The 144,179-nt window shown below is 38.0% G+C and overlaps 3 protein-coding genes and 1 long non-coding RNA gene across 5 annotated transcripts; 2 read left to right on the forward strand and 2 right to left on the reverse strand.

Annotated features, from left to right (window-relative positions):
• Positions 1-10,068: 10,068 nt before the first annotated feature.
• On the forward strand, positions 10,069-40,424 carry SLC17A3 (solute carrier family 17 member 3). 2 transcript variants are annotated; one of them, XM_055263628.2, is made up of 13 exons: positions 10,069-10,145; positions 16,313-16,435; positions 22,702-22,913; positions 23,117-23,350; positions 23,435-23,522; positions 29,783-29,869; positions 34,404-34,522; positions 34,661-34,822; positions 35,106-35,235; positions 35,331-35,478; positions 35,819-35,909; positions 39,766-39,902; positions 39,984-40,424. In XM_055263628.2, the coding sequence occupies exons 2-12, from the start codon at positions 16,345-16,347 to the stop codon at positions 39,898-39,900; spliced, it is 1,497 nt and encodes a 498-aa protein (XP_055119603.1). In that variant the 5' UTR covers positions 10,069-10,145; positions 16,313-16,344; the 3' UTR covers positions 39,901-39,902; positions 39,984-40,424. The 2 variants fall into 2 exon arrangements, with proteins under 2 accessions (XP_055119603.1, XP_055119605.1); XM_055263630.2 differs by lacking the exon at positions 23,117-23,350.
• Positions 24,495-50,504, reverse strand: LOC129473286 (uncharacterized). Its single transcript, XR_010119159.1, has 4 exons — positions 50,433-50,504; positions 49,682-49,839; positions 25,427-25,513; positions 24,495-24,580 (listed from the first exon to the last, which is right to left on the reverse strand). It is a non-coding gene; the product is annotated as an uncharacterized lncRNA (long non-coding RNA).
• Positions 50,505-54,067: 3,563 nt separating this feature from the next.
• On the forward strand, positions 54,068-93,532 carry SLC17A1 (solute carrier family 17 member 1). The gene is made up of 12 exons (XM_055264257.2): positions 54,068-54,126; positions 55,522-55,605; positions 59,766-59,938; positions 66,650-66,883; positions 66,967-67,054; positions 67,411-67,497; positions 73,345-73,463; positions 73,566-73,727; positions 74,783-74,915; positions 75,008-75,155; positions 85,908-85,998; positions 93,128-93,532. Exons 2-12 carry the CDS (start codon positions 55,572-55,574, stop codon positions 93,260-93,262), a joined length of 1,404 nt encoding a protein of 467 aa, XP_055120232.2. The 5' UTR covers positions 54,068-54,126; positions 55,522-55,571; the 3' UTR covers positions 93,263-93,532.
• A 12,554-nt stretch (positions 93,533-106,086) lies between these two features.
• On the reverse strand, positions 106,087-123,750 carry SLC17A4 (solute carrier family 17 member 4). The gene is made up of 11 exons (XM_055264254.2): positions 123,624-123,750; positions 116,541-116,746; positions 115,429-115,662; positions 115,258-115,345; positions 114,706-114,792; positions 112,337-112,455; positions 112,056-112,217; positions 109,018-109,150; positions 108,786-108,933; positions 107,754-107,844; positions 106,087-106,706 (listed from the first exon to the last, which is right to left on the reverse strand). Exons 1-11 carry the CDS (start codon positions 123,712-123,714, stop codon positions 106,572-106,574), a joined length of 1,494 nt encoding a protein of 497 aa, XP_055120229.1. The 5' UTR covers positions 123,715-123,750; the 3' UTR covers positions 106,087-106,571.
• Positions 123,751-144,179: the final 20,429 nt, after the last annotated feature.

A 144,179-nucleotide genomic window follows, 5' to 3' on the forward strand; every position in this document is an offset into this window, starting at 1 on the left:
AACATCCTGTCTTTCTCTGCCACATTAACTTTCCCAGCTAATGGTGTGATTACAAGGACTAGCACGGAGATTCCAACAAGGGAGCCCACAGACAGGAAGTGCCATAGGAGAGGATAATGACACACACTTGCTCTGTGAGAAAGACGTGCTAAACAGCCATGGGTTTTATTTATTTCTTTTTTTAAATTGACAAATAAATCTTGTATATACATATTTATGGTATACAACATGATGTTTTGATATATGTATACACTGTAGAACAGCTAAATCAAGATAATTATCCATTACCTCACATATGTATCTTTCTGTAGTGAGAACGTTTAAAATCTACTCTCATAGCAATTTTCAAGTATACAATACATTGTATTAATTACAGTCACCATGTTTTACGATAGATCTCCTGAACCAAACTTATTCCACCTGTCTAACTAAAATTTTGTATGCTTTGACCAACATTTTCCCAACCCGTAACGTTTGGTAAACTCTGTTCTCCTCTCTGCTCCTATAAGTTTGATATACTTAGATTCCATATACAAGTGAGATGATGTAGTGTTTGCATTTCTGTGCCTGTTTTTTTTTTTTTTTTTTTTTTTTGCTTACCCTAATGTTCCTTGGGTTCACCCATGTTTTCACAAATAGCATGACTTCCTTATTGTTAAAGGCTGAATAGTAGTGTGTTTCTTGAACAGAGAACACATGGTGACAGAATGGGTGTCCCCAGTAGGTGGCTGAATCAAGGCCTTGAATATACTGGGTGCTTGTATAACCTTCAGTGTACCCTGGATATCTAGTGTTAGCTGTATATTTAGTATATCGTAAGTATCTTGTGCCCAGGTGTCTTGTTTATTTCAGGCCTCATGAATATAGTTATCTCTTTGTCCTCCCATTTCTTAACCTATGTGTGATATACTTATTAATTTCCATGAATACATGACATATGACTTTCATACATCCACATCCCATTCATTTTCTTGCCCTCCGTAGAGGAAATAAATATTCTCAAATTATACAAAAAATGCATATTACACATGGCTTTCTTGGAGCCCTTTCTAGAGATTGTAGAACACTTCAAAACTTTAGGTATATCAAAATCTGTTTCTAGCTTCCTTGAAAAGAGAAAAAGTGTCTACAGGTGACAAGGAAAATCCTGCAGATACTTGTATTCAAAGGAAGTCTGAAAAAGTCTGATTGGATAAAAAATAATGGAAAAAGGCATGTAAAAGTATCTGCAGTTCTGCTTTGCTTGGATGAGGCACCTTCCAGAGAAGTTAGCCGTTAAGGGGTGTGTGTGTGTGTGTGTGTGTGTGTGTGTGTGTGTGTGTGTGTGTAAGGGATATAGTCCTTATGACCTCTGCTTTTGGTTTGGCATTAGAGGGCGCTACTTCGCAGGGGACATCTGGTTGTGGGAAGCAGGGCGGCGAGGCTCGCGCTGAAGTCCCAGACTTGGTCTTCCCTGGCCGGGCTACAGCGCCGTCTGCTCCGCAAAGGCAACTATGCCGGGCGTGTCGGGGCCAGAGCGCAGGTGTACCTGGCGGCCGTGCTGGATGGAGTACCTGACCGCCGAGATCCTGGAGCTGGCTGGCAACCCGGCCCGCGACAAGAAGACCCACATCATCCTGCGCCACCTGTTGCTGGCCATTCGCAACGGCCAGGAGCTTAACAAGCTGCTGGGCAAAGTCACCATGGCGCAGGGAGGTGTCCTGCCCAAAATTTAGGGCGTGCTGCTGCCCCAGAAGACCAAGAGCCACCACAAGGCCAAGGGCAAGTAACGTCCCCAGATAATAAAGCCCAGCAGAGCAGATGACCTACTTTTCGAGGGGAAAGATAAAGTAAAACCAAAAGCCAGCCACGAGTTCAAGTAAAAGTATAGGCAGATAATGCCCAAGAGTATTTCAGTAAAGTCTCTCCATTCCTTTCATTCATTACCTTCATACTCTCCACTTTGTTTTCTTTACCAATATTATGTCACATTGGTTTCCTGAAAGCTGAGTTTAGCACTGGATTTCAATGCAAGCTGTATTAGGTTGGTGCAAAAGTAATCGCGGTTTTTGCCATTACTTTTAACGTGTGTGTGTGTGTGTGTGTGTGTAAGGGATATAGTCCTTATGACCTCTGCTTTTGGTTTGGCCTTAGAGGGCACTACTTCGCAGGGGGCACATCTGGTTGTGGGAAGCCATTACTTTTTTTTTTTTTTTTTCTTTGAGATGGAGTCTTGCTCTGTCGCCCAGAGTGCAATGGCTCTATCTCGGCTCACGGCAAGCTCCGCCTCCCGGGTTCACGCCATTCTCCTGCCTCAGCCTCCCAAGTAGCTGGGACTACAGGCGCCCACCACCACGCCTGGCTAATTTTTCGTATTTTTAGTAGAGACAGGGTTTCACCGTGTTCGCCAGGATGGTCTCGATCTCCTGACCTCGTGATCCGCCCGCCTTGGCCTCCCAAAGTGCTGGGATTACAGGCATGAGCCACCTCGCCCGGCCCGAAGCCATTACTTTTTTTTTTTTTTTTGAGACGGAGTCTCGCTCTGTCGCCCAGGCTGGAGTGCAGTGGCGCGATCTCGGCTCACTGCAAGCTCCGCCTCCCGGGTTCACGCCATTCTCCTGCCTCAGCCTCTCCAAGTAGCTGGGACTACAGGCGCCCGCCACCACGCCCGGCTAATTTTTTGTATTTTTAGTAGAGACGGGGTTTCACTGTGGTCTCGATCTCCTGACCTTAATGGCAAAAACCGCGATTACTTTTGCACCAACCTAATAATTTTGTGAAAGACATTTTTATGTGGTATCCAGAAAAGCACTTATAAAACAGTTTTGTTAATGTGGGCTATTTTATTTGCCATCAAGTTATAATGAATTTGTCAACTGATGATTAATTTCTTCAAGCCTAAGCGACGTGCTTTAGTGCTTTTTATTTGGCATGTTAAGATTGTATCTAGCCTTTAGATATTTTACTATAGGGAGGTTTGTATGTGCCAGTTGGTTTAAGGTTTCACTCTGTGGGCTGTCAGCTTTCCCAAGAGGTCTCATTTCAGGGTGGTCAGCCAGGCTGATGTAAAAGAGGGTTACAGGCCAAAGGACGCTCCTGTAATGGCCTCTATCAGTCATATTTCTGCCAAAGCTGGACTCTGCAGAGTCCAGATCTGGAGAGTTCAGTAAGGTCTGTAACCTGTAGTTTTATGGAGGGTACCCTAGGCTTCATTTCTAGATAAGCCTGTGTCCAAAGCATTGGTTTAGATTGATTTCCTTTTGCCTGATACTAACTCTAAGAGTAACAAAATCCTGTCTCTGGAATGGTGTTGCATCTGCTAGGAATGAACATTTGGCACAATCTGATGGTTAGATGGTTTCATAAATATCTGTACATATGGCAGATGGCAGATGTTAGTCTAAAATTTACTTTTATTAAACCTAACTTTAGATCACTTTAAGTTGCTTTGATGGCTACCATTGTCTAACAACCAGAAGCTTACGTCAGTTCCCAGACTGGACTGTGGAATAGAGTTCGACCTAGAGTAAAGAAAGAAGCATGCGTACAAAACACAACCTTTGACTTTGGAGTCCAGAGGAGAAATAGATGTATCTGCCCAATAAACCCACAGGGTAATGAAAAGTGAAGCAATTATATGGTTGAACAATTATCTTCTAGGCCGTCGTTTTTGAAAGTCCAACCAAAAGCATTAAGTCTGGGAAGCAAAGGCATTATCAATAGAAATAAAATACATAAAATGTGCAGTAAAGAGGAGAATTTTAACCCTTTTGGAGTATGACTGACCTAGGGTAAAAAATATACATTTTTAAAGTGTGCTGCAGTACTAATATATAGGCTTATTATGTAACCATATGTGTTGCAGAATCAAAAGTTTCGCAAAATAATCCTGACTCTTACTACATGGGATGCACTCCGATCTGTTCCATTCTATTCAGGCCTCATCCATTTTGTTTAAAAAACCATACTGGCTAAATTGATAAGACGTGCTAAATTGATAAGAGTAATGACCTGTAGGTTGAAAAACATTGGGATGATGGGAGTAACCAATCAGACAACTTGGCACTGCACCCACAAGGCTGTAGCAATTGGTTCAAATGTTAATAAGGTACTCTGGGCTGGGCCAATAAGAGCCTTTCCTAGGTTTTGAACACAGCTGCTTTTTCCTCTCTTTTATGGATGTGATGAATGAGACTCCAAAACTGCCAACAGACTTGTCTGTTGCCTCTTGGAGAAGATTTAAGAGAAGCGAGAAAGTGCAAAAGAACAGCTGAAATAAGAGTTCGAAAGGTCTTCATTTATTTTGGGACAGAGATTTAATTCCAGTCTCTGGTCCCTGGAACTGTGCTTGTTCCAGCTGCTCATTCTTATATTCTGTGACCTACCTCAGTCTCCGTATTTTCTTTTTCTCTTTCTTTCTCTTCCAAAGCCATTTCAGTTGGACTTCTATCACTTGTAAGCACAGGTGTCTGACAAATAGAAGCCACAACTGAGTACAATAAAAACTAAACCTTGCAATACAAAGGCCAATAAATAGGTTTGGCCCTTAATCCTCTCTTGTAACAACATTGACATGATCTTGCTCCTCATTCTGATTTAGCACCAAGAGAAAAATAAGAGTCCGAGTGGGAGAGGGAGGAATCAAAAGGAACTGAGCCAAATTAAGAGCTTTTGGTGTAAATGTTGGAAGCTGAGAAAAGCCATGTCAAGCCGCAGCAAACTCCCCTTCATAAAGGAGGCAGAGGGAAAAAATAAAAAAGAGGAGAATAAGAGAGCAATTACCTTTTTCATTTTTCTCCAAGTTAAGATTTGCAATCTAGCTACACTTTAAGTGATTGATGTGGTCGCTAGGGGCTAAGAAACAAAAATGTTTCAGATAAGAACATGGAGCCCCCAGATTCAAAATGCCAGCACCTCACACACCCATCCTGGCAGCACAACCAACATTCACCCTCATCTGCTAAGACAAGTTCTCAGAATCAGAAAGTTCATTAACCTGCACTTCAGTAGTAAATAACATTTAAGTTTTGGAAATGTATTCTTCTATTTGGCAATTCAACACTATCACTTGTAACAAAAACCAATAGACAAGTACAACTCAACATCCTCAAGACAGAGCACCAAAATTAATAGAAAAGCCAGAACCCCTCTCCAAACTAGAAGAATGTTAGTATAAATATTTAACATAAATAAATGAATAATATCAGAAATATATGCTGACATATTTAAAACAAAAATTAGATGCGTGAAAAAGAAGGTTTTCTTAGAAATGACAAATAGAATTAGGGAAGAAGGAAAGAAGTAAGAAAGGAAGGGAAGAAGGAAGGAAAGAATAAGAAAAAAATGAAGCAGGGAAGAAGGATGGAAAGGAGAGAAGGAGGGAAGGAGGGAGGAAGGAAGAAGGAAAGAAGGAAGGAAGGAAGGGAAGGAAGGTAGGCAGGTGATCTCAGGAATTTGGAAGAAAATTGATACAGCTCAAATTCACAGTAATGCCAAGATACAAAAGGAAGAATAATGAGAGGGAAATTTTATAGGAAACTGATGTTGAAAGTTGGTTCCAGTGTTTGCCTAACAGATGAAATAGTCTGGAGGGTAAGAGAATGGACACAACAGCCAGACTTTCTGGGTGGTTGGATTCCTGACTCCATAGCTTACTAGCAAGTTACCTAACCTCTCTGTAAACTGGCATAATAATAGCATCTACCATAGAAGTTTGCTGTGAGAAGTAAAAGTGTTATTGTATGTAAAGTGCTTAGAATAGTGCTCAGCACATATTTAGTGTTAAATAGGCCTTATTACAAGGAGTCTCTGAAAAGGGAGTGAGGGGCAGAGTAGAAGAATGATTACAAAGAAAGAGATAACCACCATCTTTATTTGAGGATATATTTAGTAAATTAAATTATATGGAAAATTATTTTGGAATATTGGTTGGAATGGCATATGGATTAGTCTGGAGAGATGAGATTTTTACATTTTTGAATGTTCCTGTTCATAAAAATGTTATGTCTCTTTATTTAGTTTGACTTTAATACCTTACAATAAAGCTTTACAATTTTCTACATAACGATCTTCTACATTTTTTGTTAGATTTATTCCTAGGTTTTATATCCTTTTGTTGCTGTTACATTCTTTTATTGCCATTGTGAATTGAATCTCTTTTCATAATATCTTTTATTTTTGTTTTGGGCTGGTAATTAAAATGCAGTCGGTCTTTGAATATCACTTTTCCATCTGTCAAATTTGCTAAACTCACATTAGTTACAGTAATTTATGTACAGATTTTTTTTGTTTTCTTATGTAGACAATCATATCATGTTAATAATTATAGTTTTACTTCTTTTCTAATTGCTTCACATTTCTTTCTTGTGTTATTGTGCTAGTTAGGCCTTCCAGTGAATAGATTTAGCAAACACCTCTTTTATGTATCTGATTGTAACAGGAAGATTCACCTTTAGAATGTTTGTTGTAGGTTTTACAGATGCTATTTATTAAATACAGGGAATTTTATTTTATTCATTGTTTGTAGGGAATGCTATCCCTTTACATTTCTTTTTGGAATGCATATAGTAACAATATTTTTTGACTGACTGCTGACTGCCTCCAAATTTTTAATTAAATTATGTTTGATTATTTTGAATGAATTTGATTTTTAATTGCTTTATTTCAATCATGAATATTAATCATGACATTTCAGAGGTGATCATAGAAATAATGATAATGATAATTATGACAGATGACCTTCATTTATTGATTTTCTGTTATATGCAAAGTATGGTAGATGGTTTCATTTTGTTTCATGATTTATTCCTAATTTTTTTCAATGATCTCCAAGTGAGACTCAACAAAGTAAAATACATTTACTCTAAGTCCCAGGTAGTAAGTGAAGTTATCTTGATATGAATTCAGCATGGTATAATTGTGTAACTTGTGCTGGTTAAAGAATTCAACATTTTTCACTTGATAATTATGACATCCTTTTTGCACTACAGATATCAATTTTGTTTACTATTCTATCTGAAAGCATGTAACACCTCAGCCCATAAGCACTCCTGATTTTCTTTTGTGTATTCTCCTAAAGATTATACTTGTCACAATTGTTCTTTCTTCTTTTCCATAGCCATTGTCCTCAATATATGATTTTGCAGTTTTAGCTGGGCATTCCTGGTAAAATAGTTGCCGAAAGAAATGGCATCGAAACTGGAAAGTAGACTAGAAAGCAGACATGTCTAAAGAAAAAAGTAAAACGTGTTTTCAGTATGGCAATCTAGGACATAAGTTAATGCATTGTGTAGATAACAAAAAATGCACCATTTTGCTCAGCTGACAGAAGACAAAATAATAGAGATGGAGTGTTCCACTAGCGTTCTAGATGGACTGCCAAGCCCATGACGAGATGATGTCAGCCGGATAACTAGAGTGACCAGACTGACCCCATTTGTCATAGAGATGGTAAGGCAAAACAGGAATCTGACTTGAACTTGGAGAAAAAAGGATTTGCCAGAACCATGAAGATGTAAGGTTCTGGGCAGATATAACATCACATGTGGGTTCATTGTTTAGACCAGAGTGTGTTGAAAAACCAGCCAAGCTCCAGTGAATGACCTCTGCCATTTAGTCAAGTCTTCTGTTTTAAGACTTAGGCTCATTCAGTGTGTTTGCTTGACAGCTACCCCTGATTCATCAGAATCCCTGCTGGACATTGTGAGCTTTGAGGGAGGGTCTGACTCTTCAAGGTGCTTCCTCTCCCTGGACCCATCCTGGGCTTCCTCTAGGAAGACTAGAGACAGGTTTCCTATGATCACAACAGGATTGTGCACTGGAGTCCTCTGAAATGTAACCCAGAATCAGAGCCTGCATCCTGCTGAGCTGTCATGTGACTGATTATTAACAACAATGTTCACAGTCTTATGAAACAAGTCTAAGGATAGCTTTTTTTTTTTTTTTGGTTGTTGTTTTGTTTTAGAGAGAGTCTTGCTGTGTCATCTAGGCTGGAGTGCAGTGGCATGATCATAGCTCACCGTAACCTTGAACTCCTAGGCTCAAGGAACCCTCCTCATCAGCCTCCTGAGAAGTTAGGACTACAAATGCGTGCCACCATCTCCAGCCAATTTTCTAAAAAAAATTTGTAGAGAGGAGGTCTCACTTTGTTGCCCAGGCTTGTCTCAAACTCCTGGCCTCAAGTAATCTTCTGGCCTTGGCCACCCAAAGCAGTGGGATTACAGGCGTGAAGCACCACGCCTGGCTAAAGATAACTGTTAAAGGAGAAATATGTACTCTATCTTTTCTGATGATCCCCATGGCTAAAACAAAGCAGTTTAAAAATAAATCCTATTCAAAAGGAAAATGTAAAATTCTTTTTTTAAAAAAGATGGATATTACAACGTAAGTCAAGGAAATATCTCAATTCGTATTCAAGTGTTTAATCATACAGGTGAAGAAAAGCTGAATTGTTATTCTTTCTATACAGAGACGACTTGGGTCTATTTCTACCAAGTCAAACCAAGTAGCATGTAAACAACTCAGGAGCACTTTAAATAAAGTTAAACATTAAATTGCAAAACCAAGTAACATTTTCTGACTTGGATAATTCAGGGTCAGAAACATTTCCTGTGATACGTGAATCCCAAAGTTGATCATTATTTATCCCAGGGTCCAGAGTCCTTTAGAAATGACTCAGGGAAAAATCTTTTACCTAGAAAGGTGAAATTGACACTATCCCCACATGATAATGGGCTTAGATTTTCCATACTTAAATTCTTAAAGTGCAGATGGAAGAAATCTGTTTTTTTCTTTTATGTTATAAAGAATATAATAAAACTTACCTGAAAGCATTGTGAGGATGACATGTAATAAATGTGCAGTAAATGGTAGCTCTGACTCCCCAGGACCCAGGTTCCTCCTTCTGAATTCTTGATCTGTGAAATATCCTGCCAGGCTCCCACTTCTCGGCCAGGGTGTTGAGAGGTAGTTTACTCACTCTCCTCTCACAATACAGTTCAAATAGGTATAAAGAGTCAAACTCAGAATCTAAAGGAGATCTCCTCAGGGCCATAAAGTAAGAAGGGATTTAAAGTCAAAGTGATGAGTATGAGCTAAGGCCAGGAAAGCCATTAAAGCACAGAACAAGGTATAAATTTCCGTGGCTGACTCTAATGCTCATATAAAGAAAGGAGTCTGGATTATGAACCCAGGGCATTCAGAGAGCTGGAAATAAACTACAGAAAGCTAGGAGTCTGAAGGCTTCGCCTCATCTATGAGACAAGGACAAGCAGAACTATACACATTCTCGGAAAACAGTGACAGTGCTTTTGACTTCCTGGGTGTTAGCGCAAGAGTTAACCACAAGAAATTTAAAGAGTTTGGCCTTCACTGTGCACATGTAGGTATGCCAAATTTATGTCACTTATTTTCCAAAGTGGTTATAGAATGGCCCATAAATGCTACATGATAGCATGTGTGCAAATTTAGAAATAATACAAAGCATTATTACATATAGTTTTTGAATACTCATATAAATAGTAAGAATAGAAAAAATGGAGAAATCATATTATATTTATGTCAGGCTTGTTTGGTTTGGTTTGGTTTGGTTTGCTGAGAAAAGGACAAGGACCCAGGGAAAGAGAAAGCAACAGAGTGAATGAAGTTCAAGTTTATCCATAATATTACAATTCACATATTTCAAAGAAGAAAAAAATTAACAAAATTTCAAATAAGGGGGAAAATCAAAAATAGCAAAGGAAAAAACACGAAAATACTGAACTCTTTAATTATAATTTATTTCTTTTTAACCTTTTCAAAAAAGACTAAAGACACTGAAGACACCACGAAGCAAAGCAAAATAGCTATATGCAAGTGTCTGAACCAGAGGACACCTATGAGGTCCCGAAGAGACGCTCACAAGGGGAAGGTGGAGAAGCTTACATCAGCCAAAAAGCAGGAAGAACTGCAGAGGGGGTTGGGCTGGATTTCTGAATGCTTCCTCAAAGCCTATTTGGCAAGAAGCCCTTCTGAGTCAACTTTGTAGTTTGATGACTTTTATTAATGATTAGCAACTTAAGCCCTAGGGTGGCAAAGAATCCTCATCTCTCTGCTCCAAAAAGTCCAAGGGAGCAAGCTTGGAGGAAACGCTGGGTTCAGCTTGAAGCCCTTCCACAGACATTTAGTCGGTAAGTCACTTCTCTTGGTATTGAGATGAAAACCTCCAAAACTCTTTTCTGTATAGCAACTGACAATTTTTATATACTCCCCAACCTTAAGTTTCCTCATATGATAAAAATAAAAATGAAAAATGTAAAAATCCATATTAACAAGACTGACAAAAGTGAGGGAGAAGTGGCAGGAAGCTGAAGCTTTGTATCTGATCATCCATATGCTTTGAAACTAGCTAGTGGAGTCAGTAGCAGCTATGGAAGATAATTCCAAGAAATAGGCACTCTTGTGAGGTGTTTAAAAGCAAAATTTTGCAGGTCAAACTGGCTTGTGAACAAATATCATCTCTTTCATTTACCAGCTGGGTGACCTGGAGGAAGAGGGTCAGTAATATCTCCATCTGGGGTTGATGTAGACTGGCTAGTGCAGTAGTTTATAAGAGTGGCAATAATAATTATTTCTATTATACCAATGGCTAGGGTGGCTCTGGTCCAAGAAAGCATCTGGAGAAATGCTGCGTCAAGATCCAGCGAGTTAGTATGAAATTTAACCAAATTAAAATGGCTAGGGATAGAAGAGGAAATGGAGAGATGAGACGATGGGACAGTCACCAGAGTCAGCAGAAGATGGTAGGTGGGCTGAGGGCAGTGGGAAGGAGGGAATCAGAGAGTCCAAGGCCAGAATGGAGAAGGTGCAACTTTTTGTGGCAGCTGCAACTTCACAGATGTGTGGGAGGATGCTATTAGAACACTCCCTGCCTTTAAACTAACCATCTCTACTGAAAGCTGATCCTCAGTGTGGTTCTCTATGAACACTGCTTTGGACCAGAAACTTCTCAGAGTGCAATATATAGTTTCTGACCCACATAACCAGCATAGTTTTTTAGTGGAAAATAAAGAGAGCTGTTAAAACAAAAGGGATTTACTTGAGTAAAGCCAAGGTGTAGACAGGCTATAAGACTGATTGGAAGGGTACATTTAAGAGAAGATAATGAGAGTGCATTTTCCATGTTGTGCTACTTGAGCCTGTTCTTGGCTCACCCGTGGGTGCCTTGGAATTTCCCTCTAGATTACTTCTCTTTGCTCTAGTTATAGCCCCAGGGTTATACCCCCCAGGGGTCAGCAGGGCTTGAATCCAGCTTTTTAAGTCAGTGAAATGTTTTGAGGTTACCATGGCAGTAGGTGTCTGTCATGGTGAGGTGGGTAGACCAGACCTGCTGGCAGGAGAAGATGTAACATCCTGGTTTGCTTAGAGATAGGGTGTTGGTACAAGCTGTGCATAGGTGGTAGACTGTCATGTGAAGCCTTAGATAGCTTTAAAAAGTATTAATATTTTCAAAAGTCAGGAGACAAATGGGAAGATCAGTATGGAATCAGGGGACCTTGACCTGTCTGTGGAGACTGGAGATCATACTGATGAATAGAGGCAGTGGCAATGCAGATGCAGGGCTGGGTATGAAGGATGTCATCTTAACAAGAGTACCTATGCTTTGCAGAAGAGATCACATTATTGCAAAGGAAATCAGTGGGAAGTGAAGTCTGACTCATGTTTCAGGGTTTTCATGCCTGAAAAGCATTCATTATATATGTACATATATATATATATATATGTATATATATCTATCTATCTATATGTATATGTATACACATATATACATATATACATATATACACGTATATATGTATATATATACGTGTATATATGTATATATATAGTAATGAATGTAGTATACATACTACATATCTATTTCTATATGTTTATGTGTGTGTCTTTGTGTCTTTGTGGATATAGATATGTAGTGTGTATACATACAAACCCACAAACACACACACTTAAATGAACATTGTCTGATAAATTTCTTAAGTCCAGGAAGTCCACAAAACAATAAATTAGCCCAAATTTGTAGCCTTTGCCTTTTTTTTTTTTTTTTTTTGGTGTTAAAGCTCGTATTATGGCCAATTCCAAGCTACCATCATGACATTACTGAATTCAGAGTTGGGGAGAGATGTGCAATAGCACATCTTTATACAGTATTCCCACCATATAGATACAAGAGATGTAAAAAGCCTCAAGAGTGGAGCTTAGAGTAAAATGCCATGAAATAATTATGAAGTCATAAAGTTAAAATATTATGTTTTAAAAATTACCTTTTAAAAATATAATTAATTGAACTCTAAATTCATATCATTTAATGGTTAATGGCTATGTTCAACAACTAGCTTGAAAAATTTCTAAAAACATTAATAATGAGCTCTTCTGGCCCCAAGTGAGTTGGTTCCAGCACATCATTGCCCTACTGTGCACTATTCTTTCTGAGAATAGTTTTAATTCCCTGCCTTAATTCAGGTTCTTCCATGCCTTTATCTATTTACATAATTTTTCCCTCTGATATAACTTAATATACTTGGAGATGTCTGTTTGGTTGTCTCATTTCTCTTTTTAGGATCTTCATTTAACCTTAGAAAACAAAAAGCCAACCATCCTTCCCATCAAGAAGTTACTGAATTTCTTGGATTGAGACAACAGTCAGATGCCACGTAGCCCTCATCTAAGTTATCTAAGGAAGGGGAAACTAAGAACTTGTTCCAACATCAATAATTCAGAGAACCCAGAGTCTTTTTTTTTTAATTTTTTTTAATTTTTAAATTTTTTTAATTATACTTTAAGTTTTAGGGTACATGTGCATGACGTGCAGGTTTGTTACATATGTATACATGTGCCATGTTGGTGTGCTGCACCCATTAACTCATCATTTAACATTAAGTATCTCTCCTAATGCTGTCCCTCCCCGCTCCCCTCACCCTACAGCAGGTCCCGGTGTGTGATGTTCCCCTTCCTGTGTCCATGTGTTCTCGTTGTTCAATTCCCACCTATGAGTGAGAACATGCGGCATTTGGTTTTTTGTCCTTGCGATAGTTTGCTGGGAATGGTGGTTTCCAGCTTCATCCATGTCCCTACAAAGGACCTGAACTCATCATTTTTTATGGCTAAATAGTATTCCATGGTGTATATGTGCCACATTTTCTTAATCCAGTCTATCATTGTTGGACATTTGGGTTGGTTCCAAGTCTTTGCTATTGTGAATAGTGCCGCAATAAACAGACGTGTGCACGTGTCTTTATAGCAGCATGTTTTATAATCCTTTGGGTATATCCCCAGTAATAGGATGGCTGGGTCAAATGGTATTTCTAGTTCTAGATCCCTGAGGAATCGCCACACTGACTTCCACAATGGTTGAACTAGTTTACAGTCCCACCAACAGTGTAAAAGTGGAGAACCCAGAGTCTTAAGTCACCATTCTTGGCTACTAACATGGGGTGTATTCAAACATGTGGACATCATTTCTGAACTCAGACCCAATGTTAGGAGATGACATTTTGATCTTCAAGTTTTACCTTCGTTTTCCCTTCTGGATTACGTATATGGTATCAGTTTTTCATGCTATGTGTCAGTTGAAAGCAGCTTCACAAACACAACTACCTGTTACTAAAATAAGAGGGTATAACTTTAACCAAACAGATCCTGTTTATGACAGAAATACAGTTCATTTCAGGCAGTCATGAGTCCATGTTGTAGGGTCCTCCGCCAACTCTCAGGTTCTCACTAAGCACTTCTTCCTTGCCAGTGGTTGATGATGCAGCACCCAGTCTTTCTGTCATATAACCAAGCTCAAGAATGCAGAGGCTGATGTGCTGTGAAGAGGCCATAGATCTGGGCAGCTCCCATTGCTGCTTAATTCAGGATAATCTTGGAGTGGCTTCAGAATGGAAACCTGACATTTTAGAATGTTCCAATCCAAGCAGAGCCCCTAGTAGGGGGTGTAAAGTCTCACAGCAATAGAGTCACATTAAATTCACATATTCACATCATAAAGGAGCAGGGGAGTGAGAATAAATATCATTCAAGGGAGAAAAATTGTTAATGGAAACATCATATTCTTGTTTAGCATTGCCATGTAGCACAGAACAATGCAGGTTGACCCAGCTTTGTCATTTGGTAAAATATCTCCCAGGCAATCTTTGAATATAGAACCAGGGCAATTTCCCTAGAAACAGAAGACCTATTTTTAAAATGTCCTGGCCACACCATGGAATTAGAATGCCCAATGCCAAGATCTGAAGAGACAGTAATACTACACTTATCATACGATCCAGGTATTCCACTTCTAAGTGTTTATCTAAGAGAAATGAAAGCACATGTCTATACAAAGACCTGTACATTAATGTTCACAGCAGCTTTATTTGTAATGTCAAAAAACTGCAAACAGGCCGGGCACGGTGGCTCACGCTTGTAATCCCAGCACTTTGGGAGGCCGAGGCGGGCGGATCACGAGGTCAGGAGATCGAGACCACGGTGAAACCCCGTCTCTACTAAAAATACAAAAAATTAGCCAGGCGTGGTGGCGGGCGCCTGTAGTCCCAGCTACTCGGAGAGGCTGAGGCAGGAGAATGGTGTGAACCCAGGAGGCAGAGCTTGCAGTGAGCCGAGATCGCGCCACTGCACTCCAGCCTGGGCGACAGAGCGAGACTCCATCTCAAAAAAAAAAAAAAAAAAAACAAAAAAACTGCAAACAATTCAGTTTTTCATCAAAAGGTAAATAAATGGTTAAACAAATTGTGATATAGCCATGGAGTGGAATATTACTCAGTAATTAGGAGGAATGAACTATTAATATGTACAACAACATGGATGGATTTTAAAATAATTACACTAAGTGAAATAAACCAGGAGAAAAGTGAGTACATACTTTATAATCCCTGATATGGTTTGGCCGTGTCCCCACCCAGATCTCACCTTGAATTGTGGGCCCCATAATACCCAAGTGTCAAAGGTGGGGCCAGGTGGAGATAATTGAATCATGGGGGCAGTTTCCCCCATACTGTTCTCATGGTAGTGAAGAAGTCTCATGAGATCTGATGGTTTTATAAATGGGAGTTCCCCTGCACAAGCTCTCTTGCTTGCTGCCATGTAAGATGTATCTTTGCTCCTTCTTTGCCTTTTGCCATGAGTGTGAGGCCTCCCCAGCCATGTGAAACTCTGAGTCCATTAAACCTCTTTTTCTTTATAAATTACCCAGCCTTGGGTATGTCCTTATGTCACTCCTCTATTGGTGAAAACATACCTCTGAATAATAAAACTTTTATTATAAAGAGATTCAAAGTTATTCCTTAGTTTGGAACAATGATATCAGGCCAGTTCTGGTTAAGTACCAGTGCTTAGATGTTTAAGAGGATTTAATTCATGAAGCTGACAAGTTTGGTTTATTACTGGTAGAAGCAGTTATATATTTTGAGACTTTTTCTTTTAGAGAATCAGAAATTTAATAATATGAGCACTAAACATAGCACAAATATTACAATTCTACACATAGTAACACATAAAAATCTCCTTGGGCATTGAAGATCCTAGTATTGTAATGTAGTAATGGTTCTTTTTGGTTCTCTTATATGCAAAAAGGTCACAACCTCTATGTTAGTTATTTCTAGAACTCTGTAGACACACCATCAACCTATGGACAATAATAATATGAGATTTGAATGTTATCTTCTCATTATGCAAATTTGGTCCCCAATTATGAGTGACACACATATCAGCAATACTCACAGTGAGTCAAATGAGGAAGCAGTATGGGAGTTGTCAGGGGTAGTAGAAGCCAGGTTCTCAGGTGCAGGTAGAGGATTCCAGAGGAACATAGCTCTGAGGTGACCCACTGCTGTGGTAGCTCCAGTGATGATGACAATAAACTGTATTATACAGCTTTTACTTACTGGGTGTCTGGCAGTGTTCTAGGCATGTGCAATCTGTTTAAGCCGACAGCAACTTTTTGATGAAGATATTATTGTTATTAACAACAGATGAGGAAACTGAAACACACAAATGTGCTCCTAGTGGCACTTGGCACAGTAAATCACGAACCTGAGTTTGAACTTGGGAATGCTTAACTCCAAAGCCATTGCTCATAAACTGGCACACCGAGAGCACTCTAGATCCTAATGAATAAACAATTCCAAACCTTAGGTGCAGTATGCCTGTTGTGTTGAGCCAAGAGGGGATAATGAGCCTCCCTGTCTCCAACCAAATGGAATGGGCCAGCTTTTGTTTCCTTGGTGCCCTTGTTTAAATATTTCAACGGGGAGTCCCTTTCTCTCAACTGATGCATGTGAATTACATATCTCCCTGATAGGTGAAAACCATTCACTTGGAGAGGAGAAACACATGGCCACCAAGACAGAGTTGAGTCCCACAGCAAGGCAGAGCAAGAACGCGCAAGATATGCAAGTGGATGAGGCACTGATCCCCAGGAAAGGTAAATTCGACCTCAACTGCTTGGTTTTAGGATTTTACAGTGAATTCTTTTTGTCAACGTATTACTATAAAAATGAATTTGTGATTTTTAAGTTATTTAATTCTTTTTACAAATCCAGTGAAATTAACATATTTTGCAAATATGAAGGAAATAAAAATTACTAAAAAGAAGTGTTTTATTTTTGACAGTTACCTTTCAATCTGTAGCTATCCAGTCTTTACATTCTTGATAATTGCTACTGAATTGTCTACACATAGTATTGTGTGTCCTCCTTGTGACTGCATGTAATATTTTAAATGTAACTGTATTACTTAATTTAAAAAAGTAAAAAAAAAACTATAGATACTTCAAAAAACAAGAAATAAAAAGATTTTCATAAGCTTAATTCAATGACTATAATTTAATTCTATTGCCTTTATTTTGTATGCATATTTGGAATAGTTCTATACTTTATGTATTGTGTATTTTCTAACTTGATAGCATATAGTTTTCCGTATTGCTTTATTAGATTCATAAAGTGTGAATCTCTTTGTGAATATTATAAAGCAATATGGATTCTTAAAGGATACACATTATATTCCAACATATCCAATAGATGAAGTATTTCTTAGCTGAAAAATCTTCTTGTGACTGGATATTTAATTTGTAGGGTTTTCTTTTGTTACTCGGCTATTATATCTATATATGAACTATATATGTTACTTAGGTTATTAGATGTTTATGAACTATGTATGTAAGTTATTATATATCATGATAAATGAACATTATTTAACACAACACTAGTCCACATTGGAATTATTTCTTCAGGGTTTATTCCCAAGAAATGAAAATTGTGAGGTAAAGAGTTTACATATTTCATTTCCTTTGTTCACTACAGAGATGTTAGTTTTTAATCCAAACAAAAATAAAATCACAAGGGGGATTTTGAGCAGAAGAGGAGGTGATTTTATTTATGGTATGGCGAGAATACTCCAACTGCTGTATTGAGAATAGATTAGAGGCAAGGAACCAAGCTGAAGGTTACTGCAGAAATTCAGGCAGGAGATATTGGTAGCTAGAACCACATGGAATTAGCTCTTAGCCAAAAAATAACAGAGGACCTTGTGAGAAGTTTTTGGATTCTATACACATTTTTAATATGAAGACAATAGTACATTCCAAATGAAGGATTGCAAAGTGTTTGGAAGAATGAGATTTCTATCAAATGAGCTGGGAAAGACTCTGGGTAGAAGTTTTGAGGTGGTAGGGCTCAAGAGTTTAGTTTTGGACCTATTCAGTTTATCTGTTAATCAGTTGATCAATTGAGTTTTAGTGGAACAAAAATAATGATGTATCAATGGTGCCTTCGGTTTGACAAAATGCAGTATTATTGTATTATATCTATGCTTTATTTATTTATTTTTTTTATTTTTTTTTTTTTGAGACGGAGTCTGGCTCTGCCGCCCAGGCTGGAGTGCAGTGGCGCGATCTCGGCTCACTGTAAGCTCCGCCTCCCGGGTTCACGCCATTCTCCTGCCTCAGCCTCTCCGAGTAGCTGGGACTACAGGCGCCCGCTACCACGCCCGGCTAATTTTTTGTATTTTTTTAGTAGAGACGGAGTTTCACCGTGGTCTCGATCTCCTGACCTCGTGATTCGCCCGCCTCGGCCTCCCCAAGTGCTGGGATTACAAGCGTGAGCCACTGCGCCCGGCCATCTATGCTTTATTTTAATTTAAAACATGCTATTGCACCAATAGGATTTTCCACTTGTGTAACCAATTATCTTAGCAGTACTAATTACATGATCTAGTTTTCTCCCATTAATTACCACAACACCCTTTACACATTGCATGATTCTTTTGGATGTTTTTCTATTGTTCCTTAGATTTTTCTGAGTATTCTTATTCTTCAATATAATAATGTCTTATCATTTTACTCTCATGATAAATTTTGTAATGCAAATATCTTTCAATACTTACCTCCTCCCAAAATTCTTGTATAGTTGTTCAACTAGGCTTTATTATTTTTTGCCAACTGTACTCATTTTCTATTTCTGCACGCATATTACCATAAACATAGTAGTCTGAAACAACATACATTTATTATCTTACAGTTTTTGTGGCTCAGAGCTCCAGGCCCGGCTTAACTGGCTCTTCTTCTCTGGGTCTCACAAGGCTACAATTGAGTGGTCGACTAAGTTGCATTCTCATCTGCAGTATAGACTAGGGAAGAGCCCACTTCCAGGCTTATTCAGGTTGTTGGAAAAATTCATTTTCTTATAGCTGTATGACTGAGGACTCTGGCTGTTTGCTGGATTTTGACTGAAGGCCATTCTCAGGTCTCAGAGGATGTTTACGGTTCCTTATCATGTGAGGTTCTCCAACTTCCTGCTTACTTCATCAAGCCCACATGAAGAATGTTTATCTTTAGTCTGCTAGGATGGAGTCTTATATAACATAATGTAATCATGGGAGTGACAGCCCGTCACCTTTGCCATATTCTGTTGGATACAAGCAAGTGAAAGTTCCTGGCCCCATACAAGGGAAGGGAATTATATAAAGGTGAGAATACCATGAAGTGGTAATCACTGGGGCCACCTTAAGGTCTTTCTGTCACATCAAATTACGAAATAAGCTTCCTGGATTCTGAGTGCAGTAGTACTGAATTCATTAATATAACCTCTCACATTCAAAAACCTATGATTTCATAGTGTCAGTGCCCTCTTCCAGTAGTTAAATAGAATACCCTCAGATTCTTCTTAATTTACACTTTCTCACATGCATACAGACCCACACATTCTTGTATAGCTAGGGATGATCACAAAAAATTTAACAGACAGCACACCACTGGCACCAATCTATTAGAGTAGGCACAACTGGTATAGTTCATTCAGAATGGGCACAGGACACAAATAACTTTTAAGGACACAAATAGTGGCCTGTAGGAAACACTTAACATCTGGCAAGCACCAGACTAAGCCTTTTAAATACACTCTCTAGTTAATCTTTCAGCATTCTCATGAGGCAAATGTTCAACCTCCTCATTTGTAAGCCATTAGTCTCTTGGTTTGCTGATACCCTTTTTGGTAGCTTTTGACACCTAGGATCCCAAGGGAACTTGGGAAAATCAGAGGCCACAAGAACTCACAAATTATTAGTTGATTTGATTGATAGAGGAAGTCACCACCAGCGCTGAATCAGATTAAAAAAAAAAAAAAACCCTACAAAGATACTATGTTTCAGTTCATTCACTACAAAGACTTATACTCCATCAATAGAAAATAGCTTAGCCGTAAGGGGAATCCTCCTTTATTAATCTCAAGGCACCTCTTTATCCCACATTACAGAGCCACATCAACCCTACAGCTGGGTGCACGTGGATTGTATTAATCACAGAGGTATTCTCATGGAATCATCTTGGACAAAACAGAAGCCACCATATATACGTGCTACAGTGGTTAAGAGCATAGACACCTGAGCTACATTGTGAGCTGGTCTCTTTGTGCCTGTGTTTCTTCATCTGTAAAATAGTAGTAATAGCTGCCTCATAGTGTGATTGTGAGGATTTGACATCATGTTATGTGACCTATCAGGAACATTTGAAGTACCTACTGACTCCCTTTTCCCTGAAACTCTTGTCCCCTTGGCTTCCAAGACACCACACTCTCCTGGTTTTCTTCTTATCCCACCACCCATTCCTTTTCACTTTCCTTTGTTTGTTCCTCCCCCATCTATCCAACCTCCAAACACTGGAGAGCCACAGAGTTAGTCTTTGGTTCTCTTCTCTATTTATTTCAATTTCCCAAGTTTTATGGCTTTAAGTATCTTCTGTAGGTTATTAACTCCCAGTGTTATGCCTCAACTCCTACTTCTCTTCTAAACTTAAGAACTGTATATCCAATATGCTCAACATCTTCTCTTTGGTGCCTAAGAGGCATCTCTGTTTTAAAAAGTCCAGTAATAAGCTTTTGACCACCTCACCTTACAAACCTGCTCCTTCAAAAGAACTTTCTTCCTAGGAAAGTAGAACTTCATTCTTCTTGTTGTTTGGAACAAGAACCTCTCAAACTCCCCTTCTCCTTGCCTTCCACCCACCTGTAAAACTGAAACCCTTATTTGGTATTTTTTCCACGCTGGGATTTATCTGGGGTCTGACCTCATCTTAGCTACTGCCATGACCCTAATCCGAGATAGCTTCACTTCTCTTCGGAATTATTTCAATAGCTTCCTAACTGCACTTCCTCCCTATCGTTTTGTTCTCATTTCTGCAGCCAAAGAGATCCTTTCAAAATGTAAGTCACATCATGTCTCACTTCTGCTGTAAACCCTCCAGTGGCCCCCATCCCACTCAAAGTAAAAGCCAAAGTACCTGCAATGGCCCACATGTCTTGAACAATTCAGGCCCCATGATCTAGCTTTCCTGACATTTCTTCTTGTACCCCTGGCTCACTCCATTCTGTCATAATCCCCTCTTTTTGATTCTTTGAACATACTAGGCACTCTCCAACCAGCCCCAGGGGTGTTCCCTCTACTTGGTATGTTCTTTCCCCAGAGGTCTGCATGACCACCTCTCTGGTATGTCATTAGGGCTTCCTCCTTTCTTGCTTTATTTTCTCTACAGCATTTATCACCCTCTAATACATTATTTGATTTACTGTTTGTGTTTCATATTTTGTGCTTCTCTCTGGAATGTGAGGTCCCCAAACACAGGGCTATTTGTGTGCTATATTTGCTGCTACACTTCTAGGGCCCAATATTGGAGGTGATTGATAAGTGTTTTGTTCAATGATTGATTGAAGATGTCAAATCTGGACTGGAGGACATGGCCTAGAAGAGTGGTCAATCCAGCTCCCTGCTATTTCTCTTGTATTGAATAAATTTATCCACCCAAGCATAGGGTGAACTGGACAATCCCAGGCTTGCTCTGCTAAAGTAGCTACATGGTAGGAGAGTAGACAGCTTCCAGGCAGGCTGGAGAAGATACAGAGCTACACATGCTCAATTTATTTACCCAATCTCATTGATTGAAGTCCCTTTTCTTCCCACGCAGAAAAAAGTGAAAGGGTACACATGCTCCATTTATTTACCCAATCTCATTGATCTAAGTCCCTTTTCTTCCCGCACAGAAAAAAGTGAAAGGGTTGGAGAGAGTTCCAAAGAGCTACTCTGCCTGAAGTCCTTGTGTAATAAGTCTGAGCCCAGATAAATACAGCTTCTTGGCTCATACATTTTATATTTTATTTGCTCTTCAAATTAGACTGTTAGCTGTGTTCTGCCAGGATACCTTCTACTCACTTAATATAATGCTGCAAGACTTTTTAAGAAGTTGAGTAGAGACCTAACCTTTGAAAGTTTTATACCATTCAATCTCATCTAACTGATTTTTTTCCCAGATTTTAACTTCTGAAGAGTTCTTTAATTTCAACCACAAGTGCTGACTTCCCTATGTTTTACATTTTTTGGACAATTTAGCCAGGATCTGGAAAAGGGAGAATGAGATTTCTGCGTTTAAGTTGCCATCTTTCCTGGCTGTACAAATACAGATTATTTGAATGCTGTGCTCATTTCTTTTTCCACTATTTTTTGCTTGATTTTTTCATAGTTTGTGGATGTCAATTTCTCTAATGAAAGAATCTTCACAGGAGTTTAATCTCAAAATTTAAATGAAAGTAAATCTTCAATACTTGAAGATGTGAATGGAATATATCTATACCAATGGACAACTCTCTTCAAAGCGTAACTTACATTTCATTTACATACATAAAATTTATTCATATACATAATATGTAGTGCATTATATGTAACAGTACATGTCCTATATAAATTATATGCTATATATTATATATAATTATACATACAAATTATATGTAATATATTATAAATTATATGCAGCAATTTAAATGTGTACATATTCATATGTATATATTTTCTTTTCATATATATGTGTTATATATATATGAAAATGCACACACACATATATGCATTTACTTGTCAGTAATTTCATCAACTGTAGAACACAATGACCTAGGAATGGTAGAGACAAAATTCTAGGATGAACAGAATCCCCGAGATCAAGTTAGGCTCTACAAAGCTGTGGTATAAAACGTCCTTTAGCTCAACTCAGTGATCTCCTCCTTTTGTATCGTCCTTTCATAAAGCCAACAGAAGTGTCATTTAAGTAATGATTTAAATCGTTAGGTGATCAGGTACTTTTTAAATCATATCTTGTGAAAAACTAATGTTAGCTCAATTTTAAAAAACACTAATATGATGTCATAATATTTCCAGTTCCAAGTTTATGTTCTGCTCGCTATGGAATAGCCCTCGTCTTACATTTCTGCAATTTCACAATGATAGCACAAAATGTCATCATGAACATCACCATGGTAGCCATGGTCAACAGCACAAGCCCTCAATCCCAGCTCAATGACTCCTCTGAGGGGCTGCCTGTTGACTCATTTGGTGGCCTAAGTAAAGCCCCAAAGAGTCTTCCTGCAAAGGTAAGCAACACAAGATACAAATTTGTGCTTTTCTTTTTGCTGTTTGTTTGCTTGGATATTTATTTTTCTAGAGTGTGTATGTTTAAAAACTTTAATGGAGAAAATAGTGATTTGAAAGCAAGCAAAATGTCTAAAGAAGCTTTCTAGGGTATGTAAGAACCTTTTTGTGTAAGGTTTACTACAGCATTCTCTGTTTCTCTAAGGCTCCTGTGTATGACTGGTCTCCTCAAATCCAAGGCATCATCTTTGCTGCTGTTGGCTATGGTGGCATACTGACAATGGCTCCCAGTGGATACCTGGCTGGAAGAGTAGGAACAAAGCGAGTGGTTGGCATTTCTTTGTTTGCAACTTCATTTCTCACTCTATGCATCCCTCTGGCTGCTGACTTTGGAATAGTCTTCCTCATTGTAACTCGAATAGTCCAGGGCCTAAGCCAGGTACCCAATATTTTATAAATCTGAATTGGATATGAATTTCTACATGGCATCACACATTAAGAACTCTAATCATTTTAATTTCAGTCCTCAATACTTGGGGGTCAGTTTGCAATTTGGGAAAAGTGGAGCCCTCCACATGAACGCAGCAGACTCTGCAGCATTGCTTTATCAGGTAAGGACATGTAATCCAAATGGGTACACTACAATCCAACATTCTCCCACTGGGTTCCTTGACAACTTTTCATTGCATGGTTCCTCATCATCTGCTCAATGTCAATGAAGTATTTTTAAATTAAAAAGACTGGTCCTTTGTCTATGACATGACTTTCAGTTATTTTCCCTAGGATGTCATTTGTGGCATAACTTTGCCTTTACTATGACTTAGAGCGTTTAAAAAGTATTTTTATGTGATCAAATTGATCATTTTCGTGACATCTGGATTTTGAGTCATAGATGGAAAGATTATAAAAGAAACTTCATCCATGTTTTTTTTTTCTTCATCTTGTATGGTTTTATCTTTATACATTAATTCCTGATATTTGGGAGTTTATACCATTATTCAGTGGAAGGTAAAGATTCAACTTAATCTTCTTTGGAGTTGCTTTCAATTGTCCTGAGAACTTCTTTCTGATAATGATCTGCCTGGACACTGTGCTCTGAATGAATATTCTGGAGGAAGAAGTCTAAGTTATGCTGGGGAAGTGTGGAAAATGGACAGTGTATGGCTAAGAAACAGGAGACTGCTAAAGTAGGTGCTGGGTGAGAAAAAAAGGGTAACTCTCCAGGTAATTTATGAGTACCAAGAAGGCAGGGACCCTTCAAGTCCAGAAAATAAGCTACACACACACCCTGACTGACAGCACACTCTAAAGCCCTCACAATTCTGGAGGATTAGTCTCTGCCATTTGCAACTTGGACTCAGAAAATTCACTTTGTTTATCACACTGAGGGATTATCTCAGAATATAGCACAAGAAAATCAGGAGATGGAAAGCATGAAAGAAAAGTTAAAAGACTTGGACTGAAGACAGTGACCTTATAGAAAGTAGCAACTCCCTTTCCTCTCACTTCTGAGTATATAGAGACTGAACAACCAGAATAGGTCAAATGACAGTATCTAGAAGAATCTCAGTAGCCTACGAAGGGTGCAGGTTCCAGAAGTTTTCTCATCTTTGGTGTTGAAGGGCTGTTTCAGAGGCTCCAGGCAGGTGATCCTTTCTGGCCTCCAAACCTGGTTTAGAGAGCATAGAGCCCATGATTGTCTGAAGGCACCCAACAGAAAGCCACTGGAGAATCCCATCAGCAGGTGGAGTGAGCTGAACCTGCCTGCTTTCCTCAGTAGATCTGACAGAAATTGCCATTTCTGATGATCCTGGAGCTCCTCTGCAGGCTGTACTGGTGGATGGAATTGCTCAGCTCATAAGGTTGGCATAGGACTACCCCAGAAGGCACCTGCCTTTAGTCGAAGGGCTCAAGTATTGCTAGCCTATAGGACACGGTGTACTGTATCTTCTAAGGGAGCCTAGAAAGGTGCACCTATTGTAGATAGGAAACTTTGCAGCCATTTAAGGAGCTTAGTAACTTAAGGGACTGGGCAGACCAAACAGAACCAGTAGTTCATATTTAAGGCAGGTTTAATAGGTGATAAGAAAAATTAACCCAAACACCTTTAATCTAAAAATAATGCAATATCATACAGCAGTGAAAATGAAGAAACTGTAGCTGCATAAAACAACATAGATTAATCTTAGAAACACAAATGTTGTATGAATAAAGCACGTCTATCATAGAGGAAAATGCCTTGATACCTTGGTAGCCTAAGGTACACTACCAGACAAGCTATCCTAGAGGTCATAGAACAGATAGGCTCACAGACCACACTAGGTGCTGTAATTGCACAGTTACGTTAATTTAAAACACAGGGTAAAAAGTAAGGGGGAGGACTGGAAATGGGGTATGTTAACCCATGTGAGACAGAGTACAAGCAGGTAGAAGGATCTCACGACCTGAATCAAGTGTGCAGAATGTTCAAGTATTCGAACATCCTTTCTCTGTCTTTCTGCTGCACCAGCCTTACCACTGATGGTGTGGTTCTGAGAACCAGAGTTGAGGTTCAAACAGGGGTGTCCAGAGGAAAGGCATCAGAGCCAATGACATGCACTTGCTGTATGGGAAAAACACAAAGATGAGTGCTGCTGGCCACAGCTCCATTCCCTAAAGAACTAACTAACTGCCATGGCTTTGTATTTCTTGAGCACGTGGAGACAGAATGGGTATCTCTAGTGGGTGCTGAATTAGGCCCAGACAAATATTGAGTCAGCCGTGCTGTGTTGTTAAACAGGCTTTCTAGGGGGGAAAATAAGCTCATTTACAGTATTTATCAGTTTCTGTGCTCTAAACACTCCCACCATAGCTGATTTCAAGATTCAGCCAAGTCACTGAACGCAGAGTTGGGAAGAGATGGTCACATTTGAATTTCACAAGCTTCAGTGCTTCCCTGATTGAGTGCCTCTAAACCTCCATGAATGTTCAGAGACTCATGTTTAAAGTCATTGCCTGACTGATATTATTTGTCTCTTAGTCTTCATATCCTTTTATATCTATGTTCAAAGATAAACATGGTATTCTTAGTAAATTACTTATCTTTAATTTACATAGTTTATGAATCTTGTCTATCAATATCTCTCAAATTACTGACTTTGTTATAATCAATACCCAACACATCTTATGATATTTGACTAATGTCTTATAAGGTGAATTTATTTATTTTCTATGGTAGAAATGAATATTCTCATATAATACAGCAAACACATTACAGTGTCTTAGAAAAGGACATCCAGGATGATACAACTTTAATGAAGCCCAAAACATGAAAACAAAACAAATACACTTTAGATATGAACATATATGATACAGCTCACACACAGGTTGATACATGTGATATCAACCTATGATAGATGTGAATGCATGTATATGTATTTGTGTGTGTGTATTTGAGCATTAAGTAAGCCAATGTAAATCAACTATTAGCCATGAACTGTTACGCATCTGAATGGAGATTGGTTTATAATTTGGAATTTGGTAGCGACATGAGAAAAAACAGGACATGCTGAAAATTCCTCAGTATTTCAATAGAAATGGTATTTAAAGCCCTGGTCCTGGACAAGACCATCTAGAGAAAGAAAATAGATGGAGAAGAGGAGAAAACCAATGGAATATCTGTGAGGCCTTCCAGCATTCAGGCCTTAGACAGAAGAGAATGACAGGCCAGCAAATGTTCTGAGAAGCTTGCCATGAGGCAGTGGGAAAACAAGGTAGGTGTGTGTGACAGATGCCTCAAGACAACAGTCAGTCAGAGGCCAACTGTAGCACATGCTGCTGGGGTTGAGCAAGTGGCCACAAGTCCGGCAGGGTGGAAGTCACAAAAAACCTTAACAAGAACCTTGTCAGTGTTTTGAGAGTGAAAATGGAGGTGTGTTGGGAATCGGCTGAGGAAAGAACAAGAAGAAAGAGAATGGAGGCAGTTAGCACAGCCTTTTGGGAAGTTTTGCCTTGAAGAGGGCAGAGAAATGTCAAAGTGCACGGAGGGGGTTCTGAAGGGTTTGTTTTGTTTTGTTTTTAGCATGAGCCACAGGAAGCTGTATTTGCATGTGAATGGGAAAGATTCAAGAGTTGAGGAGGAAAGTGAGGATGCAGAGAGACAATGCGTACTCTTAGGAGTCCAAGCCTGGGATAGATTGGAGGAGATGGGGTCCAGAGGACAAGAAGGGACCTGGCTTTGGATGGATGCAATGCAGGAAACTGTCCCCCATTATAGTGAAAGCAAAGGCAGAGAGTTCAAGGAAAAGATGCAAATTTGGTGGACTTAGTGGTAGAAAAAGATGCTATTTTCCACCTCCATGTATCTGTGGCGTGGGGTCAGGCAGTCTCATTTCCAACATTACCTTCCCCTGTTATTAACAATGTGACCTTTGGCAAGTTATTTAATTTTTCTCTCTATTTACTCAGTTATAAATCTGACTATTAGGGCTTAAATGAGGCAACACAAGTAAATAAGTGACTTTTTTTTTCTTTTTTTTTTACATTATGTGGTGGGAAAAGATCTTCTAAACAAAAGAGTAAACGTAGAGGTCATTATAGAGGAGAATGAGAGATCTGGCTCCATAAAAACACAGCTGAATTACAAAACACAACATTAAAAAAGTTAAAGATGGGAGGATAATTGTTGCAGCCAGCATACAGACAAAGGATCATTCACAATACATAAAGATTCTGTAAATTAAGGCAAAATTAAACAAGCAAAAGAAACAAAGATAAAAAGATTATGAACAGACAGTTCACAGAAGAAATAAAAAATGATAGTTAAAGATAGAAAAAAATGTGCAACTTTACTATGAAAAAGGAAATTAAAATGGGATACTTTTTATTATTTATTCTACTTTTTTTTTTTTTTTTGAGATAAGGTCTCCCTTTGCCACCCAGGCTAGAGTGCAGTGGCATGATCTCAGCTCACTGCAGCCTTGAACTCCTAGGCTCTAGTGATGCTCCTGCCTCAGATTCCTGAATAGCTGAAACTACAGTCAGGCACCACCATGTCTGGGTAATTTTTTACTTTCTGTTTTTTGTAGAGACAGGATATTACTCATTGCCCAGGCTGGGCTTGAATTCCTGGCCTCAACTGATCTTCCCACCTAGGCCTCCCAAAGTGCTGGGATTACAGGCATCAGCCACCACCCCCAGCTCTCTTTTTCACTTTTTCATTAATATTGGAAAGGTAATTTTTTTTGTTTTTTTTGTTTTTTTTTGAGACAGAGTCTCACTCTGTCGCCCAGGCTGGAGTGCAGTGGCGCAATCTCGGCTCACTGCAACCTCCGCCTCCTGGGTTCAAGCGATTCTCCTGCGTCAGCCTCCCGAGTAGCTGGGATTACAGGTGCCCCCCGAACAAGGCTCAGCTAATTTTTTGTATTTTTAATAGAGGCAGGAGTTCACAATGTTGGCCAGGCTGGTCTCGAACTACTAACCTCGTGATTCGCCTGCCTCGGCCTTCCAAAGTGCTGGGATTACAAGCATGAGCCACTGCACCCAGCCAGAAAGGCAAGTTTTAAAAACTTTGAGGGGCTGGGCATGGTGGCTTATGCCTGTAATCCAGTGCTTTGGAAGGCCAAGATGGAAGGATCACTTGAGGCCAGGAGTTCAAGGCCAGCCTGGGCAACGCAGCAAGATTCCCATCTCTATAAAGAATTTTTTTAAGTTAGCCAAGTGTGGTGGCATGCACCTGTCATTCCATTACTTCGGAGGTTGAGGTAGAAGGATTGCTTGAGCCTAGGAGTTTGAGATTACAGTAAGCTGTGATTGCACCATTGTAATAAATCTCCAGCCTGAGTGACAGAGCAAGACTCTGTCTCAAACAACAAAAAAAGAAACAACAACAAGAAAAAACCTTTGAGGATATTAAATGCTGTCAAAGAGATGAGAAAAAAAAAAACCAATATTTTTGGCAATTTAATTTGGTACACACTTCTAGTAAGGTACTTTGTCAGTATTTACCAAAATTTCAAATTCGCATAGCCTTTGATCTAGACTTTGACCTAGCAAGTCCACTTCTGCTATTCTATTGTGCAGAAATAAATTATGTCTATGTTCAGAGTAACTGCGTAGAATCTACAATGACATAAAAACGCTTACAAGACTAATTGTTGAATAAAAAATGAAGTCACAAAACAATAGAAACATTATGATCCTGTTTATTTAAATATGATAATACCTATACATACATATAGTATTTGACAGCGTAATATTAATGTTCATCTGGAAAATAAAAAACACAATCGCCTAGAAATGCTTGAAAAAGTGATAAAAAGGGAACATGCCCTACCATATTAGAACATTCTGAAAAGCTATAAAAGTTAAAAGATTTATTAGCACACTTATAATAAAATCTAGCTTTCTGTCTACATATTACATAAATGCATTTACCAAGAGGATGACTATGTGTAGATATATATTATTTATGTGTGCAGAAAAGGTATGCAATTATATATTATATAATATGCAATTATATATATGCAATTATATATAATCGTTAATTTTAGAGAGAAGAGTGAGAATGGCTAGGAAGGCACATGGGGGAACTTTGGCTCCTTGTAGTAGTTTACTTTTAAAATAAGCATATATAACTTGTGTAATTAAAAGAACATGAAAGGAAGTATGACAGTCATCTGCTATGTTATAGGGAACTACCAGAAAAATGTGCTCTCAGGAGAACATATGAAATTATATGTTCTTAAATCATAAATTTGAAGTTTGTGCATTCTAATATGCTTGTCTCCTTATGGTTTAAAGCTACTGCTCTATAATATGTCATCTATCAATCTGTATGTGTTTGCCAGGTAGAAGTCTAGAGTCCCACAGCTTACTTTCTCTCTCTTTGCAGGAATGTTACTGGGATGCTTTACTGCCATCCTGACAGGTGGCTTCATTAGTGAAACCCTTGGGTGGCCCTTTGTCTTCTATATCTTTGGTAAGCTACTATTTCCCAGTTCCCAGAGTTTCATATGCAGAAAGATTCTCCTCAGTAAGTATATTTTGTGTATAGTTTTCCAAAGGAAATAAGTCAAGACAAATAAATCCTAGAAAACAAAATATCTTAATCTAAGGGAATAATTAGCCAATGCCATAAAAAAATTTGGAAGTTCTCCTGCCTATTATAAAGTGCTATTAACGCACCATATTGTGTTATTATCACATGGTAATCAGGCATACTCTGCTGCCGTTGAAGGCAGCAGGGGATAGGCTTGCAGGTCAGTGGTAAGACACGGAAGGAAGAAATCCAGAGAGGTAGGTGCTGCTGTGGGTTTTGTCTCAGATTAAGCACAGGAGCAAGGCATCCTGAGTAAGTCTCAAGTTTCTTAGAGAGGAGAAAACATGAAACACCAAGAGGATGAATTTTGCCAACCTCAGCATTTGTCCCAAAGCCTTCCATTTAGTTATTAGAAATCGAGAAAGAACTGCTCCCTCCATAACTTGCACTTTACTAGCTTTTACATTCTACTTTCAAACCTTTCATTAGTTTGCATTTATTTGTTTATACATTTATCTCCCCTTCTGGACAGTGAGCTCTTTGAGGGCGGAGAGAGAGTCTTGTTGGTTCTTGGGACTGTACAGAGTCCAGGGAACAAAGATGTTAGTTACCATGGAAACATCAATCAAGAGAAAACTGGGGGGATATATTAATATCAGACAAGAATGCCTTCAGAACAAGGAATATTACCAATTCACAATAAGACATAACAATCTGAAATGTATACGCACCTAATGACAGAACTTCAAAATACCTGAAGCAAAAACTGATAGAAGAGTAAGGAGAAATCAACTAATCCACAATTAAAGATGGAGGCCTCAATATTCTTCTCTTAATAATCAATAGAATAAGAACACAGATTAAGTACATTTTATTCAACAACAGTAGAGTACTTATTTTCAAGTGTGCTTCAAACATTCACCAGGATAGACAATTTATGGCCTACAAAAATAAGATGGAACAAATTTAAATGAGTTGAAAATAATAGAAAATATGTTCTTTGAACATAATAAAATTAAACTAGAAATCAGTGACAGAAAAGCCTCTGGAAATACCCCAAATATTTAAAAACTTAGCAACATACTTCCAATGAGTTAAAGAAAAAGACACGAGGGAAAGTTTTTAATCGAATTGAATGAAAATGAAAAATCTATATATCAAATTTTGTAGGATGTAATTAAAACAAAGCTTAGAGAGAAACTTTTAACATTAAATGCTTATATTAGAAAAGGTAAGTCCGGGCATGGTGGCTCACGCCTGTAATCCCAGCACTTTGGGAGGCCAAGGCGGGCAGATCACGAGGTCAGGAGATTGAGACCATCCTGGCTAACACAGTGAAACCCCGTCTCTACTAAAAATACAAAAAAATAGCCGGGCGAGATGGCGGACGCCTGTAGTCCCAGCTACTCGGGAGGCTAAGGCAGTGGAATGGTGTGAACCCCGGGGGGCAGAGCCTGCAGTGAGCCGAGATCGCGCCACTGCACTCCAGCCTGGGCAACAGCAAGACTCTGTCTCAAAAAAAAAAAAAAAAAAGAAAAGAAAAGATGGTTCTCAAATTAATGATCTAAGCTTATGCCTTAAAATACCTAGAAAAAGAAGTTTTAAGTAAACCTAAATCAAACTGAAGTAAGAAAATAACAAAAATACATGCAGAAGGCCAGGTGTGGTGGCTCACGCCTGTAATCCTAGCACTTTGGGAGGCCGAGGCGGGTGGATCACGAGGTCAGGAGATCAAGACCATCCTGGCTAACACAGTAAAATCCCGTCTCTACTAAAAATACAAAAAAATTAGTCAGGCGTGGTGGCGGGCACCTGTAGTCCCAGCTACTCAGGAGGCTGAGGCAGGAGAATGGCGTGAACCTGGGAGGTGGAGCTTGCAGTGAGCCGAGATAGCACCACTGCACTCCAGCCTGGGCCACAGAGCGAGACTCTGTCTCCAAAAAAAAAAAAAGAAAACATGCAGAAATTAATGGATTTAAACCAAAAAAGAGATTTTGTTCCATCTACAATTGGTTATTTGAAAAGGTCAATAGCATTGACAAATCTTTAGCCAGATGGAGAGAGAGAGAGAGAGAGAAAGAGATAAACAGAGAGAGAGAGAAAGGAAAGAAAAATAACCAATATCAAGAATGAAAAAGAGGACTTCAATGTAGGCAGGGGAAAATCATTGGTGAAGACTGAGGACGGTGCCTACATTCACAGAAAATCAGATAGTACTCATTTTCATAAGACAGACTAAAAAATTCGTAATTCATGGGTCATTGGATGGAATACTCATATATATTGTTCCTCAGTAGTGAGAAATTATTAGTCTTACAGGGAGTACTGCTGTGGATCTCTCTAACAAATGGTGATGGCCAGACCTAAAAGGGGCAAACTATTTCCATATAATTTAATCATATCCCAAAACAAAGCTTAAAAAGATTTACAGGAATACAAAACTATCTGGCACCCAGCTGGATATAATTCATAATGTCTGGCTCCAACCATAGATTACCAGACATGAAGAAAAGGAGAAAAATACAACTTATAATGAAGAGAATAATGAATTGATCAAAACTAACCCAGAGCTGACAGAGATTTTAGAATTAGTAAACAAGGGCATTGAAATAGTTACTATAGCTACATTATAGCATGTCTGTATGTTCAGAAAGTTGTGGAGACATAGTAAATATAAAGAAGACCCAATACAACTTATAGAGATGAAAAGTACAATATCTGAGATGAAAAATGCACTGAATGGAGTTAATGACAGATTAGATACAATAAAATAAAAGATTAATGAACTTAAAAACAACAACAGAAATCATCCAAAATGCACCACACAGAGAAAATTATAATATTAAAATGAGAACATCAGCAAGTTGTGGAGGGCCCAAAACAGAGGAGTAGGATGGGAGAACAAAAACAACATTTCTCAAAAATATTTGAAGAAACAATGGCCAAAAATTTTCCAAATTGGATGAAAACTATAAATTCACAGATCCAAAAAGGTCAATGAACCTCAAGCCCAAGAAACATGAAGAAAACTACATCAAGTTACATTCTAATCAAATGGCTCAAAACCAGAAGTAAAGAGAAAATCTTAAAGTAGCCAAAGCTAAAAGATGTGTTATAGAGAGAGGAACAAAGATAACGCTGAATGCAGCATTCCTTCCTGTTAGAAGCAGTGCAAGAGAGAAGGCAGTGGAATAACACCTTTAAAGTAGTGCAAAAAAACAAACAAACAAAAACAAAAACAAAACAAAAACCTGTCAACCTGGAATTCTAGACCCAGTGAAAAAAAATGTGTTTCAAAAACAAATGCAAAATAGAGATGTTTTCAGATGTAGAAAAGCTGAAATAATTAGAAATGTCAATTAAAGAGAACAGTACGATTTTCAATAGCATAAAAAATATTCAACATAGGGACAAACCTGCCAAAAGATATGTGAGGGCTGTGCACTGAAAACTAAATTTTTATGGAAATGCAAAGATTTTAGAATAGCCAAACACCTTTAAAAATAAATTACAAAGTTATAGGACTAACAGTACCTGATGTCAAGACATATTATAAAGTTATAGTCTTTAAGACAGAGTGGTATTGACATAAAGATTGGCAAATAGATCAATGAAACAAAATAGAATCATAGACTCATGATTCTATTTATTTCATATAAAGTAAACTGAACTGATATTTGAGAAAGGTTCAATAGATAAAGGATAGTCTCTATAACAGAAGGTGCTCAAAAATTGGATATCCACATGCAAAAAAATGAACTTCCGTCCATACCTTGGATCATATATAAAAATTAACCAAAATGAATCCCAGACCTAAATCTAAAACCTGAAACTATTATCCTTCTAGACGAAAACATAGGCTATAATCTTTCTTATTTACACAAAGATTTCCTAAATATGACACCAAAAGCATAATTCATAAAATTAATTGATAAATTGGATTTCATCAAAGTTAGAAATATATCCTCATCAAAAGGCATTGTTAGGATAGTAAAAAGACAAGCTGATCCCAGGAGAAAATAATTGCAAAACACATGTATAATAAGAACTTTTATTCAGAATGTGTAAATAATTCTCAAAACTCAATAATAAAAAACCAAAAAAAAAAAATTGGGCAAAGACACTTCATCAAAAAAAGATAGAGGGAAAATAGGCACATGAAAAGATGCTCAACTCATCCTTAATTATTTAAGAAATACAAATAAAAACCGTAAGATATCTCCACACACCTATCAGAATGGCTAATATTAAAAATATTGAGATATCAAATGTGGTGCCACTTCTAGGCTCAGTAATTTCCACACACAAAAATAAACAGGAAATGTAAAATGGGTGAATTGTTTCAGAAATGGAAAAGGGATATAATGAACATGAGCTTTTCCTAGAACTTATACCAGAAAATATCCCAACATAAAAGAAGTTCACCCAAAAAGCAGAAAACAGCCCATTTGCCAAATTTACCCTGTACTTACAGGAGGTGTTGGCTGTGTCTGCTGCCTTCTCTGGTTTGTTGTGATTTATGATGACCCCGTTTCCTATCCATGGATAAGCACCTCAGAAAAAGAATACATCATATCCTCCTTGAAACAACAGGTACATATAAAGGCACCAACACTTTTCTGAGACCTTGTATCTGGATTTTCTTGAGGCCTTAAATCTGGATTTTTAAGGGTGACTAAGTGTGTGAGCATCTGTCGGATTTACCGTTCTGACCAGTAAATTTGTTTTCAGGTCAGGTCTTCTAAGCAGCCTCTTCCCATCAAAGCTATGCTCAGATCTCTACCCATTTGGTCCATATGTTTAGCCTGTTTCAGCCATCAATGGTTAGTTAGCACAATGGTTGTATACATACCAACTTACATCAGCTCTGTGTACCATGTTAACATCAGAGACGTGAGTATGTTTCCTTCCCTTCCTTTCTCCTGCTTGTATAGCTGACCAATTACTCTGCCCTCACTATTCATTCCATCTGAGAAATGTATTTCTTATTACCAAAAATAATCTAATATTTAATACTCGTGCCAGTAGCTTTTCTGGGGTATGATTTAAGAGGTTACTGATTTTCCTAAGAAAGTATGATTTCAGAAAATGTCATTATTATTAGTAGTAATTTATCAACAAAAGTTGTGGTCTCACTGCCTTTATTATGGTAATTTACTCAATCTTTTCTCTTTAGAATGGACTTCTATCTGCCCTTCCTTTTATTGTTGCCTGGGGCATAGGCATGGTGGGAGGCTATCTGGCAGATTTCCTTCTAACCAAAAAGTTTAGACTCATCACTGTGAGGAAAATTGCCACAATTTTAGGTAAGAACAGAGCTTGAGGGTCAGATAATTTGCGTAGCATAAAACAGCCAAAGAATGCATCTCACTGTTTAATTTGTTTCTTCTTCATTTCCTAGGAAGTCTCCCCTCTTCAGCACTCATTGTATCTCTGCCTTACCTCAATTCCAGCTATATCACAGCAACTGCCTTGCTGACGCTCTCGTGTGGATTAAGCACATTGTGTCAGTCAGGGATTTATATCAATGTCTTAGATATTGCTCCAAGGTAGGACTCTGATCTCCACTATCAGTTTCACATTTTCTTTAAAAGATTTAGCTTTCAGCTTTCTGGGATCCCCAAACTTAGGAAATGAATAAACCATAGGGGAAGAACCACAGATAGACCTGTGGCCATTTTTTTCAGGTATGTTGAGGAAGGGATATTGATTTGTCTTCATCCCTCTCCTTGAATATACATAGTGCAAGTCCTTTTTGATATAATTGTCTAATTATAATTATATATAATTGTAAAATATAATTGAGTTATAGATTCATACATGGATCAGGGCTGAAGGATACTGTCAAACATCTCTGGATCTAGAGTGGAACATTCCTGTCACCCACAGGTATTCCAGTTTTCTCATGGGAGCATCAAGAGGATTTTCGAGCATAGCACCTGTCATTGTACCTACTGTCAGTGGATTTCTTCTTAGTCAGGTACAATTTTTTTGTCACTCCAAAAATGCTCTGCTAAATCTACTTATAAAGGTGATAGCATGTATTCAAAGACTGAAAAATAAAGTTAAATTTTGGGTAACTTGTCATTAAGATGAACCTGGTAAAGAAAAATATAGAATCATTTCTTTGATGACCTAAAGCCTAGTTCATTCTCAAGCAAAGAACTAAATAGTGATTGCTATCTTTGAAACTGAAACCACACAGCTGCATAGGTGTCTTGGGATAAGGATTCCATGCATAAATGCCAACTTGCTATGTTTTGGGCAATACTTTGAATTTGTATCCAGCATCTACAAGGAACTTAAGTTTACAAAAAACAAACGAACGCTTTAAAGAGTTTGCAAAGAATGTAAACAGATTATTTTCAAAAGAAGATATATACGTTCTTCTTTTGAGAATTGTCTGTTCATGTCCTTAGCCCACTTTTTGATAGGACTGTTTATTTTCGTCTTGCTAATTTATTTGAGTTCGTTGTAGGTTCTGGATATTAGTCCTTTCTCAGATGTATAGATTGTGAAAATTTTCTCCCAGTCTATGGGTTGTCTGTTTATTCTGCTGACTGTTTCTTTTGCTGTGCAAAAGCTCTTTAGTTTAATTAAGTCCCAGCTATTTATTTTTGTTTTTATCGCATTTGCTTTTGGGTTCTTGGTCATGAAATCCTTGCCTAAGCCGATGTCTAGAAGGGTTTTTCTGATGTTATCTTCTAGAATTGTTATAATTTCAGGTCTTAGATTTAAGTCCTTGATCTATCTTGAGCTGATTTTTGTATAAGGTGAGAGATGAGAATCCAGTTTCATTCTCCTACATGTGGCTTGCCAATTATCCCAGCATTATTTGTTGAATAGGGTGTCCTTTCCCCACTAAATGTCCAAAAAACATATGAAAAAATGCTCAACATCACTAATGATCAGGGAAATGCAAATCAAAACCACAATACAATATTACCTTACTCCTGCAAGGTTGGCCATTGTTGTTGGCCTGGATGACTGTTGGTAGGAATGTAAACTAGTACAACCAGCATGAAAAACAGTGTGGATATTCCTTAAAGAACTAAAAGTAGAACTACTATTTGATCCAGCCATCCCACTACTGGGTTTCTACCCAGAGAAAAGAAGTCATTATAAGAAAAAGATAATTGCACACACGTTTATGGCAGCACAATTCACAATTGCAAAAATGTGCAACCAACCCAAATGCCCATTAATCAATGAGTGGATAAAGAAACTGTGGTATACATATATATGATGGAATACGACTCAGCCATAAAAAGGAATGAATTAATGGCATTCACAGCAATCTGGATGGGATTGCAGACTATTATTCTAAGTGAAGTAACTCAGGAATGGAAAATCAAATGTCATACATTCTCACAAGTGGGAGCTAAACTATGACGATGCAAAGGCATAAGAGTGACACAATGGACTTTGAGGACTCAGGGGGAAGGTGTGGGAAGGGAGTAAGGGTTAAAAGACTTCAAATCCGGTTCAGTGTATACTGATTGGGTGATGGGTGCACCAAAATCTCACATATCACCACTAAAGAACTTGCTTGTGTAACCAAATATCACCTGTTCCCCAAAAACCTATGGAAATAAAAAAATTTAAAAATAATAATAAAATGAAATAAAAAATTTTTTAAAGACATATATGCAGCCAACAAATTTATGAAAAAAGCTAAATATCATTGATCATTAGAGAAATGCAAATAAAAACCACAATGAGATCATCTCACAGCAGTCAGAATGTCTATTACTAAAAAGTCAAAAAATAACAAATGCTGGAGAGGTTACAGAGAAAAGGGAATGCTTATACACTGTTGGTGGGAGTGTAAATTAGTTCAACCATTGCGGAAAGCAGTGTGGTGATTCCTCAAAGAGCTAAAAACAGATCTTCCATTCTACCCAGCAATTCCATTACTGTGTATATACCCTAAAGAATGTAAATTATTCTGCCATAAAGACACATGAACACTTACATTCTTTGTAGCACTATTCACAATGGAAAAGACATGGAATCAACCTAAATGCCCATCAATGACAGATTGGATAAAGAAATATGGTACATATACACCATGAAATACTATGCAGAATGAGATCATATCTCTTGTAGGAAAATGGATGTTGCTGGAGGCCATTATCCTTAGCAAACTAACGCAGGAACAGAAAACCAAATACCACATGTTCTCACTTACAAGTAGAAGACAAAGGATGAGCATTCATGGACACAGGGAGGGGAACAACAGACACTGGATCTTACTTGAGAGTGAAGAGTGGGAGGAGGGAAAGAGTCAGAAAAAAAAAAAAAAACTATTGGGGACTAGGCTTAGCGCCTGGGTGATGAAATATCTGTACAACAAACCCCCATTACATGAGTTTACCTACACAGCACAACTGTACATGTGCCTCTGAGCCTAAAAGTTTTTTTTAAAGAAAAGAATATTTCCGGCCAGATGCGGTGGGCTCATACTTGTAAAGCCAGCACTTTGGGAGGCTGAGGTGGGTGATCACGAGGTCAGGAGATCAAGACCATCCTGGCCAACATTGTGAAAACCTGTCTCTACTAAAAATACAAAACAATTAGCCAGACATGGCAGTGCATACTTGTAGTTCCAGCTACTTGGGAGGCTGAGGCAGGAGAATTGCTTGAACCCAGGAGGCGGAGGCTGCAGTGAGCCAAGATCGCACCACTGCACTCCAGCCTGGGCGACAAAATGAGACTCTGTCTCAAAAAAAAACAAAAAAGGAAAAGAAAAATATTTCCATCACCCAGATGGTTCTTTTGTGCTCCTTTCCATTCAGTACTCCTCCTGGTTGTAACTATTACCTTGACTTCTGTTTTCATAGATTATATTTTCCCATTCTTGCCTTTCATAGAAATGGAATCATATAGTACCTACCCTAGCTTATTCCATCCATCATGTTTTTGAGATTCATCCATTGGATGTTATAATAGTTTGTTCTTTTCCACTGGTGTGTAGTGTCTCATTGCATGGCTAATCACAATTTATCTATTGTACTCTTATGGACATTTGAGTTGTTTGGCTATTATCAATAAGGCTGCTATGAACATTGTTTTCTTTTCACTAGAATAACAGTGTTTTGGTTTCATTGCATTCATTATGGTTGCCTTTTATTAAAGGCAAGTAATTCTGGTTATCTATTTCAAATAGTGATAAAATTGTTCCTTTTAAAATTTAATTCATTTGAAAAAAGCAAAATTTCTAGAAAATTGTAAATAATTATACATTTAAAAATTTCATTTGCATAATCATGCCAAAAAGGGGATAATGAAAGCAAACATTAAGTGTGTGATGTATGCATAGGTATTTCATATGCTGTAAACTCATTTAACTATTGATTCTCACATCAGTTGTGAAAATGGAATGTTATTATTTTCATTCCCTAACAATTAAGCTGAAAATCTGTTAGCATAAGTCTTTCCACAATGAGGATGAACAATCAGAATTCTTCAAACTTAAACATGTATAGCTCAAAAGCCCATAATCATTTCGCAATTCCAGCACAACATAAGAATCTTGAAAGGATTCTCAGCATAGCTTATATAGTTGAGATTCATGCAAAAGAGAAAATGTATGGCACTTGGATAAATAGTGACAAATGCATTTATGTAGGTTAATCACAAAGTTCCCCAAATACCCTTTATTAAGAACACTCAATATATTTTGAAATCCTTTGCATTTAACTATTGAGCCACTTTCAGGAAATGAATTTCTACAAGGAAACCCACCAGTGAATGTTGTCATCTGAACTATTAATATAATGTTTCATAGAAAAATATGAAAGGGGTAATATATACTTGGGGTTTTGTGTCTCCAGGACCCTGAGTTTGGGTGGAGGAATGTCTTCTTCTTGCTGTTTGCCGTTAACCTGTTAGGACTAATCTTCTACCTCATATTTGGAGAAGCAGATGTCCAAGACTGGGCTAAAGAGAGAAAACTCACTCGTTTATGAAGGTAAAGGGTAATGATTTTATGCATGGTTATAGCCATAGAAGCAGCTGAAGTTTTAAATTCTATGTCATTTTCCTTTCTTAGTTATCCCACCTTGGATGGAAAAGTCATTAGGCACCGTATTGCATAAAACAGAAGGCTTCCGCGATGAAAATGCCATTGAAAAGATTTTTTTTTCCTGTGGCTCTTTTCAATTATGAGATCAGTTCATTATTTTATTCAGACTTTTTTTGAGAGAAATATAAGATGAATAAAAATTCAACTAAAATGATAACTAAGAACGCAGTTGTCATCTTCACAGAATTAACAATGAATTAAGAGGGCTTGCTGTGTGGGACCCAGTATGTTAGATTCCATTACTGGATACAAGAAACAATGTTTTAAAACCTTTAATCCAGGGTGACAACTTCACTAGGGGAATGATTTTTCCTGTTTGTGAAAATTAATATTACTTTCTATTTATTGGGTTGGGTATTGTCCATGTGTTCCCTCCTGTATGTCCTCCATTTATCTCCATCCTGCTCAGGCTCCAAAAGGCTGACCCATATGGATTGCATCCTGTACTCCCTTGTCCATTGGTTTCTGCTAGATTTTTAAGGGAGATAGGTAGAGTCAGGGGATGTTTATCTCTGACAGTCTCTCTTTTAGGGTGTGCAGCTGGCTGAGCTTTCTATTGCAGTTCACAGCTCCTGGAAGGCAGCCCTTTCCATATGTTCTAGTAACTTCTCTCTTCCTTGTCCCTTCAGCCTGTTTTATCTGCCTTTATTTGGCAAGCCATGGGGTTCTCCAGAATCCCTTGTGTTTTCCCTACCACCTGCCTAATCCTGTGTAAATTGTCATTTTCAACAATGCTCACAAATTACCCATTGTAAGTCTGTCATTTTTCTTCTTCTGGGATCCAAATAATTCAGTGGTTCAATTACTTATGAAGCTCAAATATGAATGAATTCGTATTTTTGTAAAATGATAATTTGTAGGTGTTGGTGAGTTCAGGACCATGGTCTAGATTGATCCCTGTTCTGATTTCTACCATGTAGAATAAAGATTAGAGGCATCGAGCCATTTCATATAGAGGCAATGTGATAGACAATAGTTCTAAGTGAAAAATCAAGGCAAGGATTTAGAGGGCCAAGCTTGAATAAACACAACAATTACTGAGATCTTGTTATGTTCCGGAATCTGGAATCTTGGGACACTGGAGTAAAGGAGGCACAGTCATTCTCCATCCTAACATGGAGGACAGACACAATAATTGATAGCACTACACTGTTTTAGGTACAACAGCAGAGGAACATATAGGGCATCATGAAAGACCAGATGAGGAGTGTCGATTCCAAGTGATGGTAAAATCTTACCAAGTGGTAAGATATTTTACACTGGAGCCCAACTTGCACAAAAGAATAAAAGCAAGAAGCAGGATGGATTCTGAAAGGAATCATTTGCCTGCATAATCAGTTAGGAAAGGAGAGAAGGTGGATTTAGGGAAGTGGGAGTGGCCAGAGTAAGGAGGTCTTGTTTGCTGTGTTAGGGAGTTCAAGGTATAACCTACAAGCAGTATGAGAGGAATCATAGCCGTACTGACATGGGCAGATTTTCTCTCTAGATAGTACACTCTGACCTAATTTGAGAATCAAGAAGACTAGTTAAATGACCATCTGTGCAGCGGCCTACACAGTAGTGGTGAGGACTGAACTCACCTCAGCAGTGTTGAGGGCAGAAAAAGCTGAGATGAAGACAAGAAGAGAGACATGAAAAATGTTTATAAGATAGAACTGGAAGATCATGGTTTTTGACTAGAAGGATGCAGGAGAAGAAAAGTGTCAAGGAGTCCTGGGTCTCTGACCTGAGAGACTGAATAGAGAGTGGTCTGAACAACTAAGCCAGGGAATGTAGCAAGATGAGCCCTTTTCAGGAGGGATGATCATGATTTGACTTTGGGACATGTTGAGTTAATGGTAATAGTGGGATAATCATGTGGACATATGTATTAGCTTCCTGGGGCTACTCTAACAAAGTGCCACCAACTAAGTTGCTCAAACAAAGTAATTTATTGTCTTACAGCTCTAGAAGTTCAAAATCAAGGTGTTGGCAGGGTTGGTTCCTTTTAAAGGCTATAAGGGAGAATCTGTTCTATGCCTTTTTTATTCTTTTAGCTTCTAGTAGTCTCAGGCAATTTTTGGCTTGTAGATGGCCTTCTTCCTGAGTCCTCACATCATCTCTTCTCTGTACACATCTGTCTCTGTGTCCAAATGTTCTGTTTTTATAAGGACATCAGTCATATTGCATCAGGGTCTACTCTAATGACATCATCTTAACTTGATCATCTGCAAAGACCCTATTTTCAAATACAGTCACATTCACAGATACTGAGTATTAGGACTTCAACATCTTTTGGGGGAACATAATTCAAGCCATAGCAGCAAGCAAGCTCAATAAGGGGCCAGATCATTAATCTGAAACTTATAGAAACTGTAAGAGTGAAATGGAGAAAAAGATAAAGGAGAAAAATGCAAATGTTCAGTACTGAAGACCTGAGTTTAGACCAAATAGCTCAAGAAGAGCCTGTGGATTGAAAACCACAAGCCAAGACAGAATGCCAAAATCTAAGGAGGGCCAAAAAGAGAAATGCCCACACATAACAGAGATGAAAGAGTCAGGTATGTAAGTGTGAGAAATAACAGGAGAGTACAATTCTCATTGAAGACTCATGGGCATGGCCTTTTAAGAAAGACCGCTGATGTTCCTATTTCTCCACATCCTCTCCAGCACCTGTTGTTTCCTGACTTTTTAATGATGGCCATTCTAACTGGTGTGAGATGGTATCTCACTGTGGTTTTGATTTGCATTTCTCTGATGGCCAGTGGTGATGAGCATTTTTTCATGTGTTTTTTGGCTGCATAAATGTCTTCTTTTGAGAAGTGTCTGTTCATGTCCTTTGCCCACTTTTTGATGGGGTTGTTTGTTTTTTTCTTGTAAATTTGGAGAAATAGGAACACTTTTACACTGTTGGTGGGACTGTGAACTAGTTCAACCATTGTGGAAATCAGTGTGGCGATTCCTCAGGGATCTAGAACTAGGAATACCATTTGACCCAGCCATCCCATTACTGGGTATATACCCAAAGGACTATAAATCATGCTGCTATAAAGACACATGCACACGTATGTTTATTGCGGCACTATTCACAATAGCAAAGAGTTGGAACCAACCCAAATGTCCAACAACAATAGACTGGATTAAGAAAATGTGGCACATATACACCATGGAATACTATGCAGCCATAAAAAATGATGAGTTCATGTCCTTTGTAGGGACATGGATGAAACTGGAAAACATCATTCTCAGTAAACTATCGCAAGGACAAAAAACCAAACACCGCATGTTCTCACTCATAGGTGGGAATTGAACAATGAGAACTCATGGACACAGGAAGGAGAACATCACACTCCAGGGACTGTTGTGGGGTGGGGGGAGGGGGGAGGGACAGCATTAGGAGATATACCTAATGCTAAATGACGAGTTAATGGGTGCAGCAAAACAACATGGCACATGGATACATATGTAACAAACCTGCACATTGTGCACATGTACCCTAAAACCTAAAGTATAATAAATAAAAAAAAAAGAATGCAGAATAAAAAAATAAAAAAAAAAAAAAAGAAAGACCGCTGATGAGCAATAACAAATGTAGTGAAGAAGTTCAAGTAGATGAGATCAGAAAAGGAACTTAGTCACCTTGTGATCAGGAATTCTTGGTAGCTTTTTCAGGGTACATGTAGCAGAGAGATGAGTGCACAGGTCGGTTCGCAGTTTGTTGGTGAGTGAAAGGGAATGAGAGGGTAGAGAAAGTAAGAGAAATATTTTCACAAAATTTGAAAAAGGGAGATGGGCATATAGCAGAGAGGGATATTTCATTAGTTGGTATTTCACCATCAGAGTGTAGAATCCTGAAGGAAGGAGGGCACTTGAGGGTCAGCCATCAAGGTCTGACTCAACATCATGAGAAAGTTCTCCTCTCGAAGTGTGGGTCTCACCTCATTGTTGTTCTAACAAAGGGCAAGGGACAGTTCCCCTTCTGCTCTTCATATGTGCTCACCTTCATCACATTTCAAATTCTGCATTTTGGGTTGTTTGTCCAGAAGTGACCAGTTTCTTCTATTAAAGATCCAGTTACCTGGCCTCCCTGCTTGAGCACACATATGACTAGAGATGCACCAACTTAGGATGGATTTCTGCTTGGTATTCTTTTCTGTAGTCTTGCTTTTATCCATACACTCCAATCTCCCTTCCCATGATCTCATGTTCAGAAATTCATTTCTAGGCATATGCACAGCCTCTGGTACCACATCTTTCATCTAGTAATTTTTAGTGTGAATTTTTAAATAGGTATAATCCACATGATACTGAGAGTGAACTGTTTAAAGGCAAAATTAGTGAGCTATTTTATTAAGACAGGAAATTTTTAGGTGATATTCAAAGACAATGACATGCATTGTGAAACCTTTGTTTCCCCAAGCAACACCAACCTCAGACAGGGATGGGGTAATGATTCACATTTATGGGGGGAAAAATTGTCTTTGTGTGACTCCAGTCACAGTTTGCTTCTATCAAATCTTCAGTCTCCAATGAAGCTCAAATATTTCTGGGAATCCTAATGAAGGACTTGTTTTTATGAGTTTTGTGTTATCGTTGTGATGTCAAGATTTTGTGTCAAGTCAATATGAAGTTTAAAACCATTTCCAATATGTTCACTTAATTTACTCTTTTCCATTATTTGGATATCCCATTACACAGGCACAGTGGATGATTTAAGTATTCCAGGAAGCTGTTTCTATACCAAGGTAGCTAGCAATAATGTAACTATGCCCATTATCAACCCAAACCACATAAATGTATCCCAAATTTTAGTCCAATGAAATACATTCCCACTGCAGCCTTCCCTTCACCATATCAACAAATGCCAAGAGCAACTCTATAGTACTATGGTACCCAATAGGATGGAGATAGTAACTTTAAACAATTGTGGTTAAAATGGCTTACTTCTAGAAATTTTCAAAAATATGAGAATATATGAACATGTCACTAGTGCCCTCTTTCCCACCAGGACTTTGGAAATGGTCCATATAAATGAAAGATCTTTAACCTTGTCAATGAGCTGAAACTCGTGATGTTCCAAAGCTGGGCCATGCTTCTCTGAGCCCTCAGTGTCAGTACTTAATGAATATCTGGTGAACTAAATTGAAACATTGGCATCTTCCAAATATCTCACTCCAATTCACTGCATGAGTTTCCAAGCAGAACTGCTTTGTCTACAATGTCTTGGAGAGGTTTCTGGCAAAGCCAATCCTTTAGTTCTTACCCACCAGCCACTCTCTTCCATGAGATTCTAGAGTCTGAACCTACACTCACTTTTACTCTTCCATTAATTGCGTCTCTTTTCTATTTACTGAACCATTGTTACCAGATCGCTAATACTGACATTGTGTGCCTGCCTCCATTATTCCTTTGGGTAAGTTTCTTAGGGATTTTCCTCATTCCCAGGGGCTCTCTAGTCACTAATGAAGAAGTTCCTAGAGACTTCAACTCTACTAGACTTCTCCATACACCAGGGATGTATAGATATTATTGAATATTAGCAATGAAAACAGCTTAGGTTCAGTCTGAGACAATGCCCACATTAACTACATGTTGAGTATATGTGCAGAAGTGCAGAAATAAATCAATCTAGAGGTTCTTTCCCATCAAAATTTAAAAATAGTTGCATTCAGTCATTATAGCATACGCTCAATACTCCATCCATATCCCCTCAGTTCCCTTTACCATTTTGCTGCATACCAGCTCCTGGTAGTTTTCATTCCCAACACCTGGAACCTGTTTTTTTCTGTTAGAGAGCTCCTTCAGGCTGCAGGAGCCAGTTTTGCCTGCCAACCTGGGTGTGCCTGGGAATTTGTGTCTGCCTGGGAACAGCTCTTACTCAAAGCATCACTATACAGATATAAATGCTCCATCTCCCTTTGTTTCTGCTTGGCAAGTAAGGTCCACACTATCTCCCAAATCCCCTAATAATTGAACTGGACTTTACTTTATATCCTTTCCAGATCTACTTATGCTCTCCTCAGTCAGATTTCCCTGGAAATATATCCTAATGAATCATTTTTACAGGAATCCTCATCTCAGGGTCTGCTTCTAAAGAATCTGACCTAAGCCAGTTGTTTCCACAAGAAGACCTAGGATGCGGATTCTTATAATAACTTCCAGAGTTGTATCACTGACAAGCCAGGTGGCCCAGGGACCCCCTTGATGTTTGTAAAAGCATTGGTAATAACCTGGGCCTGCTGTAGCATTACAATTGCTGACTCTGTCCTGTCGTGCATTGGAATGAAAAATGGGATACAGGTGTAAGGGAAGGCACTGGCTTGGTCAATACCTCTAGCGTTTGAGAAATGTGTGGAAATGGCAATTAGAACAACTTTGAAGTTGGCTGTTTGATGGTGGTCATGATCACTGATGTACTCAAGATGGCCAATTACATCAGAGAATGGTGTGAAAGTCAGAAAATTTCCCTGGCAGCATTTAAAGATATCCTGATCTCCAATAGCAGAGGGTAGACATGTTCTGAAGATCAGACTCAGGATTTGATTGTCAGAGTAGCAGAAAACACAAAGACAAACACCCGACTTTACGCTAAAGTCAAGTCCTGGGAAGTCTCACGCTAAAGTCAAGGCCTGAAATTTACCCTCAAACTTATTGGTATCCTTATCCCAGTACCCCATGCTGCAGGATGGCAACATCCCATTTCCTGAAGATTCCTATGCAGAAAACACAGCTGATACAGAAGCCTTGCAAGACGATACTTGCTTAGTCAAATTCTATCCTCATGTTCTCTAATACCTTAACAAATAGTAAACCTGAATACTTGACAAATAGCTAGGTCAGGTCTTAGGATGGTCCAAATAGTGTAGTGCTGGCCCTGCTAAAATGGAAGGGACAAGGAGAACATGCCTAGAATATGGGACCAGCGTGTTGGGGGGCAGAAGGTAAGTCCAGATAAGGGAGATCTTGCTAATATGAGGGCACACTGCTGTGACTCAGGATTTAATATCATTGAAGCTTACATGAAAATGCTCAAAAACCGTTCACTCTTGCTGAATTAGTAATTCAGATGCAATACCACAGCCCAGGTGGAATAGCAGACAGTAATGCCATTTGTAAAGACGTAGAGGATGCTAGAGTAATGATCTCTATTGTATTCCCATTCAACTCACCAATGTGGCCCCAGAATAAATAGACTGTGGCAGATGGTGGAGGACCACCACAGATGGGATCCAGTGGTAGCCTTAATTGCATATGGTGTGCCAGATGGAACACATCAACAGAGGCTTTGTTACTTCCTATACAGGTATTGATATGGCGAGTGTGTTCTTTGGAAGGGCCATTGGAAAGGAGGATTATCAATAGTTTGCATTAACTTGGGGTAGACAACAGTACTTCTTTCACAGTTTTGTCAAGGAATATGTCAACTCACCAGCCTCTTTCACAACACAATCTGAAAGGATTTTGATTATCTGCAGCATCACATTGTTTCACTATAAGCATGCAGTTATGTTAACTAAAGCTGAATAGCAAGAAGGAACAAGGACTCTGGATGCCATGTAAAAATATATACACTCCCAGGGGAGGGGAGAGAAAGCCTACGAAGTGTCAGGGACTAGCCACGTAAGTGAAGTTTTCAGGGATCCAGTGGTCTCGAATATGCCAGAATATCATCACCACGGTAAAGGACAAGTTATATCTTGAAACTCCTACCACTAAGAAAGATCACAAACTTGGCAAAAAAAAAAAAAAAAAGGTGTAAACCTCGTTAAGTTTTAGAGGGAATATATATCACACATCTAATAAGACAGTATGCTAACGCTTACTTGCCCCAGCCTGAAAGTCCATCCTCAAAACACTCTTCCCTGTCCTTATAACCAGGGCACTGGGTTTGGATCGCAGACTCTTCCACCCCTCTCCAACCTAAGTGGCTGGGCCCTCACCAGGTTATCCTAGCTACTCCCACAGAGGCAAAGCTAACATCCTTTCCACACTGGACACACCATTCGAAACTAAAAAGAGCACCAGATCCACATTGAGAAATTTCCTCGCCCCCAAAATATTCTTCCTCCCTCACAGGACAAACCTCAGTGCACTTAAAAATTCCCGAAGTTGCCAATCCAGAAGGCCCTAGTCCATAACACTCTCCACCTCCAATTGTAAATCTTTTATCTCATATCTTGTTTCAGATATTTCCTGGTATTCTCTCCCCACGTCCCTGAATAGTCAACTCCAATTTCTCACATTAATCCAGGAGCTATGGCTGCAGGGCCTTCCAAATATTCACTCCTCAAATCTCCTTTTTCTTCTTTTGTCTTCTTTGTCTGTGGGGTACTCTAAGTGCCCCCCGCCCTCTGCAACCTCTGGCAGTCGGGCCCCCGTCGTCAGCCTCACACACTGCCTCTTAAATCAGTCACACACCCCTCTTTCTTCCAACTGTTAAATTTGTTAGTCCACACAAATCCAGAAGTTCACTGCCCTTTCTGTTAACCTAACTACATAACCCTGGTCCAAAATCAACCTGCATCTTACCTACTCAGCCAATCCATTCCTGAAACCTGTTTATAATCTTTCTCAGCTAAACACCTTTCCCTCCAATCTATCAAATCCACTCACTTCATCACACACAGGGTTGTCACCGTCCTTCACCTCATAACCTCTAAACTAAACATGTTACAAGCCCGATTCCACAAAACACCTCTTACCAACCCCTCCCCTCTCTGCTGGCCCAGCTTTTCATGTATCCAACCCAAGGGTGCTCCCTGGAAAAAAAATGCACACACAATTCCCTCAACTGCAATCTATATCCTTCTGCCCCATCAGGGCCACAATGGCTATTAGTTAACAAAAACCCATTTCTCTCTCTCTCCAAAACCAAGCAGCCTTCACCTCCTCTTACACCAACATTCCCTATCAGATCCTCACAGGGGCTTCCCTTGCTGATAGCTATTCAACCTGGAGAAACAAAATGTTGGAACAAAAAGTTTATCCAGGATTCAACCCCCATCTTCTCATAGCTCGCTACGTTCACTTACAACTTTTGCCTCTCAATCCCCGGTCTTTTCTTTTTGTATGGCACAAACTCTTATCTTTGCTTGCCGGCAATTTGGTCAAGAACGTACACTCTGGTTTCACTCTTCAAACACTAGCATTTTGCTAAACAACCAGACCATCCAGGTTCCTTTGGTAGCTTCTGTCTCATCTTCCTCCACACGCACTAAGCGGGCGCTACATCTCATTCCTCTGGTAACAGGATTAAGCATCTCAGATGCACTTGGCACTGGAATAGCAAGTATATCAACCTCAACTTCCCTATATTGAAAAAATCTCTACAGTCCTCTATAATACCTTAGAGGACATGCATACTTCCATTACAAGCCTCCAAAGGCAGATAAACTCTCTTGTGGGAGTCATTCTCCAACACCAAAGGGTCCTAGACCTGCTAATCACTGAAAATGGGGGCACATGTGTATATCTCCAAGAAGAATGCTTTTTAATGTTTATGAATATGACATTGTTCACGAAGAAGCCCATGGGCTCCGTAACAGGGCTGCAGAAATCCAACATCAAGTCACTAACTCTTGGTAGCACGGGTCATCCCTCCTAAATTATATGCCTTGGGTAACCCGTTTCTTAGGGCCCCTAACCTTCCTCCTCCAAATATTAACAATTGACCCGTGTGTACTCACCTGCATATCCTGCTTTATCTCCCGAAGGCTGAACTCTCTTGTCCAGGCAACCACCCAGAAACGCATTGATACCATCCTTCTCCTCTGCCAAGTTTGGTATCAGCGGCTCTAGGAAGACAACTCTGAAGTCGGACACCCACTACTTCAAAACCCCAACCCTGATAACAGAGCCCCTGTTCAGCAGGAAGCAACCAGATAGTCAACAACACCCCCTTCCCTTTTATATTAAAGTAGAAGGCAAGAATGTTAGTCCAAACTACACCACTTTGTAAGCCTCCCCCACCGCCATTTCTCAGACCTTGGTCAAAGTGAAACATTCCACAGGGGTTTGGGACATAAGAAACAGCCTGCCTTTTATCATATTCTGCTGGGAGAAAGTGCAGAAGTGCAAAGAACACCACATTCAGCCAGAACAAGGGCTAGAATGGCCTCATCCTGGGAACACGTAATCAACATTTTCCCAGGCATTAGGCCATGCCCCCGCCAGACCCCTTCTGCACAGACCTATAAATTGCCCCAGCCTTTAAGCAGCAGTGGGCCCTGACATTAAGCTGGTCTCCCACCTCCGTAGGTCTAATGCTGGACATAAAGCCTGCATTTGCTGTTAAGCCACGCTCTCTCTCTCTGTGTGTGTGTGTGTGTGTGTGTGTTTGTGTGTGTCCTTCTTTAACCCTTGCCTTCCCTTCAAAACCTGATACCCTGTAGCCAACCACTGATGGACACTGGCATATAAATACTCTAACTTCTGTACCTTTGGTTAGGATGAATCTGAGGTGCAGACTACACTGTTCCCACTGCTATCTTGCAGCATTAGTCCAAAATTACCTTCCTCCATACTTGGCTTGTTTTCGTACCCTTGTTTGGTCTCCTTTCTTTCCCTGCCCACTTCCCAACCTCCTTACTGTTTTTGTTGTTGGTTTGTTTTCCTGAAAATACTATTACATCACTTTAACATTAATCTTCATCTCAGGATCTGTTTCTGAGGAAGGCAGCAGTTGATTTTGGCAATACTATTAGTATTATTTTCATGTTAATATAGGCATGCTATAATAAAGCAAAAAAGTATATTCATTGGGAACAAAGATATTCAACAAAAGAGAAATATGTAAGACTATAAAATCAAAGGAATTTTGAGAATAGCCCTAATCCTAAATTTGAATTAGAAATATAAGGAAAAAATTATAATTTCTTTTCAAAAAAATACCCTTTTCAAGTTCTTCCACTGAAAACATCTAAAAGCAGACCTAGGAACAATGAGCACTTAGTGTTCAGTGTGGTCTCTAAACATTATTTCCTGCTGAAAGGAGCCAGCACTTCCTAAGAAAGCCCAGATCTGAGAATAGAAAAAAAAAAAAAAAAGAAAGAAAGAAAATATTTAAGAGGAAGCTGGAAAGTTTTTTGTGTGTTGGAAGACAAGGAAGATATTCAAGACCACAAGAGTCAAATCATAATGACATGGAAATCAGCTTGAAGGGACTCCCACTGACCAAAGAAGGAACAACTGGAGCATCGAAAAGGAATAAGAACTGCAATAGATTGTAAAACATCAAGTAAAATCCATGAGGTCATAATAGTACTTGGTCATTTTTGCTAAGACACTAACTTATTCTAGAACTTTATCAAGTAACTATGGTAACTTTCCTATTAAATCTGTATTTCCAGCTTACCAAATGTTTGATAAGGTAAATTTCCTTTTTTATAAAAAAAAATCTAGCTCATAAATAAAGAAGACATGATAGAATTAGAAAATCACCATTTTATAACTTTTTTTTTTTTTTTTTTTGAGATGGAGTCTCACTCTGTCACCCAGGCTGGAGTGCAGTGGCGCAATCTCGGCTCACTGCAAGCTCTGCCTCCTGGGTTCATGCCATTCTCCTGCCTCAGCCTCCCGAGTAGCTGGGACTACAGGCGCCCCCCACCACGCCTGGCTAATTTTTTGTATCATTAGTAGAGACAGGGTTTCACCATGTTAGCCAGGATGATCTCGATCTCCTGACCTTGTGATGCTCCTGCCACGGCCTCCCAAAGTGCTGGGATTACAGGCATGAGCCACCGCGCCCGGCCCATTTTATAACTTCTAATCAAATGATGGATCTAGGCAACATTTACTAACTGTAGCTAAAAGCCATAGGTGAAAGGTTGGTGAAAACTTTATTAATAAGTCAGGCTAAGAATATCTGAAACTACTGATTAATCTTACCACCACTAAAAGTTAGACAACCTGCTATTATGTGCCTCCCAACAGGGAGTGATAGTACCCTGTATCATCCCATATCCCTGTGAAGTGTTTTTGTGCTGAATCTAACCGAGCCTCTATATATACCTCACAGTTTGCAGGATGTAAGGAAATACAAAAATATATTAAATGATCCTAAAAGGGAGCTATTAGCCAAACCAATTATGAGAGACACTCTGCAAGGGATCCTGTTTTATTGTTGTTGTTTTTAAGTAATGGCAAATGTAAACTGGGAGAGGAGATTATTATAAAATAAGAAACATGACAGCCTTAACAATTAAGCGCCATTATGTGGATCCTATTCAAATCCTCACTTAAATCAAGCAAATATAAAGGACACAATTTTGAAGCAATTGGGAAAATTGTCATAAAGGTTGTATATTAGGTGATGTTAAGGGATTATTGTTTATTTACTAGATGTGCTGATACCATGTTAGTTATATTTTTTAAAGTCCTAAGGAATTAGATAGACATGCTGAATGTTTTATAGAAGAAATGACATAATGTCTGAGATTTGCTTTAAAATGCTACAAAAATATTGATAATTATTGAAGTGGGTGAATATGTACACAGTTATCTTAAACTGATCTACTTTTTTGTATGCTTAAACATTTCCATAATAAAATGATAAATTTTAAAACTTAATACATAAAACACAGAATCCAAAAGAAACAATTTCAAAGAATCTCACAGAGCAGCAGAAAGCTTTGAGGCTAGCAAACAGAAAGATGGCTCTCCTTCAGGTAATCAGTACCCAGAACTGGGATACTGATGGCAGATGGGAGTGTTATTATTTAACACATGGACATTGAACAACTGCTGACCTAGGGGTTTCAATCACTAAAAGTGCTCCTCTTTCAGAAAATGCCAGAAATTGCCAAGCATGAAACAGAACAGACAGTACAAACATTCTGCAACACAGAGAAGAGGACCAGCAGAAACTGGACTTCTGAAAAAGAAAAAATCCAACTGAATAACAACATCAAAGTCTCCTGGGCAAAGGGGTTAAAGATTTACAACACTTCTTTAGAGGAAAAAAATAACTGGTTCAATTTACAGAGCATCTCCTATGTGCCAAACATTTAATGAGCATTTAAAAGCATGATAAAAAAAAAACTTGTTAAGCATGAAATAAATCATCTATAATGCAAAATCACTGATTTTAGTACTTGGATTTTTTAAGTAATTAGTAGATTACCTTCAAAGAGTTCTAAGTTAAAAGTATTAGGCTCACACCTGTCATTCCAACACTTGGGAGGCCAAGGCATGAGGATTGCTTGAGGCAAGAAGTTTGAAATCAACCTGGGCAACACAGCAAGACCCCGTCTCTACCAATTAGCTGGGTACAGTGTTGCATACCTGTAATCCCAGCTACTCAGGGCTGAAGTGGAAGGATCCCTTGAGCTCAGGAGTTCAAGTCTGCACTGAGCTATAATTGCACCACAGCACTCCAGCCTGGGTGACAGAGTGAGATCCTGTCTCTCTTTTTTTTTTTTTAATGTTTCTGGATATTGCTATAACCAAGTGGCTGAACCAGAACCTGTAGTAATTGCAGGAAGAGCCATGAGAGAAGCCACACCTTCCAGAGGACATGCCTCAATAAAATGTACCTTTTTCTGAGTATGCTGAATGTCAAACAGATGTACTGTTTAGAGAGGAGTGTGGAGGAGACAGGGTGAGGGAAGGAGGGGAAGCAAGGAAGGAGGGAGAAGGAAGAAGGTAAAGAGAAGGAAGAAAGAAAGAAAAAAGGAGGAAAAGGAGGAAAAAAGGAAGGAAGGGATTTAAGAGTGAAAATTTAATAAGGCATTTATGGGGCATTTAGAAAGCCACAACATTCCTGAGAACAGCATTGTATAGTCAGGGCCATCCTTAATAGAGAAATCTTGAGAGCACTTATGGCAGGCAAGCTCTACCTCCTGGGCAGGGAGAGAGACTAAGGGTGTCTGCTTATTATGCCATGAAATTACTGGCAGATTCCCAGTTTCTGGTCCACTGGATGATTTTGACCCACACGCCTTCCCTGAAGCTTTAAGGAAAAGGTAAAAGTAAAGTTAAAAATTAAGCTTTTAACTTTGACACAGTGATGTCAAAAGATTTGGTGAATGATTTATGGGGCTAAACTTGGTAATCCTAGAAAGTCAATATTGTGTAAAATTGAGAGAAAAGTCTTCACAGCAGAAGAAGAAATCACTTTTTTGTCCCGAATCAGGTTAGTCTCACTCTTATAAGGGGCTCATTAAATGAAATGAGCAATCAGTTGATTCCCCAGAGGGCCATAAGGGAGCATTCCCTGGCAAAGATATTATTGAAAGTACTTAGCAATAGGGGAAAATTTGGGGAGGGGTGGAATATGCCCTATCTTCTGAGGCTTTTCACAAGAGAAAAAAGAACATATTTTTAGCAATCAGTGTGAGGTTCACAGGCACACAAGGAAAGAGAAGTATGTGTTGCACAGTGTGTGATGCTTGTATAGCTGTGGTGTGCTGTGTCTGTAATGTGTGTGGCACACTGTGTATGCCTGGTGTGTATGTGCCCATCGTTTATGTGTGTGTGTGGTTTTGTGTGTGGTGTTTGTAGTTTGTACTTCCGTTTTGAGGATGCAGTATTGTAACATGTTTATATGTTTGGTTTGCTATGTGTCTGGAGTGTATGTGTGGAGAACATAAGCGGAGTTTGTACCATGTGTTTATGTTGTATGTATGTATGTGGTGCATATGTATGGGTAGTTTGTGTGTGCGTTTGGTGTATATGTATATATGTATTGAAATAAACAGCAGCCCCAGAAGAGGTTGCAATGTGTAATAATGATGGTTGACAAATTGCTTATTCAAAAATATTTTGCAAATCCAGCTCAGGACTTTGGTATCTGTGGGGCACTAGGTATCATATAATCTGAAATGGTAAAATCCTGAGGTCTAAGCTGACCAGCACATATTGGTGCTGAATTCTGATGGTAAGGGGTTGCCTGTTAGGAGACTGCTCCATTCTGACTCATCCACTGAGCTTCTTGCCATACAACTTCGCAGCAGTGGCTGCTCTATCCACGGAAACTGAAGATATGGACAGGGGCATGTGGAAGTATAATGAATGATTAGCCTCTGCTTGAGTTGGTCTTATCAATAAGCAGACAGTATCTTCCAGCTCTATTTAAGATATAGGGGGAAAAAAGGAATTTGTTTTACTTTGCTTACTCCTTTTCTGACATTCTTCCTTTCTTTTCGTACTGCCAAGTTTCTGACCTATAGCAATCTCCTTCTGCCTGAAAGGCTTCTTTTAGTGTTCCATATAGGGCAGGTCTACTGGCAATGAATTCTTTCCATTTCTCACTTTGGAGGAATATTATCATGGATTTAGAATTCTAGATTGGCAGGGTTATTTGTTTGTTCTCTGTAGTTTTCAGGTCTTCCATATATTTTTAATCAACCAAAACAATCACAAAAGTAAAACAAATATCAAGGGAAGCACATAATGGAGGTGAATGGGCACTGCTGTGATGGAGCAAGTTATCCTTGGAAGCAGTTTTAAATCAGAGAGGAGTACTGGGTAGTGTTTGGTCAGTTGCTTCTCTACATTATGCTGACATCAACGTGTTTTGCACTCACAGTGGGTGGAGGCCAAACCCTTCAGCAAGAAGAGAAGCAACTTCAGTCGTGTATGCAAATGGATAACCGGTTGCCTCCCAAAAAAGGTAGCACTTTATTCTGTTCTATTAAACAGGCTTTCTCTTTCTTAAATATTACATCACAGATTCCATGTGGAAGAATATTTTTGTGAAATACATATGGGGTCTTAAAAATGTTCAGAAAAGAAAGTAGAAGAAACCAGTCCTACTATGGTTTTCCACCAGAAAAGCCCTAAATAAAAAGATTCTACATACTCTGGTGGCTCACACTTTATTTTCATTTTTGCACGCTTGTCAGTTTATCATTTAGTGGAAAATATCAGAAAAAAACTGGGCTATTTTGGTTCCATCTTCAAGAGAAGGAGAGATAGATCTGTAAGAGGAAGTAAGGCAGGATGAATGTTCTTGAGGCCCTGCATTCTTGGACATCAACAGCAGAATGTGTACGGAATATTTTTTGAGAGAAGCTGTTTATTTTAGGCAGGGTAGCGTAACGACAATAAAGGATTACTGCTATTGGCTTAGCGCTGTGTCAGTGTCATAGGGGACAAAATCCCAGAAAAGGAGATGAGCAATAGATTGTATACTTTTTCAACTTATGTAAAAGTTACTGTATATTAAATTATGTATTTCTTCTTGTATCAACTTTGATACTTAATTATTTTGATTGTTTAAGTTGTCCATTTTATCTGCATTCAAAGTTTATATATATATATATATATTTTTTTTTTCTATATATCATTCATTTCTGCCCTTATGCATTCATTTCCTTTTAGACTCTTTGGGTTTGTTCCTTTGTTCAGTTTCCAAGTGTTTAAATTCTTTCTTTTTTGATAAATATATTTACAGATGCACATTTTACTCTGTCCATGAGTTTGATATGCAGTATTCCTATTACTCAATCCCAAACACTTTAGAATTCCCCCTGTGGTCTTCTTTTTAACTTAAAACTTGTTTAGATAAAATTCATGGACTTCCTGGAGCAATGTGGAGGAGAGAAATGAGTAAAACTCAAAAGCGTATCCCTAAATGACTAAGACAATGAGCCCTTCTCTGACATGGTGACAATGACTTCCCATTTACCATGTAGAGACTTTTTTCTCTCCTGCAGGGGTATTTACAAAGTTTCTGATAGCTTTCTAGATCCATTCACTTCCCTAAGATAATGAGTTTAGGCTGAAAATCAAAGGAAGGGCTGGCTGATGGTTAAATTTCTCAGGGGTATTCTTTTACCCCCTTCTATTCAGCTCTTAAGTTCATATGGCACAAAATTTCTTGGCAGTCCACTGACAAGGTAAGGGGGCAATGTGTTCATCTTCCACTGACCATGTAAGTCTTTGACATCTAAGCATTTTAGGAGAGGGTCTCCTACTATATACTATCACATTGCTAGGACCTTGGTATTTGATTCCTGTTGTCCCCATATCATGGAAGGCCAAAAATCCCAAGATCAAAAGTCCACAGTGAAACATCTGACTTCAATGCTCAACTTATGTTTTGAGGCCCCCATCTTCACTAAGCCCTTGGCCTGAATATTTCATCTTTCCTCTTAGATCACCCATGCTTTTTAAAAAACGGTTTATTTTAAGTGTATTTTATCTAATATTCTTATCTTTTAACAATGGAAGCTCAGGCTAGTCCAGAAAACTAGCCAACTATTTGTTGGGTACTAATGCTTTTTTTCATTTAACAATTTATCTAAAGAGTATTCCACAATTTTCGGCAGAGATTTTCCTTAGCATTTTTATAGCTGCAAATGACTTTGGTATGGATGGATATATTATAATTTATTTAAATGGTCACTGATTTATAAACATCTAATTTGTTTACAGTCTTTTACTAGTTCAAATGATTCTATAAGAATGTTGCACAGGAAGGGGAACATCACACTCCAGGGACTGTTGTGGGGTTGGGGGAGGGGAGAGGGACAGCATTAGGAGATATACCTAATGCTAAATGACGAGTTAATGGGTGCAGGAAATCAACATGGCACATGGATACATATGTAACAAACCTGCACATTGTGCACATGTACCCTAAAACCTAAAGTATAAAAATAAAAATAAAAATAAAAAATAAATAGAAAATAAAAAGTAAACAACCTTCAACATAAAAAAAAATGTTGCAAAATGATATAAAATTCAATCCAATAAGATGATATAAAATATTTATACATCTAATAAAATAGCTTCCAACATATAAAGCAAAATAGTCTTATGAAAATTATAAAGATACCCAATCCTAAATAAAATATTGACAGAACAAAACAAATCTAAGAATTTATAAAAACATTAAAAAAGCAACCACCAACACTAAGTCAGGTTTATTCTTAAAATGAAAGAGTAACTTAATGTTAGAAAATGTATACATGTCACTCCACACAAATTAATTGAAAGAGGAAAACTGTATGGTTATCTCAATAGATATAAAAAATCTATTTATTTATGACATTAATATTTATTTGCAATAAAAAATTCTTAGTTAACTATGAATGTGCAGTAGACAGAATTCCAAGATGGCACCCAAGCTCTCTGGCCCCTGTTTTATTCTTGGGTGGAAAATGAGCACAGAGGATACAGCCCAAAGCCCAGGGGTGGAGCCGTGAGCCACAAGAATTATCTCCAGAACTCATGAAAAATCCAACATTGGCCTGGCTGAACTTCAGAACCTTTATGGATTGATGCCTCCTTTTCTCCTCTATTTTTCCCACCTTGGAACTGGAATGTCTAGAGCTTTATCCTACGCCTGTTCCACCATTACGTGGTAAAAGTGTTAGGGGCATATAACTTGTCTCTTTAGTTTCACAAGCCCACAGATAGAAATTGTGCCCTAGGATGGATTAATCATAGGTGCCTCTTCCACACCCAATTTAGATGATGAGATTTTGGACTTTGTGCTATGAGATTTTGATGAGGTTTTGAACTTGAGCTAATAATGTAATAAGATGAAGAATTTGGGAAGCTTGAAATGGGTGAATATATTTTGCATGTGAAATGAACATGAGTCTTTAAGGGCCAGATGGTGGACTGTAGTAGGCAGAATTCTAAGTTTTCTCTCTAGATTCCCAGCCCCTGGTGTATACACACTTTCTCCCAGTTATTTAAGCAAACATTAAGCTAGGTGCTGCTTCAAGGGGTTTTGCAGATGTATTATGGTCCCAAATGAGTTAATCTTAAATAGGGAAATTATGCAGTTAGGAGAGATCTAATCACATGAGCCCTTTAAATCTGGTTGTACAGGTCAGAGAAGAGTAATTAGATTCAAAGTGTGAGAGGGATTCAACATAAAGTAGATTCCCATTGCTGATTTTGGAGATGGAGGGGGCCATATAGATTAACTTTGCCTGTTTTTGAACTTCATAAAACTAGATTCCTATAGTATATACTGTCTGGTGTCTAGCTTCTTTAATTGAACATTTTTTTGTTGAAATTCATCCAGATTTATCCAAATTGTTGTGTATAAGTAGTTCTTTCATTTTATTTTTGAGTAATATGCATTGTATTAACATACCATGATATGTCCATTCTTTCCAAACATTCTGCTATTTTGAATAAAGCTGCTATAAACATTTCTGCACATGTTGTTTTGTAGACATATACCTATATTTCTCTTGAAAAAAATACCATTTGTTGAAAAACACTTTACTTTCCTCCAATGAATTGCATTAGTACATTTATTTTTAAAAAGTTAACCATATATGTGTATCTGTTTCTGGACTCCCTACTTTCTTCCAACAATGAACTTGTTTGGCTGTACACCAACTGATTACTCTAGCTTATATCAATAAGTAATTACATTTTTTTAAATGCCATTTTTTCTCTGCATTGGGCATATATGAGTCTTTCAATCAGAGTATTTTTAAAATGTTGGAAAAGGAATAGTTTTCTTGACAGAAAATGTCTTTGTTGTTATTAAGGGGACTTATGTCCAAGAGTAACACAGGGTATTTATAAAGCATCTTTTAAAAAAATAGACATGAGCCAAAGAACTTGAAAGATTGGCTTTTCTTGGAATTTCTAGTTGGAATTATAATTTTAAGGAGAATATGGTATTCTTATATTAGTCTCACATCTTCCTATTATATAATAATTATCAAAGGTCATTAAGTACAATAAAATTTTAAATTAATATCTAGGGCTCCAAATTTCTGAATGTCCCTCCTATAGTTAAAGTATGTTTTTATCTCAGCTGTGTCAACAATTGTGACTTTCTGTTTTACTTTGTAGTTCCAGGTTTCTGTTCCTTTCGCTATGGATTGTCTTTCCTTTTGCATTGTTGTAATGTTATAATAACAGCACAGCGCGCGTGCCTGAACCTCACAATGGTAGTCATGGTGAATAGCACAGATCCACATGGTTTGCCCAACACCTCCACCAAGAAGCTCCTGGATAATATAAAGGTATATCAATAATTTTCGCCACAGTCAAATGTTTAAAAGCCTGTCTTGGTAACTAATTTGTGTAGATATGGAATTGTATTGATATGATAATATAATTGAAAAAGAAGCTCAAATCTTCATCTACCTTGCCAGGAGTGACCTAAATAAAATGCCCCATGATTAAAATATGCCTCAATATTTCTGAAGGGCTTGTTGTGTAAATCCTTCTACGTGAGAGAGAATAAAACCCAAGAGTTAGGGCTTCTTTACAATCAAGAAATTTGGACAAGAGAAAAAAAGGGAAAGCATTTTAAATCAGAAGTGGAAGGTGAAGACACATTACATTTTTTAAGTTTTTGACATGCAGGATATTTAAATGTTTCATTAATTTCATCTCTGGAAGATAATCAGTTGTTATCTGCCAGAAGATGTAGATGCAGGAAAAAATAAAAACAAGATAGGTAATGTCAGTAAAGAGATGGAAACTATAAAAATAATTAAAAAGCAATTCTAGAAATCAAGGAAATTATAACAAAGAATGCTTTTGAGGGGCTTATCAGTAGACTCTACACCACTGAGGAAATAATTAGTGAACATGAACATAGGTCAATAGAAACTTCCGAAGTTGAAATGCAAAGAGAAAGAGAATTTTAATAAATTAACAGATCATTCCCAAATTGTAGACAGTATCAAATAGTGTAACATGTGCATGACCAGAATGCCAGAGAGAATAGGAAACAAGAAATATTTTTTTAAAAAATGGCTGAGAACTTTCCATAATTAATGACAGACATCAAACCACAGATCCAAGAAGCTCAGAGAACACCAAACAAGATAAATAGCAAAAAGAAAAACAAAGAAGAGCCACCTAGGCATACCATATTTAAATTGCAGAAAACCAAGACAAAAAGAACATTTCAATAAAACCAGAGGAAGAAAATACCTACAGAGGAACAAGTATAAGAATTACAGCAGACTTCTTATCAGAAACCATGCAAACAAGGAGAGAAAAGTGAACTTTTTAATGTATTGAAAGAAAGAAAACCCCTGCCAACTTAGAATTCTGTATTCAATAAAATTATTGACAAAATTGAAAGACTAAAATTTCAAGCTGTAGCTATAATTTGAAAAAGCCTTTATTGTCTTTCAATTTTTGTCCTTCAATTTTCCCTCCATACATATGAATTTACTGCCAGCAGGCTTACCACAAAAGAAATGTTAAAAGATGGTAGATTTTAATCCAACTATACTGATAATCACTTTAAATGTGAATGTTCCAAACACACCAGTTAAAGGACAGAAATTGTTAGAACTGATAACAAATAAAGATCCTCAAATATTCTATCTACAAGAAATCCTGTTAAAATATAAAGACTCAGATAAGTTAGAAGTAAAGGGATGAAGAAAGATGTAAAGTATGCAACCATGAAAACACAAATCAAAAGAAAACTGAAGTAGCTATATTAGTTTTAGACAAAGCAGAGTTTATAGCAAGGAAGATAACTAGAGTTAAAGAGGGCATTACCCAATGATAAAAAGAGTGAATTCTCCAAAAACAAATGATTCTAAACATGTGTATCCCTAAAAACAGAGCAGCAAAATATAGGAGGCAAAAACTGTGAGAACTGAAAGGAAGAATAGAAAAATATACACTTGGTAACTGTTTTTTATTTGTTAAATCTGTTCTTTGTTAATTTTTTTTTTCATTCACATTTTGCCTTCTCTGGGTTTGACTGAGCATTTTATATGATTGAATTTTATCTCCTCTCTTGATATTTCATTTATACTTGAAAAAAACTGTTTTAATAGCTTCCATAGGTTTTATAATATACATTTGTAATAATATAAATCTACCTCCAAATAACACTATACTATTTCATGTATCATGAAGGCATCTTGTAACAGAATATTTCCAATTCCTCTCTCCCACCTCTGTGACTACTGTTATTCATTTTATGTATCTATATGTTATAAACACTCAAAACATTCCTTCAGCAAAAAGTTATCTTTTAGATCAATTCAAAATAAAATATTTTCCACTTTCATTTATTCTTTTCTAATGGTCTTACTTCTTAAATGTAGATCCACATTTTTTAGCTATATCACTTTTCTTCTACCTGAAGAACTTCTTTTAACATTTTTTTGTGGGTTGTGCTTTTGTTGTTGCATATAAGAAATCTTTGCATAACCCAAGATCAAAAAAATTTTTTTTTTTTGAGATGGAGTCTCACTCTGTCCCCCAGGCTGGAGTGCAGTGGCATAATCTCAGCTCACTGCAAGCTCCGCTTCCTGGGTTCACACCATTCTCCTGCCTGAGCCTCCTGAGTAGCTGGGACTACAGGTTCCCACCACCACGCCCAGCTAGTTTTTTGTATTTTTAGTAGAGATGGGGTTTCACCATGTTAGCCAGGATGGTCTCGATCTCCTGACCTCGTGATCCACCTGCCTCAGCCTCCCAAAGTGCTGGGATTATAGGCGTGAGCCACCGCACCCGGCCGCAAAAAAAATTTTCTATGTTTTAGAAGTTTTATAATTTTTCATTTTACTGTTAAATCTATGATTCATTTTGAATTACTTTTTGTATATGTTGCATTAAAGATCTTTTTTTTACATATGGATATACAATTTTTTTCAGCCCAATTTGCTGAGAAAACTTTTCTTTCTCCACTGAATTGCCTCTGAATGTTCATTGAAAATTAGTAGTTGGAGGTGTAACACTATCCACTGCTAATTTTAAGACTTACACAGAGTTATAGTAATAAAGACAGTGTAGAATTAGTGTAAAGACAGAAAATAGATCAATGAGATATAATAGAGAGACTGACACACATATGAACAACTGATTTTTCAAGATATGCAAAAGAACAAACATAAAACTGGACTTCATCAGAATTTAAAATACTGTTAAGATAATGAAAAAACAAGCCAGCGACAGGGGCACATGTTTGCTTATCATATCTTACAAAGAACTTCTATCAACACTCAATTAAAAAACACAACCCAATACAAAAAATGGAAAAAAGATGTGAACAGCTATTTCACCAAAGGAGATACACAGAGGAAAAATACTCACATGAAAAAATGCTCTATATCATTTGACATTGGAGACAAACATCAACTACAAAGACAAATTACTGCACACTGATTCAAATGGCTAAAATTGTAATGATTGCAAATACAAAGTGTGTGCGGAATGTGGAGGAACCAGAATTCTCCTACAGTCCTGGTGAGAATGCAATGTGGTACAACCACTTTGGAATATACTTTGTCATTTCATAAAAAATTAAGCATATGCCTACCATATGAGACAGCCATTCCACTGCTAGTTATTTACTGAAGAGAAATAAAAGCATATGTCCATTCAGAGACTTGTACATAAATGTTCTATAAACATTTTTGTCTAGCTTTATTTCTGATAGCCAAAAAGCTGGAAATAACCTAAATGTCCATCAGTAGGTGAATGAATGAACAAACTATGGCACATCCATAAAATGGAGTACTACTTAGCAGTATAATGGAATGAACTACTGACACAAAAAACAACATAGATAAAACTGAAGATAATTATGCCAAGTGAAATAAGCTAGACAATAAAAAAGATTACATACCATAGGATTCCCTTAATATAAAACTTCTAGAAAATGAAAACTAAGTTACAGTGACAGGCAGCAGATCAGTGGTGGGGGAGGGCAGGAGGGAGGAATTACAAAAAAAAATAAGAGGAAGTTTTTGGAGATAAAGAATATGTTCACTGTCTTAATTGTGGTGATAGCTTCACAAGTATATATATAGATACAGTTTATTGTGTCAATTATCTATTTTACATAAAATTTGTTCTGTATAAAATCTATTTTGTATAAAATCTATTTTATATAAAGTGTTTTGAATTACATTCTTAAATATTTATAATATTCCAGTGCTTTGGTTTAAATACTGAGAACCTCATATTCTAGAGAAATGGCTACTCACGGGAGTTGTATTTTAGAGTCTTCACTATGGCTCTAAAAGAGGAGGGAGCTCTTGAGCTATAGAGCTTGAAAGATTTCTCTAGCACATGCATCAGCCCACCACCCCATGAAACCTTTTGCCATCCCGTGAAATTTCCTGTCACAATTCAGTTTACTGCTACATAAGGTACTACATTTAAAAATGAAGAAATAGAATACATAATTATTTTAAATAGAAAAACACACCAGAAAATTATTCCACAAAGCAGATCTAAATTGTAGTCTAACATTACAAAATAACCTAAAAATTAGTAAAGCAATTATAGCTATGGAAGGAACACCATAGGGCAGTATCTACAAGAACTCAAAGTAGACATGGCCAGACCACAAGAGGCTTTGCTTGGAGAGCAGATGAATGAAAGAAGGAAATTGACAGGAAAGGATTATGAAAAAGTCAGAAAGAACATTTTAGAAAAAAAAGACGAAATAACAAGAAAAACAAGGAAGAACAGACAGATATTTTACCGCAGTAAGAAACACTGATTATAGAAAAGAAGATGAGAAAGAAGGTAGATGAGGAATATTCTGTAGTCAGTCTTCCCTCTTCCATCAAAGTCACGGAGATTGTGTCATTATTCTTTTTAAAGTGTACCAACCTGTTAGAAGTTCTACCATAACTTGCAAGTATATATTCTTTTATTACTAACGGGATGACACATTTGTATATTTCTGTGACCTATGTTTATTGATCATTTCCATTTTGTTCTCTTATAAATTATCTATTGATACCCTGGATACATTTTCCTTATTGAGGTATCATATATTTCTTATTCATTTATATGACCCATATAAATGTGTATATATATTTATTTCTAAGATTTACATAGAGTCATTTATACATTTATATGTGGAGTACTTTGTTCAATGGCAACTAGTTAATGCACTGAATAGAAAAATATAAACTGAGGATTTATCTTTCTGGTGTGAGCAGTTTCAGTCTGAGCCTGGGGGATTTAAACCAATTCTGGTGAACTTTTTTTATTTTCTACATTCTGCTGTGGAGAGTGATAGCTTTAAGCCATAAGAAAAATTATCCAAGATTTTGAGTGGTCTGTTCACATGCATAGGGAGAGTTGAACAAATGCCTGCTGGCCCACCTGATATGGGTAAGGGTGAGTATTGACTTCCTTGGTGCTTCCTGTGATTAAAAACAAGAAAAACAAAACGAAAAACCTGGCCGAGCATTCTGCTTCATCTTCTGTGTAGCCTCCTTCCCCTCAGTGGAAAAGATCTGGAACTTCCCTGGCACCCAGGCTACTATACGGATGTGCCTCACTGGTTATTACTTGGTATTCTCAGAGAGTCACTCCTACCAGATTTTTCCCTGGAAGTCCTTTTCCATCCAAGAGAAATATTACACTCTAGAGGCCACAGCTATAGGGTGACAGTGACTTGAAAAGGAGAGAAAAAAAGAGGAATCGAGGGATAATAGTGATGATAACGAACATATGGATTCCTACCTATTTTATTTAATATTCAACACATCAGCACAGTCACTGTTTACTCAGGAAACTCTTCTTGGTTTAATATGTTCCTCCTAATTATGCCAGTAACAGAGAAAGTTTAGAAAATGCCACTATCTTAGACACTTCCAAATAAACTTTATCCTGTCCTCCTCTACTACCATTAAGATTTCTTCCTGTTAAGTGGGTCCAAAAACTTGTGCAACCTCCTCCCTCATAGTCTCAACGATAAATTCAATATTAGGATTTTTTTTTATCATTCTTTTTTTTTTTTTTTTTTGATACAGAGTCTCGCTCTGTCGCCCAGGCTGGAGTGCAGTGGCCGAATCTTGGCTCACTGCAAGCTCCGCCTCCCAGGTTCACGCCATTCTCCTGCCTCAGCCTCCCGAGTAGCTGGGACTACGGGGCCTGCAACCACTCCCGGCTAATTTTTTGTATTTTTAGTAGAGATGGGGTTTTTTAGTAGAGACGGGGTTTCACTGTGTTAGCCAGGATGGTCTCGATCTCTTGACCTCGTGATCCCCTAGCCTCGGCCTCCCAAAGTGCTGGGATTACAGGCGTGAGCCACTGCGCCCGGCCGTCATTGTTTAATAATGTAAAAAGAAACAATAGAAGGCCCTCTAACCTAGGAATGGACTAACAAATACATTTCTGGAAAAGATATGCCACATCAGAGCCAAGTGAAAGAAGAAAAATGGCCTTTTTCTTTTTATTGTTCCTTGCAGTTGTTTTCACAGCTCAGGCTGAGAACTCTTCATGGTTTTATCTTCTCTCTATCACGACTTTGCTCTCTGGGAGCAACATGTTTATGGGGAAAAGTGGTTCTGCAAATGAGCTTAAATTAATGGAAGTGTTAGAGAAAGCGAACAGGGAAGAGGAAATTCACAACTGCAGTATAAGTAGTACTATGAAGTGCAGGAAATTAACTATTTAAATGTATGTATGCTACGCAGGAGGAGTTTACATGCAGTTTAGCAACGTTCAAGAAACAAGCATTAAATGTCTATGCTGTGAAAGGTACTGGAGGGAGGTACAGATGGTGTCCTTGGCTGTGAGGACTTTACAGTACTCCAATGATAAAATGTAAATATGTACAGAAAGTGGTGCGATAAAAGAATAAAGAAGGTCCTGTGATAAAGAATACTAGTAAGAGGGGAGCTGCTTTACATGAGGTGAACCAGAACAGTTTCCCTGAATCCCTAAATGTCACAGTAAATTTCTGATATGCAGAGTGATTCGACTTGTCCCCCCTTGTCTTTTAGAACCCTGTGTATAATTGGAGCCCAGATATCCAGGGAATCATCTTGAGTTCCACCTTCTATGGTGTCATCATCATCCAAGTTCCTGTTGGATACTTCTCTGGAATATATTCTACAAAGAAAATGATTGGCTTTGCATTATGCCTCAGCTCTGTGTTAAGCCTGCTCATCCCACCAGCAGCTGGAATTGGAGCAGCTTGGGTCATTGTATGTCGAGCAGTTCAGGGAGCAGCCCAGGTATTAAAATAATGCTAAAACTGAACAGAGTTTAAATTCACAGGAAGTATTAGAGATTAAATGTCAAACCTTTCTCATTTCAGGGGATAATTGGAACAGCCCAGTTTGAAATATATGTCAAATGGGCTCCTCCCCTGGAACGAGGCCGACTTACTTCTATGAGTACATCAGGTAAAGAGTTAGAGCCTAGAATGTTTGAATCCTATTTTCATCTCATTGTATTACATTCTTCCCTAGAGCCTTAAGAAATGTGTGTTTTGAAAGGTCAAGGACTTTGGAAATCATCTATTTCAGAATTCTTGCTATGAAGATGAGAGAATTGTATAGAATGGAGAAGAGGCATCCTTATCTCAAACAACAGAGAAAAAGAGAGAAAAGAAAATATTTTTATTATTTTCTTCTGATATTTGTGTTAGGATACACAAATTTATTTCACAGGAAATTGTTCATTGCTACAGTGAGGCTACATTATCTCTACTTTCAGATGCCTGCATTAATTAGGGCTGTTCTTTGTACCTACTGATTAGGGTTTTTGCTGGGACCCTTTATTGTCCTACTTGTGACTGGAGTTATCTGTGAATCTCTGGGCTGGCCCATGGTCTTCTATATTTTTGGTGAGTCTCTTTCTGTAAAATCCTAGTTATTATTCAGAATCTAAGAAAAATTTAAACATTAAAACCCAATATAATGTAATAATTCATATAAAGTTAATATTAAAAATCATGAACGCCACTGAGTGAAAGAGAAGTCAATACTCATTAAGTTCCTATCACAAGCAAGGTATTATGCTTAGAACTATACATGTATTTTTGTACGTAACTTTTATAATTCTATAATGTAGGCGATATAGATGCATATGCTTTTATATGAAACTCTCCAGGAAAAGGATGATCAGAATAAATAAGTTTACAGATTTCAGAAATATATTGCTTTTTATACCTAACATTCAAAGCATGATGTGGAGCACTACCACATAATCAAACACATTAATTTCTACAGTAAAAAATGAAATCTGTGCAAACTAGAACACACAAAAAGGACTATAAAGAAATAAGGTTTACAAATAAGTGATAAAATCACTTTTGGCTCTCTGATCTTGGTTTTAGGTTTGTGAATAAGAAAATGTGGATCGGTTCTATTATACCCATTTGATATGTGAGGAAACTTCAAAAGGCTTAGGTAACTTGATCAAAGTCATATACTTAAGGCAAAATTGGAAGAATTTATTTACAAAATGATCACTTAAAAAGGTAGGTATGAGATGCGGTGGAATCCTAGGAATAGTTCAGTTACCTGGGGCTAGCGATACAGGAGCTCAGAACATCTAGCATCCCCAGGTCCAAAGGCATCAAGCAAGGAAGTAGTTATCAGAATCCATTAGGAGAGCCCTATAGAGCAGGATGCCTTAAAAGAACTCATGATTTTTCATAAAAAGACACATAGATTCAGGCAATCATAAGACAGAGCTAACCAGGGTTTGAAAAGACATCTTGATCTCACTCAATTCTCTCTCTGTCATCTCCGCCTGGAATTTCTGTTGGCCAAATCCAGGTGGAAGCAGAGGACATGGGGGCCTACTGATGTTCATTCAAATCAGCCAACTGTAGCCAAAGCAAGGTGAAGAAGGATGAGGAGTACATCTAGGGGGACAAACAGAAGACATCCAATACATACAGTGAGCAGATGGCAGAGGCATAATCTGAAAACACATCTTCCATCCTCAAAATTCCATTGCTGTTAACAACTGTGTTAGTCTTCAGTAGTAGACAATGGTCAGTATAGTGATGGAACATAAGCCCCTTATCAGGAAAGGGGCTGAAAAAACTGAAAATGTCTAGCCTGAAGAAGAGAAAACTTGAGAGAACATACCTTGTAGGACTGTCATATAAATAAAATGCAGACCTGTTTTGAATTACAAAACTAACTCAAATATGCAGAAATTACGGGGGAGCGGGGGAGCAGGGGTGAGGTTTCAGCTCCATATAAGGAAAACTTTTGAATAACTAATGCTGCCCAACACTGCTGATCAAGGGTTGAATGACATCTAATATTTATGTTGTATTTCTATGATAAGTTCATGTACAGCAATGTGCGCCACTTACAGTTATCATGGGTGGCTTCATGAAACTCAAACGAAGGTGTTACACAACTACACATTGTACTATGGTAATAGCTTTACTGTGAAGTCCCTCACATATTTTTTCCTTATCACTAAGAATTGTGGAAAAGGGATTAGATGACAGATGTTTAGGAATTTAGGTGTCTGCGTCCCACAACCCTTTTACTAGAAATTATGTGATATCCACGTATGTCAAATGACCTGTCTGTTAGTGGCAGAGGGAAAACTAAAACCAAGATTGTTTTAAAATTCCATTTGAATATTCTTGCCAATAAAGTTGAACAAACCTGAATAGACACTGTTTTAAAGAATAAGACAATAACTGTATTTAAGCAGCTGATAATTGCTGGAGATTACCAAATAGAGTAAATTGAGTCACAGACTTACATTTGCACTTAAAATGGCCTGGCCAGCTGGGCGCAGTGGCTCAAGCCTGTAATCCCAGCACTTTGGGATGCTGAGGTGGGTGGATCACCTAAGGTCAGGAGTTTGGGACCAGCCTGGCCAACATGATGAAACCCTATCTCTACTAAAAATACAAAAAATTAGCTGGGCGTGGCTGCGCGTGCCTGTAATCCCAGCTACTCAGGAGGCTGAGGCAGAAGAATCACTTGAATCCGGGAGGCAGAGTTTGCAGTGAGCTGAGATTGTGCCATTGCACTCCAGCCTGGGCAACAAGAGTGAAACTCCGTCTCAAAAAAAAAAAAAAAAAAAAAAAATGGCGTGGCCATCCTGCTATATTTGTCTCCTAAAGACTATTTCAGACTTCTTAACTCTTCTCAAATCTCTAAAATGATTCCCTTTTCCTGTTTTCTATCTCAAGTAACCTCCCTTTGACCACTGAAATCATTGCATAATCTGTCTGTACCCATTGCCTACACTTCCTAGCATCTCATGCTCTCCTTAACTCACATCTGACTAGTGTCTGTGCCATCAAACATAGCTGTTGCCAAGATCACTTATGGCTTCTGTCACCGCTGCCCTGAGGCCCAGGCCAGAGGGCCCTTGCCCTGGATTCCACACTGTGGAGAGCCCATTCTAGCCCCTCTCTAGCTAGGCTGTCTTCATAGGGCAGGTGCCAAGACAGTAGGCTCAGTAGAACCCATGGCTCTGCTTCTAATCATCATGCCTGGAATGTCTTGCTTAAATAGAACCAAGGCTATTGGTTATATTGGAAAAGACCAGCAGGGCTCTTCCCAATATCCATTGAACTGGGGAGTGACCAAGGGAGGTAGGAGGCACTATTTGCAGAAGATATGAATGGTGCACAATGGGGAAGGCAAGGGTTTCCACATATATCCATTCGAAGTACCTAGTGAGGTGGGAATGGATCTGGGTAGGAATAGGTCAAACTTCAGACTAGTTGCCAGAGATTTGTGTTCAGAATTCTAAATTTAAACATGACTCTTCAGGTCATTTTTTTCCCTTTGGCTTCTTTCAAAATTGTCTTTGATTTACTGAAGTTGAATATTATATTGTAACCGAAAATCAAGTTAGTTGCTTACCACATGTAGAGTCCAATTAACAAGAGTGGGGTCTGGTACAAGAAAAGTGGATTTATTCCAAAGCTAGCTTGGGGAAGGGACACAAAATTTCTTGCTTTTAAATGTGCCATTTCACCTTTGGAGCTGAAGTGGCAAAAAAAAAAAAAAAAAGTGAGCATTTTCATATGGTAGGGGAGGAAATGAGCAAGGGCAGGGGTCCCCTTGCTACCAGGCAGTTATCTACTGCACAGTTGAGGTAGCACTTTCATGGACAGAAGTAGGTTGAAAAAGTGATCAAAAAGGGCATGTTTTCAATATGCTCTCCTGGTGGAAGAAAGTTCCAAGGCCACTCCTGGAGAGTGGGAGTTCTGAGGCCATGCCCTAGAGATGAAAGTTCCCTGGCAATTTGGTCTGCAAATTGACTGTCAGCTCTGGAGGAGAGCTATGTCTTGAAGCATGTAGTTAGGAGAATTTTTCCTATAGCGAATGTCTGGTGAGGGGAGGAGTTGAAACGTTATATTTGCATTTCTGAAGGGCTAAGCTGGAAATGAGGAGCAAGAGGAAAAGGGGAAAGGGGAAAAGAAGAGAAAATTTAAAAAAATAGTAATTCGTCTCAGAAAAAAAATAGTAATTCATTCCCTTTTTCTTAAAAAACTGGGGGCATTTGGTTACAACGTGTCAGGTTGTAACTTTTTTTAAAATTTATTTTTCTTGGCATTCTCTGGGCTTCCTATATCTGTGGTTTGAGGTTTATTATTAATTTTAAGAAATTCTCAGTAATTATTGCTTTAAATATTTTTTCTTTCCCCTCCGTCCCTCCCTCCCTCCCTCCCTCCCTTCCTTCCTCCCTCCCTCCCTTGCTACCTCCCTCCCTTCCTTGCTTTTTCTTTCTTCCTTTCTTTCTCTTTCTTCTTTTTTTTCTCTTTCTCTCTTTCTCTATTTCTTTCTTTCTTTCTTCCGGTATGTTTCTTTACATGTATATTACACCTTGTGGTATTTTTTTTAATTACATGTATATTACAGCTTTTGTAATTGTCCTACAGTTCTTAGATATTCCTTTTTTTTTTTTTTTTGTGAGACGGAGTTTTGCTTTTGTCACCCAGCCTGGAGTGCAATGGCAGTATCTCAGCTCACTGCAACCTCAGCCTCCTGGATTTAAGCGATTCTCCTGCCTCAACCCCCTGAATAGCTGGGATTACAGGGGCATATCATTACGCCCGGCTAATTTTTTTGTATTTTTAGAAGAGACGGGACTTCACCATGTTGACCAGGCTGGTCACAAACTCCTGACCTCGGGTCATCCACCCACCTTGGCCTTCCAAAGTGCTGGGATTACAGGCGTGAGCCACCGCACCCAGCCCATTCTGTCTTTTTAGTTCTTTTTTCTGTCTTTGCAATTCAGTTTTAGAAATTTCTATAGCCATTTTATCAAGCTCACTGATTTTTTCTTGGTCATGTCTAGTCTACTGATGCATCAAAGGCATTCTTTATTTCTATTATAGTATTTTTATTTCCAGCACCCCAGCCTCCCCATCTAGGGGTGTAGTTTCTCCCTGGACAATATAATTCATGCTTATGGGTAAACTACCACTCACTAACATTTGTGTCCCACAAATAATTTGATCTTTCTGAGTCTCAGTTTGCTCATTTTGAAAAAGAGATAATAAACAGTATTATATGAATTTTCGGGGAGTTGATTGAATAAAATAATTTTTTTCTTTTTTATCCACTATAAAATCAACTCCACAAAGGCAGGGATTTTTATCTGTTTTATTCACTGCTATATCCCCAGTACTTAAAATAGGTGCATGGTAAATAATCGGCACTTAATCGATATTTGTCAAATGAATGCAAGTCTTCTGTAAGACTGACTGATGAGCACTATATACTTTCTGTCCCAGTGGAGAATTCCTCACAGTCAAATTATTAATATAAAAAACTCATAGAAACAATTTGTCAAACTCTTATAGAACTCCAATAATCCCTGAAGCCTGGGCTGTATCTCAGGAACATGGCTGAGGCTAAGCTGTCAAAACTGGGTGATAATAGCAAAGACATGGAGTCAACCTAAATACCCATCAATGATAGACTGGATAAACAAAATGTGGTACATATACACCATTGAATACTATGCAGCCATAAAAAGAATAAGATCATGTCCTTTGCAGGGAAATGGATGGAGCTGGGGGCCATTCTCCTTAGCAAACTAACACAGTAACAGAAAACTAAATACCGCATGTTCTCATTTATAAGTGGGAGCTAAATGATGAGAACACGTGAACGCATAGAGGGGAACAACATACACTGAGAGGAACAACCTCTACCACTGGGTAGCAGAGTGGGAAGAGGCAGAGGATCAGGAAAAATAACTAATGGATACTAGGCTTAATACCTGGGTGATGAAATAATCTGTACAATAAACCCCTATGACACAAGTTTACCTATATAACTAACCTGCACATGTATCCCTGAACTTAAACATTAAAAACAAAACAAAACAAAACAAAGCAACTGGGCAATTGTCAAGACCTGTGCAGGCTCAGCTGTGCCATCCTCTTATGGTGGAACACATGAGGAATTTGAAAAGATGAGGGCCTGAGGGCAGGGAGGCCCAGCTGCCATGAGTGGAGGGAGCAGAGGATAGGAGATCAGGAAAGGGCATAGGCCTTACCCCATTTCTAGTAGGGAGAGGTCCCTGTGGATAAAAGGAGGACTGAAAAACACAAGCCTTGTTGCAAAGTTTCAAAAAAGAAAGAGGAGGTCCAGGTTCTCAGACTAATACATTGAAAAATGCCAATTTGGGAAAGAGAACCACTACAAACAGAAACTTCCAATTCTAACTTATCCTGCTTTGATAGGTGCTTGTGGCTGTGCTCTATGTCTTCTCTGGTTCGTTCTGTTTTATGATGACCCCAAGGACCACCCATGTATAAGCATCAGTGAAAAGGAATACATCACATCCTCCCTGGTCCAGCAGGTAGAACACAGTTCTCCATATTGGCATCTCCCAGATTCTACTCCAAACTTAGCATGTTCCAGTTTGTTCTAATGTGCTAATTATTAATGAATTTCTTTCCAGGTCAGTTCAAGTAGACAATCTCTGCCTATCAAGGCTATGCTTAAGTCGCTTCCAGTCTGGGCTATTTCCATTGCTAGTTTTACGTTTTTGTGGTCACATACCATCATGACACTATACACTCCAATATTTATCAACTCCATGCTTCATGTTAATATAAAAGAGGTAAGTATACTATTTGTTTTTTTTTAACTTCACGAAAGACTCTGTGTACATTTTTCTGTCTTTAATGACCCTAGTCTCAGCTCTTGCCAGCTCCTCACACTGTCTGGCTACTGCTCTTCACCTGGAAACTGTTTCTGCTCTTTCTATGAACATTGCCCAAAACAGAAGGTGCTGATGTAGACATAAGTGTCTGGCACTCTAGCAACAGCACACGTGCGTCTATATTTCCACACATTCCCCATCTCCCATTCACTGTGTGACTCCCTTTGTATATTACTTAAGGCTCAACACCACCATTCCTTGCAGGGACTGGGGGCCTTCTATGAAAGTCACTTAGCCAAGCCATGTCACTCTGCCAAGCTTTTACCAATACTCTCCAAGGTAAGGCAATGAGTCTGGTCTATGAAGCCAAGACTCAAGTCTTACTTTGGAAGGACTGGCATACCCATTGCTCATCTGGCTTGGAGAATCACTGATACAGGCAAACTCCTATTGTTCGATACCATAATAACCAGACAAGACAAGACTCCTTTAGAAATGGAGTCTGTCTGGGCTTACCACTTTGCCGCATTCTGTAATGAGCTTCCAGTAAACCAGCCTTAGGGGCCGGCATACCAGTAAGGTCTTATAAACTCTCTCTGACTCAGTTTTATACTTCATGAAACCCTGAAGTTGTTGCAAGGACTGGTAGCAGCTGGTCCGGTGTAAGCACCATATGCATGTCCGTAATTGTCATCTTTATCCTATCATTTTCCCCAAGGCCAGTATTTCCCATTCCCAATGTAGTCTTCCTCCTCTATTATCCAGTGCTTTTATGTTTCATGATACTGAAATTGGAAGATTTGACAGATTATGACAAATATTACTGACCTCAAAACTATTTTTCTCTTTCTTTTGGGTAATGTGGTCCCAACAGTAATTCTGTTGTTGTATGTTGATGGTTTCCTATATGAAAGTACACATTTTAGATAATAAATTTTAGCGTAGGGATTACTCTGTGTGTCAGTACTGCTTTACCCATCAAACTCACTCCAAGAATAATGTTTCCTCTTCAGAATGGGTTCTTGTCTTCCCTTCCCTATTTGTTTGCCTGCATCTGTGGTAACCTAGCAGGTCAGTTATCAGACTTCTTCCTGACCAGGAATATTCTCAGTGTAATTGCTGTGCGGAAACTCTTCACAGCAGCAGGTAAGCAACAGCCAGAACATTTAAGCACTTGGGAGATACTTCTCCCCTATCTTTAGGATGCACCTGACTATGTTGTCTGAATCACTCCCCAGGATTTCTCCTTCCTGCAATCTTTGGTGTATGCCTGCCTTACCTGAGTTCCAGCTTCTACAGCATTGTCATTTTCCTAATACTTGCTGGTGCAACAGGCAGCTTTTGCTTGGGTGGAGTACTTATAAATGGCTTGGATATTGCTCCCAGGTAGGATTTGTTTGTAGGCTTTTTTTTAACCTTTAACAAATAAATATTGTATATATTGATTGTGTACAACATGATGATTTAAAATATGGATACTCTGTGGAATGGCTAAAATCGAGCAAAGTAACATATGCATTACCTCACACACTTAGCATTTTTTTGTGTGTGGGAACACAAAATTTACTCTTAGGAATTTTCAAGAATATAATACATTGTTTTATACTATAGTCACTGTGTTATACAATAGATCTCTTAAGCTTATTCCTCATATGTAAATAAAATTTGGTATCTTTTGGCTAACATGTCACTCCCAGTGCCTAGTAATCACTATTCTACTCTAATTCTGAGTCCAATTTTGTAAGATTACACATGTAAGTGAGATCATGCAGTGTTTGTCTTTCTGCGTCTGACTTATTTCACTTAATATCCTCCAGGTTCATTCAAGTTGTCACAAATGACTTGATTTCCTTCATTTTTAGGCTGAATAGTATCCCATTGTGTATATATACCACATGTTTGTTATCCCATTCATCTGCTGATGGACACTTAGGTTGATCCTATGTCTTGGCTATTGTGAATAATGCTGCAATGAATATGGTAGTGCAGATATCTCTTTTGACATTCTCACTTCATTTCCTTTGGATAGACACCCAGGAGCGGAATTGCTGGATCATATAGTGGTTCTACTTTTAATTTTTTGAGGAACATCCATACTGTTTTCCGTACCAGCTGTATTAATTTACATTCCCACCAATGGTATGCAAAAGTTCCCCTTTTTTCCACATCCCCACCAACACTTATCTTTTGTATTTTTGATAACAGACACTCTAACAGGTGTAGGGGGATATCTCATTGTGGTTTTAATTTGAATTTCCCTGATGATTAGTGGTGTGGGGCATTTTTTTTCATATACCTGTTGATAGTATATCTTTTTTTGAAAAATGTCTATTCAGGTCCTTTGCCCATTTTTTAATTGGGTTGTTTTCTTGTTACTGAGTTTGAGTTCCTTGTATTCTTTGGATATTAACTGCTTATTATATGTATAGTCTGCAAATATTTTCTCCTATTCTTCAGGTTGTCTCTTCAATCTGTTAATTGTTTCTTTTCCTGTGCAGAAGCTGTTTAGTTTGACATAATCCCACTTGTCTGCCTTTGCTTTCATTGCTTGTGCTTTTGTGATGGTAACCAAAAAAATCATTGCCCAGGTCAAAGTCATAGAGCTTGTCCCCTGTGTTTTCTTCTAGTACTTTTACAGTTTCAGGTCTTACGTTTAAGTCTTTAATCCATTTTGAGTTGATTTTTATATATGGCACGAGATGAGTCTAATTCCATTCTTCTGCATGTGGATACCCAATTGTTCCAACAGCATTTATTGAAGACACCATCCTTCCCCCATGTTGTGTTCTTGGCACCTCTGTCAAAAATCAATTCACCCTAAATGTTGGATTTATTTCTGGACTCTCTATTCTGAAAATTTCTATTTTCATTCTAGTATCATGTTATTTTTATCATTAAAACTTTGAAGTATATTTTGAAGACAGATAGTGTGATGCCTCCAGTTTTGTTATTTTGGTTTAAGATTACTTTGGTTATTTGGGACCTTTTGTAGTTCCACAGAAATTGTAAGATTGTTTTTCTATTTCCGCTAAAAATGTCATAGGAATTTTGATAAGGATTGCATTGAATCTTTAGATTGCTTTGGATCGTACCGACATTTTAACAACATTAATTCTTCCTATCCATAAGCACAGGATATCTTTACATTTGTTTGTGTCTTCTTCAATATCTTCCACCAACGTTTTAGTTTTCATTGTGGTCTTTCACCTATTCAGTTAAATTTATTTTAAGAATTTTTTTCTTGTAACTATTATATGTGGGATTGTTTCATTGATTTGTGTGTGTGTGTGTGTGGATAGTTCACTGTAACTAGGGAGAGTTTTAAAAAATCTTTTTCTTTCTTAAATCCAAGCTCTCAAAAGCGCTTCTAAAAGTTGTTTGTTTTTGTATAAATTTAAGGCATGCAAATACAGTTTTGTTAAGTGGATATATTATGTAGTGGTGAAGTTTGGGTTTTTAGGGTAACCATTATTTGAATAATGTACATCGTACCTATTAAGTAATTTTTTAACCCTCACCCTCCTCCCACTCTTCCAAGTCTCTAATGTCTGTTATTCTACACTCTGTCCATGTGTATACGTTATTTAGTTCTTACTTTGTGACTGAGAACTTGCAGTATTTGGTTTTCTGTTTCTGAGTTGTTTCACTTAAGACAAGGGCCTCTACTTCCATCCATGTTGCTGAAAAAGACATGATTTCATTCTTTTTATGGCAGAGTAGTATTCCATTGTGCATATGAACCACATTTTCCTCATCTAATCATCTATCGATGGACACTTAGGTTGATATCTTTGCTATTGTGAATAGTGTTGCAGTAAACACATGAGTGCAGATATCTTTTTGATACAGTAATATCTTTTCCTTTGAGTAGACACCCAGTAGCAGAATTGCAGGATCTAATGGTAGTTCTATTTGTAGTTCTTTGAGAAATCTCCATACTGTTTTCCATAGAGGTTGTACTAATTTACATTTCCACTAACAGTGTATAAGCATTGCTTTTTCTGTGCATCCTCATCAACATCTGTTGTTTTTTGACTTTAATAATAATCATTCTGACTGGTATAAGATGCTATCTCATCATGGTTTTAATTTGCACTACTCTGAGGATTAGTGATGTTGGAAGTTTTTTTCATATGCTTATTGTCCATTTGTATGTCTTCTTTTGAAAATGTCTACTTATGTCTTTTTTTCCACTTTTTTAATGTGGTTATTTATATTTTGTTGTTAGGTTGGAGTTCCTTGTTAATTCTGAATTTTTTTAAAAAAATATTCTTTTTATTTCAATAGCTTTTGGGATACAAGTGGTTTTTGGTTACATGGGTGAATTGACAGTGGTGATGTCTAAGATTTTAGTTCATCCATCATGGGAATAGTGTACATTGTACCCAATATGTGGTTTTTTATCCCTTGCCCCTCCTCCCATTTTCCCCCCTCTGAGTCTCCATGGTTCTTTATATCACTCTGTATGCCTTTGTATACCCATAGCTTAGCTCCCACTTATAAGTGAAAACATATGACATTTGGCGGCAAGCATATGAAAAAATGCTCCACATCACTAATTATCAGGGAAATGCATATCATAATCACAATGTGATACCACCTTACTCCTGCAAGAATGGCCATAATTAAAAAACAAAATAATAATAGATGTTGGCATGGGTGTGGTGAAAAGGGAACACCTTTACACTGTTGGTGGGAATGTAAACTAGTACACCACTATGGAAGATGGTGTGGAGATTCCTTACAGAACTAGAAGTAGAATACCATTTGACCCAGCAATCCCACTGCTGCGTATCTACCCAGAGGAAAAGAAGTCATTATATGAAAAAGACACTTGCACATGCATGTTTATAACAGCACAACTCGCAACTGCAAAAATATGGAACCAGCCTAAATGCCAATCAAACAATAAGTAGATAAAGAAAATGTGGTGATATATATATTATGGAATACTACTCAGTCATAAAAAGAAACAAAATAATGCCATTCGCAGTAACCTCGATGAAGTTGGAGACCATTATTCTAAGCAAAGTAACTTGTAACTCGGGAATGGAAAATCAAACATTCTATGTTCTCACTTATAACTGCGGAGCTAAACAATGAGGACATAGGTATAAGAATAACATAATGGACTCTAGGGACTCAGGGAAAAGGGTGGGAGGGGAGTGAGGGTTAAAATACTACACATTGGGTGCGATGTGCACTGCTCAGATGATGGGTGCACCAAAATCTCAAATATCCTCACTAAAGAATGTATCCCTGTAACCAAATACCACCTGTTCCCCCAAATTATTGAAATAATAATTTTACAAAACATATGGCATTTGGTTTTCCATTCCTGAGTTACTTCACTTAGAACAATGGTCTCCAGCTTCATCCAAGCTACTGCAAAAGACGTTATTTCATTCTTTTCTTTTTTTTTTTGAGACGGAGTCCTGCTCTGTCGCCCAGGCTGGAGTGCAGTGGCGTGATCTCGGCTCACTGCAAGCTCCGCCTCCCGGGTTTACTCCATTCTCCTGCCTCAGCCTCTCCGAGTAGCTGGGACTACAGGCGCCTGCCACCACGCCCGGCTAATTTTTTTGTATTTTTTAGTAGAGATGGGGTTTCACCATGGTCTCTATCTCCTGACCTCGTGATTCGCCCGCCTTGGCCTCCCAAAGTGCTGGGATTACAAGCGTAAGCCACCGTGCCTGGCCTCATTCTTTTAAATGGCTGAGTAGTATTCAATTGTGTATCTATACCACATTTTCTTTATACATGCATCAGTTGATGGGCACTGAGGTTGGTTCCATATCTTTCCAACTGTGAATTGTGCTGCAGTAAATATACACATGCAGGTGTTTTGTTTGTTTGTTTTTACAATTATTTTCCTTTGGGTAGATACCCAGTAGCGGAATTTCTGGATCGAATGGTAGATCTACTTTCAGTTCTTTTGGAAATCTCCATACTGTTTTCCATAGAAGTTGTAGTAATTTACATTCCCGTCAGCAGTGTATTAAGCAATCTCTTTTTACCACATCCACAACAATGTCTATTGTTTTTTAACTTTTTAATAATGGCCATTCTTCCAGGAGTAAGGTAGTATCTCCTTATGGTTTTAATTTGCATTTCACTGTTGATTAGTAATGTTGAGCATTTTTTCTTATGTTTGTGGGCCATTTGTATATTTTCTTTTTTGGGAAATGTCTATTCATGCCAATTGCCCAATTTTTGATGAGATTACGTTTTTCCTGCTGATTTGTTTGAGTTCCTTGTAGATTGTGGATATTAGATCTTTGTCAATGCATAGTTTGCAAATCTTTTCACCCATTCTGTGGGTTATCTGTTTACTCTGATAATTATTTCTTTTGCTGTACAGAATCTTTTTAGTTTAACTAGGTCCCATTTATTTATTTTTGTTTCTTTTGCATTTGTTTTGGGGGTCTTTATCATGAATTCTTTGCCTAGGCCAATGTCTAGAAGAGTTTTTCCTAGGTTTTGACTTCCTGTTTTCCAGTTTGAATGCTCTTTATTTCTTTATTTTGCCTAATTGCTCTGGCTAGAACTTCCAGTAAAATGTTGACCAGAAGTGGTGAAAGTGGGCATCCTTGTCTCGTTCCAGTAGTCAGGAGGAATGCTTTCAACTTTTCCCTATTCAGTATGATGTTGGTTGTGTTTGCTATATGTGACTTTTATTATTTTGAGGTAAGTCCCTTCTATGCTTAATTTGTTAAGGATATTTATTACAAAGGATGCTGGATTTTATCAAATGCATTTTCTGTATCTGTTGAAATGATCATATGGGTTTTATTTTTAACTCTTTATGTTATATATCACATTTATTGACTTGCATATGTTAAACCATGCTTGCATTCCTAGGATGATACTCACTTAATAATGGTGTATTATTCTATCTATTTGATGTGCTGCTGGATTTGGTTAGCTAGAATTTTGTGGAGGATTTTTCATCTATGTTCATCAGGGATATTGATCTATACTTTTCATTTTTGTTATGGCCTTTTCTGATTTTGGTATCAGGGTGACACTGGCCTCATAGAATGAGTTAAGGAGGATTCCCTCTTCCTCAATCTTTTGGAATAGTTTCAGTAGGATTGGCACCAATTCTTTGATTGTCTGGTAGAATTCAGCTGTGAATCTGTCTGGCCCTGGGCTTTGTTGTTGTTGTTGTTGGCAATTTTTTAAAATTACTGATTTAATCTCATTGCTTGTTATTACTCTGTTCAGGGTTTCTATTTTTTCCTAATTTACTCTAGAAGGGTTGTATGTTTCCAGGAATTTGTCCATTTCCTCTAGATTTTCTAGTTTATGTGCATAGAGGTGTTTATAGTAGTCTCTAATGGTCTTTTGTATTTCTGTGGTGTTACAACGTCTCCAATTCCATTTCTAATTGTGTTTTATTTGAATCTTCTCTCCTCTTTTTTTGGTTAATCTAGCTAATCATCTAATTTATCTTTTCAAAGAGCCAGCCTTCTGTTTCATTGATCTTTTGTACTGTTTTTCTTTCAATTTCATCTAATTCTACTCTGATCTTCATTATTTCCTTTCTTCTTCTAGCTTTGGGTTTAGTTTGTTCTTTTTTTCTCTAGTTCCTAGAGGTGTGACATTAGGTTGTCAATTTGTGATCTTTGAGACTTTTTGATATAGGTACTTAGTACTATAAACTTTCCTCTTAGTATTGCTTTTGCTGTATCCCAGATGTTTTGGTAACTTGTTTCAATCTTGATTTCATTGTTAACCCAAAACCCATTCTGGAGCAGATTAATTTCCATGTATTTGGATAGTTTTCATGGTTCCTTTTGTAGTTTATTTCTCGTTTTATTCCATTGTGGTCTGAGAAGATACTTGATATAATTTTTAAATATAAGATACTTGATCAATTTTAAAAACTTTGTTGAGACTTTTTTGTGGCCTATCACATGGTGTATCTTGGATAATGTTTCATGTACTGGTAAGAGGACTGTATATTCTGCAGTTCTTGGGTAGAATGTTCTGTAAATATGTTAGATCCATTTGTTCTAAAGTGTAGTTTAAGTTTATTGTTTCTTTGTTGACTTTCTATCTCGATGATCTGTCTACTGCTGTCAGTGGAGTGTTGAAGCCTTCCACTGTTATTGTGTTGCTGTCTATCTCATTTCTTAGGTCGACTAGTAAATGTGTAAATAAATCTCGGAGCTCCAATGTTAGGTCCACATGAATTTAGTATTGCAATATCTTCTTGTTTGACTGATCTTTTAATCATAATATAATGACCTCCTTTGTCTTTTTTTTACTGCTGTGGCTTTAAACTCTGTTTTATGATGTAAGAATAGCTACTCCTGCTCACTTTTGGTTTCCATTTGTGTGTGAGATATTTTTCTACCCTTTTACCTTGAGTTTATATGAATCCTTATGAGTTAGGTGAGTCTCTTGAAGACAGCAAATATTTGTTTTGTGATTTTTTTTTATTAATTCTGCCATTTTGTATCTTTCAAGTGGAGCATTTAGACCATTCACTTTCCATGTGAATACTGAGATGTGAAGTACTATTCCAGTCATCATATTGTTACCTACTTTGTTTTCTTCATTGCGTTATTGTTTTATAGGCCTTGTGGGTTTTACGCTTTAAAGAGGTTCTATTCTGGTGCAGATCAGCTTTTGTTTCAGAATTTAGAACTCCTTTTAGCATTTCTTGTAGGGATAGTCTGCTAGTGACAAATTCCCTCATCATTTGTTTCTGAAAATGACTGTATTTCTCCTTCATTTATGAAACTTAGTTTTGCTGGATGCAAAATTCTTGGCTGACAGTTGTTTTCTGTTTAAGGAAGCTTAGATAAGACCTCAATCCCTTCTGGCTTGTAAGATTTCTGCTGAGAATTCTGGATAGTTAAGCTACATTGTTGTTCACAGCCACCAGGCCAAAAGTTCTGAAGAAATATCTATATAAGTCAGATATAATCATTAATTAATGATATTAATCATTAACAATATATTCAGATGTATGCATCTGTCATATATGTATGTGAAAAATATATCTTTATGATTAGAAGCACAGATTCTAGAGTTAGACAGTTGAATTTGAATGTCAGCACAGCCATTTATATCAAACAAGTTATTTACCTTCTCTGTGATGATTTTTTTCACACATAAAATGGATTAATAAGAGAATGTTTACTCATAGAGTTATTAAGATAATTGAATAAGTTAATGTAGGTCAAATATATAGAATAGTACCTAGCATACTCTGGCAAGCACTGTGTAAGGGTTAGCTGCTCCATAATTATTGTTATTATATCCTATTCATATATTATTAATTCTCATAACAACCTACCAGTTAGTCATATTTATCTTACAACTAAAGAAACTGAGGTTCAGATACTTAATTTTGAGCTCAAAATATCACCACTGGTCTGAAATTTTACCTAGGATTTTAATCCAGACCTGTTTGGCAAAAAACTTTTGCTCTTTTCAAGATGTTATTTTCAAGATGTTATTATATCTCCTTTAGAGATATAATAAGTATGACTAACAGAAGGAGCTCTGTCATTTTCAACTCTCAGGGAACACTGTTCACATTGTACCTTGTGGGGTTAGCACTCTCTGGAGAACATAAATCCAATATGAAAAGAATTTTCTGAAGTTTTGTAGAGCGGTGGCCTTGGGGTAGACAGGCAAAATCAACCAAGAATAATTCACTTTCTTACAATTTTATAAAGAAGCTTGCCCACTAGATCTACACAAACTCACGGCTAGAGAAATGAGGACGTGTATTTATTTGATTTATTCAGTTCCAAGACCTATCTTAAAAATTCCTGCAGGGCCGGGCGCGGTGGCTCATGCCTGTAATCCCAGCACTTTGGGAGGTAGATGCAGGTGGATCATGAGGTCAGGATATCGAGACTATCCTGGCTAACGTGGTGAAACCCCTTCTCTACTAAAAATACAAAAAATTAGCCGGGTGAGGTGGCAGGTGCCTGTAGTCCCAGCTACTTGAGAGGCTGAGGCAGGAGAATGGCATGAACCCAGGAGGTGGAGCTTGCAGTGAGCTGAGATCAGGCCACTGCACTCCTGCCCGGGCAACAGAGCAAGACTCCGTCACAAAAAAGAAGAAGAAGGAGAAGAAGAAGAAGAAGGAGAAGGAGAAGGAGAAGGAGAAGAAGAAGAAGAAGAAGAAGAAGAAGAAGAAGAAGAAGAAGAAGAAGAAGAAGAAGAAGAGGGAGAAGAAGGTGGTCATTAAAACGTCATAAATAAATAATAGGATGAATACAAAGAAAACCACACCTAAACCTATCTAGTGAAACTGCTAAAATTGAATGGGAGGAGGTGACAGAAAGAGAGAGAGAGAGACTGAGAGAAAACAAAATCTTTAAAACAGCCACCTAGAAAAGGCTCATTACTTCCAAAAAAGCAATAATAAAATTGACATCTGCCTTCTTAACAGAAACAATGAAAGCCAGAGCCAATCAACTGATATCTCTAAAATGCAAAAAGGAAAATTACTGTTAACCTAGAAGTCTATATCCAGCAAAAACTTTCCTTCAAGAACTAAGTTAAAATAACATTTCGAGGCAAACTGAGAGAATTCAGCAGTCATAGACTTCCAATGAAAGGATTACTAAATGAGAATTCTTCAGGCAGAAATGAAATAATTACAGATAAATAATCACAGAATAATAATCCCAGATAAATAATCACAGAAGTATAGGAACAAAAGAAGAGAAATGAAGAGGAAAAATATTAGGGCAAATCTAATATAACTGAACTTGCAAAATGAAAACAATAATACCCTATGTGATACAGAATATATGTAAATTAAAATGCACTAATAATTTAATAATCATATTTCTACCAGTTGCACAGAAGATATGGTATCTATGGCCTACAATATTTTTAGGAACTCATGAAAATGTTTTCCAAGTTGAAAGATAAAAAACAAACTCCTAGGTGGAAGAAAATGATTTAATGTATAATGTTAATGTATTTGCCTTTATGCCAGATCAGTCATAAAATATAACTTTTAATATTTTTATGGGGGAAGAGGTTCATGAAAGCAAAAGTGGAAAGGGCTCACAAAAGTCATGAGTGGTCCCAGTTCCCACCTAAACTCCAGGGGTTCTATTGCTGAAATGAAAAAGAGAACAATGAATAGTGGGGACAATTAGTAGTTTCCACTCCAAGTTCTACCTGTGGATGTTCATAACCATAAATGTACTTCTTCACCCATTACAACACACTCCCTAGATCGTCAAAAAGAGACAACTCTAATCCTACCCAGTGACTACATATAGCTCAACATTCAAGGACTCTAGGTCTTGATGTGACTCCTCTATGAACAGGGACCCACAAATTAATAAACAAAACAGGCACCTCCTCCCATACTCAACATGTAAAGGCAGAGTAGGAATGGGAAAGACTAGGGAAATAAGAAGATCAGAAAAAAAAGAAACAAGACATTCTGCGTCTCATAAAAGGGAGGACTTGAACACACTGAACTTTAATGATGAAATCTACAGGGCAGGAAAAACAGACTCCCAGCCCTGGACTGAACTCATTTCTTGATTAGACACTGATTCTGCTCTCCAAACAGCACCAGCTTGCTCTTCATGGCTGATGGGTTTGACCCCTTTATCTATCGTTCGCTGCAGCTTCACTGCATTTGTAGCTAATTTTCTGCTGGAATTGGTTTGAGCTTCCAGGATTGGCCAATTATAGTTGCTTGTAAACTAGGCTTCTGATTTCCTTGCCTGAGTATTGGAAGCAATTTTGGAGGTCAGTAGCTCTGGACCTACGGAGTAAACCAGGTGAACAAAGCCCTTCAATTTTTTATTAACCCCAAACCAGTTCCCATTACCAAAACATATCACCTTCTGAATTTCTCAATGGAACTTACATATTTTCTAATTCTACTGGGTTTTATTCTAAATATAATCCCATTTTATTAATATCATCATATTCTTTACTGCTAATGCCAACCTTTCTGACTCTGTGGTGACACTAGAAAGTTGCCTATATTCATATACTTTTTCTAACATCTTAATGGAATTTGAGAAGTAGGAACTTGCAAAATGAGCAATTATCTCTCTTAAATTTAATTTGATTAGGTTTGCATTTCCTGCAGTATTTGTACTACTTTACATTTGTGTATTATTCTTTTATGCATAGATATTTTGGATTTATTAAAGCATGTTCAACTTTAACTGGAATGATAGGAGGACTAATTGGTTCCACTTTGACTGGATTGATCCTTAAGCAGGTAAGAAACATACAGATGTGTAGTTATTTTTCCAATATTAATTGTATAGAGAAAGATTACACACATGAAAAATTGCAGAGAAGATGCCAGAAGGAGATGACTTATGAGTTTTTGCATCATATGAAAATAAATTTGGTCAAATCAGGCATCTCTCCAAATCTACAAATAATACAATTTCTATCTCATTATTTGTCAATTCGATATGTTGAGAACTCTTTAGTAATTGCCCATTGGTACAGAAGTGGACTTCTGTTATTTTTGATAATGAATATGTGGATTGATCAACACAGGTATTTGACTGGCTGAGTGGTAATATAAGTAACAAGATACAGTTTTCTCAAAAAAAGAATGAAAAACCACAAGTAAATAAAGTTAAAGACTGACCTAAGTCTGACTATGAAGGCAGACTTCTGTTTTTGCACATGTCATGGACAAAGTTACCTGAAATCTTCTTTTTAAGGACACTGAAAATGCCCTATCAAATTTTAACAGTTATTTTAAATGCATGCCTCATCTGCAAAAAAACTAAAAGCAAAAGAACATTTCACAGATTAAAAATGAAAGAATAGCCTGATTCCAGAGAGGTAAATGACCATTGAAGCCACTGGCTGCCTTGGGTCTTTGCCTATCCTGGGTAATCTATGTCTTCAGTTATAATGAACAAGCAGAAGATAAGAGATAACATCCTAAAGCCACTCAAATAAGAAGTGTCAGAATGGAAATGCTGGCATAAATCTGTACTCACAAAGAACTACACCTTCATACCACTAGCACCATTTGGATCACATATAAACTTTATTTGGAGGAACACTTACAACCAAAGGAATGGTAGTGTGTAGATAATTCCTCCAAATGCTCCTTATCCCAAAGTTGGGACAGGGAGAGATGGTCTGCATCCACCATGGCCACATTTCCCATAAAGAAGAGTCTTCCACCACCACAATCTCTGTATTTATGGTATCAGAAAAGAAGAAAGCATCATTAGAACCACAGAAGCTCCCTGGTCAGAGAAGTGGCCTCATTAGAAATGGGAAGCACCAGGTGGCCATGGTCTGTTTCCTCCCTCTGAGCATAGTGCCCTTATTCTTCCATTGAGTTCACTCAGGTGTGCAGAGCTGACTTCCAAAAGTTGTTAGCGGAGCTAATTTCTCTGCAAACATCCAAGATGTGGAAAGAAATGTGGTTCCAGAACTGTCCAAAATTGTCTCTGCCTATAAGTTAACTTAGACAGTTCTCATCTGCCCCTGCCTCAGCTTTAAAAGGAGAGAAAAACTGAATACTCTTCTGAGCATTTGAAATTTGAGTGAATCAAATATTTGGTGACCAGAAGACAAGCCTGGGAAGTCGATTATTGTAGCTGCAATAACTTTTCTGGTTCTCCTCTTGGGCATTTCCCCACTTCTTTGAAGTTAGATGTATTCTTGTAAGTTATTGTGGCCAATGAAATATGAGAGGAAGTGATATGTGTAAATTCTGAGAGGAAGCATTAGAAACCAGGAGGCTATTCTTTCCCTTTGATGCAGCAACTAGTATTATTCAGAAGGATGCCTGCAAGGCTACTAACCAGGATCCAGGAATCCAGGTTATATGGAGCATAACTCCTAGCCAACCCATCATGTACCTTTTGTGTAAACAAAAAACCAAATTCTTGTCATTAAAAGCCACTAAGACTTGAGGGTATTGGTTACTATACTATAACCTACTCTACTCTTGACCTGTCAGGATCTATCCAGAATGAATCCCAGAAAGAATAACTGGTAAAAATAAGAATAAATGGCATGAGATGGGGATAATCCAGTCAGAAAACCCAACATACAACTAACTGGAGTCCCAGAAGATGAAGAGAGAAAATAGGGCAGAGGCTATATATGAAGAGAAAATGATTGTTTTCTAGTTTTCCAGAAATACAGAAATTCACATCTTTAAGAAGCTTATAATCACAAGTAGGATAAAAAAGAAACCAGAAATTGCAGAAAAGCAAAGACAAAAAGAATGTCATACAAGCAATCAGAGAAATCAGAAAGATTGCCTCCAAATGAGCAACAGATAGACTGGTCTCTGACTTCTCAACTTCAAGAAAGGAAGACAGAACACAATAAAATTACATCTTCAGTCTGCTTAGTGAAAATAACTACCAACTTAAATCTGTAAACAGTGAAAATATTTGCCAAAAGAAAGACAACATGTTTCAAGCCAACAAAAACAGGGAATTCAATTCACTAATGGACATTTAAAAGTGTTTTTAGGTTTAAAGAAAGAAAATTAGAGATGCAGAAAAAAATGAAGAGCCCCAAAAGTGGTAAATAAGTGGACAAATCCACTTATTCACCTATTTGTTTTATTGGGTAAACAAAAGTAATGCCCTGTGGAGTTTAAAAAACACTATATAGAAAGGATAAAATAAACAATAATAAGAGTAAATAAGTCAAGAGAAGATAAATGAGAGTAAATAAGTGAAGAGAAGATAAATGGAGCAAAGTATTTGAAAGACTTCATGCTGTCTGGACAGGATAAAAGTACTAAGAGTAGAGTTTGATACATGAAGAAAACATGTTGTAATTTCTAATCTAATAATTAAAAAATAGAAAAAGTACATCAATTTCAAAGTAATAAAGATAAAAATGAAATGATAAACATACCTTATCTAAAAGAAGGCAAAAAAAAGGAGAGAAAAAGCAACATAGAACAAAAGGTGCAAATATAAAACAATAAAAATAACTTGGTAAACTAGACGTGCCAGCAGCTAAATAAGCTAAAAGCTCTAACTAAAAGCAAAAGGTGGCCATATTGGATTAAGAAATGAAGCTTAACTCTGTGCTGCTTTCATATAAATATATAATAAAATATGAAGCAACAGAAAAATTGAAATTAACAGAGAAAACAACATTCTATGCAATTTTTAGCAAAAAAGCTGCTGAGGCAGTTAATCTCAGAGGACACCTTAAGGCAAACAGTATTACTAGAATTAAGGACAATCACTTCATAAAGATATATGACTCAATTGACTGAGAAATATGTATATTTATACATATTTTTATACATATTTCTATGTATATATATGTATACATATATACACACATATATATGTATATATATGTATACATATATACACACATATATATGTATACATGTATACATATATACACATATATGTATACATGTATACATATATACACACATATATGTATACATGTATACATATATACACACATATATGTATACATGTATACATATATACACACATATATGTATACATGTATACATATATACACACATATATATGTATACATGTATACATATATACACACATATATATGTATACATGTATACATATATACACACATATATGTATATATGTATACATATATACACACACATATATATGTATACGTATATATACACACATATATATGTATACGTATATATACACACATATATATGTATACGTATATATACACACATATATATGTATATTTGCTGTGGGAATTTTGTGTGTATATATATGTATACACACACATATATATACACACACACACACACACATATATACACATACACACACACACAACATGAAACATTTCTCTCTGAGATTGGAGCATGAAAAAAATGCTTGCTGTCACTATTTATTAATATTAAACATTTTACTATGTCCTAATAAATGAAATAAGACACAGAAATATGAAAAAAAGAAGAAATATCATTAACAGTTTTACAGGTGGCATTCAAAAAAATCAAAAGACTAAGACTACTTATAAGTTATTAGAATTAATAAGTAGGTTTTGGAACTGTGTCAGATATAGAGTAAATCTATAAATATACATTGTTTTCTAAATACCTGAATAAAGAGTGTGAAAATAAAAATTTTTTAAAGGATACTATTTTCAACACCATAATAAAAATTATATATCTAAGAATAAATTTAATGAATTATTCATATGATCTCCACAAAGAAAAACATAAGAGAGAGACTTGAAAGAAATTTTTCAAAAACTAAGTAAATGAAGGGAGATGCCATTTTTATATACTAAAACACTCAAAATTATAAAATATCTCTTTATTCCCCTGAATCAACTGTAGATTCAATGAAATCCCAATCAAAACCCTAAGTTACTTTGTGGAAATTGAAAAGGCTTTTATATAATCGACATATGTTCACAAAGGGCCAAGAATAACTGAGAGAATCTTTAAGAAGAAAAACTGGAATATTTGTTCTACCTAATATTAAGATACATTACAAAGCTATGAAAATTAATACCTTACGTTATTGGCACAAGTAGACCAGTAGAACTAAAGAAAGAGTGTAGAAAGATCCCACATATATGGACATTTAATTTATGACAGAACAGTGCCACCTTTGTCATAAAGAAAGGGCTTATAAAATGGTACTGGGTTAAAGGAATATCATTATGAAGCAAAATAAAATTTAACATATCTCACAACATACAAAAATGTGAAGTAGAGGTGGATTGTACATCTAAAAATTGTAGGCAAAATATAAAGTTTCTAGAGTATAATACGGAGGAATATTTTCATGATCTGACAGAGAGAATTATTTCTTAAAAAGGACACTAAAAGTACTAACATGAAGAACAAGACAATAGTGATAAATTTGCATTAAAATTGAGAACTTCTGTTCCTCAAAATATACCAACAATAGAATAAATAATCAAGTTTGAAAAGATATTTGCAACACATATAACTAACCAAAGGCTTTTAGTAAAAATACATAGTTACTACAAATCAATAAGGAAATGAGAAAAAAAAAGACATAAGTAGGCACTTTACAAGGTGAAATCCAAATAGCTAATAAATATAGTAAAAGACAAATTAAAAACCACAACTTGCTCACACTACACACCCACTAGATTGGTGGTCTATAATACCAATAGTAAGTAATGATGTGCTGAAAAGCAAAATTAATGACAAATGCTGGAATGGTAAATTAGTACAACACTTCTGAGCATAGATATTACCTAGTAAAGCTTAGGTTATGCAATCTTTATGATTCAGTAATTCCACTCCAAGATAAATGAATCTATATACGTTGAGGAACATATACAAAAAAATGTTTATACTATGAGGTTGCCAGATTTTGAAAAAAAAGAAAAAACCCAAGAAGATATAGAGTGCCCAGTTAGATTTGACTTTCAGATAAACAAGAAATAATACAGGACTTTGCTTCATTACCAAAATGCATGGGACATACTTGTACTACCAAATTACTCATTGTTTATCTGAAATTCAAATTTAATCAAATATCCTATTTTTCTCAAAATCCTCTCATAGCAGCATTGTTTAAAATAGTCCCTAAGTTCCTCGAAAATGATGAGAACAGGCTGGGTGCGGTGGCTCACGCCTGTAATCCCAGCACTTCGGGAGGCAGGTGAATCATCTGAGGTCAGGAGTTTGAGACCAGCCTAGATAGACAACATGGTGAAACCCTGTCTCTACTAAAAATACAAAAAATTAGCCAGACGTGGTGGCATGTGCTTGGAATCCCAGCTACTTGGGAGACTGAGGCAGGAGAATCACTTGAACCCAGGAGGCAGAAGTTGCAGTGAGCCGAGATTGAGCCACTGCACTCCAGCCTGGGCTACAAAGTGAGACTCTGTCTCAAATAAATAAAAAAAATTAAATTACATTACATTAAATTTAAAATAAATAAAATAGTCCCATTGAGGCAACATTCAAAAATTGTCAGCAACACAGGATGCAAGAGGACAATGGCATAAGAAAACTATTTTTAAGGATACAAGGCCACACAATGTCTCACACTTTAGGGGAAATGAATAAACTATTTAGAGAAGTTAAAAAAAAAAACAGGAGATGTAATCAGAAAATGAGTGGAAAATAATAATATCAATTATCTTGATTATATTTTTATTATCTTAAAATCAAGGATAAAAGAAAAGAAAAAAAAGAAAGACTATCCATAATAATCAATAGTAAAAAGTTTTTAAGAAATGCCAAAAGAGGGCCAGGTGCAGTGGGTCATGCCTTTAATCCTAGCATTTTGGGAGGCTGAGGTTGGGTGGATTGCTTGAGCCCAGGAGTTCAAGACCAGCCTGGTCAATATGGCAAAACCTCATCTCTCCAAAAAAAAAAAAAAAAGAATTAGCTGCACATGGTGGTGCGTGCCTATAGTCCCAGCTAGGAGGCTGAGGTGGGAAAAAAATCACTGGAGTCTGGGAGTTCGAGGCTGCAGTGAACCATGATTGTAACATTGAGCTCTAGGCTGGAATACAAAGTAAGACCCTGTCTCAAAAAAAAAAAAAAGAAAGAAAGAAAAGAAAAAAGAAAAAAAAAAAAAGCCAAAATATGAACTGTTTGTCTGCATAAGGATGGGGATGGAGACGGAAGATGGGACCAAAAGGAAATGAGAGCCTGCCAAATATTAGCTCTATTATGAAAAAAATAAATATTGATAAAATTTATATATCTGTCTTTCAATTTATGTAGTTCAATATGTATCTACTATAAACAGATATATTTAGCTATGTATTCTTAAATCTCTATAGCTATATATTTTGATCTATCTGTCAAGATAGCTATTTCAACTCGAGCATACATCTGAAGAATAATGTTTAATGAGTAATATAGATAACTTTTATAAACCAGTAGAAGAAAGCTCATTCTCTTCCAAATGAATCCAAAACTTAAAAAAATAAAGCATTGCAATGGAAATTATGAAATAATATGGGAGTAATAAATCTTAACAAAGTAATAGTTATGATAGACGAAAGTATGTTAAATTTGCCAATTAAAATATGAAGACACTCTTTATATGCTTACAGGATACAATAATATGTCGGCTACATAAGATACCTTGAAAAGATGCAGAAAACTTTGAAATAATAGATCAGATTGAAAAAATTAGTTAATTATGAACTACAAGAAGCTAGTAAACAATATCTGATGAAAATAGAATTTTAAACAACATGTATATAGTAGAAAGATAAAAGTGATTATTTTATAAAGTAAAGTGATGATGTTTTTGGCTATGTATAAGTGTGTTTTTCCATATTTGTTAAGTGACTTGAGTCTACATTTTTAATATTACATTTTAAATGTTACAAAACAAAAAAACAAGAGCAATAACTTACAATTACTTTGAATTTTAATTCCTTAGGATCCAGAATCTGCCTGGTTTAAAACCTTCATCCTGATGGCAGCCATTAATGTGACTGGCCTAATTTTCTACCTTATAGTTGCTAAAGCAGAAATTCAGGACTGGGCTAAAGAAACACAACACACACGTCTCTGAAGGTGAGAAGTGATCAGATTAAGGACAATTTTTGAAACTGGGAATGCAGTAGACAGAGGAGTTAAGGATGACTCCTCAGGTGGGGAGGAATAAGGGGTGCATGTTTGGAGAAGAGGAGACCATGTTAAGCCTGACAATATTAGACATCCTTATGGAAATGGCTGTGGAACTCTGTGGGGATGCTAAGGCTGCAGATATACATTTGGGAGACTGGGCCTCTTTAACATCAAAAGGTGAGGATGAAAAAGAGACGTTTGCAAAAAAGACTAGGAAGGGCCTTCAATGAAGTCGGAAGAACAGTTGTAAAACGGAGACTCGAAGTGAAAAAGGTTGGGAGCAAGGACCTTTGGCAAGTGCTATAATACCAAGACATTAAATTATATAAGGTCTAAGAATTTACAAATGGGTTAGGCAAGAGAAACTTTAAAGGTAACCCTGACTAAAATGATTTTCAAATGAATGATGGAGACAAAGAGTCCATTAAGGTGTGTTCAAGGTATGATACTGTGCTTTGCTTATGTAAACTCTATCAGTGGTAAATAAATGGTGGGAGAAATGTCTCTTTGTAGAATAATTTTGGCTAATGCATAAATAAGAATTGAAAGATGTGGAATATCCTTATTTTGCAACCCTCAATAAATTAAGAGATCCAGGTGTTGAATATCAATAATCATTAGTATCACAAAAAGAGAGGCATGAAGACATTATATACCTTCTGATGAAACAACACACCACCACTAATGTCTTGCTAAGAAAATCCAACTGAATCTCATCAAACCTTGGATACAGCTACCGTTTTGGAAGAAGTACAGAAAACAGAGAATATGTTCGAAAAAATCCAAGTGTATCATGAGCAAATCTAAACTGTAGGAGATTTTATAGGTCAAAAGGCTCAGGTTCTTTAATAAATAAATTACATGTAAAGAAAAATAGGGAGGCCGAGGCGGGTGGATCATGAGGTCAGGAGTTCAAGACCAGCCTGGCCAAGATGGTGAAACCCTGTCTCTACTAAAAATACAAAAATTAGCCAGGCGCGGTAGCGGGCGCCTGTAATCCCAGTTATTCAGGAGGCTGAGGCAGGAGAATCTCTTGAACTCAGGAGGCAGAGGCTGCACTGAGCTGAGATCACTGCACTCTAGCCTGGGTGAGAGAACAAGACTCCGTCTCAAAAAAAAAAAAAAATAGGGGGTAGAAATGGATGCTCTAGATTAGAAAGAACTTAAATGACATAACAGATTTTTAAATATTGGCAAAATGAAACACTATAAAGGTATACATGTGGGTGATAAGTCTATAAAGAAATACAGAAAAATAGATTATTATTATAAATGTCAAAGAAGTTATTACTTTTAGGGGCAGGGAGTGACCATTTGAAGAACTTCGGGAATCCTGGCAATATTCTATTTTTCATGTCCAGGCTAGTGACTACAAACATTTATCCTATAATAATTCATTGAGCCAAATATTTGTGCAATTTTCTGTGTCTCTGTGTTTTATTTTATAGTATGAAAAGAGAGATCAAAAGAGAGAGAATACTGTCTGAGGAAACTGAGACAGCCAGGATAGGCATTCCTATAAAGGAAATCAGAGAAGTGGTGTGGTAGCTGTAAAGGGATGTAGAACCAAGGAAGGTTTTGTTTGTTTGTTTTTTGTTTGTTTCAGAAGATGCAATAGCATATAAGGTGATGGTATAATTCAATAATGAGGTTCCACAATGTAGGAGATAAGGCACAATGACAGAATTAAAAAGTACTTGACTCATCTGGAAGGGATGAAATTCAAGCACCACAGCTGGGGTTGGCCTTGGGTAGAAACCTAGAGCTTACCTACAGTGGCAGAGAGAAGGCAGTGTTGTATATGTGATGGGTTAGTATATAGGTTGGCATCTCATCTGTGCAATAAGCAATGAGGTTCTCAGTTAAGAGAGAGGGGCTGAGAGACAAGGAAATGAAGAAAATACATATTGGTAAAGAAGGTAAAATTATCATCATGAGCAGATGATATGGTTGTCTACTTAGAAAATCCAAGTGGGTTGACTGGAAAACTACACAAACAATAATGAATTCAATAAGTTTCCTGGAAAATTTATTAATAAATAAATTTGTCACCTTAAACAAAAATAGCCAGTTAACAAATTTATTGGAAGAAATGATCCAAATGATGTTTGAAGAAAATTTTCTTTTAAAAATAGGATCTCACTCTGTTGCCCAGGCTGGAGTACAGTAGTGCAATCATAACTCACTGTAGCCTCAATCCCCTGGGCTCAAGCAATCCTCGTGCCTCAGCCTTCTGGGTAGCTGGGACTATAGGCATGCAACACTACACCCAGCTAAAGGAGGAAAATTGATAGTGTCACTCAAAAATGAAACTGAGTCAGTATTAAATTGATCTAGTATTGCAAGTACTAAAAATTCCCATAACGGTGTACTCACAAAAATTTGCCAAGATGCAAGCATAACTCAAGATTGTTGATTTAGAAATGGCAAAAATCTGGATATGAAATTAAGCATGTTTGCCAATGCAGCCTTAGTTAATACATTTTGTTTAAGTAAATGGAATATAACCAGCAGTTTAAAAATACAAAAGCTTATCTGAATATTTTAATGTAGAAATATCTGAGATTGTCCTTATAAATAAGCATGTAACAGCACTAGAAAATATCCCATAGACGTTAGCGAAGGTTTATCCTCTGTTTCCAAGACACAGAGTGGGGCACAGCTATGAGAACAATCACTTTACTTTATTCATATTCCATAAATCTTATTTGTTTTGTATATATTTGACCTATTAAATATTGAAAGTTATACCAAAGTTTTCCATTATTATTTCTATCCATTTTTCTTTTTATGTCTGCTTTGGCAGTTACTATTGAATACTATATTCTGATGTTACAATTTCAAAAAGATTTTGATGAGTATATCTTAATTTGAAATTTACTTTTGACTTTATAAACTTACAAATCCTTCCCATTCCATAATTTTTACTTTTAATTTACTTTCTGATATTGATATGACAACCTTAAATTGTGGGTGTGGGTGTGTACTTATTTTAGATTCCCTGGAATACTTTTGCATTGCCTTTAAATTCCACCTTCCTGAGTCATTTTATTTAATGTTTTTCTTGCAGAGGGTATATAGCTGGGTTCAATTATTTCATCCACTTTGAGAGCCGTCTCCTTTGTATAGATGACTTCAATCCAACTGCAGTTATTGTCATTACAAATATACTTCATTTTCTAGCATCTTACTTTCTATTCCCTTAAAAAAAATCCTCCTTATCTTTTTGTTCCTTCTCCTCCTCCTGCCTCCTTGCCTGCCTCTAGCAATTTAGATTTGTAGAATATTTTAAATTTTGATTGTGCTTATGCTCTCTAACTCTTCTTTGAAAATGTGTTCATTTTTTCTATTTACATGCTATATTCTTTTTCTGCTTTTTTTCTCCTTCCAAAATACCAAACACATTCAGTGTTTCTAATTATTTTTCTTTGGTTCAGGCTAATTCTATGTAAGCCTGTAATTCCCCAAAGAGGATGTGGGTAGAATTTCCTCCATTCTCCTTTCTGTTTACCTGGTTGCCCTTGGCATCTTTCCATCAGGCTGGCAGTGGAGGTTTTAAATTCTCATTTTAGATATTAGGCTAAGTGGCAGAGGGGCTCTGGGAACACCAGTATGGATAGTGCCATAGTGCAGGAGGTATTCTGGGCCTTGCTGTTTGTGTTGCTGTGCTAATGGTTGTTTCTTCAACAACCTGTATCCTCAGGGCTGTCAGCCATTCAGCAGCACACAGGCATTTTATTCGTGGAATCAGCAGTATTTTACCTGTCACTCTCAAACTGACACATTGCTGCAGAAGAAAATAAGAAAAGGCAGAATCATGGCCTTGCGTTTCTCCTGTAGCCTAGAAGCCATTGCCAATATGCCTGGCACACCAGGATTGCAAAAGTCCATTGGTTCTCAGATGCCCTGCCTCCTACCCAGCCTCACCCAGGAGGAAGTCGCTTTGCAGCCCTGGAACTTCTCTTTCCACCGCTCTCTTCCCTCTGAATGTACCAAGTTCATGAGTTTGGTAGACAGCTGTGAGTTGATTTCCAATGTCACCCTTTATTTTGGCCCTCAGTGTTTTGAATTTATTATAGTAAATAGTCCTTTTTGATTTGGGTATGAGGTAGTTCTCTAGGTTTTGTAATGTTCTATTTTTGCTTCTTTATTTCAGTGGATCCTAGGGACAATAGTTGAATAAGGGGCATGCATTGTGCTTGCGGTAGTTCCTTTACAGTGGGGCTTCTCAATCTCTTGTGTAATGAACCACAACTCAGAATATAATGCAGAGGATTCTAAAGGAGACTAATTATGTTGAAATAGTTATCAAGATACTAAAAAGCATGTTTATGATAACATGATTTTTATTAGTGCTTTAGTTTTAAAACAATATTGAACAAAACAAAGTATTTTGAGATATTAGCAATAATTGTCTGAATAAAATTTCTCTAAAGAGAAATTTAGGGGAAAGAGGCTATCCTAGTGAACAGTTTGTGAACAGGGAGAGGCAGATTTAAGGTGCAGTCTAAAGAACAAAAGGAGAGTTCACCGTTTATAGAGAAAGTTCCCTCCCACGTTCCCACTCAGGTCCACTTACGCAAATGCATGATTCAGAGTTGCTTAGTTCTGACAGGTTGACACTTGCTGAATTCTGATTGGTCAACTCAGGCCACAGTCTATTTGTTGGTTCAGGCACATAAACAGGAACAAGCCACTATGAACTTCTCAAAGTTAAGAAGGTGTATGGGTTTTATGAAAACTCAAAGTGCATGTGTGACCTCTAGTCAGCAAATGACTGCTTGGCTCTATTTTGATTTTAAGCCCAGTTAGCCAATCAGCATCCAACTTGAAGGATTTGTTCTTTCATAGTTCACAATTGTAATGTCATAGGAAAATACCTGTGATTTTTATTGATATCTAAGTCCTCAGTACTACCACTGCTATGATGTATTGCCTACATTCATAATGGAAGGAAATGTTAAATTTTAGTCAGATGTTAAGGAATAAATATGTAATTTTTTTCTATGTAAATTCACAGACCCTAGATTAAGAATCCCTGCTATCTAATATTCATTCAGACAGTAAATAAACATATTTAAGCACTTTTGTAGGTGCTGGGATAGAGCAGTGAGCAACATCATCAGGACTTCAGTGCCTAAAAGAGCTTCACATTTTGATAGGGGGAAACAAATAGCTATATTTAAAGAGGATAATTCCAGGCACTGATATACTAAAAAGAATATGAAATAGGGTAACACGATAGAGCATGTTCAGGAGGGCTGTTTTTGCTAGAGGTCAGTGAGTATTCCGAGGATAAGAAATAATGTGCCTCTCCTTCTCATCACTGAAGTCTCAACACAAATGTCACCTACTGGGCAAAATTTGTTCTCACTTGCACCCAGCTCTCACTGTTCTATCCCAGCACCTATAAAAGTGCTTAAATGTATTTCTTTACTGTCAGAATGAATATCAGAAAGCAGGGATTCTTAATCTAGGGTCTGTGAATTTACATACTCTGGGAAAGAGTATTCCAAGCATAAAAAATAACCAAGGAAAGTAATCTGGGATGAGAGTGAGCTCAGTATTCCTAAGAGGGAGAATGGAGGGCAGGGTGGTTGGAATCTCATAAGTAAAGAGAGATAAATTGTGTAAGTGGTTAAGGTTAAGTGGTTAATGTAGTGCTGCCAGGTCATGGCAAAAGCTTGTTTTGCATCCAATTCTGTCTATAATCAAATCCATTGGATACTTTTGAGAGGAGGGACTTTCCTGATCAATGATTTATAAAGATCATTTTTGCCACCTTCTAGAGGAAGGACTTTAGGAAAACAAGAGTAAAGGCAGGGAGACCAGGACAGATGCTGTTTCAGAGGTTCAAGTGAGAGATGTTGGCAGTGCAGACTAGGATGTAGGCAGGGGAGATGGTGAGAAGCAGCCAGATTCAGATAAGTTCTGGAGGTACAGTAGGCCAGACAAGGCAGGGAGATTGTGAACTATGCGGAAAGAGAAGAAACAAGGCTAGGACCTAGATTTTGGCTTTAGCAACTAAAGAGTGTTTATTACTGAGATTGGAAAGCTTGACAGGGAGGAGGATGGGGTAGGATTTTGTCCACATTAAATTGAAACGTTTCAGAGATCAAAAGGAAGCCGCTGGTTTTATAGTAAAGGTTCCTGTTCAGGTTCTCATCCAGTTCCTTTATGCAAATGAAGGATGTTGGGTCAGCATGATCCTGATGGGGGTCTTTTGCAGACAGTTGTTAAAACAGGCTAGAACAGTTTTAAAGGGGAGTCAAATGTATAGCCCAAATATGTGGAAGACTTGTAGACTGGTCTCGAACTCCTCACCTCAAGTGATTCGCCTGCCTTGTCCTACCAAAGTGCTGGTATTATAGGCGTGAGCCACCGTGTCAGGCCCCACCTAGCTTTTCAATCAGGCTCATTTATGTAAATAAAAAATTGAAACACGTTTAGTTGTGATTGGTGAGCGTAGCTGATTTCTGATTGGTTGGCAAAAATGAGTTCTGGTTGGTCGATACAGCTGAACTCTGATTGATTGACTGAGGCTGCTGAGCTCTGATTGGTTGGTTCAGGTGAATGCTGAAAGTCCCAAATATAAAAGATGCAGATTTTCAGGGAACTGAGAGTATGTGTGTGACTCCTACCTGGTCAGAAAATTGCTTCTTGGCTCTATTTTAAACTTAGGCCCAGTTAGCCACCTGGGATCCATCTTGAAGAATTGGCTTGAAGGATTCACATTTGTTCACTATGTAAATAGATTTTTAACAGTAGATTTAGGTGAATATGTTTGGGTCTGCAAAGAGAAATGGACTGTACAGTTCTATTCCTTGAAGGCAGAAACAGAGAATGAAGCCACGTGAGTAGTAGGAAATGTTCCCGCCACCTTTGCACCTGCAAATGGACTCGATCACTTCACAGGCCTATTTCTCCTTCAGACATCGTCACAGCCATATGGGCAATGGGCAGGAAAGAATTTCAGGACTGTGATAGTATTTTAACCTCCTGTAGGCCTTTAAAATGTTCTGTGTTAACCACTTAAAGCATTCAGTGGCTTTGGAGTCATCCAGAAGGTGTGAGCTCACGCAGAGCCAAAAAGGAGAGAAAGAAGAGTGTTTCCTTCTAGACAATTCATAGTCTTTAGTTCATCTGTAGACGTTTATTGTGTGGCTTAAGTCAGGATTTGGGTTTAACTAGTGTTTGAATTTTACCACCATTGTTTTTTAAAAAATAATTTGTGTTTTCCTCTCTGACTTAAAATACCAACTTTTAGTAAAAGGAATCTCTGTATATTTAGGTCTATTTCTGGGCTTAATATTTAGTTTAATATCTATTACTAGACCTGTTATACAATATATTCACTGGTCTAAGTTTTAATATATGTAAACATCAGGCAGGTCAAAAAACACATCATTTTCACTTTTGAAAATATTATTTTCTAGTATCAGCTGTTTATTCTTCCAGGAAAGTTTATAATCAGTGGACCATATTTAAAAAGACCTATAGCAGTGTTTTCAGAGTTGCACTGAATTGCAATAAATCCATTGGGGAGAAATTGGTAGTTATAACAGTACTCAATATCAATATTCAATATCAATAGTAGTCAATAATACTGATATAAGAACATAATAAGACTGCCACTGCTGAACTTGGCTTCAGGTTTTCCTCGGTCAAGTATTAGGTTGCTTCTTGCATTTCCTATGCATTTCTTAACAAAACTTAAGGCTGTTATCTTATATTTTCTGAATTTGATTTTTATTCATTGTATTTTCAGGAATATTGGAAAGATATCATTTGAATATATTTAATTTTTTAACTGAAAAAACTATTGCTAAGCTGTCTTGTTAGTATGGTTTTGAATAATAGATTCTTGTGTTTTAGGGTGGATGATCCTCATCATTTGCAAATAATAACAATAATAATGGGCTAATATTGGGATTCCTTTATTCTTTATGGCTTTAATTACACAGCCTCTAGGCATATTCTTAAATAATAAATTGGCTGTTAATTTAAAATAGGCATTTAATTATGTTAATGAATTGTCTTTTTGTTCTTTTTTAGATTGAAAATCAAAAACCAAGAATAGAAATTGAGTTTTGTTAAATGTGTTTGTAGCTTCTATTCAGATGATTGTATATTTTTCTTTGTTGTGATTTATTAATAAAATATATTTTTAATATTAAAATCAGACTTCCATTCCTGATATTAAAACTTTTTAGATCAAAGAAAGTTAATATTACAAGGACCTTGGGATTAGTTTGATGGGGCAATGGAGCATTATATTTAGTTCTGAACTTCTTAGTATCAAAAATAAAATAGAAAATGCAATTAAAAAATAAAATAGAAGCTCTTTGTCTAATAAAAATATATCAACAACATTGCTTTGACGGAAGCAAAGCTTTCCTGGGACTGAATTCTTCGAGTGAATAATGTTGTGGACGGAACATAAATAGGAGTAAGAGCTTCTCCACCATCTTCCAGACCCATGGATCTGGGCTTTATTAATCTATTGGGGTATTAAATCAGATGTTTACCAAATACCTGGATGGAGTATTGTTAACGTTATAACCATTGAGTTGAACAAAGATGATTTCAGGGATGTAATCAAAATGCAATTCTATTTTTTATCTCCTACCTTCACTATTAGTTTAACTTGAAAAAAATCTCAGGGTACAGGAAAGTTTTTAAGAGTAGTACAATGAGCTTTTTTTCCTTAACCATTTGAGGGTAAGTTGCTAGCATGACGCCCTCACCATCATCTCCACACCACTCACACACTTTAGGGTATCCTACAAATAAGGACATTTTTCTACTTAACCACAAAACAACCATCAACATCAGGTAACTAATGCTGATACATTTCTACCATGTAATTCTGAGACCTCATTCACATTTCATCAATTGTATCAGTGATATTCTTTTCGGCCAAAAGATTCACTTCAGAATCTTTTGGCCAAATGTTGCATTTAGTTGCCATGTCTCTTTAGTTTCTTTAACTCTAGAATTGTTCTTAGTCTTTCCTTGACTTTGAGGACATGATTAGAGAGTGCAGGCTAGTTATTTTGTAGAAGTTCCTCAGTGTAGGTTTCTTTGATGTTTTCACATGATTAAATTCAGGTTAGGGATACCACAAAGATATCCCTGTGTTCTTCTCAGGTCATTATACCAGGAGTCATATGATGCTGATATGTACCATTTCTGGCTCTTCATTTGAATAAGGTGGGGCCTACCAGGTTTTGCCTCTGCAAAGTTACTCCTTCTCCCATTGAAATTAACAGGTAGTTTGTTAATTTGGAACTATGTAAATATTTACATACTTTGGAACTATGTAAATATTCACATACTTTGGAACTATGTAAATATTTCATCCTACATCAGACTTTCAATTTATTCACTTATTTATTTTAGTAAAGCTCATAATTTTCTGTTTTATTTAGTGATTTATAATATATTACTATTTTTGTTTACTTTGGTGCCCAATTTATCTCAATTTTGGCCAGTTGGAGGTTCTTCGTCATTCTTTGAGCACTTTCTTACTTACTTTGTGGCACAAAACAAAATTCCAGAGTCATCTTGCATTTTTCCCTGACCAAGCCCTGAAATCAGCCCTCACTCTAAGAAGCTCTAGTTCCTCTTAATGTTTGAGAATTGTATTTAGAAACCAATATCTCAGTGGTGGATGTGTTCATAGCTTCTGGGGCCTCTGCCCTCAGGTCCACTAGGTAGACAAAGTTAGGGACTATATGTGTATCCATACCTACCTACCTACCTACCTACGTACCTACCTACCTATCTTTCTACTGATACCCATGAACTTACACCAGTACTTCCATTCCAATCTAACACAAAGTTTCTTCAAGTTTTCTACTTTTCCATATTTTTAACTTTCTTTTCCAGCAATGAGCTCCTATTAGCCTTAATGTTTGTATTTACTTTGTCAATCCCCTTGTGTGCCACCATCATCCCATTTCCAGACATCCTTCTCATTCTTTTCCCAGGCCTACACCCCTCACTCTTATGCCCCCTTGTGGATGCCCTCCTTTCCTGCCCATGCTCTGATTCCCTGATACAGGCCACACCTCTTGGACCAAGGCAACCTTCCTCATCTCTGTTGGACACTGACATCTTTGCCAAATTGCACAACTTTGCCTAGAAGCTTTCCTCAACTCACTTCAGTGGACGAGGCTGTCACCCAGCTCAGACACCCTCTGCACCTGGTCAGACTTCAGCATCCTTATGCCAGGCTGTCCTCCTGCATGAATACAATCCTCACCCTGCACAGGCTCTGACACCTCTCACTGGGCCAATGTGGCTCCCCACACTGTGTCCTGCTGGAGCATCCCCAGGTTAGCCATTAAGCAAAATAAGCTTGTGTTTAGGGCACCAAGAAAAGAGGGCACCACAGAGCTTTCCCCTAGCTGTCATGCCCTTAAGTCTTTCACTGGTCATATGATGTTAGTAACATTTTTTGTAATTGTCTTTATTTGCTGTTTAGATTTAATCTAAAATTTTTTCAAAAGTGCTCTTTGGCATGGTGAGTGACTAAAGTTTAAAAGTTTAATTTGAAGGTGATATCAGATATAACATTTGTATCTGTCTCATGATCTGAGGGTTTTGCCTCCCTGAAAGCTAGCTGGGTCTGGCTAGCATTTAACTCATCAGCTGATTTGTTTAAGGAACACTTAAGCTCTTTATTTTAAGAAATGGAAGGGCCAAGTGTGTTACAGAACCACCAGATTCATATTCCCACTACTCAGTAACAAACTAATGCACTCAGCATATAGGTTTTGCAGCAGAGAAAGAATTTAATGAACGCAGGGTGACCAAGCAAGAAGATTGGGCGAATCCTCAGAGGGATCTCCATTTCCAGAGGAAACTCCTTTTCCCCCAAGGACTCCTGTGCTGGGATTTTTAAGGGAGTCTTGGAGGGCAAGGGCTAGAAAACTGAGGTTACTGAGTGGTCAGGGTAAGGGGGATGAAGTCATCAGGATGTATTCTTTGGTGAGCCAGCTCCCTGTGGGGTCCTGTAGACCAGCTGACACAGTAGTTTCACTGATAGGCAGGACCTGAAAGAATAACTCAAATAGAAAACTTAACATTTCACAATGCTTAAGTTGTTATCTGCAGAGCAGCTAAGGGTGGATGCCCTCCTGCCCGTGGTCTATAATCTTTCGACAAGGTCTACCTGATTTTGAGGCAGTAGGCAACAAACAACTCTGAGAAAGCAGGAGAGAATAAGCTGACTTCATGATTAATGCTGGATGTGCTGCAAGCTTGGTTATTTTCATTTCTCCCCCTCCCTTCTTCTCTGATTAATTTTGTAAAGTTTATAGGGATGGTTTCAAGGTGGCAACATGGTTGGTCTGCATTTAGGGCATCATTGTTCTTAATCTGGCCCTGCAGTGAGGCAGCCTACCTTGCTTATTATTTCCCTACCCTATCCCAATAACTCTTTTTTTTTTTTAAAGTAGAGATGAAGTTTTGCTATGTTTCCCAGACTGGTCTTGACTCCCGGGCTCAAGCAATGCATCCACCTTGGCCTCCTAAAGTGCTGGAATTTCAGATGTGAGCCACTGCACCTGGCCTCCAATAACTTTTGAACAAATTCAGAAAATTAAGTGAGAATGCAAAGGTTTAGCTTTTCCCTTTAAACCTGCTCAGTGAAGAAAGAATTTTAAAAGTCTAGGTTATCCCACCCCCACTATAACCCACACATTTATTTATTTATTTGTTTATTTATTTATTTATTTCCTTGTTAAGCCCTCTTAGGTAATAAAAAGTACTGTGGTCACTTTAAATAGCAAGCACGCATTCCCAGTTAGGTAACTGAAAATATTTATTTAAATATAGAATTTAGCTAGTCAATTGTCATACACATACAAGACTCCTTCCCTGTGTCTCCAGCTGGGACAAAGCTGCAGGCCGACCTTCTCCTTCAGGGAGAGGGGTGTGAGCACTTTCTTCTGTCTCGCTTTTCTCCTTATCCACTAGGAGGCGGACTCCACCTCTGACCCCTCCTGAGGTGTAACCAAGAGAGAAAGGAGGGGAAGCAGGCATGGAAATTTCTGGCTTGTTTGGCCGCATTGTCAGTTGCCCTTATGCTCCCCGGGCTGGTAGGTGTTGAAAGCAGACCCTTTTTTTCATGCATGAGAGGCTGACAAGGCAGGAAATGCACTTGGTTTTTCCAGCTGCCCATCTCCTTGGCATCACAGATCCACTCCACACAAATCTCCCTTTGTGGATATCCCTTCTCCCTTCTAGGTGGTTCCTTGGGGCTGGCTATCACTCCTTTGTGACCTGCATCTAATCCATGGGAAACACACATGTAGCCTCTGGTCCAACAAAATGGAGAGGTCCCGTCCACTCCAAATGCAGTGGTCACTGTCTTTCTGCCCTGTTCCTCTGGTGGAAAGTCAGAGCCCCTCACTCCCAGATTCCTCAGGAAAGCCAACAGCTGACCCATGGGCCCACCCAAACACAGGCTAGGCTCTAAGCAACCATTGATATAATTTGTCTATATTAATTTGCCTATTCTGTACATTTCATGTAAATGAAATTATATAATATGTCTGTGACTGGCCTGTTTCACTTGACATGTTTTCAAAGTTCATTCATGTCATAGCATGTAGCAATACTTCATTCTTTTTTGTGGCCAAGTAGTATTCGACTGTATGGCTATGCTACATTTTGTTTATACATTAATCCACTGAGGAGCATTTGAGTTGTCTACACCTTTTGGCTGTTGTGAATAGACTACTATGTGCATTTGTGTGTACAAGTTTTTATGTGAAGATATGTTTCAATTTTGTGGGGTATATACCTAGAAGTGGAGTTGCTGGTCATGTGGTAATCCTATGTTTAATGTTTTGAGGGACTGCCACACTCTTCTCCGCAGCATCAGACGATTTTACATTCTCACCAGCAATGTAGAAGAATTCCATTTCTCCATATCCTCATCAACATTTGTTATGTTTCTTTTTTTTTCAGTAGCCATCTCAGTGAATATGAAGTGGCATCTCATTATGGTTTTGATTTGCTCTCCTCTAATAAGTAATTATGTTGAACATCTTTTCATGTGCTTATTGGCCATTCTTCTATTCTTCTATTTTTTTTACAGAAATATATATATTCAGTGTATTTGCCCACATAGTCAGGGTCTAGCTAATGGCTTCTCAGTCAAGCAGGCATGAAAGAGAAATGTCTGTGAGGGAATACAATGATCAATTAAGCACCAGGATCTAGCACAGCTCTCGGTTTGCTCAGAGGTGGGTGAATGTCTGCTCTTTAGCCCAGTCCTGCACATCTGCTCGGCCAAAGATGAGGTAGAAAACCAGGCCTGATATGTTAACAGCAGCTGAAAGCAAGAAGACATTTCTCCAACCAAACTCTGAATCCTGGAGGCAGAAAATTACAAGTTATTAATGGTCACCCAGTTCTTGTCCCTCTTGGTTCAGAAAGGCGTTGGCTCTGTGTCCTCCTGCTCCCTCCCCGACCTCCACTCTGGCTTCCATGGGCTTCCCAGTTGGTCCTAGAATACTCAAGTACATTTCTGCCATGAGGCCAAAGCACTGGGCATTTCCATGGCTGGAACGCTCCTCCCCCAGATACCTATTTGTCTCACACCTTCACTTCCTTTCAGTCCTTGCTTAAATGTTTCTTTTTAAGCAAGTGATTACGGTTGAGTCCTTCCTTGATCATTGTAGTTAGAAATTCCACCCCTTGTGCTTTATTCTCCTCTTAGCATTTGCTAAGCATTTGCTATTCTCCTGTTACCATTCAATATATCATATATTTTACTTTCATAGATTTCTGTTTCTTTTCTACAATGTAGGTTTCACAAGGGAAGGAATTGTGTTTTATTGACTTAAATAGCACGTGGCACATACTAATGTTTAATACTTATTTATTGAATGGATGAATGAATGAATAAGTCATTGAATGACAGGAGAAACAAGAGCAGTTTGAGAATTGCCATTTTAAACAACCATTTCCTGACAGTGTGTTAGTCAGTGCCTGGGAGGGAACTGAAGCTTCAAAAAAAGATAAGAGACTTGATTTCATAAAGAATACTCTTTCTTTGTTATTCTTCATTTATTTTTCTGATTTAACAGTGCAAAACCACAGGAAAGTCATTCTTTAAATTTCCTGTGGTTTTTCACCAGTAAGTGAATGGTATATGGCAGTGTTTTTCTCTGGTAAATGAAGTATATGGCAGAAAATAAGAATGCCACATACTTCTTTATTCATGTAAAGTTTATACCAGTAAGATTCTTAGGAAACTTAAGAATCTTAAGTTTCTTTAATTCTTAAGTCATCATGTAAATTAGTTTATTTTTGACTACTTTAAATGCATCTTCTAGGATACAAGGCTGTGCAAATGTGAAAAAAAAATGCCTCTATAGGTTTCTCTTATGAATATTCATGAGAACATTTGACCTCACCTGACTGATGAAAAATCCAGCAGCAGTAGGAGAGATAGCTCCAGCTATGTGTGCAAAGACTTGCAATAGTCCTTTGAGAAAGCCAGTGTACCTGAGAGAGAGAGATGGTACTCTATTATAACCAAGTATACCTATGTTTGAAAGTCTCAATACCCAAGAGAGGGAGGCAAACATTCCTGTGCAAACAAGGGGTTAATATCAGCTGGTCTGTTGCAACTCTGTGCTTATCTCTGGGGATGACTGGAATTGTGTAAGCCTTGGTGAAACCTGAATGAAATGTACTGACCAATGATTAGTATAAGCCTGTGCTAGGGATTGGTACTCCCAAGGGGGTAACCTCTATTAACGTGTCAACATTGTTTATGCAAGATGGTCACATTGATGGTCTGCACCTGGTTTGTAAGGTTTTTGTTGTTGTTGTTGTTTTGGCTTCTGCTCTTGAGTCTGATCTTGTAACTTTTATACCCTCCATGGGTATAAAAGACCCCTCACCAGGTGAGATGTTGGCTCCCCTGAGACAAAGGCATCTCTCACATTTCTTGGTGGTTCATTATCTGAAGATGAAGGATGTCCTGTTGACTGGGACAGGACCCTGGGAGCTATATTTGGAAGTCTCAGTCAACTCTGTATTTACTGTATCAAAGACAGATATTTCTCCTGCAGTCCTGTGTCCTTTGCCTTTATTAAAGATTTTCATGAGCATACCCTTTAGAATCTCAAGAATTCTTTCAGTGATCCCACCTTAGGCAACTGCTGCATTCCTCAGCAGAGAGAGATTTGTGTGAGTCTCCCTCAGTTGACTCTGAGCATGGCCACTGACTTCTCTAGTTCATGCCCAGAAAAACTAAGTTCACAACAGTCGACCAGCTTTGAGTCTCTTCCAGGAATTATTTAGATGTAGGGTGTAGAGCTGGTGCTGACATTTCCTGCAACCTGTTGTACCTGCCACATTTTACTTTCACATCAGAGTAGATTTAGGGCTGCTAGACTTGAATTGAGTGTCTGAAAGGATGAGGCAAAAGAGGTCCCTACCGAGGAGCAATATCCAAGAAGTTAACAAGGGCTCCTGAATCACAGAAACTGCTGATGGCAGAAGACAGCACCAAGAAGGTCATGGTCATGCTGTGGCTGGTTCTGACCCAGGGCAGGGACACGAGGATCACGGATGGGAAGAGAACCCCTGGGGTAGGAGGAGAAACACAGAGTAAACTGGAGGCTGCTCTGAGTTTCCCACGTTCACCCCTGTGTCCAGCCTTGCCCTTACCAATGGCAGTGAAGAGTTTCCTGATGGTGATGAGTCTGAGGATTTTTCTGGAGAGAAGAAAGTCTGCCAGTAGACCTCCAAGGATAATGCAAACACATCCAACAACAAACGGCAAGGCAGACAGGATCCCACTCTGAGGACCAGAGATCTAGGTCAGGTGCATGTGCCCTTACCACCCCTACAATGACACAGACAACCTTGGACGGATTGTCCACATTTGTGGCTTTTCTTTATATACGCATCACTTTTAATACAAATTCCATGTTAATATAATGAGCCAATATTCTTTTAGTATGTATATGTTCATAGCTCTGCTTGCAAAAAAAAAAAGAACTAATGCACTCTTTATATATAAAAATCACCTGCAAATAAATATTTAAAAGACCAAAACCCAGTAGAAAAATAGGCAAAGGATAATAACAGACAATTTAAAAAAAGAAAAATAAGTGGCTCCTAAACATGTTAAAAGGTATCCAACTTTACTCATAATGAAAGAAATACAAAGTAAAACTATGGTGAGATATTATTTTTCATGGATCAAATTGGCAAAAACACTCTTTTTTTTGGCATGCTCTGTGCTAACACTGTGGAGAATCAGGTTCTCACAAATATTACTGGTGCTCTATTGAGGGCAATTTGACAACAAATATAAAAGTTTATAGTGCATTTACCCTTTGACTCAATAATCTCATATGCAGAAATTTACTCCACAGAGAGTTGCACAAAGGTACGGCAAATGAACAAGGTTTTCACTGCAGCATTGCTCAAAGATGAGAAACAATCCAAATACTGCTCAGCAAGGTTCTCATGTACTGATTTGAAGATTTCCATGACATATTAAGTGGCAAAAACCTAGCATATAAGCATAGCGGCATATTACAGAGTATACTGCTTTGTATAAAAAAAGTTGGGAAAATAAGAATATACATTCATGTATGCTTGCATTCTCATAAAGAAACAAAGAAAGAATATGTATAGGAAATTTAGGCCAGCCATGGTGGCTCACACCTGTAATCCCAGCACTTTGGGAGGCTGTAGTGGGAGGATCACTGGAGCTCAGGAGTTTGAGACCAGCCTGGCCAATATAACAAGACCTCATCTCCACAAAAAATTAGCCAGGCATGGTGGTACATTCCTGTGGTCCCAGCTACTTGGGAGGCTGAGGTAGGAGGATTGATTGAGCCTGAGAGGTCTAAGCTTTAGTGAGCCACGATTGAACCACTGCACTCCAGCCTGGGCAACACAGCGAGACATTGTCTCAAAAGAAAAAAGAAATTTAAAGAATTGTCATTGGAATGGGCTAGGAGGACAGGGCAGATTAGGAACAGTAATGAAAGAAAGATTTTTCACTCTTTTTTTTTTTTTTTTTTTTTTTTTTTTTTTTAGATGGAGTTTCGCTGTTGTTGCCCAGGCTGGAGTGCAATGTCATAATCTCGGCTCACTGCAACCTCTGCCTCCCCACCTCAAGTGATTCTCATGCCTCAGTCTCCTAAGTAGCTGGGACTACAGGCACCCACCACCACGCCCGGCTAATTTTTGTATTTTTAGTAGAGACAGGGGGTTCACTATGTTGGCCAGGCTGGTCTCAAACACCTGACCTCAGATGATCCACCTGCCTTGGCCTCCCAAAGTGTTGGGATTACAGGTGTGAGCCACCACGCCTGACCCACTCTGTTTCAATATAGTTTTTAAAATGTTGAACCTTGTTGTTATCAATTAAATTTCTAAACTAAAATTCTATTGAATAAAATACAGTGAAAAGGAGACTCCTCTGTTGCATATAATCCAAACAATGGAAAGGATTCAGCACTCAGCTGGTTCAAGTAGTTCATTTTACAGATGAGTAAGCCAAGGCTGTCAAGGTTATGTGACTTAGTGAGAAAATGCCCTGAAGGCAATGAGAATCCAGGTCTCTTGACTTTTTAGCCTGGAAAGCTTTGCTTTCTGGTCACAACTTGTCTTTCCATTCATTTTCCCATCTTCCTCTCCCTCAGCCTTGGCCTCTGAGGGTCAAGCCCACTCAGCCTCACACCAAAGACAAATCATTCCCAACAGCCAGCCTCAGGAAGTCTATTGCTTAGCACTGGACTCCTGCTTATCCGGTGTACCGATCCCCTGGATTAAGGTTCTGGTTTAATTTCTGGCCCTCCTCCTCTTTGAAAAGACCCAAAGCCAGCCCCTCTTGGGGCTTTCTAATCTCAGTGCCTGCAGCCTGCTTGCATGCAGATGCTGACTACTGCTAAGAAGGTCAGCTCTCTGTTGGCTACCTAGCACATTTTCACCAGAGGAACCCAATCAATATGAGAAGGCTTCTTCCTGAGTACAGAGTGAGAGTACAAGAGTAACACTGGCTTTGTGAACTGTCACTAACACGTTATGAAATCTGATAGCCACTTTTAAGACATCCATCCAGCAGGAATTGAAAGGCTCCTGTCAGCCATTCAGAGCTTCTCTAATCTCTCTATTTTATGAAAATTCAGAGAGCTGTACACATATACACACTTTTCTTTCTCTATGTTATACTTGAATAAAAATGATTTTCTAAAACAAACATTACTCCACAGATGTCTATGTAAGTCTTATTTGGGACTTTATGTCCTATTAATGTCTTATTTTCAGCATATGTTGTTTATGTTTCTCTGTCACAATTTTCTCAAAGGCAGAATTTGTTTGGTTAATCTTTATTATTTATGCTGCCAGCAGAGCATCTTGTTTGCAAATTTTGATTGGATTGAGTATAAAATTTTTGCACAGGGCCCTTAGATATGATAAATATGAATAGCATATGAAAATAGTATAATAAAATATGATAGTATATGAAAATCAAACTAGATCCATATGTGTCATCCTCCTACAGTAAGTAGTGAACCACATTGAGATCAATCAGAATACAAATTAACTAGATTGCATTTCCTATATGGAGGTCCTGCTCCTAATCCCCCAATTTTGTGATTGTGGGGCAGATGGAGGATTATATATGAGCTCTCATTATTTAAGCATTTAAACAGAAGATCAGAATGAGCTTTCTCTATACTTACATCTCTGAGGTTAGCTTGAAGTACCGAGCTGATGTACGTTGGTGTGTATGCCATAATGGTATAAAAAAGCCAGTATTCACAGAAATAAGAGACTAAAACGGCCCAGAGTGGTAAGGATTTGATCATAGCCCTAATGGGAAGAGACCAGCCTGGTGAACAGTCCTGGAAGAAAGCACACATCAATGTCCCCTCCATCAGAAAGCAGCTCTCTCTATTGCACTCTTCATCTCTGAGACATCTAGAGGGACATAGAAAAATGTCAGAGGAGTTCCTCAATGTACCTGCTGAGCCAGTGAACTCACAATGTATCTCTTCTCACCAGCACTGATAAAGGGATGATTCACAGGATCATCATAAATGAGAGGAAACCAGAGAAGACAACAGGCACAGCCAATTCCTCCTAGGAAAAGGGGATCCAGTTAGCATTGGATGGATTGAAGTACTTCTTTCAGTTTGACTCTAAGATGATTCCTGTGGTTGACAGAGTGACTGGCCTCAGTACTCCACTCTTCCTGGCATCTATCCCTTGCATGGCCCTATCATAGGGGTAGGGTACTTCCTCACCACTTGACTTTGGCCTTGGCCACACAACTTGCTTTTGCCGATGACATGGAGGAATTTCAAGCCTAGGCATTAAAAAGCATTTTTTTAAACTTATCCTCTTGGGTCTTGCCCACTGCTATTGGAAGACTATGCTCCAGCTCATCCATTGACCAAGGCAGATGACAGACACAGAAAGTGGAGCTACCCAGCTGTCCCACAAAGAACCATGGGAATAAATCATTATTGTTTTAAACCACTGAGTTTTGGGAGGTTTTGAAATGCACTATTATTAAAGCTATAGCACCCTTACAAGTTAGTAGCGTGTTTGCCCCACGTGCTTGAAAATGCCCTCACCATTCACGTACCAGTCAGCATCCCTCCTGCTAGTCAGGCTTTGCAGAGTTCCTTTCATCATTAAACCTTTCCATATCTATCTCTTATCTTCCTTAAAGCACATAAGAGTGAGCAGCAGTACATTATGTGAAATTAATTACCCAATTTGTAGACATGAAATGATCCTCAGCAAAGACATTTTTTCTAAGATATACATTATTACAGAGTTGGGAATTTAACATTATCAGTATTGAGTGGCAATATGGCCCATCTTCAAATTCCCTTTTTAGAATCTTAAGAAATCTTACGAGCTCTCTTTATTTGGCTAGCATGTCATTTACAAATTCCTTCACAAACATCATACAGCAGCCACTATACACCAGGCTTTTTGCTGAATTTTTAGAATATAAAATGGCAAAGACACAATTTTGCCATCAAGGAACTTAATCAAGTGGGGAGGGATAGATATGAAAATTAGCAATGTTGCACATTGGGGTTGGAGGATGTTAATATTATTCAACAAATATTTAGTGAGTTTCTGTTGTGTATATGCTCCTTACTGTTTCTCGAAACCATAAGCACAGTAAGATTTTCTTGTTGTTTGAATAATTTTTGTAACCTGCCCTTTGAAAGTTTTCATGATAAAAACTTTGAAGGTTGGTATGCTATGGAATCATTACATATTTTATTTTTGGTGAATATATTGACCTGATTTTACAGAAACCCTTGATCTAACAGGCCTGTCCTCTAATGAACACACTAGTGGGACTATAAGGAATTACCATAAACAATTTAAGGGTGGGATTTTGGAGAATGTTTCAAATATTAAACAAACTTTAGGTAACAGCACCTAGGCGGATTCCAACCACAGCTCCATGAAGGTAAAACTGTAATGTAGTAAAATACTGCCTCTGGAACTTTCCACGTGTCTTTGGAACCTTTCTGCAGCATCTCTCTGTGTATTATGTCCACTCCTGAATCTCACATAATCTGGCTGCAGTCTCCACTAGTTGATTCTCTACTCTAATTAGTATTTTACCTATGATTAGGTCACAGTCACACAATTTTCTAGCTATGATATTAGATTGGTGCAAAAGTAATTGTGGTTTTTGCCATAATAACTGGAGAAATTTTAAAGAATATATTAAATTAAAAAGCATGACTAAAATGTAGTCTGACTAAAATAACATTTTCTTTTTTTTTTTTTTCTCTTGAGACAGGGTCTCACTCTGTCGCACAGGCTGGAGTGCAGTCGTGTGATCTCGGCCCACTGCACCCTCCACCTCCAGGGTTCAAGTGATTCTCCCACCTCAGCCTCCCGAGTAGCTGGGATTACAGGCATGCACCATCACACTCAGCTAATTTTTGTATTTTTAATAGAGACGGGGTTTAACCATGTTGGCCAAGCTGGTTTCAAACTCCTGGCCTCATGTGATCCACCTGCCTCAGCCTCCCAAAGTGCTGGGATTACAGGCATGAGCTACCGTGCCTAGCCTAAGATAATATTTTCAACATTTTATGAAATAATTTGCTCTGAATTCCTTTAGGTCAAATTTAGAAGCAGTAAGGAATGTTATGATGCCTCTAATGTCATAAGATTATTCTAGCTACACACTCGGGCTGCTGAAACTTAAATGTTAAACATAGTTGGCTCTGAATACTACCAGCTTTAGCCATGTAAATATCCATATCTATTAGGATTTGGTTAACCATAGATAAATTGCATCACAGAATTCTCTGTCATAAAAATTGGAGATTTGAAAAGTACACTCACCAAAGATATAGAAGACATAAGGCCATCCTATGGTCTGGCAGAGGAGACCACCCGCAAGTAGAACAATGAAGGACCCCAACATTGACCCTGAACAGAAGAGACGAGGATGTTCTGGGTGAGAGGACTCGTCTTGGGGCTCTACGTGCTTTCTACAATGCTGAGTTGCACAGTGAGTGAAGGTATGAGTTTCAAGCCAAACTATCTAGGTTCAAATCCTGCTCCTTCACTTGGTAACTATGTGATCTTGGACAAGTTATTAGTCTATTTGTGTCTGAAATTCCATATGTGTGAAATGGAAGTAATTACATATAGCTGACTTATAAAATTATTTTGAGGATAAGATGAAAATATGTGCAAAACACAAGAATGTTTGGCACATAGTAAGCGTTCAGTTCATTCAGTTACAATCAAGTAAGGCAGTATGGGGTAGTGCTTTAAGGCAAGGACTATGAAGACACAGTGATGGATATATAAGATCTTGGTTCTGTTGACAGGACTTTTCTGAGTTCTCTTGGACAGTGTATATAAAGTGGAGTTTAGGGTATCAGTTACCTGATCCAGCAATGGTGGTGAGTTGACTCCTTTCCAGTGGGGGAGCCCATTTGACCCAAATTGAATACTGACCAGTTAATACCATAACCTAGGGGGAAAAATTCCATTCTTGGAGATCTGTGGTCATTCTGGAACCTATATTCCACTTATACCTGGAAAACATCTTGGTACCTGGGCTATGCCTTGTACAATCCGGAGGACAATGAGCAAGGCCACTCCTGCATTAGCTGCCAGTGGAATGAAGAGGGTCAAGAATGAGGAAATAAACAAGCCAGCACCAACCACATACTTGGCTCCAAATATTCCAGCCACATAGCCGCTGGGGATTGGAGCCAAGAATGAGCCATAGTTGAGGGAGCTGAGGATGATTCCCTGGATTTCAGGACTCCAGTCATATGCAGGGGCCTAGATGACAAAGAGAGTTACTGTTTGTCTTTAGTTGAAGAATTGACAGTTTTCATTGTGAAGACTTGAGAGGCAAAAAATAATTGGCAGTTATCTTTCTTTTCACATTTCTCCAGTTCCTCCAATATACCAGTATCATGTATTTAAAAACGCTAAATATATGCCCAACATACTCTTTCCGCTCACCCTGACACAATTAACCAAAAATTAAAATATAAGAGAGTTCGTAAAGAAACAAAGCCTATAAAGAAGAAAGCATCATAGGCAAGGTAATAAAAAAAAATACGTGGAAGGAAGAAAAAGCAGACAAATCTGTGAAACATATTTTGTAGTGATTTTCATCATTGTAGGGGAAGAATTTATGTCCACTAAATGGTAAAATGTTTCCTTTATTCTAACTTAGTCCCTGGTTACACTCATAGACACTAAGTAGGGATGCAATCCCCTTAGATACTTATTATGTTCTTTATTCCTTTCTTTTCTTTCTTTTTTTTTTTTTTTTCCTTAAGACAGAATCTCACTCTGTCGCCCAGACCGGAGTGCAGTGGCACGATCTCCGCTCACTGCAACTTCTGCCTCCCCAGTTCAAGCAATTCTTCTGTCTCAGCCTCCAGAGTAGCTGGGATTACAGGTGCCTACGACCATGCCTGGCTGATTTTCATATTTTTAGTAAAGATGCCTCAGCCTCCCAAAGTGCTGGGATTAAAGGTGTGAGCCACCATGCTCGCCCTGATACTTAGGTACTTGTGCCATTCCTGGCACATAGTACATGTTCAGTAAATACTTAGTGGTTAAATGAATCTCACTCTTTTATAAGATAACATTTTAAGTCAAATTATTTGAGTCAAAGAAAGAGTCCAGAGTCTCATTAAACTTACCATTGCTTTAAATTCTTTTAGAGTTTCATTCCAGTAGTCCCGGGAGTCAGTGGAGGGCCGTTCTGTGGAGGCATTGGGCTGGCTAGATGGGGCTGTGTTGTTCACCATAGCCGGGATGGCAATGCTCAAGTTCATTTGTTGGGTGTAAATTGAAAAATTACAGAGCTGCAAGATGAGGGCCAGCCCATGTCGGACTGAACAAAAGCCTGAGAGGAAAAAGGCATGAAAAGTCACAATCAGAATGCTTTTGTCCCACTCTCCCTAAGTCTGGAAGAAGGAGAAGACTGGTATCTGTCTGAGATGCAGAAATATAGGGAGAGCAGACGTTCCTCTGTAGCTGTGTAGTGGACTTCTGTCCCCCTGGGATGTAATGGGGGAGGTGGCTCCCTCAGAAGCATTTCTCAAACAGAGACTGGAAGAATGTGTGGAGTTGGTCAGAACAAGCATTAGGGGAGACCTTTTTAGGCAGGGCTCTGGGATGAGCAGATTAGAATGGGAATGGGAAGAAATGGATTTACAGAAAGAATTGGCTGGGAGCAGTGACCGATTGGATATGGACAGTGAGAGAGAGGAAATTGCTGGAAATGACTCCCAGGTTCCCTGCTTGGGCAGCTGGGATAGCTGGAAGTGCCATTTATAACCAGGAAACATGGAAGATTAGCTTGTCTGGGGCTGGGGAGAGATGAAACTTGAAAGATAGGCTATGGTTAGATCATAGAAATATTTAAACTTCATCTTAATACTATAACCTATGCTTACACAAAATTTGCTAGTGTTCTATAGGAGCTCTGGGGATATCCCTGTGGTTGAGTCCAAATACATTAGTTTGACAACAGCGGGAAGAATTCATCCACTGTCCCTGCAGAGAAATCCCAGAGGTAATGAATGATCACACGGTATGAAGATGCCATTTTCTTGGCTCCTGAAAGGGAGCAAATGCTCTTGGAATGGACAGCATGGTTTCATTTTGTGTAGCAATGCTCTTGCTAAGTTCCAGCTCTTACCTTTGGTTCAACTCTGAGAGCATTTAGTTCCCCACCCCCAATCCAGCCAATGCACCACCCATGAAAATCTACATTGGAATTTTGATCAGTCATATTGATATGACAGATTAAATTAAGAAGGATTGCCACATTTGTAGTATTGTCTTCTAGTCAAGAAGGGATACCTACCCATGTACAAGTACTGGTCTTTTACTCAGTCCAAGGTGGAATTTTATAGTTATCTTCAGTTAAGGCCTTCACAAATTTTGTAAATTACTTTTTTATTGTGTAACTGTTCTTTTTCCTATCATATTCATCAGCTTTTCCCCCATTGAGTTTTGATTCAATAAAGAAAGACAAATTAGGTACAAATAATGAAAAATATAGGTGATTATGTTCACTGTTTGCAACACTTATTTCATTCTCCTGAGTAATTTAATTCACCAGCATTTTCAAAAAAATGGACAAAGCAGGAATGGTAAGAATGGGCACCTCAGCTATATTTGCATTTACTGAGAATGCTTCTCACATTGCACCATTAGGTATGCTGCTAGTTGTTGGTGTGACATATCCTTTAATTATATTAAACTACTCTGTTCCTACTTTTAAATATTTTTATGGGGATACATAAGTTTTATAAAATGTATTTTAATCCTGGAATCAGACACCTGCATTCCAATTCCAGCTTGTGTGGTCTACTTATAGCTGTGTGTTCTGGGACAAGATACTGAGCTCTCTGTGGCCCCCAAATTTTGCCTGAAAAATGAGATTAATAATAGAGTCTACCTCAAGGTACTGCGATAACAACTGAATAAGTTTATGTAAGTTTATTATAATTATAATAGCCTACCACCTTTGTATTATTGGGATGATCTCTTCTTATTCTTAATAGGCTATTACAAAATTTAAAAACATGTTGTATTTTTTCTAGCATTTTAGCTAGAATTTTATTTAGTGTATATAGTTGAGCTTAAGATGTTGTTTATGTATATATGTGTGTGTTATTTTTTGCTATACTAGCTTTGATTTTTTTAAAAGTTATAAGCTTCCGTCTCAATCTATGATCTGAAATGTTTTAGGTACATAGCCATTTTTCTTAATAAATTTTAAATTTTAGGACAGTTTTAGATTTATAGAATTGTCGAGTTCCTCTATATCTCACACAAAATTTTCTCTGTTATTAACATCTTATGGTGCATTTGTTGCAATTAATAAACCTGCAGTGATATATTATTAACTACTAAAGTCCACAGTTTATTCAGATCTCTTAGTTTTTAACTAATGTCATTTTTTCTGTTCCAGAATCCCATATAGGGAGCCACATTACACTTAGTTGTCATGTCTCCTTGGGCTCTTCTTGGGTATGACACTTTCTCAGACTTACCTTGTTTCTAAAATGTATTCTAAATACCTTGTAGTCTAAAATGTCTAAAGACCTTGATAGTTTTGAAACGCACCAGCCAGGTGTTTTGTGGAGCGTCCCTTAATTGAAATTTGTCTGATATGTTTCTCGTGATTAGACTGGGATTATGTGTTTTTGAGAGGAAGGCCACGGAGGTAAACTGTCATTCTCATCACATCATATTAAGGCCACACACTGTCAACAAGACTTCTTACTGTTGAGTTGATCTTGGTGCCCTGGCTTGAGGTAGTGTTTGTCAGGTTGCTCCACTGTAAAATTACTCTCTTTTTTCTTTTTCTCCTTTTAATTTTTTGTATGAATTAATATGTGCAAATGTACTCTGGAAGAAGTCACAAGCACCAGTCACACTTAAGGAGCAAGGAGCTAAGAAGGTAGAGTGCTATATGAACTATTTGGAACTCTTCTGCACAGCATAAATAGGAATTTTCTTCTCCTTAAAAATCTTATATAATTTTTCTAGTGAAACTACTAGAATATATTTGTTTGTTTCTGTGTTTGTTTTAAAAGGAATAACTTTTTGACGATTTTCTTCCTTTCTTGGATGTTTTTTGACATGTATAATTTTTTCTTTATTCATATTTATAAATTAGAAACATAAAATGTATAATTCCTAGAAATAATAATTTCTACAAAATTATAATTAAATTATATTTAAAATATTAAATATTAATAAGTTAATTATGATTATGTAAAGTTTTTATAATTATAAATTATAATTCCTAGAAAATCATTTACTTATGTACTTTCCCTATAATTAGCATATTATACATTTTCAGTGCTTCTGTCTCCTATTTTCTCATAATTGCTTGCATTTAATCTCTCTGCCTGATTAATCTGAGTAGTGGATTGTTTATTTTATTGCCATGAATAGCATCATTTTTATCAAAGAACCAGCTCTTGTATGTATTTTTAATCCAATTTTTTCATGATTTGAGTTCACATTATTTTCTATATTTAAGTTGTCTATTTCATTTTTCTATGTAATTTCCTTGAAGTTGTAGGCTCAGTGAATTGGATGTTTAATTAACTAGTTTTCATTTTTTATTACACAATCTTTGTTTTCTTCCCTTTCTCTAATCTGTCTTCTCCTTGCTGCTGCTAATTCCATTTTAATTCTGCAATGACATTTTTTTCCTCCTTAGTTTCCTTTCTCATCTATATTAGGGACTTATTCCCTATTCTTCTGTTGATTTACTTCCTACACTCCATGTTTTATTATTATTATTGTTGTTGTCATTATTGAGAACTCTAAGAAATTGAAGATGAAAATATTCCTCAATTTCCCCTTAATAACATAAGCACAGCAGTGTGATGTAAAAGCTAACAACAGCTCGTTTGAATCCAGTGCTACCTCTTTGTGCCTGGATGATTAAGATGTGTTACTTCATCCCTCTGTGCCTGAGCAGGCTCCTACAAAATGGGGATGATGCTAGTAGCACTTTTCCTGAAAGATTGTTGTGAAAATTCAATGAATTAATACACACAGACTGCTTAGAACAGTGTCTAACATAGAGCATGCACTCATTATGTGACAGCTCTTATAATGAACTGTTATCTTTCATAAGTGTACCTGTCGATTTCTATTTTATCTAACACATGCCTTACCTTATTCTTTCCTTTGTGCAAACATATTTACGTAGGTTCCTTGTAGTCCACCCCTACAGCCTTGGACTATAAAACCAGTCATGTGTGACTTTGTTCTCACATTTTGAAACCCCTGCACAGGGCCACCCATGCTGGTTTGAGGCCCAGCTATGATGTGGTGGTGTATGTGGGTGGGCTGGTGGCAGTGGGTGGGGAGGAGGAGGTAGGGAATTATTTTACCAATCCAAGGGAAGCTAACTACTGTACCATTTTAATTCTGCAATAACATTGTATAATTTGAGAGAAAGCCTTCCAAATTTCCAAGTTGATTTCTGCAGTTACTCATATTTTCCTCTGCTTTGTAGCACTGGCCCCTGATGCTAAATTGAAGATCAGAAAAACCAGTGAAGCGTGAGGGGAAAGCTGCAGGATGTGGACCCATGCACGCTTCATCCAGCACATCCCAGCACTGCAGACCTTTGAGGGACTCATGGGGTCTGTGGTCTGCCCAGCTTCTGGACACTGCCACTCCAAGCTGAGGAGCACAAGCTGAAGCTCCACAGCATCCTCTTTGTTCTTCCTATAACACTGCACCATGCCTCAAGGATGGGAGTTTTATCAGCTCTTGGCTCCTCTCTCAATTTCTTCCAAATTGTATTAAATCTGTCTGCGAGATTTGGAATTTGTAGTGTGTGGTAGGAATAATTCCTTAGTTTCAATCTAGATGGAAGTACTTTCTCAAAGTGTTGTGCTTGTTTTATTCATTTCCATGGCTTTCAGAAGGGGGTGCTGTTGTAAATTGGCCTTCAGATGGCATTCTTCCCCATGGTGGGGGGCAGTATATCTTTCCTGCCTGCATTTGATATGGAGAAAGGATACTGTCCCTGATATTGTTCTCAGTGCCTTTCCCACCCTTCTCTGGTCTCCACAGTAACAGAGGGACAAATATCTGGAAGCTACAATCCTCAGGATTCCATTCAGATTCCACAAATGAGGGCATTCTGGCACCATGTGACAGGCTGAACTGAACGAGAAACCACTATGCTCTGGAGGCAGCTGCAGGTGGATAAGCAGGGATCAGTCATGTTAGACATGGGATTTCTGCCTGTGACTTTGGGGTGTCCTCCTGAAAAATACCCACTTTGTGATGCACATGGCTGGGATCATTGGCAGTGTCATGTCCCGGATTTTCTGAAAGTAACCAACCTGACTTTTGCTTCCAGTCCCCTATATTAATCTTCTTTCTTCTGAGAAATACCTAGATTTGCTGTTGATTTTGTGATATAACCCAGACGGATACAGAAGCTCATGGACTTCTGGGGGTAAAGGGGATCAGAAGGTCAAAGTGATGTCTGTCTCTAGCCTGGCCCCAGAAATCCCTAACTGAGCCTGATAGAGAAAAACTACTGATCTTCAGGCAGAACCTGAAGGCCCAGCTTTTTTCACTCAAGGTTTCTGGGTTATTGGAACAGTTACTTTGTGTAACCAGGTGACCAGATAATGGGGGAGGGGGCATTTCTCCACATCCCATGGAACACCTGGATTCAGCTCACTGAGTGTCTTAGAAGCACAGCAAAGACATCAGTAGCCGTTGGGGATGGGGGTACTGGTACCCAGAGAAAGCCCCAGCAGTGCCCTGGGAGTCTAATACAGAAGATCCAGCCGTGCCCAGTAAGCATGAGCCAGAGAAGGAGATGAGAGGAAAACTGATGTTGGACACCAACTAACAAAGCAATCTGCAAGGTTTATTCCTAAGCATTTGTGAGAAATACTTGGATATACAACAAAATAACTTGGTAAGGCTTGGAGGAGTAGCTGGGCTTCTGCCTTATTAGGTAGGATGAGACTGCCAAAAAAGGATGAATGTTAGTAGCATGATGCTGTTTGAAACAACAGGCGGGGGTAAAGTGGGTTACAAAGTTGTTGTCCGACATAGCTATAGCCCGGAGTGGTCACCAGAGGACTGGGAGGCATGATAGGCCAGATGTTGTAGGAGACTATAGAAGGAAGCAGAAAGACCATAGGAGTTCCACTTTAGACGAATTATAAATGAACTTTCCAATAACTGCCCCAAACGTGGGCTGAGGAAGGGACACTATGTGAGTGGTAATAATGAGCTCATAAATGGCAGAATCAGGATTGCAAACTCAAGCATTCTGATTTCTGACCTGTGATTTTACCCAGTATGCCATACTGCACCTTGGTAAAATTTTACACGTAAGTTCTTCGTATTACTAATTTTGAGGCAGAGATAGAATGATAGGATAAAAGAATTTGGCCAATGGTATAGTCTAGTAGACTCTGAAATCCTTAGAAACAGATGAGACCTTCAGCCGAGACTACTGGAATAGTATTCGTTCTGGGTCAAATGGTGACTAGTTGTAGGATGAGTACTAACATGCACATTTCCTGATTTCTTCTGTGATAGACGAGATTAGGAGAAATCTCTTGAAGATATGCATAATTCTTAACAGACAAACTGGCTAAAATGTTGAGTATTACAAAGCATTCCATCTTGGTTAGTGTTTTGCCTTTTAAAGGCATTATCTTATGAAATGACTATAACCTTTAAAGAATTAATGGATAACATAGTTATAACTCATTAAGCATTTAGGGTAAAATAAGATGTTCTACAGTTTCCCTTAATGCATATTATAAAAAGCATGATGTTGTAATATAGATAAGAGAAAGGAAGACATGGTAGAAGCAAAAAGCCCATTTTGGGGTCAGGGTCAGGTCCAGATTTAACATGAGCAGAGAGATCTAATAGGACATGTCTTGGACTTAGAATCAGACAAGCCAAGGTTGGTTTCTATATTTCCTACTTAGAACCTGTTGTGATTTATTTCCGTCATCTCTAAATAATGTCATGATACCTGCCTGTCTAATATACCTTCAAAGTTTCTTATGAGAAATGAAATAATTATCAATAACAATGTATAACCATATAGAATTATTGGCAATTGGTGGTAGCAAGGAAAATGATGTGTATCAACAAAAGATGCCACAGATCCTAGTTTTATTTAGTACCACAAGTTAAGGTGCCACAGATCCTAGTTTTATTTACTACCGGATTACTGTGCATGATTTTACCTTTCCTGGGGCATTCCTCTTGAGCCATGTTTAAATTGCCATCACTGGAAATGTCCCCCACTGTAGCCTTGACATCTGGTCCAGTAGACATTTTGGTTCTCTCTTCCTAGGGACTGGCATTTACTTACTGAAATAAAAAGAATACAAAAGCAAATACAGGGAGAATTTTATATGATACTACCCCAATTCTTTCTAAGAACTAGGAGCAAATGTTGCTCTATAAAAAAAGTGGTAGATTAGGGTTTATGAAAACTAATTTGTCATCCTGGCTCTATCACTAACCAATTGGTTGGTCTTTGAAAGGTCACAGTTTACCCTGGGTCTTAGTATCTATATCTCACAAGTGAGGAATCTGGCCTGGATTGCCTTCATAAATTGTAATATCCTTCCTAGTTCTGTGTTCCCATGTCTCTAAATTGATATTAGTATCAAATGGCCATGAAAACTTGACAACCTCATTTGAAATTTCATCTAGGAGATTCCAGTGGATTAAATTACCTGAAAAACTATTATAAACACCTATACATATTACATAAAATATAGCAAACACCCTTTTACATAGCTGCAAAGAAAGTAAGAGATATCTCCACCGAGTTAGATGTCTGCACTAACTTCAGTGACCGTGAGACTGGGGCACAGAAGCATCAATTTCAGTGATGTGGGGGCCTGAGATCTAAGCCCCTGTGGGGATGAAGGATGAAGCCTTAGGCCCATGCCAGGGAGGCAATTATAAGGGAGATTCTAATATAGAGTCAGATGCCTCACAGGGGTTCAAAACTTGGTTTAAGAGGCTCTTCCCCTTCCAACAATAACAGTGACAACCCTCTTTGTCCTGAGTTGTGGTTTGAAAATAAAGTACTTCACCTGAAAACTTTGAAAGTTCATATCTAGGTTATGGAGAATTGAGGGTTGGAATTCATACTGTCTTCATTGTCTGAGAACTCATACCCAGCTAAAAAACTGACCAAAGAATCAAGCCCAGTCTGATTCACTCAAAACAGATTACACAGAATTACTGCAGATGAAGCTCTACATATTATGAGCTCAAAATAAAAAATTATAAACACTCAAAGAAGTGATCCATCCAAAACAAGTTTTCAGACTCAATGTGTAGCAAAATTAAACTACTGAGAACTTCCAAAAATAGAATAAACTGACAAAGACATTACGTAAGTATGCTTTAAATAATTGAAGAAATAAAATATGGACCCTAGAACATAAAAAGATACCAAAAGAATAGGCAGATTTAAGAAAGATACTACTTGAAATACAAAAAACATCAGGCATTAAAATTTGAAACTAAGTGACTAGACATAGCTAATGAAAGAATTAGCAAAATCAAAGGTAATGAACTATGTAAATTGTACAGAATAAAGCTCAGTGAGATGATGAGGGATGACAGCAAAGTTAAGAACCTGGAAAATGGAATGAAAAGGTCCAATGTATGTTGAATGGGACTTCTAGGAGGACAAAATAAAGAGAATTGAGAAAAGGCAATACTTTAGGAAATAACGAATAGGAATTTTTCAGAATAGATGAAACCACAAGATTTCTCAGATTCAGGAATCAAAATGAGTCTCAAGCTAGAGAAATGAAATGAAATCTACACCTAAACATATTTAAGGATACTGCGGGACACAAAAAGAACAAAACCTATTTATAATAATAGATGCCATAAAAGATCACTTATAGAAGGGGAGAAATTAATTACAGCATTCTATCAGATATGGAGTAGCATTTGTTCAACTTCTTCAAGCTAATAAAAAAATAAAATGCAGTAAATTGGTAAAAAGTAGGAAACTATTGGAACAATATATGAATATAGATTAAGAACAAACATGGGAAAATGTGCTTCACTTTGCTATCAAGTACATGGATATTAAAAGAACCAGATCCTATTATTTCTTACCTATCAGTTTTCATAAACATTTCAAAAGACTGTGATCACCAAGCTTAGGCAAAAATGTGGGGAAGTGAGCTATTGTTTGAGGGAGTCAAGCTGCATCCTCCCACTTGTATTGCTGCTTCATGGTGTGTACCAGAGACTAATAGGCACAGCCACACAGAATAATATGTTTCAGGACATTCCTTAAAGCAATATTTGTAAAAGCAAAAAGTCAGGAGCTAACTAATGATCATTTAATATTTGCATAGTTAAATGCAGATATTTTCTGGAATACTATACAGCTATCAAAGAATTGGATACATATATAAAAGCATATAAAGATTTAAAAGACAGGCAAACAACCAAGTATCTATAGTCTTCAAGAGACTCACCTAACATCTAAGGATTCACATAAACTTAAGGTAAAGAGGTGGGACTAGATATTCCATGCAAATGGACACCAAAAGCGAGCAGGAGTAGCTATTCTTTTTTTGTTTGTTTTTTGAGATGGAGTCTCACTCTGTCACCCAGGCTGGAGTGAGGAGTAGCTATTCTTATATCAGGCAAAACAAACTTATAAGCAACAGCAGTTGAAAAAGATGAAGAGAGACATTATATAACAACAAAAGGACTAGTCCAACAGGAAAATATCACAATCCTAAATATATATGCACCTAACACTGGAGCTCAAATTTATAAAACAATTACTACTAGACCTAAGAAATGAGATAGACGGCAACACAATAATAATGGAGGACTTCAGTACTCCACAGACAGCACTAGACAGGTCATCAAGAAAGAAAGTCAGTTTCATCCATGGAAAACATCATTCTCAGTAAACTATCGCAAGGACAAAAAACCAAACACCGCATGTTCTCACTCATAGGTGGGAATTGAACAATGAGAACTCATGGACACAGGAAGGGGAACATCACACTCCGGGGACTGTTGTGGGGTGGGGGGAGGGGGGAGGGACAGCATTAGGAGATACACCTAATGCTAAATGACGAGTTAATGGGTGCAGGAAATCAACATGGCACATGGATACATATGTAACAAAACTGCACATTGTGCACATGTACCCTAAAACCCTAAAGTATAATAAAAAAAAAAAAAAAGAAAGAAAGAAAGTCAGCAAAGAAACAATGGACTTAAACTATACCCTAGAACAAATAGACTTAACAGATATTTACAGAACACTCTACCCAACAACTGCAGAATATACATTCTATTCATCAGCACATGGAACATTCCCCAAGACAGACCGTATGATAGGCCCCAAAACAAGTCTCAACAAATTTAAGGAAATCGAAATTATATCAAGTACTCCCTCAGACCACAGCGGAATAAAATTGGAAATCAACTCCAAAAGGAACTCTCAAAGTTGTGCAAATACATGAAAATTAAATAACCTGCTCCTAAATGATCATTGGCTCAACAATGAAATCAAGATGAAAATTAAAAAATTCTTTGAACTGAATGACAACCGTGACATAACCTATCAAAACCTCTGGGATACAGCAAAAGCGGTGCTAAGAGGAAAGTTCATACCATTAAATGCCTACATCAAAAAGTCTGAAAGAGCACAAATAGACAATCTAAGTTTACACCTCAAGGAACTAGAGAAACAAGAACAAACCAAACCCAAACCCAGCAGAAGAAAAGAAATAACCAAGATCAGAGCAAAACTAAGTGGAAATTGAAACAAACAAACAAAAAATACAAAAGATAAATGAAACAAAAAGCTGGTTCTTTGAAAAGATAAATAAAATTGCCAGACCATCAGCGACATTAACCAAGGAAAAAAGAGAGAAGATCCAAATCAGCTCAATTCGAAACAAAATGGGAGATATTACAACTGATACCAGAGAAATACAACATATCATTCAAGACTATTATAAACACCTTTACATATATAAACTAGAAAACCTAGAGGAGATAGATAAATTCCTGGAAATATAAAACTCTCCTAGATTAAACCAGGAAGAAATAGAAACTCTCTGTGCAAAGGAATAGGGAGGGCAGGAACGGCCATGCAGGAGTTGAACTTTGTCTTTGGTGTTTACATGTGTTACAACAATAATGTAATTTGAATTATGACTGTAATTAAAAATAAATTTCAGGGACACAGGCAGGCTAAGATGAAGAAGGTGAGAACTTTTTTAGAGACAGTTGCTGGTATTCTCTGTCAGGTGTTCACACTCACTCCAGGAAAGAAAGGAGGAGGGCACTGCCCCGTCACTTCAAGTCAAATTATAGGAGCTGCCTGCAAGGGGGTCATTCAGGGAGCTTGACACATGTCCCCTATGCGTGTGTGCATGTGTGTGTGTAAAGGTGAGTGACACATGCCTCAGAATCTAAGGGCATGAAGTGGTCACTCTTGGTCTGAGGCTGCAGAGCACCGCAAAGGTATACACCACACTGGAGGTTGTGATATATTCCACGGCAGCAGGGGTGAAGATGCACAGGTAGAGACCAGCAGGTCCCTTGTGAACCAGATACGGATGACTCAGGAAAAATCCAGTTTACAATCTCTTAAAATGAGAACTGTCTGGAGAAGCCACATGACCCCAAAAGACAAGGCGGACTGCCTGATGCCCAGCACCTGAGAAGGGAACCCTAACTGCTGAGTTAGTGAACACATATCACCCCTGACATGAGAGGAGTGGTGGATGCCCCTAGTGGGGTACAATAAAGGATTCAGCATTGAACATTCATCCAACCCAGAGACCACCAATGCCAGGTCACAAGAGTTCCAGCTAAGAAAAACACTTCCTGCTTCTTGCTTCTAACTCCCTACCCACCAGCCCTGGAAAGATCAGAAGCCACAGCTAGCAAGAGGGGTGAGAGGAGTTGCTGACAGAGAAAGGGATCAAGAAGCCAACCAAATGATCCCTTCTCTCCCCAGGCCAAAACTGGAGCAGCGGGTTGGGGGGCAAGGGAAAGAAGGTATACTTTTAGATCAAGTTTGGAATTTTCTGGTTTTCATTGGACTGGACCTGTTAATTACAAAATGAGATTATTTGAAGACTACAAATAAGCAATAAATCTATTACTACTGAAAATGGTCAGAGAAGTTACAGCACGAAGCAGATATAAAGTTATAGCACCAAGCACATGTAAAGGAATAAAATGTAAAGGGATAAGCAGTAGGTGCTGGTGAAATGAAATCATTTTCCACATGCTCTCTGTGAAGGACTATTCTTATTAATATAAAAGAAAATAGACCTGATCCTTTGGTGCTATTGTGTTTAAAGATAAGTGGAAATGTTATATAATGTCACCACTAAAGTTGGTAAGTAAGCAACTGACAGAGAAGTTGCCTCAATGATGTCATTCAAAACCACAGATGTTAGACTATGGAGCCCTCTAGTCTGCACTGGAATTCGAAAACACACTGAAAATTGAATTGAAATCCAAACGAATACTCATTGGCAAATGGAATGGTTCTGGTAACTCTGAAAAGAAACTTGGTAAAATGAGGGGACTGAATAGTCTGCTGGAAAAATAATTTGCTTATCATTTATTTTCACACCTCAGGGCAATTAGTTGAATTGAAAAAATCATATCAGTCACAAGAACTAAAGAGATGGCTTTCAGGGTAACATTTTTTTCCACAGGCTATACCCACACAGACTCTTCGAGTGTTCCAATGTCTAAGAGTTCACTGGCCACGAGTTCATTCATTGATTCAGTAAACATTTATTGAATCAATGAATGCAATGTTGTGCTTTCATAGCTCCATCTCCTGCATGACTGAAAGATTTAGTTCTCATTAAATTGCCCTCTTCTTGTACTTATTATAACCATAAATCAATTGCCAGTTTTTTCAATAACGGGCGATAATGGTTTTGCTGGAGTTAATGAAAGCAGTGGGAACAGACAGCCGAGGGTGAAGGGAGGACAGTGCTGTTGTGGGGCAAGAGGTGCAGGCACGGACAGTACACCTGCGAGAAAGTTACATCCCAGGCGGGGCACATATGAAAAGAAAGAAGTAAGAATGCCATATGGTATGAAAAAAACAAGAGTAGCATTGACAGCAACTAGGTCATTAGCGTCAGGAGAGGAGGGCAAGCACTCTGCCTAGTCTAACCACTTTACCTAGTGTGGTTGTGTGAAATGGTTATATTTTAGCTGAAATGGGAACACTGAGAAGGAGGCAGCGCTGAGCAAGAACATTCCAGGCAAAGGAACCAGCAAGTTTGTCACGTTTTTCTAGGCAGAAGGTAGTCCAACATGGCGATGCAGAGTGAATGAGGAGGTTAATGGTGGGAGATGAGATCAAAGGGGTGGGCAGGGGCCAGACCATTTTGGGTCCTATAGGCCTGGTAAGGGGACTGGATCTACTATGGCCACTGTGTGGCACATGGGCTATAAAGGACAAGATTGAGAACCAAGAGACTGAACAAGAAGCTGTTTCTTCACCTGTACAAGTGTTGATGGTGGATGCGTTAGCCTAGCTGTGGTGAAATAGACCACCTTCAGGACCTGTTTTGGAGATATGCCACTAAGACTTGCTAATGAGGTGTATATGGGAATGAGAGAAAAGGAAGAATCATCAGAGACTTCTAGACTTATGGCTTGAGCAAATGAGTGAATAGTGTTGCACTCAAAGAAGTTGGGGGAATGAGCAGGGAGGGCAGCAGGTTTCAGAGGAAAAGCAAGAACTTCATTTTGGACACTTGGGTTTGAGATTCCTGTTAGACCCAGAAAGGAAGATTGACAGGTAAGTTTTGTGTCTGTGAGTCCATAGCTAAGAACAGAAGGGCCTTGGTAGAAATATAAATTTATAAGTCATCAGCCTTATCTATTTATTTTGAAACCAGGTAAATGAAAAAAACAGCAAAGAAATGGAGCCAGCCATTCTTATATCAATTTCTCATCAGTTTTTCTTGCCAAGACTGCTTGTGTCTGTTCTTTTTGGATTCATATGCATCCTGTTCCTCTGCTACTTATCAGTTCACTGTAGAATGAGACTTTTCCTTAAGGTGCTGTGCAGAGCTACTAATAGCTCAAATGTCATCTTATGTGGTCTCGGCACTGAACATTTTTCCTTCTTATGAGAAACAGCCCATGGCTCTTATTCACAGTTTGCAAATAAAGCCCTCTGCCCTAAACTCTTCATTATTAACTACTTCCCAAAGCCATATTAGATTTCATTTATTTTGCTTTCCCATAAATTCGCTGGAACCAAACCAGAACAGCTTGGTTTTGATTAATTTTTTAGGTATGATGAAAATCTTCCTCTCTGAGCATTCAGTATTGGCACTCATTGTCTCACTGTGGATTTGATCAATGCTTAAAAAATTAATGTATTTCACAAAAACAATCCAAATATATCATTTAGTTTCGCTCTCTCTCTTCCTCTCTCTTTCTCTGTTCCTCTCTGTGTGTGTGTGTGTGTGTGTGTGTGTCTCCGTCTGTCTGTCTATCTCTGTTCGGCTATACTTTTAGAAAATTTCATTCTCTTGAATTTATTCCCTGTAGTTCCAGGGCTCTTAATGCAACATCCCTTCTCACTTACCAGAATTATCTCAGGACACAGGCATTCTCTTCTCCACTCCCACAATCTCTGCCCCCAAACAGCAAATTAAGCTGCTCTCTAACAGAAACAGACCCATTCCCATCATCTCAAAAGCAGAATATTAAGGGTAGAAGTTTGAAAGCTAACTAACCTGAGGGAGGAAGAGTGCAGAATCCTCATTCCTTTCAAATAAATTTTCTAAGCTCTTTGCAATTGTCTAATTCTGGGAGGTAAATAATTACCCAAAACCTTTAGCCCTTATGTTACCAGCTTGGATAATTTCATTGGCTCAGTGGTTTAATTTTTAACTTTACATTTTATTGTTTGATTGATAAGCAAATAAAGCTCATTAAATCTTCTTCATGCTTCAAGCCCAGCTGAGGTCACCTATGTCTTCCCTCATCCTTAATCAGACTCAATGTCCCTTCTTATAAGGATCCTGACACCCCACGTGTTTCACTGACAGCGCTGTCCCCTTCTGGGGTCTCTCAGAGTCATCATAATCTTCATGGAGATGGGGTATATTTTGTCCCTTTTGAGTCCCTTTTCCACCATCCTCCTGTTTAATGGAACTGAGCTTTCCAAAGAGGAGAGACTTAATACATTTTGGTCTACTTGAGTGATTTTTATGGTTTTCTGATTGTAATTTTTTGCACAAAGGCCATTGAGTTTTCCATGAAAATTAACTCTGTGATTCTCCTCCCTTTTGTGGCAAAACATTTCAGAAGACTCATACATATTTGCATTGTTTCCCCACCTCTAGTTTTCTCATGAATCCATCAGCAACAAGACAGCCCTTAGCAAAGCCATCACCAGCCTCTCTGCCAGCAAATCCAGTAGTCACATCCCAGGCCTCATCTGTCAGTGCTTGACATATTCCACCACTCGTTCCTTCTTGATGTCTTGTTTCATTTGATTCATTCAGATCTGATTTTCCTCAGTTCTCATAGGTTGTTCCTTCTCAATACGTTTTGCTGAATCTTTATCTTTTCTCTGGTTTCTAATGTTGATGTGCCCAAGACTCTGTCCTTGAACTTCCTCTCTATCTAAACTCAGTCCCAAGGAGATCCCAGCCAGTCCCCTTTCCTTTCACACCCGATTCTGACCTCTTCTCTGAGCTTCGACTTCAACTTCATCCATCTCTCCTTGAGTACCCATTAGGTATCTCACTATTATGACTGCAAGCAGAACTGAATCTCCCTCCAACCCTACTCCTAGCCCAGAATCCCCCATCTTGGTTAATGGCATCACCATTTCCCTGTTAATCTTGCCAAAAAAAAGTCAGCCTTCATTCTATACTTTCCGTCAACATTAATTCCAACAGTATGTTCTATCAGTTCCACCTTCATCTCTTTCCATTATTTTTTATTTCCTCCATTCCTATCACAATCATCTATCACCAGGGTAAATAAATGATTATTTACCTGGCCCCACTGTTTCCATTCTCTCTCTTTTAATCCATCCCACATAGCAGGCAGAATGTTGGAAATGTACATATGATCATGTTACTTACTGGTATAAAAGTCTTCCAAAGCCTTCCCAGAGAACCTAGGAAAAAAGAGAGCAAATTGACCTTCCTGAAGGTGCTCCAACGCCTTACATCACCTTGGACACACCAGCCTTACTGACCTCTGCCCTGATGTTCTTCCCTCACTAAATTTCAACCAGTTCTGCCTTGTCCATGAAGTTCAAGGCCTTTACACTTGCAGTTCCTCCTGTCAGTGATGCCCAATTCCCCAAGATGATTGCAAGTGTTTTACCAATGTTGTTAGAAAAGTAAAACACTTGAAAATAGATTTTCCAAGAAGCCTCTAACATGGTCTTGATTTTGTGTCAGCCTAGGCTAACTTGCATATTTATGTCTTAGTTTCAATAAATCTTTTTTAATTTTTAAAAATTAAAAATAGATCAAAGCTTATAGAATAAGGGTATAAAGAAAATATTTTTGTACAGCAGTACAATATGTTTGTGTTTTAAGCTGTGATTACAAGAGTCAAAAAGTTCAAAAACATTTAAAAGTTTATAAAGTCAAAATGAAATAGTAAGCTAGAATTTATTATTGAAGAAATAAAATTTTTTTATAAACTCAGTGTAGCTTAAGTGCACAGTGTTTACAAAGTCTACAGCAGCGTACAGGCATGTCCTGGGCCTTCACATTCACTCACTGCCTCACCCAGAGTAACTTCCAGTCCCACGAGCTCCATTTATGATAAGTGTCCTAGAAGTACCATTTTTTATCTTTTCACTGTACCTTTTCTATGTTTAGATATGTTCAGATTCTCAAATATCACCATTTCAATTGCCTGCAATATTCAGTATAGTAACGTGGTACAGGTTTGTAGCCTAGGAGCAACAGGCTAGACCACATAACCTAGGTGTATAGCAAGCTCTACCATCTAGGTTTGTGTAAGTGCACTCTATGGTATCCACACAACAACAAAACTGCCGCACAGCACATTTCTCAGAATGTATTCCCATGGTTAAGCATCGCGTGTTTGTATTATGGCAAATACGCACAAGCTCTGTGGGGAGAAGAAGCAGTAGATGAGTTTCTGTGGCAGGCACTATTAATTGGCTAAGCCAATTAATTTCCAAATACATTTCCAAATTTCTGTGCCCTAGCTTGTATCTACTATAAGGCATATAGAAACAAAAACTTCATTTCTGTGGTTTCCTTGAAACAAATGGGGCCTACACGTTTCTGGCCATTGATGCATAAAAAGAGGTAGGCCTGTGTCTCATCTTTTTTTTTTCTTTTTTCTTTTTTCTTTTTTCTTTTTTCTTTTTCCTTCTGCCATAACAATGGCAAGACCTGCCATATCAGGTCTTGAGGTGTGGCAAGTACCTGATGCTCATGAGACAAGAGCAAGATGAAAGCCAATAAACTGATGAGGGCTCTGTCAGTCAGGATAAGCTAAGTTACACTGGGATAACAAATGACCCAAAAATCTCAGTTGCTTATAATAACAAAGTTTTATGTGCTGTTCACAATTCATGATCATTGTGTCTTGGCTACAGCTTCTCACCATGTTTTCCTCACTTCAGGGCCCAGTTTGACAAATCAGGCTTTATTTGGAACATGGATGGTCTCATGGCAGAAGTAAAAGAGAAATTATGGTTAGCCAAATGCTTGCTCTTACAGGTTTTGCCTAGGTGTCACTTCCACTCAAATTTCATTGGGCAAAGCAAGTCAGATGGCCAAGCCCAATAGAACCAAAACAGAGAAATATAATTCTTTCCAGGGGAGGGCCAGGGAAAATTTTTGAACAGTCATATAAGCTATCACTGTCCAAGCTTCAATTCAAAATTATTTAGTTAGTTAACTATCCTTTCTGCACACAAAATATACTTACTCCCTTCCTATGAGAAGCCAACTCAAAGTCTCATTTAATTATAGCTTCAGGGCTGATGTTGACAATTTTATGATATTATCTCGTCAGGTTGAATATGACTTGTCTTGCTCCAGAAACTCATGAACTAACGAGACAAGGTGTCTGCTTCCCCTACACAACCATGTACACCCAATGTGTCATGCCAGGACACAGAAAAGATGATTGCAGACAGAATTGCACAGTAGTGTGTAGTTCAAAGAAATCTGAGATCATGTGGGTAGCTATTTCAGTCTTCCTCCTATCTCCCCATATGAGATAGTCCCTAATTAATCTGTGGCTCTGCACGCCATGAGTAGTTCCCCTAGGATATTATTTTTCACAGGTTTTGGCTCCATGCTCTGGCCAGTCCTTCCTTTTCCAATATCTCCTTTGACCATATTTGAATAGTCCTTGCAGACTGGGCAGAATGCTTGGCCCATTGCTGACAAAAAAAAATTTTTAAAAAAGAGGACACCCCCCTCCCGGCCACACACACAAGAGACATAACCCTTGATGAATCACAGTCTCCTTTATCCAGTTTGGTAGTTCTGTGGTATTATGTCACTCAAAATCATAACCAGTTTCCTATATAAGTGCTTCTCCTTCCCTCATTTCTCTCTCTCTCTCTCTCTCTGACATGGGTTACTTTGAGCCTACCAGGCTTCAATAGAAAAGCCATAACCTTTGCTTCATTATTTTTATGAATGGTTACCACCTTGATTTGATACTTGCACAAGACCAAGCTTTAAAAGGACTTTCTTACTTAAATCATTTCTCGGTTTTATCTTTAACTGTTGGGAGTTGAGAAATAGTGTCTTTCAACTCAGTAAGTCTAGAGTTTTTAGTTTCTCTCAATTTCCTTCATTCTGATTTTCAAACCAGCTAATTACTTTTTGAGATTATGTCTTGTTTTATTATACTTTGTGAAATATAGTCAATAGTAATTCACACAATTGACATTAATTATGCCAAGAACTTCACCAAAAATAATAAGCTCAATAGGGAAATTACCTACAAATTCATTTCTAAAGTTTTCTAAATGTTTCACCTGTGCAAATTAAGTATTAATGCCCTTCTAAACTCTAATGACAGCTTCTTTTCTGCTCCTATCCCATCCCTGAAGCCAATGCCCCAAAAAAGGCGGTGCTTTGTTTTACTTTGTTTTTAATCTATGGCAACACCCTATGCTATGCCTTGCACTAATTTCTGTATTGGTTAGGAAAGGAGAAGTTAGGCTGTGGTAAGAGATGAAGCCTTAGTTAGTGGCATACAATGTAATTTTATTTCCTGCTCCAAGTTACATGTCTAGCACAGGCCAGCAGCAGCTGTGATCCACATCATCTTCATGTTGAGACCAGGCTTATAGGCAGCTCCCATTTGAAACACTGCAGCCAGTCTCATGGCACAGAAAAGAGAGAATATGTGGAGAAACGTATGGCTGGAAACATGTTATTTCTAATTAAATTGAATTGATCAAAGTAAGTCATGTGATCCAGATGGACATAATGCAGCCAAGAGGTATGAAGAAGGCAGGAAGAATCTGTGAACAATAATATATTCTACCATGGGGTTGAGTAGAAAAATAAAAAAAAACTTGAGTCCCTCTGGCTTTATTGAACTGGTATACCAGTTCTGAACTGCCTATAAATTGGGAAAAATAAAAATCTGTTTGTTTAAGCCATTCCCTGTATACAGTTCAAGAAGTAAGCAGTGTCTAATTTGATATTAAACTCACTTGTATTGAGTTTTATTTTCAATGACTTCCTTTTTTAGGTTTTATTTGTCTCCTTGTAGGGAAAAGAAAAAGAGATCAGACTGTTATTGTGTCTATGTAGAAAAGGAAGACATAAGAAACTCCATTTTGGCCGGGCGCGGTGGCTCACGCTTGTAATCCCAGCACTTTGGGAGGCCGAGGCGGGTGGATCACGAGGTCAGGAGATCGAGACCACGGTGAAACCCCGTCTCTACTAAAAATACAAAAAAATTAGCCGGGCGTGGTGGCGGGCGCCTGTAGTCCCAGCTACTCGGAGAGGCTGAGGCAGGAGAATGGCATGAACCCGGGAGGCGGAGCTTGCAGTGAGCCGAGATTGCGCCACTGCACTCCAGCCTGGGCGACAGAGTGAGACACTGTCTCAAAAAAAAAAAAAAAAGAAACTCCATTTTGACCTGTACCCTGAACAATTGCTTTGGCCTAAGATGCTGTTAATCTGTAACTTTGCCCCAACCTTGAGCTCACAAAAACATGTGCTGTATGGAATCAAGGTTTAAGGGACCTAGGGCTGTGCAGGATGTGCCTTGTTAACAAAATGTTTACAGGTAGTATGCTTGGTAAAAGTCATCGCCATTCCCCATTCTCGATAAACTAGGGGCACAATGCACTGTGGAAAGCCGCAGGGACCTCTGCCTGGAAAGCTGGGTATTGTCCAAGGTTTCTCCCCATGTCATAGTCTGAAATATGGCCTCGTGGGATGGGAAAGACCTCACCGTCCCTCAGCCCGACACCCGTGAAGGGTCTGTGCTGAAGAGGATTAGTAAAAGAGGAAGGCCTCTTGCAGTTGAGTTAAGAGGAAGGCTCCTGTCTCCTGCCTGCGCCTGGGAATGGAATGTCTCGGTACAAAACTAAATTGTATATTTGTTCAGTTCTGAGATAGGAGAAAAACTGCCCTGTGGCGGGAGGCGAGACATGTTGGCAGCAATGCTGCTTTGTTATTCTTTACTCCACTGAGATGTTTGGGTGGAGAGAAGCATAAATCTGGCCTACGTGCACGTCCAGGCATAGTGCCTTCCCTTGAACTTACTTGTGACACAGATTCCTTTGCTCACATGTTTTCTTGCTGACCTTCTCCCCACTATCACCCTACTCTCCTACCACATTCCTCTTGCTGAGATAGTGAAAACAGTAATCAATAAATAGTGAGGGAACTTAGAGACCCGTGCCGGTGCAGGTCATCCACATGCTGAGTGCCGGTCTCCTGAACCCACTGTTCTTTCTCTATACTTTGTCTCTGTGTCTTATTTCTTTTCTCAGTCTCTCGTCCCACCTGACGAGATACACCCACAGGTGTGGAGGGGCAGGCCATCCCTTCACTCCTCCCATTTTTTCCCTTTTCTTCTAGTCTTTATAAATAGTTTATTGGTGTTTTATATATCTATTTCCTTAGTTTCTGTAATTTCTTATGATGTTTTATTATCTCAAGATCTGGAGTAGGATGTCCAATCTTTTTGTGTTCTTCTGACTCCTGCTCATATGGGAGGAGTCAGAAGGATTGAAACAATCATATGGATTGTTTCAGGTGTGTTGTGTAATTTCAGATTGTGAGCTCATATTTAATGAGTTTCACCTCAGCTAACCCTGCCATGGATTGAGAGATTATTTCTCCAGAGAGGTTTTGTGTTTGCCTCTGTTCAGTAACACCAATCTGAGATCTTTTGTGTTCCTGAATGTCATAGACATAGTACTGATTTTTCACCATGAAACAAGACATTGGGGTTTAGGTTAAGGTATATTTGGCCCTTGTATTAAGAATAATGTTATTCTTGTTTTACTAAGCATTTTTTCATGTTAAATAAGTAACAAATATACACATATGCCCTTCTAGCAAATTTTGAGTTTTTTGAATTCACTTTTTTGAATCTTTTGGCTTGGAATTATAAATTCCATATTATAGATTTCCAAATGTCAATATATCCTAGGCATCTTAGTCAATTTGGGCTGCTATAACAGAATACCATAGACTGGATGGCTTAAACAACAGAAATGTATTTCTCACAATTCTGAAGGCTGAGAAGTTCAAGATACTGCCAGACTCAGTATCTGATGAGGGTCCACTTCCCGGTTTGTGGACAGTTGTCTTCTCCAACTCCAGAATTGTATCCTCTAGTGGTGAACAACAGAGAAAGCATGCTCTCATGTCTCTTCTTATAAAGGCACTAATCTCATTCATGAGGAATCCAGCCTCATGACCTAATCATTTCCTAATCTCATCCCACTGGTGATTAGGATTTTAACATATGAATTTGAGGGAGGCTTAAACATTCAGTCCATAACAGTAGGTTTCTTGGAAGAATATTTTTGGCTAAAAGATACTTGAAGAATTTGTGCAGCTTTGGAGGTGTAGTGTTATTTGTTGGCTGATTTACTGACATCCTAGAGTCATATTCTCCAATCAGACAGTCGAGCTGAAGGCTGCAAGTTTACATGCCTCCTTTCATTGTTTCTAGTCCAACCAGCATTTAAGCCTAGCTCTTACATTGTGGAAATGGAAGCCATAAAATAACATTTCCCCATGGATCTACCATGATCTACATATTTATTATTCTTTCTCAGGAACTGTGTTGTTGTCAGAATGCCAGAACAATTGCACTTTGCTCCTTTACCCTGAATGCCCTAACCCGGAAAAATGGCAATGTTGCTGTAGGAATACACAGGGTTGATTACTCTGCTACCTGTAGGAGTGCTAAAGTAGATCCACTTTGATACTGGCATCCTCTCTGCAGCCTTAAACATCATGAGTTTCTCTGTTGGTGATATTCTTGGTGAACTGCTTTGAGAGGCCCCTGTTATTACAATCAAAGATACCTTTTAGCATACTGTGAACAGTTGTGACAAAGTACTCTTTTTATTGTCAGTCTATCCCTGATGAATCAGTCAGTAGCTTTGTTGGCTCTGTTTCCTACTTTGTGACTAAAAGAAGTTGCATTATGTATTATAACCTAACCTCGAATGTGGCATACCATCAATCCTGCCATATTGTTTTTCATTGGTTGCACATGCCAACCCTGGTACAGAGTGAGAAGGGGATACACAAGGTTGGAATAGCAGGAGGCAGGAATAATGGGGTGCCACCTTAGAAGCTAGCTATTATACTCAGCTACAATGAAGTCATCCAAAAGTATGATATTGTCTTATAGTTGACCATGGATAAATTCTATGCTTAATAACTTGTCTAATATTCCACAACAAGGCATATGGTGGTGATAAGAATTTGATTTTTTTTGGATGTTTCTGATTCTAATGGCAATAAAACTATCTTACTACTAAACTTAGGATGCTGCTCCTTCTTTTGGGATGTATTCACTCAACAATTTTTATAATTTATCCCATTACCCCCAGTTTATTAAGAATTTTAAACTTATTTAGTTAATTACCTTTATAAATGTTGTTATACTGGAATCATGGACGTCCCTGCACTTCGAAGAAGAACTCCATGAGGACTCCACCTGAAAATAAGCTGCTGAAGGATCATCAAAACTAAAGATTTTTCAGAGCAATTAAGTTTTAAAAATAAGACCTGTGATTAACTATGGTTTCCATATTTATATGCTTTCCATATTTATATGCTATTTATGAATCATGCAGTTAATTTGATAAGACAGGTAATATAGATAGGACATGATGCATTTTTGTTGAATTTATTATCTGAAGCTGCAGTAAACATTGAAGTTCACTAGATTGATAATGGCTAATACTATTTATTGTTAGGATTGCAAAATCTGCTCATGAGTGATCCTCTCTGTCTTTTAAGTCAAATATGTGAATTTACTTCCAAGTATACCTTTAAAGACTTCTGAAGCAATCTTGTGCAATGGTACTTTTTCTACAAAGCCTATCAGGATCTGTTGGCTGAACTTTACAGATGAAATATGGTAGAACCAATTTTTCATATAAGGGAGAAGCTCTAAAGAAACAACTAATAAATGCCCTGATGTTGCCCACATGGGTTTGGTCCCTCAGACCTTTCAGCCACAATATCAGAGTATTGTGAGTAATGGATTAGTTCCTTCTAGAAAAAGTCTAGATCATTTGTTTTGGTTACTTTGATGATTTGTTATTCTGTAAGTCTGAAATAGAAAGACCTGGAGCCTAAGAAAAGGCCTCCAACTTAGGGAAGTCTGTAACGCAAAGATTGAGCAAGTTTTACTTTTTTGCTATGATTTTAGTGAAGGGAAAAGGTGTTCTTGCCATGATCTGGCCTTACCCCCATTGGGAAATGTGTGAATTTCAGACCAAAGACTAAGTAAATGTTAAAGTATTCCTTCCTCTCTCATTGTGCTCCGTACACATATTTCATTTGGAGACCTCTCTCAAATGTATAGTTTGTAGATAGTTATGTGCTGGTATGTTTTTAACAACTGGCTCTAAGAGAAAAGTGAATACGCACATATAAATACGCAAAACATTTACACACCTATATCCATACATATATATATTAATAAAATCCATGGTACCACTTGCAAGTTAATGTAAAAACTTCCACTAACATTTCTGTATATAATTTGAGAAATAAATTTTAAGCTAAACTGCTTTACTGATTTTCAGTTTAGACCTATAACTTCAGAGGAATTACTATTTCTTGTAAAAATTCTATCAATTTTTAGAATTTTATTGCCAACAGTAGTGTCACAAAATCAGACTGCAAACTGCTTGATTACTATCTGTTTGATCAGAGAAGTCACTCACACATTAACTAATGGGTGCAGTCCTGACATAAATGTTGGTTATGTGCTTTTATTTCAGGTTTCAAAAAAAAATGAAGGAAAATGAAACTATGTCAAAATTTTGCTCAGATGTCAATGGCATGAGCAACTACTTGCTGAATTGGATAATAGTTTTGGGGTACTGAAATAATATTTCCTTAATATTTCAGGCTATTCAGAATGTAATAGCTATAGATATGTCACACTTTTAAGTTTAATCTACATTATTAACATTTTCTCCAAGATTTTCTTAAGTCTAGACAATCAATAATAAAGTCCTAATTTATAGTGTTTGTTGATTTCCATGGTGTGAGAATGTCCACCAGGCTGATTTCCAGCTACCCACACATTAGTGAATGCAGAGTTGGGAAGAGATGCATAATAGCATACCATTAAGTAGCATTTCTACCATTGAGATAGAATTGACATAAATAACCTCAAGAGCATGGAGAGCAAATAGTAAAATGTACTGTATTTTCACCTTTCTAAATTTAATTTAATTGTAATTTTATATAATTTTATTTTTAATAATGGTGGTGTTTAACAACCAGTTTGCAAAATTCCTGCAATTTTAATAATTGGTCCTTGTGAGTAAGATTGCATTCATTTGAGCCAGCTCCAGCACAACCCTGGCTCTGTGACTGCTTATAGAGATTAAGATTAAGTGACTGCTTAAGAGAATCCCAACTTTCTGTCTCAAGCAAACTGGACAGGTGTGTTTCCTCATACTTCACCACTTCCCCATTGCAATCCATCCACACCGATGCTACCAGTTTCTTGATTACTCACACATCTGACCATTTCACTCCTGTACTCAGAAGGCTTGGATGTCTACTTTTTAAATTAGAGGTTCCAATCTCCTTAGCATGCCACACAAAGGTTTGTGTCAACTGACCTTAAGCTGCCATCCAGTCATATCTCCCCACTGTATGTCCATGTTCTCTAGTCATATTAGATTAGTCTTTATTACTCAGAGAAACCATGGCTGGCCACACCTTAGTGCCTTCAGTGACTCTCTTCTGTCTCCCTGAATGGACCTTGCCCTTTTCTCTGCATGGAATTTAGTGACACCCTTTTCCAGATCTGACTCAAATATTCTTCTCCTTAGGAAACTTTTCTCACCTTCTTCTCCCTTCAGTCAGAACCATATGCTCAACCCAGTAATTCTCATGAACTTTTGTACATATATCTGCTATAGCACAGCTTTCTTTCACATTTATGATTTTCTGAAAGCATGTGGTTTATTTATCCATTTTATTACACATAAACTCCTTGAAACATTACCTAATTTTCCCAGGCCAGGAGCAGTATCTGTCATATGCGCATGCTCAGTAACCCTTGTTTAATGTGGATGACATTTAAGACCTTAACTATACTGGCATTGCAAGCATAAATCAAGTACTTTCACAATATATTTTTTCTTAATAAACTACTTAATTGAATTTCATATTATTCTGTTTAGGACTTCTGCATCTACTCTAGTAATTGAGATTAGCTTCAGGTTGTCTTGTGTTTCCTTCATCTAGTTTTGATTTTATGGTAACACTAACTCACAGAATTACATAGAAGGTGCTATATTTTCCTATGCTTTGAATTGGCTTATAAAACCTAGAAAGTTTTTTTTTAAGTTTCTGGCAGAAATAGAAGGCATCTCATAAAGAATGTATTATCAGAGAACTATATTCAAAAGTCATTGGAAATAATCTATTCTCTGTGTAGTCGTGTTACCAATACAAAATACAATTTGTTTCATTCGTTTCAGTTTGCTTTCAGTGTCAGAGTTTGCTTATTTTCCTTTTGATTTAATTTTATTTCTTGAGCCTGTAAATCATTAACATGGTTTAAATTGTTCCTCCTTTTTACAAAAAAAAAGTAGTACTCAATACACAGTTTTTTCACCTTTTTAATAAAAACTTCAAATATATCATGGAGATTTCTGTACCAACACATGAAGATGATTCTCATTCATTTCCGTGGCTTCCCAGGTGTTCTACTGTGAGTCTGTTCTAGACATTACTCAACATTTCCCCTGTGGATAGACTTTAACATTATTTCCAATTTTTTATATTACAAATAATCTGCATGTACAACCTTGTATATCTTTGTTGTTTCATATATGTGGAGTTGTATTTTCAGGATAGATTGTTAGGAGAATTCCTGGGTCCATGGTTAAGGCATATGTTATTTTGTTAGGTTTTACTAAATTCTGCACAAAATGTATTAATTTGTGTTTTTATTTTATTATTGTTTTTTGAGAAATGGGGTTTCCCTCTGTTGCCCAGTGCAGTGGCAGGATCATAGCTAACTGCAGCCTTGAACTCCTGGGCTCAAGGAATTCTCCCACCACAGCCCCTTGAGTAGTTAGGACTACAGGTGTGTGCCACTACACCCGACTAAATTTCCCACCATACATATTATACCATTGTACATTTCCACCAGCAGCTGTATGAGTGTACCTATTTCTCTTCCAGCCTTGGCCTCCCCAGTAACTAGGATTACAGGTGCATACCACCACACCCAGCAATTTTTTTTTTTTTTTTTTTTTTTTTGTAAAACAGCATTTCAATATGTTGCCCAGGCTAGTCTTCATGGTCTCAAGCCATCCTCCCTCCTTGACCTCCCTAAATGATGGGATTATAGGCATGAGTCACTATGCCCCACTGGGTTTTGGTTTTATAACAAAAGTTTCCTGCCCAGGTTCCCAGTCAGGCCCATTTACGCAAATAAAGGATTTAAATTCACTTAGTTCTGATCCGTCAATTCAACTTAGTTCTGATTGGTCAATACAGTCAAGTCCTGATACAGCTGAACTCTGATTGGCCACCATAGCTGAACATTGATTGGTTGGCTTCCAAGACCAGAAGTCTCTGTGCTGGATGATTCTTTTAACCTTGGGAGTGGTTGCCCAGAGGCTCTGGCTGTAGTTTTACCTTGGCACCAACAACGACCAGTTTGGCTTGATTATAGAAAGGGAAGTTTTGTGATACTTTTACAACATTTGTCTGAGAACACAGAGTATTCGAATGCTCCCTCACCCAGCTATGGCCCTCTGGTTCTGTTTGAAGTTTGAGAGCCTCAGTTTGTCACAGGGAGCCCATTTTGTCTGTCGGCCAAGGGTATACTTCAACAATGTGATATTTTGTATACTTTTTTTCTGAGACAGAGTCTAACTCTGTCTTGGCGTGATCTCTGCTCACTGCAACCTCTGCCTCCCAGGTTCAAATGATTCTCGTGCCTCAGCCACCCGACTAGCTGGGATTACAGGCGTGCACAACCATGCTTGGCTAATTTTTTTTTTC

The sequence above is a fragment of the Symphalangus syndactylus genome, chromosome 23, assembly GCF_028878055.3.
Source record: "Symphalangus syndactylus isolate Jambi chromosome 23, NHGRI_mSymSyn1-v2.1_pri, whole genome shotgun sequence".
NCBI lineage: Eukaryota > Metazoa > Chordata > Mammalia > Primates > Hylobatidae > Symphalangus > Symphalangus syndactylus.

What these genes read in the sequence shown, in the direction of transcription:
- SLC17A1 (XM_055264257.2), top strand. Translation starts at nt 55,572, where the DNA reads ATGCAAATGGATAACCGGTTGCCTCCCAAAAAAG. An exon ending in AGCTCCTGGATAATATAAAG is followed by an intron (nt 59,939 to 66,649) that starts GTATATCAATAA and finishes CTTGTCTTTTAG; the next exon opens with AACCCTGTGTATAATTGGAG. An exon ending in CATCCTCCCTGGTCCAGCAG is followed by an intron (nt 73,464 to 73,565) that starts GTAGAACACAGT and finishes ATTTCTTTCCAG; the next exon opens with GTCAGTTCAAGTAGACAATC.
- SLC17A3 (XM_055263628.2), top strand. Translation starts at nt 16,345, where the DNA reads ATGGCCACCAAGACAGAGTTGAGTCCCACAGCAAGGCAGAGCAAGAAC. An exon ending in TATCCTCCTTGAAACAACAG is followed by an intron (nt 34,523 to 34,660) that starts GTACATATAAAG and finishes ATTTGTTTTCAG; the next exon opens with GTCAGGTCTTCTAAGCAGCC. An exon ending in GTGGATTTCTTCTTAGTCAG is followed by an intron (nt 35,910 to 39,765) that starts GTACAATTTTTT and finishes TTGTGTCTCCAG; the next exon opens with GACCCTGAGTTTGGGTGGAG.
- SLC17A4 (XM_055264254.2), bottom strand. Translation starts at nt 123,714, where the DNA reads ATGTCTACTGGACCAGATGTCAAGGCTACAGTGGGGGACATTTCCAGT. An exon ending in GAAACTCTTCACTGCCATTG is followed by an intron (nt 108,934 to 109,017) that starts GTAAGGGCAAGG and finishes CTCCTACCCCAG; the next exon opens with GGGTTCTCTTCCCATCCGTG. An exon ending in CTGGATTTTTCATCAGTCAG is followed by an intron (nt 106,707 to 107,753) that starts GTGAGGTCAAAT and finishes TTCTGCCTCCAG; the next exon opens with GATTCAGAGTTTGGTTGGAG.